Here is a 124,216-nt window from a genome sequence, read left to right as displayed (position 1 = left end):
CTGGCAACTGAAGTCAATCTTGGCACGCAAGCAAATAAAGATCCCTCACTTCATCGCATCATCATCACTGATATGGCCATTCTGTCAGGATGAAGCAGGTGGTCGTGGTAGAACTGACAGTGCCTTTGGAAGACCAACTGAGGAGTGTTTGAACGTAAGAAAGCCCAATACTGGGAGCTGGTAGAGCAGTGCCAGAGATGGGTAAAGGGGTTGATACGAGCCTACAGAGGTAGGATGTAGTGATTTTGCTGGCTGCTTGTTGCGCAGAACCTAATCTCTCCTTGGCATTACGGGGGCTGTAAAAAAAAAAAGAGCCATCAGGACTGTCACAGAGGCAGATGAGTGAGCTTCCACATAGCTATGGATTAAGATGACTGACCCAAGGACCAACACTGCTAGGAATCCAGCTGGGGGCCTGATCAACCCTGGCTGGGTCACCCGAGCGAGGGTATCTAATGTTGAATGACTCAAAACACCCAATAACCCCAGGTTATATCACTGACGCTGTGTCCCAGGGCACCTTAGGATGTATCTCAGCAACACTGCGTTCGGTTCGCTCTACTTTCTGAGTCTGAACATTCAAAACAAAAGTTATCATGATTGTTATGTGCCGCATTGTATGATCATGGGGTTTGACCATAATTGCTCTTGGCAAATTTTTCTACTGAAGTGGTTTGCATTGCCTTCTTCTGGGCAGTGTCTTTACAAGCCAGGTGACCTCAGCCATTATCAATACTCTTCAGAGATTGTCTACCTGGTGTCAGTGGTTGCATAACCAGGACTTGTGACATGCACCAGCTGCTCAAACGATCATTCACCACTTGCTCCCATGGCTTATGTGACCCTGATTGGTGGGGATGGGGGCTTAGCAAGTGCTACACCTTGCCCAAGGGTGACATGCAGGCTGGCAGAAGCCACCCTAAGAATATAAGTACATACCCCCTCCATTACTAGAAGATGATGCTATTAAGTATGAGAGAAGGGGAATATTGCCATCAGCGTGAGATTTTAAGATAAAAGAGTTACTGATCACACAGTACTTTTCAACAAGAAATGCAGGAAGTTCTTCAAGCTTCCTATCCATTATTTTCCTCTTGCCACCTTTGCCAGAAGTCTGACTCATCTTTCACCTCACCTCTGACTGTGAGTATATAAGATATAGGAGCAGAATTAGGCCATTTTGGCCCATTGAGTCTGCTCCCCATTTCATCATGGCTGATCCATTTCTCCCTCAGCCCCAGTCGTCCACCTTCCCCCCCGTAATACCATAAGATACATACTAATTGCTCCAAAGCAACACACACAAAATGCTGGAGGAACTCAGCAGGTCAGGCAGCATCTATGGAAAAGAGTAAACAGTCGGAATTCCGGGCCGAGACCCTTCATCAGGACCTGCTGAATTCTTCCAGCATTGAGTGTGTGTGTCTGTTGGTTTGGATTTCTGGCTTCTGCAGGTTTTCTTGTGTTTGTGGCATTAACTGCTCTATCTGCTCACGAAGTTCATTTCAAACAGAATGTGCCTTTGCAACAATGACATGGAGCAGGATCAGCTGATCCTCGTCCACCTAGTTTCACCATCACCCTCCAGCGAGCCTCCTTCCCCTGCCTACACGGCTTACCTTTTCCATTGATGCTGCCTGACCCACCTTTAAATTCAGGCATCTTCTCCCTTCCTTCTCGGCCTGAAATGTCGACTGTTCACTCATTTCCATAGATGCTGGCTAACCTGCTGAGTTCTTGCAGCATTTTGCGTGTGTTACTCTGGTCTTTCAGCATCTGCAGTCTTTCTTGTGTTTCTGAGCTTAAACCTGTCTGACATCACGGCAGCACGTTGAGCATTCTATACTCGTTTAGTTGTAGTAGTACAGTGCAATACATAAATTGTACTATAAATTACAATATCCATAAAATTAAATAAGTCATGCAGAGAACAAAAGTAATGGCCAGTCTATTTTCTGTTCTCCTAAGGTTATTCTCTGTGTCCAAGGCACAGTGTTTGAGAGTCAGAATTTTGCGAACTCATTAAATCTCATCTTTTCTCCATTTATCTATTTGAGGATTGTTATTGCTGAGTCAACTACGTAACAATAACCTGCTTCTTCTTATCATCTTAACAATGGTAACTATAAAAATTCCCCTCCAAATCATAATTAACCTGCATCAGTACCAGACAATTAGGAAAGCAGTATGATGCCGCTATCCTCATACAGATTACGCAGTTGGAACTAGAAAACAGACGATGGATTTTTACTGTTTCTGTCCTCAGGCTTGTATTTAATTCTTCTGAAAGAATTAATGATCTACAAAATTTTCATGCATTTCAAGAGATCATTGAATGAGTAATTAAGCAAACTGAAGGAGAAATCTGAAAAGCCCCAGAATGAGACAGTGCAACCAAGAAATTGAACTGTAAGGAGATGCATCAAAAAAGCCACTGCCTGGGAGACCTGCAGCAACTTATTTAGTTGCTGAAGGCCATTGCCTTCATCTGGGCAGTGTCTTTACAAGACGAGTGATCCCAGCCATTATCAACACTCTTCAGAGATTGTCTGCCTGGTGTCAGTGGTCGCATAACCAGGACTTGTGATCTGCACCGGCTGCTCAAACGACCATCCACCACCTGCTCCCATGGCTTCACATGGACCTGAATGGGGAACTAAGCAGGTCCTACACCTTGCCCAAGGGTGACCTGCAGGCTAGCAGATGGAAGGAGTGCCTTACACCTCCTTTGGAAGAGACGTATCTCCACCCCACCATTCAGACTGGGGAGTAATAAAGATGTGGGGTGCTAAACCCAACTACTGATCACACTCATCGTACAGATCATAGAGAAGGTTGGCAGTGCAGATTCAGCCATGCACTCACTTCACTGCGGCTGATGCTGAAGTACTTGTTAATGAAATGGACATCCGAAGAGAACTCCTCTTTATGGGGAAGCTCAAGAAGCCACCAAGGACTAAACTAATGGTCCAGTATTACTATGACCGGCAGTTTTATTCCTCACTGTCAATGTGTACAAAATGCTGAAGGAACTCAGCAGGTCAGACAGCATCCATGAAGGGAAATAAATTGGACTGATGAAGGGTCTCAATCCAAAATGTTGACTGTTTATTTCCCTCCATTGATGTTGCCTGACCTGCTGAGTTCCTCCAGCATTTTGTGCATGTTAATCGAGATTTCCAACAACTGCAGAATCTCGAGTCTCATCCTCACTGTCCACCTCATTACCATGCTCTTATAGCTCTCTACACCTCCTAATAACTGATAATATCAGAAAAACAAAAGACTCACAACAAACCTCTGCGAAGTCCCTGTACAGATATTAAAATTCCCATTCAGCATCATCCCTTGATTTCTACCTTGGGGTTACCTTTGGATCCACTTTACACCGGATCTCATATGATTTTCTTTCTGATCAGTTTACCAGAGCGTATTGAAGCAACAGAACCAGACATTTGGTCAAAGGTTTAAGCACCGGGCCTGAATTGGAAAGTTGGTACAGGCCGAATCGAGGTGGCAGGGTCCAGGCCCCAGAGTGCATCGAAGTAATTGAACCTGATGTTTGGACGACAATTTAGGCACGGAGCCAGATTGAAAACATCAGGGTGTCAGGACCTGAGGCGAGGGGGTGGGCCAGTTCAGCTCACTGTGCTGTGGCTTTTACTTGGCTCCGCACTAAATTCAGGGTCCACGGACAAACTTCCTCTGTGGACCAGTTCAGAATACTATTTGTTTGTGTTTATTGTATGCATGATTTGCTTTTTTTTTTCTCTACACATTGGGTCTTCTTTTTTATGGGTTGTTTTGTGTTTCATCATTTTGTTTCTGCCTGTAAGGAGATGGATAAGGAGGTTGTATAATGTACACATACATTGATAATAAATCAGAATCAGAATCAGGTTTAATATCACTGGCATATGCTAGTGGTCCTCAACCACTGGGTTTGTGAGGAAACGATATGATTTGGCAATATGAAACGATATGAGTCAGCTGCACCTTTCCTCATTCCCTGTCACGCCCACTGTTGAACTTGAACGCACACGAGGTCATCAGTCGCCTAAACGCAGTGACACCCTCGCGCCAGTGATCACTGGTTGGCCTCGGGTAACGGGCGAGAAGTGCCGTTGCTACTGGCCCGGAGCGTGGACAGATGGGCACTGCCTCTATACCTGTTCACCACCCTGAATGTTCGTGGGGAACCCGGTGCTGAATATTCACAGATGACCTAATTTGGGCTCAGGGTTTCGTAAGTAGCAGAGCAGCTACTTTGCTGCGGTCTACTGGAAGTCATCCCTCGAGCCAAACTTTTGTTGGCTGATAGGTCCTACGTACCTACAAGGGGGTCGGGCACGCACCCTGTCACACTCCTCACTTGGTCAGTCACTCTCTCTGGACTGCGGCCACCGTGGCATCGGCACGGGGACTTCAGGCCCTTACCATGTCCTCTCACTGGTGTGTTGCAATGATTTTATATGTTCATACCAGGAAAATAGGCGTTGCGTGTTTAATATCCAAACTTTACTTAAAATGTTATGATGCTATTGACTTATAAGTGAGTTATAATTGACTTATCACTATGTTCATGTGAGAAAAAATATGTGCTGTGTGTTTAATATTAAATTTGTTAGATAAACCCTTTTAGAAACAAAATTGAGTGTATTAGCCATTTATAAGTGACTTATAGTTGACTTATCACCTATATTCCGGTTGAGATTAACACCCACATGCCTCTCCCCACCCCCAGGCTGGTCTGCAAGAATATTTTCAATATTAAACCGGTCCGCAGTGCAAAAAAAGGTTGGTGACCCCTAGCATATATCATGAAATGTGTTAACTTTGTGGCAGCAGTACAATGAAATACATGATGAACATAGAAAAAAATCAATTACAATAAATAAATATATATTATATAAATAAAATAGTTAAATTAATATAGTGCAAAAACAGAAATAATAAAAAAGTGAGGTAGTGTTCATGGGTTCAATGCTTAATTAGGAATCGGATGGCAGAAGAGAAGGAGCTGTTCCTGAATCGTTGAGTGTGTGCCTTCAGGCTTCTGTATCACCTTCCTTATGGTAGCAATAAGAAGAAGGCATGTCTTGTGTGATGGGGGACCTTAATGATGAATGAACATCACCCTTCTGAGGCATCGCTCCTTGAAGATGCCTGAGATACTACGGAGGTTATTACCCATGATGAAGCTGACTAGTTTCTGTAGTTTCTCTCAATACTGTGCAGTAGAACCCCACCCCCATACCATAATAAATGGACTTTGAACTACATATAACCTTGTCAAACACCAATCAATGTCAATAGGATTGAATACATTACCTTCATTGAATCTTTTCAAAACCTTCAACCAAGCTTCTCTTCACGGATAAATCCTGACTGCAATGGATTAAGCAGCGCCTTTTAAAACCAAGCTAAATTATTGATCACAAAAATCACTTAAGGGCTAGGAGGATCTTGCCGGGAAGTTCTTCTACTGCTTCCATTAGACTTCATGAAGTCAATGGGATTTGCATGGCAGGGTGTTCTTACCACCAGGGACCCGTGTAATGTTTCTGCATGGTGGAGAGGCTGGAATTCTCGGATTCCCTTTCCACAGATATCAGAGTTCAAAGTAAATTTATTATCAAAGTCCATATACATGTCACCATATACAAACCTGAGATTCGTTCCTTTGCGAGCGTACTCAGTAAACCCAAGAATCATAATAAAAGACCACACCCAGCAAGGCAAACAAACAACCATTGTGCAAAAGACAACAAATGGGGCAAATACAAAAGAAAAAAGAAATAATAACAATCAAGCAATTGTTACGATTCAGCAACAATTAATATAGAATTGAGTCAGGTTTTTTTATATAAACAAATAAAACACTGCTCAAATAAAAAAAGTAAACAGACGACTAACTTAACCGGAAGTCAGCTGCTATACGGCAGCTCAAACAGTTCTTAAAATGAGAAATGCAAACACAGTTCTTAAAAGTAGTAAATGCAAAAGCCCAAATGATTTACAGTCAATTAGGAGAGATTTTCCTAGAAATAGTGAATTCCTCAACGTCACAATGTTACTGTTGATCCCAGCCGTAAAATGCCTTACCCAAAGGATTTATGATGAAGGAAATAAAATGGCTTAAATGGACTGACCTTTTCCTTCAGGCGAATAACTCACTGCCGCAGTCCTTTCTGCTCTTCCAGCAGCGACTCTCGTGGGTGCAGATTACCAATTCCTTCCGAATGAGGATCAAATAAGGTCGAACCTGTTTTACTGCCAACTTTTCTCGATCCTACAGCTTCCCGAACTTCGATAATTCTTCACTCTCCGAATGGACTTTAACTGGCAGCGATTTTCAGAACTGCCGGCACAACGATTCTTGCAGTAGAAATTAAAACTCCAGTTTAAAACAAAACTGCGTCATGAAATCAAATACGCAGCAGAACGGAGTCACTGACGAATGAAGCCACGAACTGACCTGTGTCACAGCGATGCGTGCTCCTTTTATACGCTGTTGAAAGAGGCTATCACATGACCTCAAGGATCAAGAGCCTGATGGTTCAGAGGTGACAAGTGTTCCTGAACCTGGAGGTGCAGGTCTTAAGGCTCTTGTACCTTCTTCCAGAGTCAGCAGTGAGAAGACAGCATGGCCTGGGTGCTGGGGGTCCCTGATGATGCTTTCCTGTGACAGCGTTCCATGTAGATGTGCTCAGTGGTGGGGAGGGCTTTACCCATAATGGAGTGAGCCATATGCACCACTTATTGTAGATTTTTCCATTCAATGATACTGGTGTTTCCATACCAGGACATGATGCAGTCAGTCAATATTCTCTCCACATCTCTACTATAGAAGTTAGTCAAACTTTCAGATGCTGCCTGATCTAATGAGTATTCCCAGCATTTTTGAATTTCATTCCTGATAACAATCTTCAACTTCCTGAACTCCCAAAGTAAAGCTCTTGTTACAACTAGCCAAGCTGATTCCCCCATGATTATCCTCAACACTGATGCCCCACATGGTTACATTCCCAGCTCCTACGTCACTCCCTGTACACGCACGGATGTGTGGCAAGGTTCCGCTCTAACCCCATTTGCAGGTTGTAGACTACACCACCATAGTGGGACAAACCTCAAATAATGAAGATAAGACTTTTGGATGGGCCTCTAATATGAAAAGATAGACTATTTCCCTCACAATCTACCTTGTTATGTCCTTGCAAATTATTATCTACCTGTGTTGCACTTTCTCTATAGTTCTAACACTTTATTCTGCATCCTTTTATTGTTTTCCCTTGCACTACCCCAATACCCAGGTGATGAGGTGAAGATATTTAAAGAAAATTAACAGAGTTAGTGTTCGTGGGTTCAATGTCCATTCAGAAATCTGATGGCAGAGGGTTAGAAGCTGTTCCTGAATTGTTGAATGTGTGCCTGCAGGCTTCTTTACCTCTTCCCTGATGGTAGCAATTAGAACAAAGCATGTCCTGGGTGATGGAAGTCCTTGAAGATGGATGCTCACTTTTTGAGACATTACCTTTTGAAGATGTCCTAGATGCTGGGGAGTCTAGTGCAACATCCAGCAGCTTTTTCCAATCCTGTGCAGTGACCCCTCCATAGCAGAAATCTGCGAGTGCCTTTGGTGACATACCCATTCTCCTCAAAGTCCTAATGAGATATAACCGCTGTCATGCCTTCTTTGTAATTGCATTGATATGTTGGGCCCAGGATAGATCCTCAGAGAAGCTGACACCCTGGAAGTTGAAACTGCTCCTTTCCACTTCTGATCCCTCGATGAGGATTGGTGTGTGTTTCTTCAACTTCCCCTTCTTGAAGTCCACAATCAATTCCTTGGTCTTACTGATGTTTAGTGCAAAGTGGTTGTTGTAACACGACTCAACCAGCTGATCTATCTCACTCCTATATGTCTTCTCATCACCATCTATATTTGTAGAGTGTGGAGCAGAGGGCTCAGCATACATCATTGAGGTGCACCTGTGTTGATTGGCAGTGAGGAAGATGGCACTCAAAACAAAGATTTTCAAAGTACCTCAGAACAAGATCATACCATGTTGTAAAATTAGTCAGGTCTATCATGGGTACTAGCCTCCATAGTATCCAAGACATCTTCAAGGAGTGGTGCCACAGAAAGGCCACATTCATCATTAAGGTCCCTCATCACCCAGGACATGCCCTCTTCTCATTGCTACCATCAGGTAGGAGGTACAGAAGCCTGAAGACACACAAGGCAATGATTCAGGAACAGCTTCTTCACCTCCGTCATCAGATTTCTGAACCCATGAACACTACCTCACTACTTCTTTTACTTTTATTTTTGCTCTACTTAAATAATTTAACAATTTAATATATATATTTACAGTAATTCACAGTTGTTCTATTACTATGTATTACATTGTACTGATGCTGCAAAGACAACAAATTTCACGACATATGATGATGATATTAAACCTGATCCTGAGTCTAAATGTGGCAATAATACACCAATTTACTGATCTACCTAAATGCTCTACCCTTTTGGCATTAGCCTGCTTGTCCTGCCCTGAAAATTTTTGGCTTGCTTATTTAGAGTAGAATAAAGAGAATACAACATTGAACCAGCAAAGCAGCAAAGCGCACCAATGGTCATACTCTCCATAATGTTTTGGCATAGTGAACTCTTTACATCTTGGTCAACACTCTCCCTCGTGATCCAAGTTGATCATAAGGTCCATTCTTTCTATAATTTAATGCCATATAATCCACCATCCACTCCAGCCGCTGTTTCTGTATCCACTCTCCCCTATACCCACCATCACAGGGAGAACACTCATCTCCATATAGATCACACACAACGTCAGCATCGAACCTGTGCTCCTGGCGCTATCAGGAGAGCCTCTACTGTGTTATGCATATTGCCAATCCAAAAATATTTCTTGGATTAATTTCTTTCACATTAAATTATCAGCAAACTGCAATTGTTAGAAAGAGTCCAAAAGACCTCAGAAATAAATGATTTTCTTAAACCTTTATTAATTCTTCTGTAACATTTAGTAGGATTAAAAATTCCAAGTAAAATTTCAATAGTACTTGAGCTTAGTACTGTGGAATCTATCACATTTCCAACAAAAACACACAGAACAATTAAAATGAATTGTGTTTATGGAGTCTTGTAAATTTTGTTGATAAGTTTTGAATATTTAATTTTACCAACCATATCTTCATCATATTTTGACATTAACTGGTATATTTCTTCTTCATCCAACACTATATTACAGAGTTGAAGAACAGATTGAAATTCAGGCAGCGTAAGAAATCCAGTACTAGCACAATCCAGTTTTTTACAGACTCTGTCCAATGTTTTCAAGTTGCCGGCTAACTGCAGGGAAAACAGAAGGAAATCTTAGTAACAAGCAGAGGATTCAGGTATCCACCCTCAATAGGTTATCAAAATATTTTAAATCCATTTTAAATCATTGGAATGAAAAAAAACTGGCAACAGCCAGAAACATCTCAATTTTTCAGATTTCTGATTTTCTCTTACCAAATTGATGCTTTGCTTGAAACAAACAAAACTACTTAGTCCATTTTTTCTCCATCCTGATATTTATTTATTGAGACACATTGTGGAATAAGCCCTTCTGGCCCTTCAAACCACGCCACCCTGCAAATCCCCAATTTAATTCTAACTTAATCGTGGGACAACTTACAATTAACCTACTGACTGATACGACTTTGGACTGTGGGAGGAAACTGGAGCACCCGGAGGAAACCCATGTGGTCACAGGGAGGACATACAATCTACTTACAGGCAGTGGCAGGAATTGAACCTGGGTCACTGGTTCTGTAAAGTGTTGTGCTACCCACTAGACTACCATAACGCCCATATATTACAGTAATCCAGATAGCACTGGATTCAATTCAGATGTGCAGAAGTCAAGTATTATTATTGCTGGGGATTCTGAAGATGCTGGAATCTGAAGCTTAAAGTAGGCTCCTGAATGAATTTAGCGGGCTATACAAAATATGTGATGGGAAACAGAGTCTGTTATTTCAGGACTGATGAATGTTCTCAATCCTAAACATCACCTGTCCATTTCCCTCACAGATACTGCCTGACCTGCTGACTTGCTGAATTAGCTCTCGTTTTACTATTGTTATAGATGAATTTGAAAACATGCTAGGGTTACAATTGCAGGTGTATAAAATGGCTTACATCTTGCTATTTCAGAGGTGATCATTTTAGCTCAGTTTCAATCACAGAACTAGAATGTTGAACTTTCAACTAGATATGACAAGTCTTTTAATATTCCGACAGTGGTCTTTTTGCACAATGATTAAAGCTGCATAGCTTCAAATCCAAAGTATAATTCTGTTGGAATTTGTCATCTGCTGTGAACCTGTTGACAATTCCTTGCTTGATACCACATGTAATTGCCAAGATAGTCAACCGAAGGACACTGATAATCCCTCTATTACCTTCCTTCGAAGTTTTTCTGTAATGGTACCCAGGCCTTTATGCACAGATTCCATGTACACTGCAATCTCTGGCTGCAACTGCTTTTGAGCTTTTGAGTTGTCAAGCCTGAATGATCTCCTTCGATCTTCAAAAGGCTGGAGAAACTCGACATAAGAGATCCTAAACAGAGGGCATGCAATTAATGTAAGGAAAAGTATTGCTAACTATTGCTAAGTAAAAGTATTACTTCATACTGCATGAAATCACCAAAGCTGTTAATTGCATTTGTTATTGCAACAACTGGGAATGGATTTGGATGCACTGTTGGTTATTAAGACACTGAAGACCTTGCTGTGAACAGAATTGTGTTTCAGTATTAGGAAATAATTCATCCCGTTACATAAGGAGACATTTAATCTACCACATGGATTTGTTATTTTATTCATTTATTGAGATGCAGCGCAGAATCTCGGGCCTTCGAGCCACAACAGCTAGCAATCCCCTGATTTCATCCTAGCCCAATCACGGGACAATTTACAATGACCAATTAACCTATCAACCGATATGCCTTTGGACTCTGGGAGGAAACCACAGCAACTGGAGGCAACCCACATGGTCACAGGGAGAACGTGCAAACTCCTTACAGACAACGGTTGGAATTGAACCATGGTCACTGGTGCTGCAAAGCGTTGTGCTAACCGCTACACTACCATGCTGCTATCGACTACTAGTTTTATCTGGTTTGCCACACCAGCTGCCCAATTATCATATATCAAACATAGAACAGTACAGGAAAAGGCCCTTTGGCCCACAATGTTGGGCAGAACCAATTAATATCAAGGCTATACCAAGGCTCCCTTGAAAAGTTAAGCCCTAAGAAGGTATTTATGGTTCAATCTGGAGTGCTGTACATTTTAAGCAAATTTCTAGCCAAAAGCCTTATGGGTATTCTTTGGTTTACCAATAACCGTATCAAACATTCCTGGAATTGTTTGAACTTCTCTTTCTGGTGAGTAATAGAAACAGTAACCTTATTTGCAGTCAACGTCAGTCTGACAAACCTCAGTTGTACTCATCTCTACATCTACAACAACTGAGGTTAAATCTTACATTTTTGGGCACTTTTGAGCCAAGATAGTGGCGCGACGCAGCTTGCAGCAGCCACTCCAGAGCTGATATGTTATTTGTGAAGCAGGGTGCCGTGCGCAATCCTAATCTGATGAAAAACAGACGTGGGAGCATGGAGGAATATCTGAAAATCTCCAGGAAGGCCCTCTTTGTTGCTGCTGCTGCTGCTGTGAGGTCTAGGTCTCTGCTGAGAAGAACAGGCCCCCAGTCCTCGGGGTGCCAGTTGGTGGGGGTATCTTAATATGCTCAGCAGAGGATGGTGCTCGGAGAAGGTGTGCCGGAGGGGATGGTTGGAGGCTTGGAGGTTCAACAGACACGGAGTCTGCTGTGTCTGCGAGGCTGGGTTCGACAAAGCTTTCATTGTGTGCTGGGTCTGCGAGGCTGAGTCGGGCGGCACCGTGGAAGTCCATAGCAGGGGTATTCCCTCCTGCCACCTGCGTGGGATGACGAGTCTATCGTGACCCTGAGGACTTGTGGAAACTGTGTGGTGGTTTCTATCAAACTTATAGTCTTTTAACATCTTTGGACTATTTTTACTGTGCCCATGGTGTATTTTTTTTCATCAATTATGCTATTGTTTGCACTGTTGTAACTATGTGGTTTTGTGCAGGTCTTGTAGCTTTAGTTTTTGATCTTGTTTTGTCTGGTGGGTTTGGAGCTCCTTTCTGGGAAATGAGCTAAGATGGTAGCGCGATATTAATACGCAGCAGCCTCTCCGGACTCTGGATTGGGGATTGCCAAACGTTATGAGGATTTTCTGGTGTAGTCTGTTTTGTCGTGTGCTTTTGTGATATCATTCTGGAGGAAAATTGTCTCATTTTTTAACTGCATTGCACTTGTGGTTTCTAACTGACAATAAACTGAATCTGAATCTGAATCTGACTTAAGAAACTCTAATACTGTTTTCCCAATGTCACAAAAATGTTTGATATTCTCTGTGTTACATTTTTTGCCATGTACTGCCTGTGACATGTTTCTACACTTTGTTTTGAGGTAGAAGCCGGGGTTCCCAACCTTTTTTATGCCATGGTCTCTGGGCCCTCCATTCGTCAGGGTCGATCCTGGATGTTGTGCGTTAGCCTTCTACGCTTTGCATACGCCAGTACACAAACAAGCCAGGGCAGTACGATATGGAGAGAAAGCTGCAGTCCCTGTAGCAGTCTTCCCCTCTCCATGCACCTGATGAATCCAAAGGAACGGCAGAGACCAACACAGTTTGGAACCAGCTACTTTGCAGGAGTTGCCAGTCAGCATTGAACTCAATGTAGGACTGCCTTAGGGACTCCAGCTTCAAATTTTTCCCTTGGGGGAGTTTACTCCCAAAGCCTTCCCCATGAGTGGGTATAGCTGCAAGGCAGCAGAGATTTGAGATCAGAGTTTCCCTTCTCCTAGGTGAGCTGTCAACCATAGTTGACAGGCCCCATCTACTGAAGCAACTGGTTTTAAGGTGACAGGAACCCGCCTTTGCCCCTTCTGTCGATAGAAATGGTTCTGCCGGGCTTAGCAGCTAATCAGCACACGAAAGCCAGGAGGTGGACGGTTGTCAGAGGCTCTTTGAGATGCACACCATTGGGAGCATTTAATAGGTAGTGGGAACTTATCCCCACTACCTCCCCTGGCTATGACAACTTAAGGAACCTATGCCAAGGGGACCCCTACCATCTTCCGAGGGGTCAGTGGACCCCAGGTTGGGAACAACCTGCCCTAAAGGCTCAAAAGCATTTTGCAGCTAGCATGCAACATTCATGATCAACCTTGACCAACGGAGGGCCTCAGAGACCATGGCATAAAAAAGGTTGGGCACCTCTGCTTTACAGAGGATCATTGGCAATTTTGACAATGGACAGAACGCCACATTCTTGTGATGTTGAGTTTGTTGTTTATGCAGTAGCTGTACGGTAGAAAGACAAAAATTAATATAAATTACAAAATAAACAGTGCAATAAAAAGGAATAACAAGGTAGTTTTCATGAATACAGGTGACAACACTTCTTTGGTGGATCTCTATTGGACACCCATATTGGTGGGTGGTGGGGTCTCTAACAATGGAGGGGTAAGGTGCTCCTTCCCTCTGCCAGCCTGTAGGCCACCCTTGGGCAAGGTGTAACACCTGCTTAGCCCTCTGGTCAGGGTCACATGAAGCCATGGGAGCAGGTGGTGGATGGTTGTATGAGCAGTCGGTGCATATCACAAGTCCTGGTTACGTGGCCACTGACACCAGACAGACAATCTCTGGAGTATTGATAATGGCTGGGGTCTCCCATCTTGTAAAGACACTGCCCAGAAGAAGGTAGTGGCAAGCCATTTCTGTAGAGAAATTTACAAAGAACAATCACAGGCATGGAGACCATGATCGCCCATGTCGTACGAAACGGCACATAATGATGATGATATTAATGCAATCTGACTGTTCTGGTGTAAGCCATGCAAGGAAATATATTTTAAAATCAACCAGTGAAGATTTACTAACCGGTCCTGCCCATGGTCAAACTTGCTGGTGATCGTCTCACAGGCCTGATCATTCAGTGCCACACAAAGGTCCATGAGGACGTCTTTGAATTCTTCTTTGCTAACAAAGCCAGTATTAAATTGATCCAACTCACGAAAGCTTGTCCAAAGATCATTCAGCAAGAGCTGAACCTAAGATAAGACAGTAATTTTCAGAGTTCAAAGTAGATCTATTATCGAAGTACATATATGTCTCCATAAGTACCATCTAGAAGAGTCAGACTCTGTGATAAGATTGCTGCAGTGTGATGCCTGCAATCCCACAGTCAGAGCACACTAATGACTAATCTTTAGGTCTGCATGTGTTGCATTGGGCACAAAACCAACTGTCAACAAGAGGATGAAACAGAACAACTATTGAGATCGAAATAGGATCGGGTTTACGAGGCTCAGGAAAGTGTCTAATTTACAGTAGGCAAAGTCTATTTTTGTTAAACTAGTCCACAACTTTCACAGTAAAACCCTAGATCAGGGCTTCCCAACCTGGGGTCCACGGAACCTTTGCTTAACAGTATTGGTCCATGGCATAACAAACCCCTGCACTAGAGAGTGTTACTGAACAGCAGGACATAGGAATACAGAGACATGGTTCCTTGATGGTGAAGAAGCACGTAAACCTCTGGCTCTCATCAGTCAGGGCATGGAGTATAAAAGACGGGATGTTGTGTTGCAATTGTACAGTCTTTACTGAGGCTGTACTTGGAGTATTGCATTCAGTTTTGGTCACCCTGTTAAAGGAATAATGTCGTTAGCTGGAAAGATTGCAAAGAGGATTTATGAGGATGTTGCCAGGCCTGAGCTATAGGGAGGGGTTGAACATACGAGTGTAGGAGTCAGAGGATAGCCTTACAGTGGTGTATGAAATCGTGAGGGCAAAGAAAGGGATTTACCCCACAGTCCACAGACGTTCTGGTTGGTAGGTGAATTGGTCATTATAAATTGTCCTGTGATTAGGCCAGGGTTAAACTGGGGGATTGCTGGGGCAGGCGTGGCTGTAAGGGCTGGATGGGCCTATTCCATGCAGTATCTCATTTAATAAATAAACAAACAGATAAACAAACAAACAAATAAATGAATGAATAGTGGGAACCCCTGCTATACAACTGCCAGGACGGAATGCAGATTCTAATTTTCAATAAAAGGTAATGACATGACCATCTAAACAATGAAGTAAATGGATACTTTCTCCTGACAATATGGTATCCATTTTTGTTGTTTATTTTCTTGAGCCCAGATGCATTTTGACTGAATAATAAAAGTATTCCACAATATTCCCAATATTCTGCAATATTTCATAAAAGTAACAAATAAAATTATGCACAAATTAACAACAATGAATGAAATGCATTTGAATTTCTTAATTTAATTATTACTCAACCTTGGCTTGCAGGTTATTCTCAATGATGTCAGTGTCACAGTTCAGCTTTTTGGATCGTATCAGAAAGTCACTGTCACCTTTAACTGGTGGATATAATTTTGCATTTGGGAAACAAGCTGACTTAGGTGAGAAGCCAAAGTGACGAACAAACTGACGGAAATCCAAAGTATTGTTCTGGCTGGTAATTAAGGTGCTCCAGAGCATACTGATTTCATCTCGAGAGATTGGCGGGTGAATGTCGAACCTGTGGAAGATGATACTCTGTGAGCAATTTACTGAAAAGAAAGCCTGTGGCTGGGAAATGTGCATTTCTGTTAACTATACCAAAATACAAAAAGACAAGACTCCTTAACTGTTTCAATAGCTGGTACATTGATTCAGGAGAAAGCTGCTTTGTGTTCATTGTATCCAGCTTATTAAAGCTATCTTCCACCAGTCCGTAATGCTTCTTCAAGAGATTCTGTATAATTTTTGTGATCTAATGGAGGAATAAATTTAGAAATGTTGCTGAAATAAAATAGCATATTAACTCTACACCTTCCCCTTTTTTCCCCTCCAATCCTGCTGAAGGATTTCAGCCCAAAACATCCACTGTTTATTCTTTTCCATAGATGCTGCCTGGCCTGCTGAGTTCCTCCAGTATTTTGTGTAACATGTTACAATCTGCATGAGTTCTCAATGCTTTTTAAATTCATACACTCACGAAACCACCTTTGAAAGATATACCTGCACTTTCTATAATCCAATATTTGACCAAAGGTCCTAAATATTGAGGTATGCTGTAGGAGCTATGTATGTATCTTTTTGTCTGTATTGTACTTTGTGTTGTGTTTATTATGGTGAACTGCCAAGTGGGTTGCAACATGGTTGAAGCAAGTGAGTATAGTTACATATCTGTGTTTTAGAAAACAAACCATAAGCCATAGGAGCAGCGTTTGTCAATTCAACCCATCAAGTCTGCTCTGCCATTACATAGGTTTTTTATGGTACATATTTACATATTAACAAATATATTTACATAGGTTTGTTACTTGTTTTGTCAACTGGAGAGTGAGTAAGCCACGGGGAATGATTTTTTTGTTAATTGTTAACTGGACTGCTTAAATATGTATAGAACACTAATTCTAATTTGCTTAAATACGCTAAGAGCGCATTGGAATACTTATTTAATTGGACAGCTAATTGCACTTAGTATTGGTTGGTTCTATCGCTCATTTAGTCCTGTTAGTCTTTTATCTTTACAATATCATTCGTCTTTGCTGGTTTCATAATAAAGGACCAAATGTACCTTTTTAGATTTGGAAATTTGTTATTTGGAAATGCGTCATACAGTGCTGACAGGTTCAGTCGCTCAGCAACTTAGGTTTGTTTTCCAGTAACCACTGCAGTGTGCATTGCCACAAATATTTACAGTAACCACTACAGCGTGCATTGTCACAAATATTTACAGCAACCACTGCAGTGTGCATTGCCACAAATATTTACAGTAACCACTACAGCGTGCATTGTCACAAATATTTACAGCAACCACTGCAGTGTGCATTGTCACAAATATTTAATTGTCCATTGTAAGGTTAACATTAAGATGTTCTGTGTGGCCAGAATTTCTTCAAACTTACAAAGTTGTGCAGCTGAATTATATATAGTTATGATGAAAATGAATATTTCTTTGGCTTATTAGGAAGTTAATCCACTTGTGCAAAAATATTGAGAAATTGAGATCTATCTAAAGAGCTTATCAATTTCCTTCAATAACTCTCCACCACTGAGTCAATTTAATAAATGGACAAACACTCTTCGAATAAAACCTCGTCTTACAGGAATGCGTACTGAGAAACTGGAAGCATACAGTCAGCAATGCTTCATCTAATGGATTTATGGAGCTTATCTGAACATAAAATTTACTTGGATACTGGGCACTCTGAGGTGATACCCGTCATAATAGACTTGTTGAATAAGATCATAATTTGTGCAAATCGAATAAAGATAGTATGTGATGGAGAGTGCTTTGTAAATGCACTCAGTGCACATATGCATACACACACACACACACACACACACACACACACACACACACACACACACACACACACACACACACACACACACACACCCTTGTCATTCTGCTGCCGTTATGCTGAATGTGCACACCACAAGGTCGTTCCCTGGTATATTTGATGAACCATCAATAACTCTCTCTGAGACGTGAAGTCAAGATATCGGCTTTTATTGACTGGAAGAAAGAACAAGCAGTAGTTGATCATCATGCTACCTCCTGGAGACTGAGGGCCAGGCTCAGGCCTCAATCGCCTTTATACTGGGGTCTGTGGGAGGAGCCACAGGAGCAGTCAGAGGGGGGCGTGTCCAGACAGGTATATGTAGTTCACCACACACTATTCTTACAATGGGGCCTGAAGGATTGGCTTTCTGGTGCCTTTCCCACCATACATGGTGGAATATTCCTTTTCTTTAGTAATGGGGATGTGTAAATGTGTACTGTATATGTTGTTTGTTTACTGTAGATATTCCTGTTTGTTTTGTAATATGACTGTAACTACATTGTGGGGTTCATCATATTCTGCTTCATGTGGCATGCTATTGCCTAGTGCCTAAAAATTGGTGTGGTTTGCTCTCAGTAGGGGAGGGAGGGAGAGAGAGGGGGAGAGAGAGAAGGAGAGGGGGAAGAGAGAGATAGAGAGAGATATTAGGCTTCTAGGAGTTCACACTGGACAAAGTATGGAGCTGGTATTGCATTTTCTGGCTGATAACTTTTTGTAAATATCAGTAGTTTTTGAATAAACTTTTCTTGGGCTTCCCGCTGGGTACAGGTATCGATTTTAATTGATGTTTCAATGACAAACTCTGCCATCTTCATCAGGGATGATTGACCGTTTCCTTTTAGCTGTTTTCACTAATTTCTGTAAGTTTGATGTTTTGACACACACAAGAGTGCTAAGTGATTCCAGCCATCTTTTCTTTACTTACAACCCACATATCATAATAACATCATATAAAACAGGGTTTCCCAACTTTTTTAACGCCATGGACCCCTACCATTAACCGAGGGGTCTCTGGACCCCAGGTTGAGAACCCCTGGTATAAAATGATACAAAATATCAACATGCAGCGCAGGAAGCGAAAGCTCAGGTCCTACCCGATCTGTGGTTCTTGATGAACTATGCTCCTTCTTCACTGGCTGTTCCTTGCTGAGGTTCGTCATCATGGACTTGTCACCCAAAAGACTCTTTGCTCCTTTGCTACAATGCAACCAAGGTACATGTCTTACAATGTGATATGAATTTACAAGAAGTTGCAATAACATGTATGGTTTATTTCTAAAGATTAAATATCAGCTTTATTTTTCATATGTTTATCGAAGCATCAAAACCGCAGTGAAACGCGTGTTTAAGTCAACAACCAACACAGTTGGAGGATGTGCTGGGGGCAGCCTCCAAGTGTCACCATGCTTCCAGTGCCAAAATAGCATGCCCACAACATATTAACCCCAACCCATAGTATTTGGAACATGGGAGGAAATCAGAGCACTGGGAGGAAACCCGGGAGAATGTGCAAACTCCTTCCAGACAGTGGTGGGAACTAACTCCCAATCCTTGGCACCATAGAGCATTACATTAACTGCTACACCCCTTTTTTAGCTTAACCTAGAGTAGATAGGAGAGTTATAAAATAAATTGTCTTGTTAGCTTTTATATTTCCTGAGGCCACATTGCCTTTGAAATGAAACAGTCTCATTGGTCCCAGTGACCCTGATGCAAAAACTATTCATCAAACATGAACCCAAAGTTTCACTCAAAACTATTGGCAAGATCAATATTTAATTTTGACACATGAACTTCATCAAAGCCAGCTGTCTAGTATTCAGGAGTAGCAAACTTTACTAATGTTGCCTCTTACCTAGGTTTGCTAAGGCTAATTTATCGAACATTTACCATCTCTTAGCAATCCTGGGTATCACATTCTCAGCATCATTTAAAGTTGGCTAGAAATAATCAAATGTATACAGAACAATGCAAAAGTCTTAGTTTTATATATAGATAAATAGATGGAGTGCCCAAGACTTTTGCACAGTACCGTTTTTATCTACATGGAGCAGGGGGAGAATATGTAAATCTGGTGGGAACAAAGTAAGTTTGGAAGGCGTGGGTAGAGCACCACAGGAGGGGTGTGGAACAAGTGGCAGAGAAGTAGTCCCGGGCAAGGGTGGGGCAAATGCAGACAACACCCAGCCCTGAGGCACTAGATAATTTGAATTGAAACAATTGGTTTATTGATCATTACAGAATGCCTCTCTGGTGCTTTCTGCTCCCTCCCCTCTCCCTTCCTCTTTTCCCAACCATCATTCCCCTCTTCCTGCCCCCTGCCCACTCGCAGTTCACAATAGAGACACATATCAGTATCAGGTTTATTATCACTCATATATGCCAAAAAATTTGTGGGTTTTTTGCACCAGTAGCACAATACAATATATAAAATTACCACTGTACTGTATTTAATGATTAGAATCTGTTTTTAAAAAAATGAACTACAGGGTAAATCAGGGGGAGATTTGTTAACATTTGGAATATGTGGTTAAATCAATCAGTTATTCTGCTTCTTGAACTACATCAGTACCTTGCCATTGGATGGGCTTTTAAACTTAATACTCAGACATCACACTGTTTCATTGACCCACTCACTAATCACACCAGAAGGAGAGTTCTAGTGTAGATGATCTATTAATAGAGAAATGATGCAGCCATTTGGTACTGGAAAGTGAGGAGTTCCATTACTTCTGAATTAGATTTCTCTCAGAATTATTTCCATCTTCTTTGTTTATACTTAGCTTTTCCACCACATCCTCTTTACTTTGCTTACTGACCTAACTTAAAGATGAAGTTCCTGATTTACACTGTGCACGTGTCATTTGGATCACAGTCCGGTTAGTTGAAGACTACCACATTTACCAGTCGCTCGTGTTACTCTGTCATGAATGCTATAGCAGCTCAGATTTGTAGCTGAAATCCATCAATCAAAAGCTCATGGAAGTGCAAGCTGAATGGCATGCTTCAATCATTTGCCACTCACTGCCAAATGCAACCCATTTGATCATATTGTTTACAGCAGCTGTGGTCCATTCATTTACATAATGGATAGACAATTGATGAATACCGGCAACACACACAGAGCGCTGGGGGAACTCAGCAGGTCAGGCAGCATCTATGGAAGTGAATAAACAGTTGATGTTCCAGGCCGAGATTAGTCAGGATTGGAAAGGAAGGGGGAAGATGCTAGAATAAAAAGGTGAGGGAAGGGGAAAGAGGATAGCTAGAAGGTGATAGGTGAAGCCAGATGGGTGGTAAAGGTCAAGGGCTGGAGAAGAAGGAATCTGATAGGAGGAGAATGGACCATAGGAGAAAGGGAGGGAGAAGGGGACTGGGGGGGAAGTGAGGGGTAGGTAAGAAGAGGTAAAAGGCCAGAGTTTGGAATAGAAGAAGGAGGGAGGGGGAGGGAAAAGATGACCAGAAGGAGAAATCAATATTCATGCCATCAGGTTGGATGCTACTGAGAGAAAATATGAGGTGTTGCTCCTCCACCTCTTGTGCCAAGATGAGGCCATGGACTGACATTACCAGCTAACCTTCTAAACCTCAATACTGATTAGTGCCTACCAACTGGAATTATTGTAGAAAACTTGATCAATGACTGTTTCGTATTATGGATTCTTATGGTCTTAAAATGGAAATACCTTATCTATTTATTAACAGTACTGCTTGCAAAAACCTACTCACCATTTGTCAAACAGGGACATGAATTCAAGATATTTTACATTCCCTTGGCGATCAAGCGGTATCCTATTCTTCAGATAATTCTTTTCTTCATCAGTCATGTTGATACTAAACCTTACATGATAGACATGTATGAGATTATACACTGTAGTATTAAAATAAGATGCTATTTTAATCTCCTTACAAAGGTTCGTTTCAGTAAAACACACAAACTATGCATTTATTTGCAAGTCTGTAGCAAAGAAATTTGGACATATTGATTATTTCTCCTGCTTTGGACAAAAAGAAAATGCCAGAACAAAAGCTTATCCATTGTTGGTCTATTGTCAATGTATCAGATACTTGCCCATATTTGGGAGCAAGTTTTTCCTTTGGAAAATGAGACATTTCCCAGGAATTTCCCCATTTTTCTAACCTCCAGAGCAAATGGCTGAGTCTCAAATATGAACTCTATCCAGCTGGTTCAGGATGTGATCAGCAGAGAAGCAGGAAGTCCTCTTTAGACGAGGAACATAAACAATTCAAAAAGCCTGTAACACATTGTGCAAAACCGGCTGTTAATTAAGTATTGAAAGTAAGTCTCAGAGTACATTTGTTAACCAAGTATGTATGGATTATACAACCCCGAGATTCGCCTTCCAACAGGCAGCCACGAAACAAAGAAACACCATGGCACTCTTTCAAAGAAAATGTCAAACATCGAACACACACAAAAAAAAGAACTAAGTGTGCAAGCAGCAACAAAAAAAACATCAAACAGCAGAGGCCTTGAAACAGTCTAGGAATGTTCATTTTAGTTCATTTTAATTTAGCACTGTGTCATTCATTGACAGGAGGCAACTGAGCCAGTCTGCCCCGATGAAAATCATGCAAAAATAGCAATAAAAAAGGAGTTGGTCGCTGGCACGGTCTCATCCAGTATTGTTTAATTGATAGTAAATATGTTCAATTTATTCATAATTGTTGGTCCTTATCATTGGAGTTTTACAATCATACTGAATGAAATTTTAAGCAACAAAATGTTACCAGTAATTAGAGTGAGAGATTTTGCCTAAATGAAACAGAAATTGTGTATACAAATTTGCAGTTTATAATTCATTGATGCAAGATTAATATTAGAGTTTATTAACATAATGCCTATAATTTATTAAAGATTATTAACCATTCATCAGTTGGTAAAGCTGGCTGGTGGTGTAGTGGCATCTGTACAGGACTTTGAGGCAAGTGGTCCCAGGTTCAAATCCAGCCAGCTCCTAGTACGCTTTCCACTGGTGCTGAGTTGAGCATCGAGCTAGCAACCCAGCCTTGTAAAACAGATAAACTGCTAAAGATGCAGCAAGTTTGTCACCCGATGCACCAGTGAGGCATGGAGGACATTACATTTGTATCAGGTGGTTTGATTATTTACCTGCTGTTTAAGACTGACCAGAAGTCCTGCTGGCTGATTACATCTAGCTTCTTGTTGTCAATTTTACTGCAAAATAAGATAATACAACGGTCTTATTTGTTAGTAAAATGCATGTAATATCCTACTACGTAATTGCATGATACCTGACATCATGTTACTTTTGCAGTACCCTTTGTGTTAGAATGTCACCATCAAAACTTCACACTGTGTTTGCTGAATGGTGCACTGGCAAGTGTTCCATCTTTTGGAAAAATATTAAACCAGCCTGTAGGAGCCACATCTATGTGTGTTTATTATGTTTATTATGGTAACTAGTCAAATGAGTGGGACTGTGGTAAAGGTGAAGGGAATAAACTACGCCTTCATGCTTTGTTAGTCACAGTTTGTTTGTAGCTGGGTCATTCAACAATGCTCAATTTTACTTAGCTTATACTTGGGTGCCCTTTAGTTTTGTCGCTTCAAGATTATATGTTTGCTAATTGCCAATAAACAATCGAATGCATATCCTCAACTTTTGAAGCAATCATTATTGGAGTGAGGACATGTCAAGCAAGTATAACAAATCCATAGGGTCGCCAGCAGTGGCCGCTGGTTTGGTTTAGCCTCTACACAACTCATATCTGACAACATAGAGAGATGAAAAAAACATCCCATCACAATATTCATGGGAGAGCAAGAAAACTTCTGCTGTTCCTGTCATCAGCCATTCCACAGCCAATACTAGTAATCCAGATTAACTGGCCACTTCACTCATTGCTCATTTTGGAATCTTAGTACTTATAATTTTTTTTTGCAATATTAACAACTGTGATTCTACTTAAAAACAATTAACAGTGAAACAACTTAGGATCTCCTGAAGATGTTATCGATACAACATACAATATACTACAATGTTTTTCTGATCAGTTCAGGATAACTATGAGTGAGATAACATTAACTTACTGAAAAAGTCCTAAAAGGGTAAGGAATTCATAATGCAAAAGATTCATTAGTTTTGCTTCCAAAGCAGTCACTGAGGATTGTGAGCCATAACTGCTGAGTTTATTAAATCTGTGTGGAATAATAGAGAGTTATTAAAAACATCAAAGACACAACTCATCCTGCAATAATTTCACAGGAATTACTGCATAAAGTCACTGTATAATTTCAATACTCAGATTAATCACTGTATACAATTTCACTTATCAGAGACAAATCCTAGAATGATTAAAATGAAAGACTTATCTGTGTTTGCCTGACTCCTCATTAATCTTACCTATGATTTTCATCAGTTATAATCCTGTGAGGAATCCCGTTTTTACTTCTGTCTTGGAAATTGTGAAGAAATTCTACATAATTTACATTTGGTGCAACTTCTTGAAGGCCGCAACGCACAAGGAAAGTATTTAATTGATCTTCTTTGAGTCGCAGGTCAAATTTTTTCAGGACATGCAAGAAGTTTTCCCTGGTTACCTTGATACAAAGTAATAACAATTTTATCAGAATTGCACAAGGATTTCACTGTAATTTGCCTCTGCCCTATATTAATTTCAAGAACTGGAACTGGAACTGTTGGAACTGGATTCTAACCAAGATTTGTTTACACTGCTCTTACTTTGGTACATTAAATATTTCGTTTCCAAAAGTAAGCTTCATTTAAGTTGTATTAAGAGTACATTAAAGATCACCTTGATACCAGCTGTAGATGATCTGACTGCATTTTAACAAATGCTGTTGCATTTAAGCAGTGAAAAATCATTTTTCCAACACTCTCCCATAAAAAACGCCTTTTATTTTTTTCTACTCTATAATACTATGAAATTATGCTATTAAATCCAGACTCTGTTCTAATGTTACACAAAAATTGGAATTATGACCTTTTGGCATGTTCTGCTGTGAACTGAAAGAAACTATGATTTCTAGATAGGACCAGTGAGGTTTATTATCTCTTCCCCTCAGTACTGACATACAAAGGCCTTTGCAACAAAATACTATTACAAAGACAAACAGGAAAAGAAAACTGCCTGAGAACAAACTATAACTTTGAGTGATTATTGTACTTTTACCAAGATAAATGGCAAGAACTTCTGTGTGCATTGTTACCTTTCCAGAATTGTCTTGGTCATAGCAACAGAACTCAGTCTTCATGCTTTTGAAACCTTCTCTAAATTTTTCCTTCAACCAGTTCTCAATGTCCAGTGTCAGCTTCCTCTCTCTTTCTGCTTTGGTTGGGTTTCTAGCAGAGAACCCTATATTTGAATGTGAAAAATTATCAATTATTAAAATAAAATTCAGTTTGGTAATGCTATTGAATTTTTCCCATTTGGCACACGTATTGGTGTACTTTGAAATGCATCCAAATCATGTTTACCTTTAATAACAACTGGCAAAGTTTTTGAAATACTATAAGTATTTGAAATCTTGAAATTGACTTAGTTATGCATCAAGTTAAGTACACACACCCCAATTATTTTTTGACTTGGCATTAACCAAATTAAGCTCTCACATCCTCCAAGCTGCCGTCTCAACCTTACACACAAACAAAATGAAATATTGTCAGTCAAAATATGACATCATTGGTCAAAATGAGACATTGTTGGTCAAAGCTCTCACATCCTCCAAGCTGGTATCTTAACCATACATGCAATGTAAATGAGGATTTGTTGGTCATAATATTATTTAAGATTTTACAATATTTATCTTTATTTCCACATCTAATTTTCACATTAATCCGGACAGGAGAGCACTGAGTTCCATGGGTCTGATTGAAATGGAGGGTAACTGAGTTAAGTTGAAAGTGAGGTCTTATTACCATGGGACTTACAGCTGGGCAGAGGAGACACTTTCTTGCAGTTTAGAGGAACCTCATCTACCTACACAAGTCTGTTTCTGATCATGTAAATGTTATTCTAAGCCGTGGGCACTCTCCGCAACATCCAAATCCTAAGCAGGCAGAAGAGAGAAAATTTGCAGAATGCTCAGCGGGCCAGCCAGCATCGATGGAAAAGCGTACAGTCGACATTTCGGGCTGAGACCCTTCATCAGGACTGGAGAAAAGAAGTTGAGGAGTCAGAGTAAGAGGGTGGGGGAGGGGAGGAAGAAACACAAGGTGATGGGTGAAATGGGGAGGGGGGAAGGAGTGGTGAAGTAAAGAGCTGGGAAGTTGATTGGCTAAGGATACAGGGCTAGAGAAGTACGAGTCTGATAGGAGAGGACTGAAGGCCATGGAAGAAAGAAAAGGGGTAGGAACATCAGAAGGAGATAAGGTGAGAGAGGGAAAAGGGAATGGGGAATGGTGAAGGAGAGAGGGGGAGAGGCCTCCCATTTTAATTCCACTTCATATTCCCATTCTAACATGTCAGCCTATGGCCTCCTCTGCCGCCGTGATGAGGCCACACTCAGTTTAGAGGAGCAACACCTTATATTCCGTCCGGGTAGTCTCCAACCTGACTGCATGAACATCGATTTCTCCAACTTCCAGTAATGAAACCCCCACCCTTCACCATTTCCTTCTTTCACCTTACCTCCTTAACCTGGCCCTCATCTCCCTCTGGTGCTCCTCCCCCTCTTCTTTCATCCATGGCCTTCTATCCTCTCCTATCAGACTCCTCCTTCTCCAGCCCTGTTTCTCTTTTGCCAATCAACTTCCCAGCTCTTTACTTCACCCCTCGCCCCTCCCCTCCCGGTTTCACCCATCACCTCGTGTTTCTTCCTCCCCCCCCCCCCCCCCACCATCTTACTCTACTCCTCATCTTTTTTTTCTCCAGTCTTGCTGAAGGGTCAACTGTCTACTCTTTACCATAGACACTGCCTGGCCTGCTGAGTTCCTCCAGCATTTTGTGTGTGTTGAGCAGACGCAAGAGACTGCAGGAGATCAAATTCAGAATTTTAAAAAAACACGACTACTTGCCCAGAAACATAACTTTTCCTAAGGCCATTTGGTGCAGGTGGGATTTGGCCAGCAAGGGATAAACATGGGGTGTGCAGCCATCTTGAACTTCATCACTGATTGTAAACCTATTGGTCCATCCTAAAGCTGGCAACATACTGTGGGACCACACACACACCCCTCCCCACCCCCACCAATGAGAATTGATCCTCAGAATGGTTTTCCTGACAGTATTATTGGGTGCCCAGCTACTGCACTCCACCAGTCAGATGTTTGATAGTTAAAACCGTTCTCTGGTAACTTGAAGAATAGGAAAAATATCCACACGTACTGGGCTGATCTTCTGACAACCTGAATCGTTTTGTCTTGCCAAGAGCTGAGAAGGTTTTGTTCCATTCTTCACTTTGATTGCTTTTCGTCTGGAAGCCGAGTGTTCGCAGTAAACTGTCGGCTATAACAGTTCCAGTTTCATGGGGGTCATACCTGAAGGAAACATAAATAATTGTCTGCAGAGTCAATTTAAAAATAAAACAACAATGCGAAGGGCCACGAACAATCTGCTGAAGAAACTCAGCAGGTCAGCCAGCATCAGTGGGAATGGTGATGTTTCAGGTCTGTAAAGGACCAATGCAAAGCCAAGAAAAAGCAGGATATAGTACCTGATGGTAGCAAGATTTAAATTAGCTTTTGCACACCTAGGCCATTACATAACAGCATAAACCTAAATGAAGCTGAACAAAGTGCTGTGTTCAAAAATGGACATAACGTTATGTATTATAGACATTACACCATAAGGCTACTTTAGTGGCGGGGTGGCAATATGTCACTACCAAAAGAGGTGTAAGATGCTCCTTCCCTTTGCTACCCTGCAGGTCACTCTTGGCCAAGGTGTAGCACCTGTTTAGCCCCTGATCAGGGTCACATGAAGCCATGGGAGCAGGTGGTGGATGGTCGTATGAGCAGCTGGTGCATATCACAAGTCCTGGTTATGCGACCACTGACGCCAGGCAGGCAATCTCTGAAGAGTATTGATAATGGCTGAGGTCACCCGTCTTGTAAAGACACTGCCCAGAAGAAGGCAATGGCAAACCACTTCTGTAGAAAAGTTTGCCAAGAAAAATCATGGTGATGAGACCATGATTGGCCATGTCATACAACACAGCACGTAAAGATGATGATGATAAAACCAATTGGCCCAATAAATCTGCTCCACCATTCACTCATGGTGGATTTATTTTCCCTCTCAATCTCTGTTGCCCTTGCTCAGTGTCCCCTCCCCCATAACTGAAGTACTTTAAACCCTCCTGCTTAGCACTCGACAAATTTCCCTGCAAGGAGAGAGGCCCCTCTCTGTGTCACAACGACAGACTCTGTTCTGGAGTCTGGACACCCTCACAGACAGGTAGCTGAAAGGGGTTGAGAGGTCAGCAATCACACTCTTAAGAATACGCATCCCAGCCAATTATGGTTTATTTGTGGTTATCTTTAACTCCCTTCCTCTCATTTCAGTCTCGTCAAGTCAGGACTGAAGCACAGTGATGTCAACGCTCCCTGCTTATTTAGTCCATGTTCCAGGAAAGAAGATTACAATTTAGATTGACACTGTAAAGAAGCAGAATTTATTTAATATTAAGTTACTGCTTCCAAGTCATGGTGAGGGCATTAGATTTTAATTTGAGAGTTTCAGTTAGTAGCCCTGTTGGTCCAGCGTTTGCTATTTTTCCTTTTGTTCTGTACAGTTCTTATTAAAATTCAGTGGCCTGTTTATCCTGCTGACATGTCTATCCCCCTGCACTTGGGCCATCACCCAACACCACGTCACTCTCATTCAAATACCGTCACCTTCAGCCCAGAACAGAATGCAACGGTTCAGGGGCCAGACATGGCCTGTTTTGAGGAGCTGGGGTTAAGGAGGCTTGCCCATTGGAGCTGGCCGAGCATGATCAGAGCCTCAAACCTGGGGGTTCAAGCCTGGGAAAGAACTGTGACCATGGACATGGAGGTTAATGTAGAGACAGCGCCGAAGGCATCTCCCCAGTGTTTGCAGCTAGTCCAGGTACAGGGCAGTAACAGAGTAGTTAGTGCAATGCTAGGTACCATCAATCAGGGTTCAATTCCCACCACTCTCTGTAAGGAGTATGTGCACTCTCCCCATGATTCCACCAGATGCTCTGGCTTCCTCCCACACTCCAAACGGACATGTCGATTAGGCTCAGTGCCAGTACATTATGGGCATACTACGTTGGCACCAGAAGCGTGGTGACACTTGTGTGCTGCCCAGCACATCTCGAACTGTGCTGGGCTTTTTTAAACACAAACGATGCATTTCACTGTATACTTCGATGTACACGTGGCAATCTAGGGTGGCACTATTTCAGCTCAGAGTGTCGGAGTTCAGAGTTCTGTAAGGAGTCTGTATGTCCCCTCAATGGAATGTGTGAGCTTGCTCCCAGTGTTCTGCTTTCCTCTCACAGTGCAAAGACATACCAGTTAGTAGGTTAACTGGTTTTTGGAATTTTCCCATGATTAGGCTAAGGTTACATCATGGGTGCTGGGTGGCCTGGCTCAAAGGGCCAGAGGGGCTTATTCTGCTCTGTATCTCACTAAACAAATAAGTATGTAAATACTATCTCAGAACCACACAAGATCATTGCTGTCTGTGGTGACATGTGTGGTTCAGAGTAGAGTGCTTGGCTGACATACAGAAGACCCAGGTTCAATTTCCAACCAACGTTTTGCCACATGATTTGCAAGTGCTTTGAGCAGAACAATGACAAATCTCGCAGAGCTGTTGCCTCCGATTACCGGAGAACTGGGTTTGGTCCTGGCTTCGGGTGAAGATGCCGGTGTGCGATTTGTTCTTCCTGTAACCGCATGGGTTTCCTTGGGATGCAATGGTTTCCTATCACACCCTAAAGACAAGCAGGTTGGCATGTTAACCGACCACTCTAAATTGCCTACGGTTTTTGGGCAAATGATGGAATCTGGTGGTAGCGGATGTGGATGTGCGTTATGTCTTGTAACTTCAAAACATTGAATTAATTCTAAGGAAGACGCGGGAGTCTGAAATCCGGGTCTAACTTTGAGTTTACTTTAAGTGAAGCACACCCGTATCACATGGTAGTGTGATGATGTACACAATTCACATATTTATACATAACCCATAATGAATTATTTAAATGAACAAGAATGCTTAATCAAATAATATATATACAAAATTACTTAAGTATTAAATACACAATGATGAGAATATGGGGAGATATTTAAAAATGAGTAATGCAGACAACTTTCCCTTTAATTTTTTTTTACAGCTGCATGTGAGCAAGAAATTTTTTACACCGCCCGAAAATTGTGCGGCACTTTAATAAATATATATAAAGAAAGTTCCAGCTGTGTGGCACAAAGACTATGTGTATGGGGCTATTTCAGTTATGGCGCAGCCGTGCGCCCACGCAGCTTAGAGGCAACAGTGAATACGGGATTAGTCGAAATGGGTGGTCGGTGACTGGCACGGACTCAGTGAGCTGAAAGGTCCGTTTCCATGTCATAACTCGGTTTGTGCCGTAATGTGTAGTGACATTTGCAGAGCTTCCCCAAGCACATCCTCGGATCGTGCTGGTAACGACATAGTTCACTGCATGTTTCGAGGTATCTAAGATTAATAAATAAATATAATTTATTCTGGTTTTCTGTAACCCTAATAAACCAGGAATTTTGTGCTGCCATTAAAATCTTGATTTTCAAACAATTCTCCTCGGAAAGCCCAAGTCGCCACAGACACGTGGTTTTCAACATCAATGTTCGTCTTCATTGAGAAGTTGCTCTCAGGAAACGGGAAATGGTCAACACGTCTGCAGGCTAGGGGCTCCCGAACTTTTTATGACATGGAACCCTACTATTGTTTGAAGGGTCCATGGGGTGCCTGGTTGGGAACCCCTGCTGTAGGCCTATATAATGGAGAGAGCTGTTATTCTGCAGGCTGGTTGGAATTGAGCTTTGTTTTGTAGGTTTTAAATACAGTCGATTCCGGCTATTTGGGACACATCGGGACCAGTACATTTTGGCCCAATTAAGCCGCTGTCCCAATTAGTTGCAGTTTCACGGAAGTAGTTAAAATAGTATAAAAAAGACAAACTGAGTACCAAATTATATATGTCAATGAAATATAGAACAAACTAGAATACTACCAATGTATAAAATGTGTACTAGTTCCTAATACTCACTGATAAAGGAATTCATCCAATTTATGCTGCAGTGTTCTATTGATTGACTGTAAATGAACAAAATTAGCACAGACATCGAGTGCAGATAATAAATTGCCTTCATACAATTTCCAACGATTGCATTCTCAAACTCCTCATTTTCATTGTAATTTTCAAGGTGATTGTATAAATTTGAATAACTCATCGAAACCTTTGTAGTTGTTGAAGGAGTGAATTTGTTTTATTTACACTTCTGGTGGTTTCTGGCATCTCCAAGCCTGAATGCTTGAAACTGCAGTAAGCAAAACAGTTTTGAATTGTTATACTGTAGCGATGTGCTACACACAGCGCTGAAATAACGACACGCAGTCAGTAAGTCGTTTCAAGACTAGTTTATTCAAACTTCGCGGCGCTGGCATTTAATCCCTAGCGCCCGCCTCCAGGTGGAAATGACATCAGAGGTGCATAACGAAAATCTCCCCCCGCGTGCTGGCTATTTGTGAGCTGGTTCGCCTGTGCAGAAAGTGGGTCGTCACATAACCCCACCCCCAGAACCGGCGATACACCCCCCAATGTCCACAGTCTGAATCAGCCTCTGTTTGGGAGGTCTGCCTCTGCGTCGCGGTGCCTGAACCTCGACCGGCTGCGCCAAGACCACACGGGCTGGTTTGAGTCAGTCCACCGTGAAAACCTCCTCTTTCCCCCCAATGTCCAGAACGTACGTGGACCCATTGTTGTTGATCACCTTGAACGGCCCCTTGTACGGCCGCTGTAGCGGTGCCCAGTGTCCGCCCCTTTGTACAAACACAAACTTACAGTTCTGCAGGTCTTTGGGTACGCAGGTCGGGGTCCGTCCGTGCTGTGTAGTCGGTAAGGGGGCCAGGTTGCCGAGCCTTTCGCGTAGTCTGTCCAGGACTGCTGCGGGTTCTTCCTCTTACCCCCTTGGGGCTGGTATGAACTCTCCTGGGACGGCCGGGGGTGCGCTGTACACCAACTCGGCCAATGAAGCGTGCAGATCCTCTTTGGCACTGTGCGAATTCCAAGCAGGACCCAGGGAAGTTCGTCCACCCGGTTAGGTCCTCTCAGGCGGGCTATGAGAGCCAACTTCAAGTGATGGTGGAAGCGTTCCACTAGTCTGTTTGACTGTGGGTGGTAGTTAGTTGTGCGGTGTAACTGTGTTCCCAACAGGCTGGCCACAGCCGACCACAGGCTGGAGGTGAACTGGGCGCCTCTGTCGGAGGTAATGTGGGCCAGTACCCCGAAGCATGCTACCCAGGTTGCGATCAGTGCTCGGGCGCAGGAATCGGCAGATGTGTCGGTGAGCAGGACCGCCTCTGTCTACCTCGTGAACTGGTCTACCATAGTTAGGAGGTACCACGCTCCTCGGGACACTGGTAGGGGGCCCACGATATCCACATGAATGTGGTCGAATGGGTGGGTTCAAACTGCTGCGGCGGGGCTTTAGTGTGCCACTGCACCTTGGTTGTTTGGCACTGCACGCACGTTCTGGCCCATTCACTGACCTGCTTGTGAAGTCTGTGCCACGCGAACTTGCTGGAGACCAGCCGGACATTTGTCAAACCGTGTATGGAGTTGAAAACTCGCCGCCTCCAGGCTGCCGGGACGATGGGGCGAGGTTGGCCGGTAGCCACGTCGCACACGAGGGTCCTCTCACCTGAGCCTATGAGAAAGTCTTGCAGCTGCAAACCTGAGACTGCGGTCCCTTAGCTGGGCACCTCGTCGTCTGCCTGCTGCGCCTCCGCCAGTACTGCATAGACCACCCCCAGGGACAGGGCCTGGAGAGTGCGTCCGCCATGACGTTGTCCTTTCCCGAGACACGCTGGATGTCCGTTGTGTACTCGGAGATGTAGAACAGATGTTGCTGCTGGCGAGCCGACCAGGGATCGGACACCTTTGTGAACACAAAGGTCAACGGTTTGTGGTCCGTGAACGTGGTGAACAGCCTGCCTTCTAAGAAGTACCTGAAATGCCGGATTGCCAGATACAGTGCCAACAGCTCCCGGCCAAAAGCACTGTACTTGATTTCAGGTGGTCATAGGTGCTTGCTGAAGAACGCCAGGGGTTGCCAGCGCCCCTCGATGAGCTGCTCCAGCACCCTACCAACTGCTGTGTCGGATGTGTCAACCGTGAGGGCAGTCAGAATGTCCGCTCTGGGGTGCACCAGCATCGCAGCATCTGCCAAGGCTTCCTTGGCTTTAACGAAAGCGGCCGCGGCCTCCTCGTCCCAAGTAATGTCCTTGCCTTTACCCGACATCAGGGTGTACAAAGGGCGCATGATACGGGCTGCTGAGGGGAGGAAACAGTGGTAGAAGTTCACCATATCAACTAACTTCTGTAGGCCTTTGACCGTGTTGGGCTGGGCAAAGTGGCGAATCGCATCTACCTTGGCGGGCAGAGGTGTTGCCCCGTCTTTGGTAATCCTGTGGCCCAGGAAGTCGATGGTATCGAGACCGAACTGGCATTTGGCCGGGTTGATCGCGAGGCCGAAATCACTCAGGCGGGAGTAGAGCTGGCGGAGGTGGGACAGGTGCTCCCAGCGACTACTGCTGGCTATAAGGATGTTGTCCAAATAGATGAATGCAAAGTCTAGGTCGCGTCCCACCGCATCCATTAGCCGCTGGAACGTCTGTGCCGCATTCTTCCAGCTGAACGGCATTCGGAGGAACTCGAACAGGCCGAACGGGCTGATGAGTGCTGTTTTGGGGATGTCTTCAGGATGCACCGGGATTTGATGGTATCCCCGGACAAGGTCTACTTTGGAAAATATTCTTGCCCTGTGCAGGTTTGCGGTCCTGTATGTGCGGCACGGGGTAGCGGTCTGGAGTTGTAGCCTTGTTCAGTCTGTGGTAGTCACCTCATGGTCTCCAACCCCCGGCTGCTTTGGGCACCATGTGCAGGGGAGATTCACCATCAATAACTCACTCAGAGACGTAAAGGCGAGATATCGACTTTTATTGACTGGAAGAAGGAACAAGCAGTGAGTGACCACCATACTACATCCTGGAGACTGAGAGGCCGGGCTCAAGCCTTGATCGCCTTTATACCGGGGTCTGTGGGAGGAGCCACAGGAGCAGTCAGCAGGGGGCGTGTCCAGACAGGTATAGGTAGTTCACCACATTCACCCCCCCCCCCTTTGTTTTAAAAAGAGTCCCCATGTGGCAAAGTTTCTTACAAGTATATTTACAGGTTAAATCTATCAGGTGGTTGAATCTGTCACTGCGATCTACGTAACACCGGCTGTGATTGCACAGATACCGGTGGTGGTGATTGCACAGGTGCCGGTGGTGCTTGCACCGGAGACGGAGATTGTGTTGGTTCCGGCCTAACTGGAGGTGTCAGATATATGAATATATGAGTGTCGTGAGGAGTCTGTGTAGGGCCTGGTGTGCGCGGTGTCACCTCAGGTACAGGGTTCACAGTTACCGGGGAGTGTTCGGGGTAGTGGTTTGCTGCTCCTGCGGGCGCCAGGTCGCGGACGGAGACCGTGTCCTCCCGCCCATCAGGTAAGACCACGTAGGCATACTGGGGGTTCACATGTAGAAGGTGAACCCTCTCGACCAGCGGGGAGTATTTATTGCTCCTCCCATGTTTCCGGAGCAGCACTGGCCCTGGGGACGTCAACCAAACTGGTAGGGTGGTCCCAGTGGCAGACTTCCTGGGAAAAGAGAATAGGCGCTCGTGAGGGGTGGCATTGGTGGACGTACATAACAGGGAGCGGATAGAGTGGAGTGCCTCAGGGAGGACCTCCTGCCATCGAGAGACCGGCAACCCTTTTGACTTAAGGGCTAAAAGTGTGGCCTTCCACACTGTGGCATTTTCCCTCTCCACCTGTCCATTTCCCCGGGGATTATAACTTGTGGTCTGACTAGTAGCAATGCCCCTAGCTAGCAGGTACCGGCGCAGCTCATCACTCATAAAGGAGGACCCTCTATCACTGTGGATATAGCAGAGATATCCGAACAGAGTGAAGAGCTGGCGCAGGGCTTTTATGATGGTCGTGGTGGTGGTTTCGGGGCAGGGAATGGCAAAGGGGAACCATGAGTACTCGTCGATAACATTGAGAAAATAGACATTGCGGTCGGTAGAGGGAAGGGGGCCCTTAAAGTCAACATTCAGTCGCTCAAAAGGGCGGGTGGCCTTGACAAGTTGCGCCGTTTCAGGACAGTAGAAGTGCGGTTTGCACTCAGCGCAGATTTGGCAGTCCCTGGTCATCTTCCTGATGTCCTCCAGGGAGTACGGCAGGTTCCGGGTTTTCATGAAATGGTAAAATCGGGTGACCCCCGGATGGCAAAGATGTGCATGAAGAACGTATAGCTGGCCGAACTGTGCGCTAGCACACGTTCCCCAGGATAGGGCATCAGGGGGCTCATTGAGTCTGCCAGGCCGTTACAGGATATCATAGTTGTAGGTGGAGAGTTCTATTCTCCACCGCAAAATTTTATCATTTTTGATTTTGCCCCGCTGTTGGTTGCTGAACATGAATGCAATCGAGCGCTGGTCGGTCAGCAAGGTGAACCTTTTGCCGACGAGATAGTGCCTCCAGTGCCTAACAGCCTCCACTATGGCCTGGGCTTCTTTCTCCACCGCGGAGTTCCGAATTTCAGAGCCTTGAAGGGTACGAGAGAAGAATGCTACTGGCCTGCCTTCCTGATTGAGGGTACCAGCCAGAGCGAAATCGGAGGCATCACTCTCTACTTGGAAGGGAATGGTCTCATCCACCATATGCATTGTTGCTTCGGCAATGTCCCCTTTAATGCGGCTGAAGGCCGCGCAGGTCTCAGCAGAGAGGGGAAATGTGGTAGACTTGACCAGAGGGCGGGCCTTGTCTGCGTAATGAGGGACCCATTGGGCGTAATAGGAAAAAAAACCCAGGCACCGTCTGAGGGCTTTGAGAGTGGTGGGAAGAGGGAGTTCTAACAGGGGGCGCATACGGTCGGGGTCAGGGCCAATGACCCCGTTCTCCACGACATACCCAAGGATAGCGAGTCGGGTGGTTCTGAACACACACTTGTCCCTGTTATAAGTAAGGTTCAGAGCTTCGGCCACTTGGAAAAATCATTGGAGGTTGGCTTCGTGATCCGACCAGTCGCGACCACAGATGGTGATGCTATCCAGATAGGGAAATGTGGCCTGCAGTTGGTACTGGTCCACCATCCGGTCCATTTCCCTTTGGAAGACAGAGAAGTGATAGAGCCTGCCGCCCGCCTCAAAGGCGGTGTAGGGGTGGTCCTCTGGGTGGATGGGGAGCTGGTGATAAGCGAATTTCAGATCTATTGTCGAGTACACCTTGTACTGAGCTATCTGGTCGACCATATCCGCGATGCGGGGTAGGGGGTACGCGCCAAGCTGCGTGAACCTATTGATGGTTTGACTATAGTCCACGACCATCCTATCTTTCTGCCCAGTCTGAACAACAACCACCTGGACCCTCCAAGGACTTGTGCTCGGCTCAATGATCCCCTCCCTGAGCAGCCGCTGCACCTCTGACTGAATGAAGGCCCTGTCCCCCGCACTGTACCTCCTGCTTTTAGTTGCCACAGGTTTACAGTCGGGGGTCAGGTTTGCAAACAGCGATGGGGGAGGGATCATGAGGGTGGAGAGACTGCAAGTGGTGTCGGTAGCGCGGCTGTCGGCATGGTGCAGGGTGGGATGTGTGGGTCGGTGTGTGTGTGTAGTCAGTAGCAGGGTATATGGCGAAGTCCCACAAAACTGAGGATTCCTGACAGTGAGTGGTGGGAGGGGCCCATCATATGCCATAGTCACACTTTTGAGACAGCTCTGGAAGTCCAGCCCCAATAGCACAGGAGCGCACAGTTTAGGCATGACCAGTAGTGCAAAGTTCCGATATTCTGTGCCTTGCACCACCAATGTCGCTACACAACCCACCCGGATGTCTGTGGAATGCGACCCAGAAGCCAAAGTGATCCTTTGGCTTACCGGCCGTGTCACGAGTCCGCAGTGTTGCACTGTGTCCGGGTCAATAAAACTCTCAGTGCTGCCCGTGTCAAACAGGCATCTAGTCCTGTGCCCCTCCACCAGGATGTCCATCATTGACCTTGCGAGCTGGTGTGGGGCGCTTTGGTTGAGGGTTACGGTGGCCAGAGTTGAGCCATCTTGGTGCCCGGTAAACACCGGTGGGTCGGGGGCAGGGCATATTGACGCCGACAAGGATGGCTGCCCACATCTGGGCATGCAAGATGGTGGCCCCCATGTCTCACACGGGTCAGGGGCGGGGCATATTGATGCCGACAAAGATGACCGCCCACATCTGGGCATGCAAGATGGCGGCCCCCATGTCTCACCCACAGCGCTGCCCGACCCCGCTCGTAGTTTAGACTTACAGACCTCAGCGAAATGGCCCTGCTTCCCGCAGCTGGAGCAGGTCGCTTCTCGCGCCGGGCAGCATTTTCGGGGGTGCTTTTCGACTCCGCAGAAATAACACAGCTCAGGCTTTCGCCTGGCCGCCGCCGTGGTCGGGTTCGGGGAGTTCGTGGAATCACGACTGGCAGCAGCGTTGGCAAATTTGCTTGCGGGAACCGGCGGGGAATCGCGCAACTGGACAGCGTCAGCGTTGTACAGAGCAGTTTCCAGCGTGTCGGCCGTCTCGATCGCCGAGCGTAAGGTAAGATCGGCTTTTTCCAGCAACCTCTGACGCACGTACACTGACCTCAGTCCTGTAACGAAGGAGTCTCTTACCAGGAGCTCTGCATGCTGTTCCGCCGTGAGCATTTTGCAGTCACAAGTTCGGACGAGTGTCTGTAGGGCTGGGAGAAACTCGGCGCTTGACTCTCCAGGCTGCTGTCGTCGCGTAGCTAAGCGATGTCTTGCGTAGACAATGTTCACCGGCCGCAGGTACTGTCTTTTGAGGGCATCCAGTGCCCCTTCATAGGTCGACAGGTCCCTGATAAATGAATAAACTTTTAGGGTAACCCTCGAGAGGAGAATTCTGTGCATAACTGCGGGGTCAGTCGCACGAACCTCCTCCAAGTATGATTGAAAGCATGCAAGCCAGAGTTCAAAGGCAAGAGCTGCTTCAGGGTCTTGGGGGTCCAAATCCATTCTTTCCGGACGTAAAATGGTTTCCATGTTTTAAAACTTCCAGTCAATAAAATTGTTGCACCATCTATAACTCACTCTGAGATGTAAGGCGAGAAATCGGCTTTTATTGACTGGAAGAAGGAACCAGCAGCGAGTGACTACCATACTACATCCTGGAGACTGAGAGGCCGGGCTCAGGACTCAATCGCCTTTATACCGGGGTCTGTGGGAGGAGCCACAGGAACAATCAGCAGGGGCCGTGTCCAGACAGGTATAGGTAGTTCACCACAGGGGGGGGAGGCCCATTGGCTGTTGGACCTCCATACGATCCCCAATTCCTCCATCCTCTTGAACTCCTCCTTTGCCAGGCGGAGCTTTTCTGGGGGAGCCTTTGTGCGCGGGCGTGGAGGGGTGGTCCCTTGGTCAGGATGTGGTGCTGAACACCGTGTCTGGGCATGGCTGCCGTGAACTGCGGTGCCAGAATCGATGGAAACTCCACCAGGATTCTGGTGAATTCGTTGTCCGACAGCATCATGGAGTCCAGGTGTGGGGCCGACAACTTGGCTTCACCCAGGGAGAATGTCTGGAAAGTCTCAGCATGTACCAGTCTTTTCCCTTGCAAGTCGACCAGCAGGTTGTGAGCTCGCAAGAAGTCCAGGAGTGGTTGGGCCACGGTGGCCAGTGCGAAGTCCCACATGAACCAGCTGGCACCAAACTGCAGCTGCACTCTGCGGGTGCCATTGGTCCGTATCGTGCTGCCGTTTGCAGCCGTCAGGGTGGATCCTGGCTTCCTGTTGCGGGTGTCGTACCCCATCGGGGGCAAGATGCTGATTTCCACTCCCGTGTCGACCAAGAAGTGGCGTCCCGACTGTTTGTCCCAGACGTACAAGAGGCCGTCCTGGTGGCCAGCCACCATAGTCATTAGTGGCAGCTGGCCCTGGCCCTGGCCCTTGCAGGGTGTGCGATAATGGCAGGCTTTTGTGCCCCACCGCTGGTGATAGAAACACCACTGTTCACTAGCCTCCTCACTCCTGCCTCTGTGTTGTGTGCACCCCCCTGCCAAGCCTGGTCTGGTCCGTTGTTGGGCGCGTGGCCTGGTAATCTGACCGACGGATGTAGCATGTCTGCCTGGGCCGCCACCTTCCGGGGGTCGCTGAAATCTGCGTTGGCCAGCAGCAAATGTATGTCCCCAGGCAGTTGCTCTAGGAACGCTTGCTCGAACATGAGGCAGGGCTTGTGTCCGTCAGCCAGGGCCAGCATCTCGTTCATCAAGTGCTGACTCCAGTCTGTCTCCCAAACCGTCCAGATGACCCTGCTCATGCCGTGAGAGGCCAAAGGTCCCAATGAGCTGCGCTTTGAATGCTTCATATTTGCCTTCCTCCGGGGGCGGCTGTATGAAATCCACAACCTGGGTGGCTGTCTCCTGGTCAAGGGTGCTCACCACATGGTAGTAACACGTGGAATCAGAGGATATCTGCCAAATCTGGAACTGGGCTTCTGCTTGGCTAAACCACACACGTGGTCGCAGCGTCCAGAAAGTCGGCAGTTTTAGCGAAACTGCATGAACAGATGAAGAGTCGGTCATCTTTGGTCCAAATCCCGTTTAGACCGTCGGGGTCACCAATGTAGTGATGTGCTACACACAGCACTGAAATAATGACACACAGTCGGTAGGTCGTTTCGAGACTAGTTTATCCAAACTTTGCGTCACTGGCATTTAATCCCTAGCGCCCGCCCTCTCTGGGCGGAAATGACATCAGAGGCGCATTACCAAAGTCTCCCCCCACGCGCTGGCTATTTGTGAGCCGGTTCGCCTGCACAGAAAGTGGGTCGCCACAATACTGCTTATTTCTTGCCAACTATCAGTGACAAAAAATCACTGCTTTTTGAACACAAGCACACAAAACTGATGCTATAGAAAAATTGTTTGCTCTTAGCACAGTGTAGACTAATGGCCACACAAGTGCACACTTCTGACCCTAGTTAGAAACTTTTTGGCAACATTCATCTGTCCCTAATATGCAGCTGCCCCAATTAACCAGAATCCACTGTATAACTTATATTTTTGCAAACTTCAGCAAATGAGTTGATCATAACCTGGGGCTTAAATTCCAAGTAGATTTTATTCCCTGGAAGTCATTCCTAAATCATCTGGACAAATACCGTTCATCCATTGTCTCTGTTGTCGTGTCACTGACCTACCTTGACTCGCAGTTAAATTAATTGGTTAACTTTAAAATTATCATCTTTGATTTCAATGCATAACTTTTCTTTGCAGTCTTGGTAAATTCTTCAGCCCTGCAGTCCTAATTGTTTTTTATATCATAAACAATGTCTTTTTACAGCTGTGTGAACCAAGAGGGCAGGAAATCTTTATGCAGCCTAAAAACTCCACAGCATTTTAAAAGTTGTTTTTTTTTTGTAATATGCATACCATGAGTATTTAAAATGAAAATTGGAAAATCACAAACGTTTGGTTTTACTTATTAATTGGTGTAATGAAATACAGTCCAACAAAGAAAATCTTTCTCACTTCATAAACTTTTCCTAGCTGCGTCCAGCTGCACGGCACAAAGGCTATGTGCACGGGAGCATTTCAGTTCCTGCAAGGCCACGTGTCCGTGCAGCTTAGAGGGAATGGTGATCATAAACCTGCTAATATGACTCTTCCTTCAAAGTTGTGGAGAAATTAAGTTCTGTGGAATCACAATTAAACCATGAAAACATTTGCTATGAAGCACTTCAATAAGAGCAGCATCATCATTAATAAATTTCCATACCTCTTCAATAGTTTTTTGAATTCTTCATGCTCCATTTCTATTCCTAGCTGATGCAAGACATTCTGAAATGTGGCTGGAAACATCCTGCCATTATCCATCCCAGTGAAAAGATCTCTCACTTCCAGAGGTCTGCATTTGATAAAAATTGATGAGTTATTCAAATATACACATTTTTAAAGAAACAGCGCAAATGGAGCAAAGAGATAAACACACAGGAAATTGAGATACAGATTTGATTTGAACAGTTTTGTGTTGAAGCTCAATATATATATGTAAATGAGTCATATAGTAAAAAAGGGATCTGGTGATTTCCCAGCATATATGATGAATGAATGCTTCTCGGGCTTCCAGTCTGATACAGGTATCAGTTATAACTGACGTTTCAATGACAAATTCTGCCATATTCTGAAGAGTTTATCACTGAAGCATTAGTTATAATTGATACCTGTACCCGGCTGGAAGCCCGACAAGAGTTTATTTGTCATATAATAGTTGTGTGATGTCATCTTCAGAATCAGAATCGGGTTTAATCTCACCAGCATATCTCCTGAAATTTGTTACTTGTTACAATGCATGATAATATAGAGAAAAAATACGTCAATTAATTTCAGTAAGTATATACAGTGCCTATAAAAAGTATTCAAACCCCTTGGAAGTTTTCATGTTTTATTGTTTTACAACGTTGAATCACAGTGGATTTAATTTGGCTTCTTCAACACTGATCAACAGAAAAAGATTCTGTTGTACTTAAAACAATACACCACTATATTTGCACTATATTTGCATATTAAATAGTTAAAATAAAATAATGCCAAATCAGAAATAATAAAAAGAAAAGTGAGGTAGTGTTCATGGGTTCAATGTCCATTTAGAAATTGGATGTCAGAGGTGAAGAAGCTGTTCCTGAATCGCTGAGTGTGTGCCTTCAAGTTTCTGTACCACCTTCCTGACTGCAACAATGAGAAGAGGGCATGTCCTAAGTGATGGGGTCCTTAATGATGCCCACCACCTTTCTGAGATGCTGCTCCTTGAAGATGTCTTGGATACTTCGAAGACTGACACCCCATGATGCAGCTGTCTAATTTTACAACTTTCTGCAGCTTTCAATTCTGTTCAGTAGCACCACCCCCCCCCCCCACCATACCAGATGTAATGCAAGTAATATGGAAATTGTTATTCATTTGCAACCAAGGGTACACACCATGTGAAGTTCTTGGCATCCCCTTGAGAATGTTATGAGCTGTCATCACTAACTCTACTGATTTGCATGCACAGCATCCAAAATCACTGCTATGAGAGATGACAGTAGTCAAAACAATCTATGCATATCAGCTCCAGCTTGACAAGAATGCTTGGAAGAAAATTCCTGAAGTGCCTACTATACTTTCTGGAAATACCAAGAAAGGAAAACTCAGAAGGTCGGCCAGCATTTCTACTGAGGGATAAACTTGAATTACGTCAGAGATTTGCAGATCAAAAAAATTTAAAGAAGTTGCTGGAAACACTCAGCCGATCAGGTGGCACCCTCTCCCTCTCCCTCTATGGAGGGAGAAAAAGTGTAGGCACCGAGCCGGAAAGGCATCTCTGCAGTCACCTGGTGTAAGTTCTCTTGCTAGCCAAACTTTAAAACTTCGGCTCTGATTCCACCTGTTCCCAAAAACTTGCTCTATAGTTGCCACTGGGTCTTTCCAACTTTGTATCGGTCAGCAGCAGCAACGAAGCTGGACAAAAAAAGACTGCTGTGGCACTGAATCAAAGGCAGTGTTGTGGCTCTTTCCTTCCAGTGGGTGTTGACTGTCTTTGTATTGTGAAGTTCACCTCATTTCTTGCCTCTTTCTGGATGGGATCCAGGGTGTCTTGTCAGCACCAAAGTGTCTGCGTGTGCCAGGAGTATCATTGCTCTACTGGGCCCCCTGTGCTCTTTCCATTTATTTTCTATTCCTTTCATCCTACATTTTCTGCTGCAACACAAATTTCAGGTTCCTGTGGAGCTGTTTCTTTTCCCATGAGATATGGTGACATTTCGACTCCAAGAATATCTGAAGTTTGTCATTAATTAATTCCTAGGTCTCCAGGGAGTTTTCTTCAAACGGGTCCTTGTTCTTATTGGTAGTGAAGCTAAGTGTCTCTTCACAGATGCCAATAATGGTGAGCTTCCATAAATCCTGTTGACTGGGAATCAACTGATTGTGAAGTGAATTCTGAGAAGAGTTACTTTTGTGTGACCTTTGAAAGTCTAATATATCAGAATCAGAATCAGGTTCAGTATCACCGGCATATGTTGTGAAATTTGTTCTTTTGCAGCAGCAATGTTACAAAGTACTGCCTCCGCAAAATAATAATTAAAAAACTATAAATTACAATATGTACAGTACTGTGCAAGTCTTAGGCAAATATATATAGCTAGGGTGCCTAAGACTTTTGCACAGTATGTAGTAATTTTATGCATTGCACTGTACTGCTGTTGCTGAAAAAAAAAACAAATTTCATGACATTTGTAAGTGATGATAAACCTGATTCTGATATGGCTCTCTACTGTGGACTGAAAGCAGGAAGGGGACAGAGAGAGGTGAATCTTGGCTGGAAAAGGGGGAAGGGAGAGGGAAGGGGATGGGAAGCTCCAGAGAGACATTCTGTAATGATCAATGAACCAATTGCTTGGAATCAAATGACCTTGCCTGGTGTCTCAGGGCTGGGTGTGGCCGTACCTGTGCCAACCACCCCTCCCCCGCCTACGGCACTCCTCTGCCACCTGTCCCACGCCCCTCCCGCAGCACTACACCCTCATCATTCCCAACATCCTTTGTTCTCGCCAGATTTACAAACTCACTCTCTGCTCCACATTGACAAATACAGTACTGTGCAAAAGTCTTAGTCACCCTAGCTATATCTATGTCCCCAAGACTCTTGCACAGTACCATATATACAGTATACAAAAATCAATTAAATTAAGTTTGTAGTGCAAGAAGAGAGGGGAAAAAAGTAGTGAGGTAGTGTTCATGGGTTCAATGTCCATTCAGAAATCTGATGGCAGAGGGGAAGAAGCTGTTCCTGAATCATTGAGTGTATGCTTTCAGGATCCTGTACCTCCTTCCTGATGGTGGCAATGAGAAGAGGGCATGTTCTGGATTTGGGTCCTTAATAATGGATGCTGCCTTGTTATTTACTCCCAATAAGCTCCTGGTCACTTCCTAATATCCCAATATCCATAAGAGGAACACAAAAGATAAAGAAAACAAGGGGGGGGAATTCAAGCTTCAAAGTCAAGCTCTTGGATTTCCCATCATCTGGGTTCAATATTAGAACGTAGAATGGTACAGCACAGGAACAGGAGATATGTCCCACAATGTCATGCCAAAATAATTAAATTAGTAATCAAATGACAATCTAAACTAATCCGTCTGCCTACACAATGCTCATATCCTTCCATTTTCCTCACATTCATGTATCTATCTGAACATCTCTTAAAAGTCTCTAATATTTCTGCCTCTACCATCACCCCAGACAGCACAATCCAGGAGCCAACCACTCTGTGTAAAACACCTCCTTTGAAATTACTCCCTCTCACCTAAAATACATGGTCTCTGGTATTAGACATTTCCACCCTGGGAAATAGCCCCCAGTCTGTCTAATTATCGATGCTTCTTACAATCTTATACACCTCAATCAGATCTCCCCTCAGCTTCCAGAGAAAACAACCCAAGTTTCAGAATCAGGTTTAACGTTGCCAACATATGGCTCAATACTTCATAATAGAAAAAAAATGTGAATTGCTGTAAGTATATACTGTATGTATATTAAACAATTAAATTAAATATACATCAAAATCAAAGAGAGGTGAGGTAGAGTTCATGAGTTCAATGTCCATTCAGAAATCTGATAAGAGAGGGGAAGAATCTGTTCCTGAATCGTTGAGTATGTGTACTTTCTCCCTGATGGTAGCAATGAAACAAGGCATGTCCTGGGTGATGGGGGTCCTTAATGATGGATGCGCCTTTTTGAAGCTGCTTGAAGATGTCCTGGTGTCCTGACTACTATGGAGAGAGTGCCCATGATGGAGTTAACGAAGTTTCCAGCTTTCGGCATCTTATTTCGACCCTGTGCAGCAGCACCTTGCCCCCCCCCCACCCCATACTGGCTGGAATGCTCTCCATGGACATTGGTGTAAATCTGCAAGTGTCTTTGTTGATATACCAAATTTCCTCAAACTCCTAATGAAAGATATATCCTCAGAGATACTGACACCCAGGAACTTGGAATTGCTCTCTCTCTCTCCATTTCTGGTCCCTCTATGAGGATTGGTGTGTGTTCCCTCGTCTTACCCTTTCTGAAGCCCACAATCAGTTCCTTGGTCTTACTGACGTTGAGTGTAAGGTTGTTGCTGCAAAATCATAGCTGATATATCTCACTTCTGTAAGCCCTCTCGTCACCATCTGAAATTCTGCCAACAATAGTTGTATCATCAGCAGATTTATAGATGGCATTTGGGCCATACCTAGCCCCACAGTCCTGGGTACTGAGAGAGTAAAGTGGTGGGTTAAGCACACATCCCTGAGATGCACCAGTGTTGATTGTCAGTGAGGTGGAGATGTTATTTCCGAACCGCACAGATTGTGGTCTTCAAGTCAGGAAGTCGAGGGTCCAGTTGCAGAGGGAGGTGCAGAACCCCGCGTTCTGGAGCTTTTCGATCAGAAATTTGGAATAATTGTGTTAAATACTGAGCTGCAGTCAATAAATAGCGTGCAGACATAGGTACTTACATTGTTCAGCTAATCCAAGGCCGTGTGAAGAACCAATGAGATCGCATCTGCTGAACACCTATTGTGGCAATAGGCAAATTACCAATCTCTCATTATAGACCATGCTCTCTAATCCAGGCAACACCTGTTAAACATTCTCTGTGCCCTCTTCAATGCCTCAATATCCTTCTTCTAATGAGGTGACCAGAACTGTATGCAATACTGTAGTTCTGTATGCAGAACTGTAGCAACACACACACAAAGTGCTGGAGGAACACAGCAGGCCAGGCAGCATCCAGGAAAAGAGTACAGTCGATGTTTCGAGCCAAAACCATTCAGCACGACAGGATGATGAGTCGATTTAAGATGTGGGGAGGAGGGGAGAGAGAATCACAAGGTGACAGGTGAAACCTGAAGGGGGAGGAATGAAGTAAAGAACTGGGAAGTAAATTGGTGAAAGAAACAGAAGGCCATGGAAGAAAAAAAAGGGAAGGAGCACCGGAGGGAGTCGATGGGTGGGCAAAGAGGTAAGGTGAGAGAGGGAAAAGGGGATGGGAAATAATGAAGGGGGGGTTAGGGGCATTACCGGAAGTTTGACAAATCGGTGTTCATGCCATCGGATTGCAGGCTAACCAGACAGAATATAAGGAGTTGTACAAAATAGCGACCGTACTCTTTTCCTAGATGCTGCCTGGCCTGCTGAATTTCTCTGGCATTTTGTGTGCTTTGCTTGAATTTCCAGCACCTGTAGATTTTCTCTTGCTTGTAATAGTCTAGGTGCGGCCTTACTAGAGTTTTATAAAGCTGGGACATGACCAATTCTGATGCACTACAGCACAGACCCTTCAGCCCATCAAATCTACTGATCTATTATGTTGTGAGGTATCAAAGTTGCTTAAGCTCAAGTTAAATGTTGCATTCCCATGTGAAAGTGGGAAACATGCAAGGTGGAGCTCATCCTTATTAAGCGCTTCAACAAAAATAATTTCTCCATCATGGACACTATCCTCCATAGTATCCAGGACATCTTCAAGGAGCGATGCTTTGACAAATAACATTCTTGTAGTTATATATTATAATGTATTTGTCACAGTACCTTTCCATCACCATTGCCTTCAGCTGCAAATGAGCTTGTGTTGAACTCAGCATTTTGCTTTCACTGGGTCTTTTCACAGGATCCATCCAAGCTGGATAACCCTTTGGTTCTTGTTCTTTGAAATGCGAACAGAAGTTTTCAAAGGTAATGACAGTCTTTTCATTAAGTTTAAGCCTGTAATTGACAAATGTTGAACAATACCCATCAATGGAAATAACTGAACAGTGAATTAATCCTCCGTGCATTAGACAGGAACACTGCAATGTGGATTCCATCTTTGGTTTGTTTATTTAGAGGTTCAGCACGGAGCAGGCCCTTCTGGCCCTTCGAGCTGTGCTGCCCCACAACCCCGGTTTAACCCTGACCAAATCATGGAACAATTTACAATGACCAATTAACCGAGTAACTGGCGTGTCTTTGGACTGTGGGAGTAATCTGTAGCACCTGAGGAAAATGCGCACATTTGACAGCACGGACCTACAGGCTCCTTACAAAGGATGCCGGAATTGAACTCCGAACTCCAGTACGCCCCAAGCTGTATTAGTGTCGCACCAGCCACTATGTGACTGTGGCTATTGTGGTTTATGTTCATATTGGTCCTTCCCTGACAGCTTGGTTGATAGTTATGAAAGCTCCTCCAATATATCAAGCAGCCTAACTTACACATCAGTTTAAAAAAGCAAATTATATAGGAATTAAGTTTTACATTACATCTTACATACAAAATTATGCACATATTATCAAAATCTACACAATTTATTAGGAAAAAAACTGGATTATAACTGCATTATTATTAAGGTTCCTCTGTTCAATCGGATGACCAGAATTCCTAAACACAAAGTACACTGCAGATGCTGTGGTCAAATCGAGACGTACAAAAATTCCTGCCATTTCTTACCATTTAAAGTATTTATTGGGACGTACCTGAGCAGAAGATGATAGAATTCATTTGTAGCAATAAATCGTTTCAGAAATCGAGTTAGAACTGTCAACAAGACTTCTCTGAAGGGTAAAACAAGGGATATTGATACATTATATATATTGCATATCCATGAATAATATTTTTATTTATAATGCTGAATTGTATTGGATCACATATTTCTGTATTAAGCTGGTCATTTGGTTACATTTGCCATCCTAAGTAAATATATAATCGGTCATAAGAAATTACACCGGTAGATTTGATGGTCACCATGGTAAATTTATGAAACAAAGTTATAATCTGGACTAATGTACATTTCAAACTTCAAAGTTCAACATCCATTTTATTATCAAAGCTCATATGTCACCATATATAACCCTGAGATTTACTTTCCTGCAAACACACTCAGCAAATCTATAGAATGGTAGCTTTAACAAGATCAATGAGAGATCAACCTGAGTACAGAAGGCAGCAAACTGTGCAAATGCAAATATAAATCAATACCAATAAATAATAAGAATGGGAGATGGTGAGATAAAGAGTCCTTGAAGTGAGATCACTGGTTGTGGGAGCATCTCAATGGATGGGCAAGTGAGTCTAGTTATGCCCTTTTGTTCAAGAGACTGATGGGTGAGGGATAGTAATTGTTCTTGAACCACTTGGTGTGAATAATAATCAATAGCTTATCCACTTGAACAATGAAAGAAAAATAAGTAAGCAATCTAAAGATAGGAAAGGAATTAAAAACCTTTCTTCTTAATCACTACCAACAGAATACTTGGAACCTACACTGGGACACCCACTAAAAGTAATTTGTAATGACTGTTGCAATCCAAGGTGAAACAAAGTCAAATAAAGTATAATGGCAGGAAATGAATCTTTTGCATCAACCAAAAATGATCTCTGGTCGTGTAAAGCGATCGTGCAAACCACTATGCTACTCTGTCACCCGCTATGATAAATAAATTCACATTGACTCAATTTGATCAATTTTTGCCCAATTATGTGCCCCATCATTATCAGCTGCTTTTACCCTTCTCACAGCTTTGTGGGGCAAAAATTTCCCTAATTCCCCCTATGTTTGTGGCATCTGCAGATTTGTTTACAGTGTATTTACTTCCTTTCTCTAAATCATTAGCCTATCAACCCTGTAGTTACCTTATCAGTTCCAGGCTACAAACCTGAATAGTGTGTTCACGCTCATCCCTACACACTGCTTCCTGCTAATTATAATTAGCTAAGTATCTATCCATTACTAATATTTTACTTCCAGGACTATAAGTTTCTATCACATGAAATAATTATTTGTGTCTATCTTGTATGCTTTTTGAAAATACAAATAAATTACATCTACAAATTCTCTTCTATTCATTCTAGCTAATATTTACTCAAAGAATTATGATAAATTAATTAGATATAACTTCCCCCTTCATGAATTCGTGCTGGTTGACTCCAATAGAACCTATTCTTGGCTGTAGTTTTCCCAGGGTAAAGCAGCTGTTGATATTAAAATGCTATTTTTTTCAATGTAGATAGGTTCAAAGCTCACACTGCGTCAAATGCTGATTATATGCATCAGTTCCTTGTCAAGTCAGAGAAGTACAGCACAGAAACAGGCTCTTTGGCCCATCTAGTCCATGCTAAACCATTTAAACTGCCTACTCCCATTGACCAGGAAGGATGTAGTTCTAGATGCATATTTTGGAGGTTGCTTAGTGATAGGGCCCAAAAATAGATAATATTTAGAACACAGGTGACAGAGGATAAGTTTCAACAACAAACACGAGGAAATCTGCAGATGCTGGAAATTCAAACAACAACACACACAAAATGCTGGTGGAACACAGCAGGCCAGGCAGCATCTATAGGGAGAAGCACTGACGACGTTCCGGGCCGAGTTTGTTTGTTATGGGCTGTGTCGTTTGACACAGACAATCATGGTCTTTCCATGACCATGATTGTTCACGGCAAATTTTCTTCAGAAGTGATTTACCATTGCCTTCTCCTGTCTTTACAAGACGGCTGACCCCAGCCATTGTTGCTATGCTTCAGAGACTGTCTGCCTGGCGTCAGTGGTCGCATAACCTGGCCTTGTGATATGCACCAGCTGCACGTATGATCGTCCTCCCATGGCTTCACGTGACCCTGATCGGAGGAGATAAGCAGGTCCTACACCTTGCTCAAGGGTGACCTGCAGGCTAGCAGAGGGAAGGAGCGCCTCACACCTCCTTTAGTAGAGATGTATTGCCACCCCAACACCCATAGAATATAAATAGAAGAATAACCTGAGGCAGCATGGCCTTGACCTCAGTTTTCTCCTGAACAAAGATCAGATTCAGTGGGAAGCTCACTGGGGAAGCCTTTGCTCCCATTGTGATCCTGTTGGAAAACTGGATGCAACAAAAGCAAACATCTGGAATTCTAGCATTCCGCAGTAGCGCGGCAGTTAGTGCAATATTATTACAGCCTGGGACATCAGAATTCAATTCTGACATCACCTGAAAGGAGTCAGTACATCCTTCCCATAAAATGTATGGGTTTCCCCAGGTCCTCCAGTTTCCTCCCATAATCCAAAGACACACTAGTTAATCAGTCATTGTAAATTTTCCTGTGACTGGGCTAGGGTTAAATCAGGAGCTGCTGGGCAGCACGGTTCAAAGGGCAGGAAGGGCCTCCTCCATGCTGTATCACTAAATAAAATAAACAATTCAATAATCACTGAATCTATTCTTTACCTCTATAACACCTGACACTGAAACTTTGGAGATTTCCATTTCATTGAATACCCTGTTCTCATGGGTACCAGGGAAATCCATGCAATGTAAAGATTCTCTTCTCCCCTCAACTTCCTCCTTGTAATGAAGCTCCCCCCAGTTCAGATGATGTTTCTGTGCTTCTGCTTATCAGTCACTGTGAATCAGTGCAATACCCAGGGTCTCAGTATTACTCTAATTTATATCTAATAAGAAGGACAAGGTGAAAACACGTGCTGTATGTTTGTAAAATGCTGCCAAATTCATCCCTTGATGCTGCTTAGCCTCTGAACTGTACCTTCTGACCCGCAGATTGTTTCAATCATAGAGACAACCCTTCCTGTGTGAGCAAAGGTCTGAACTGTGCTGCTGTTAAAAATCTTTTAAAATAAAAGATTAAAGTTCAGATAAACCTGGCAGAGTAGTCTGACATGAAGAACAGTGACTGTACATCTGTCAATGAAGACTTCGGTTGAGGTTGCCGCCAGTGATGACCCACATCATCAGAGAATTCTCACAAGATTAACCATTTAGTCCAGGAAATGATGAATGGCTTACTCTGTTAAAATTGATCCCAATGTATATTTGTCTCTATTTGGAAAAAATAACAAGCTGGGGAAAACAGGGCGGTGCTTCACCTTGTCACATGACCCCTGCTGGTTGGGTCGTTTGCATGGAAGAGCTGCTTGAGACTGTAAAATCCACCTGATCTGATCTTTTCATGCAGTTGATATTGAAGCTGGGGAAAAAGACAAGTAACAATCAGGTTGAACAAGATGCTGTTTGTAAAACCTTATGCTGAGGTTGATAATTTGCAGATCCTTCTAATGCCTATGGTCACAGATCAGGGTTTCTTCTATAAGCAAGTCCACAGGGTTCTATAACCTGAAAGATGCCATTTGTATATACCATGAATGAGGCAGCATGGCCAAAGTCTTGGGCACATATACAGTATATAGCTAGGGTGCCTGAGACGTTTGCACAGTACTGTATTTGTTGAAGTGGAGTGGAGAGCGAGTTTGTAAATCTAGCAGGAATGGTGAAGGTGGAGCACCACAGGAGGTGTGTGGAGCAGGTGGCAGAGAAGTTGTTTGATTCCAAACAATTAGTTTATTGATCATTACAGAATGTCTCTCTGAAGCTTCCCGCTCCCTCCTCTCTCCCTTCCCCTTTTCCCGACCATGATTCCCCTCTCCCTGCCTCCTTCCCACTCTCAGTCCACAATAGAAAACCATAGCAGAATCAGGTTTATCATCACTCACATATCTCATGAAACTTGTTTCTTCTGTGGCAGCAGTACAGTGCAATACATTAAAATTGCTACAGTACTGTGCAAAGTCTTAAGCACCCTAGTGATATATATGTGCCTAGACTTTTGCACAGTATTTTAAGTTTTACAGCTATGATCTTAATAGGCATTTACTAATTCTCCTTGCAATCCTGCCTACACTGAAAAAAACACAAAACCTCACCTTATCAAAATGTACTACCAAGGCTAAAGTTAAGGGACAATCCATTTTTAAGGTATATGAAGAATTTTATGCAAAATATTTAGTTAACAATTTATGTTACTATATGGCACTGCAAATTTCTTAAGCTGCCACAAAACAAAATATTTAAGATCCCAGGTGTTCTGATCAGATCCATTACCTTGTAGGTCATATAATGGCACAAAAATACAACTGCAGATGCTGTGGATCAAGGAATACGTACATGACACTGGAAGAACTCAGCAGGTCAGGCAGCATCCGTGAGAAAAGAGTAGCCAATGTTTCGGGCCGAGACCCTTCATCAGGAAAGATCATATAATGGTGTTGGTATGTAGTGAAGTTTTATAAATTCTGCACATGGTTGATTTAGTAATAATTCAAAAATTAATGTTTTTTCAGCTGGGTCTGATAGTTGAATATGAACGTTGGATTTAGCAATCTAATAAGAATAAAACCAATTTAGACAAAAGAGAAATACTGCTTTTTTGACTTGGTTAAGCTAATCAGAAATTACATTCTGGTTCAGAATATGCAAACCAGGTATAAGCAAATTCCTGGTAAACATAAGCAAATATTTGCAAATGTAGTACAGCTGATATGGTTGGATTTATCTGATTCAAACACAAAACATCTAAACAAGAACAGACACAACAAAATCTGCAGATGCTGGAAATTCAAAGCAGTGCACACAAAATGTTGGAGGAGCTCAGCAGATCAGGCAGCATCTATGGAAAAGAGTAAACAGTCGACATTCTGGGCCAAGACTTCCTGTGAGAAGGGTTCTGAAGAAAAGTCCCGGCCCAAAATGTCGACTGTTAACTCTTTTCCATCACTGCTGCCTGGCCTGCTAAGCTCCTCCAGCATGTTGTGTGTGTTGCAAAACAAGAACAGAATTACTAAGTTCAGTACTTCTGATCTTTCGCCATTCACTCTGATAACGGTTGATCCTTTTACCTCAGAAGCATATTTCTACTTTCTCCCAATGCCCCTTGATGTCTATCACACAGAGTCATAGAAAAGCACAGAAACAAGCCCTTCTGCCCATCTAATCTGTACTGAACCAATTAAACTGCCTTCTCCCACTCACCAGCACCAAAGCTCTTCATACTCCTACCATCCAAGTATCTATCTAAGCTTCTCTTAAACATTGAAATCAAGCTTGTATACACCACCTGCTCTGGCAGCTCATTCCACACTGTCGTGACCCACTGAGTAAAGAATTCTCCTCCCATGTTTCCCTTAAACTTTGCACCTTTCACCTTTAACCCCTGATGCACACACTCAGTGGTTTAGGAGCAGCTTCTTCCCCTCTGCCATTCGATTCCTGAATGGACATTGAACCCATGAACAATACCTCACTTTTTTAAATATTATCTCTGTGATTGCACTATTTCTAATTTAACTATTTAATATATTTAGAGCGCCTATAAGAAGTATTCACCCCCACTCCCTGGAAGTTTCATGTTTTATTGTTTTACAACATTGAATCACAATGGATTTAATTTGGCTTTTTTTGACACTGATCAACAAAAAAAGACTCCTTCTTGTCAAAGTGAAAACAGATCTCTACAAAGTGACCTCAGTTAATTGCAAACAGAAAACACAAAGTAACCCCTTTAATATCACACACCAAATCATCACTGGTGCGGCCAAAATGGTTTTAGAAGTCACATAATTAGTTACTGTCTGCAGTCAAGGTGGTTCAATCGATTGTAGTAAAAATACACCTGTATCTGGAAGGTCCAACTGCTGGTGAGTCAGTATCCTAACAAAAACTACACCATGAAGACAAAAGGACACTCCAAGCAACTCCGTAAAAGGATTATTGAAAAGCACAAGTCAGGAGATGGATACAAGAAAATTTCCAAGTCACTGAACATCCCTCAGAGTACAGTTAAGTCAATCATCAAGAAATGGAAAGAATATGGCACAGCTGTAAATCTGCCTAGAGCAGGCCATACTCAAAAACTGAGTGACATGCAAGAAGGGGACTAGTGAGCGAGGGCAACAAGAGACCGATGACAACTCTGGAGGAGTTACAAGCTTCAGTAGCTGAGATGGGAGAGATTACATACACAACAACTGTTGCTCGAGAGCTTCTCCAGTCTCAGCTTTATGGGAGAGTGGCTTAGAGAAAGTCACTGTTGACAAAAAAAAATTAAATGAAATCTTGGCTGGAGTTTGCCAGAAGGCATGTGGGAGACTCTGAAGTCAGCTGGAAGAAGGTTCCTTGGTCTGATGAAACCAAAATTGCGCTTTACAGCCTTCAGACTAAATGCTATGTTTGGCAAAAGCCTAACACCACACATCATCAAAAATGCACCATCCCTACCCTGAAGCGTGGTGGTGGCTGCATCACGCTGTGGGGATGCTTCACCATAGCAAGCTCTGGAAGGCTTGTGAAGGTAGAGGGTAAAATGAGTGCAGCAAAATACAGGGAAATCCTGGAGGAAAACCTGACGCAATCTGCAAGAGAACTGCAACTTGGGAAAGTATTTGTTTTCCAGCAAGACAACAACCCCAAGCATAAAGCCAAAGCTACACAGGAATTAAAAAACAACAAAGTTAATGTCTCAAAATGCCGGAGTCAGAGTCCATACTTCAATCCAGTTGTGAGTTTGTGGAAACTTGAAAAGGGCTGTTCATTCACGATCACTATGCAGTCTGACAGAGCTTAAGCAGTTTTTGTATAGAAGAATGGGGACAAATTGCAGTGTCCAGATAGGCAAAGCTGATAGAGACCCATCCACACAGACTCAAGGCTGTAATTGCAGCCAAAGGTGTGTCTACTAAATACTGACTTGAAGAGGCTGAATAATTATGCAATAAATTACTTTGTATTTTATATTTGTAATTAATTTAGATCACTTTGTAGAGATCTGTTTTCACTTTGACACGAAAGAGTCTTTTTATATTGATCAGTGTCAAAAAAGCCAAATTAAATCCACTGTTAATTAATGTTGTAAAACAATAAAAAATGAAAACTACCAAGAGGGTTGAATATTTTTATAGGCATTGTATGCATGCTTACTGTAATTGATTTACTTACTTTATTTTCTGTATTATCATGCATTGCATTGCACTGCTGCCACTAGGTTAGTAAATTTCACATTTGCCGGTGATACTAAATCTGATTCTGATTCTGACTTTTAGTTGTTCTCCCACCCGCCCTCAGTGGAAAAAGCCTGCTTGCACTTAGTCTATCTATACCCTCATAATTCTGTATACCTCTATCAAATCTCCTGTCAATCTTCTATGACCCAAGGAATAATGTCCTAACCTATTCAATGCTTCCATATAACTCAAGTCCTCCAGGAAATGTTCTCTATAAGCTTATTTATATCTGTAAGTAGGTGACCAACACTGCAGACAATAGTCCAAATTGGCCTTACCAATGTGTCAACAACTTCAAAGTAACATCCCAACTCTTGAATTTAGTAGTCTGGTTTATGAAGACCAATGTGCCAAAAGCTTTCTTTACAACGTTATCTACCTGCGCTGCCATTTTCAATGAATTATGGACCTGTATTCCCAGATCTCTTTGTTCTACTGCACTCTTCAGTGCCTTACTGTTCGCTGTGTGTGACCTACCCTGGTTGGTCCTGCCTCGCACCCAACACCTCGCACTTGTCTGTGATAAATCCCATCGGCCATTTCTCAGCCCATTTTTCCAGCTGGTTCAGATCCCACTCAAACTCTGATGGTCTTCCTTGCTGTCCACTCCAACCCCAGTCTTGGTGTCATCTGCAAATTTGCTGATCCAGTTTACCACATTATCATCCAGATCATTGATATTGATGACGAACAACAACGACGGACCCAGGATCTCCTTCCAAAATATGTTCAGCAACCTGAGCACAGCTTTCTGTGGTAGAGAATTCCCCAAGTTCACCAACAGTGTGAAGAGAATGCTCTTCATCTCAGTTTGAAATGTCTTACCCTATACCCTGAAACTGTGACTGTCCTCACCCAAGAATGGAGAAGTAACCAGGCAGCACGGTAGCGTGGCAGTTAGCATAACATTATTACATCTTGGGGTGTTCCAGAGTTTGGAGTTCAATTCCGGTGCCATCTGAAAAGAGTCTGTACGTTCTCCCCGTGAACCACATGGGCTTCCTCTGGGTGCTCCAGTGTCACAGTCCAAAGATGTACCGGTTTGTAGGTTAATTGGTCATTGTAAATTGTCCTGTGGCTAGGCCAGGTTTTAACAGGTGGGTTGCTGGGCAGTGTGGCTCTTTGGGTCAGAAGGGCCAGTTCCACACTGTATCTCTAAATACATAAATAAGTATTCTTTCAGTACTGAGCCCGTCAAAAATTCTGCCTGTTTGAATGAGATCAGATTCAGGTTCATATTTATTGATCACGTGTATGTCAAAACATCAGTGAAATGCATTATTTGTGTAACAATCAACACAACCCAAGGATGTGGGGCCACAAGTGTCGTCACACATTCTGGCTCCATCATAGCATACCCATAATGCTCAGCAGAACAACACAAACATCAGCAAAAACATCAACAGAACAAAACAACGGCAGAATAAGCCCCTCTCCCACACAGACAGGCCTCCACAGCTGCCTTAGGGTCTCCAGTCCTTGATCCTGATCTTCTAAACTCCTCTGAACATGGACTTGCTTGCTCCAATCTTGCTTCAAATGACAGTCAATGCCATCCCAGGAATCAGTCGAGGACCCTTTCTTGCATCCCCGCTATAACATATACATATGCTCATGGTCTTCTGCTGTAGCCCATCCACTCCAAGGTTCAATATGTTGTGCATTCAGAGATGCTCTCCTGCACAGCACTGTTGTAACGCGTGGTTATTTGATTTACCGTCACCTTCCTGTCAGCTTGAACCAGTCTGAGCATTCTCCTCTGACCTCCCTCATTAACAAAGCACTTTCATCCACACCCACTGCTGCTCACTGGATGCTTTCTGTTTTTTGTACCACTAAACTCTAGAGACTGTTGTTTGTGAAAATACCAGGAGATGAGCAGTTTCTGAGATTCTCAAATCACCACATATGTGCACCAACAATCATTCCACAGTCAAAGTCACTTAGATCACATTTCTCCACCATTCTGGTGTTTGATCTGAACAGCAACTGAACTGCTTGACCTTGTCTGCATACACTTACGCATTGAGTTCCTGTCACATGATTGACTGATTAGATATTTCCATCTACAAGGTGTATAAGTGTACCTCATAAGGTGGCCACTGAGTGTACATCTAAATAAAGAGAGCAGAATCACACACAATATTCCAGAAGTAGTCTCAGCATTTCCCATTTATTACCAATACGCCTTTATGTCCTTCCTACCAAAATGGATGACTTCACATGACTCCATTTCATGCTACATCAGCTATTCATTTGCCTACTTACTCAACGTGTCCAGAATGGCTTGAAGCCCTTTTGCCCTATTTGTTCTCACTATTACTCCACTTCAGAGTCATTAGCCAACTAAGAAATATTACCTTTAATTTTCCATCATTGTAAATAACATGGCCCAAGTCCTGATCCCTATGACTGACTGCCTCTTTAAAAAAGACCCATTTATTTCTACTGCATTTCCCATCTATAACCAATACATGCCAGTCCATTAAGCCAATTCTATATGGTTTATTATTGTTCACTTAACTCTTACATTGGAACTCTATCACAGATCTTGTGAAAATCCAATTATTCCATATCCACTGCTTTCCCTTATCTATTCCACTAGTTATATCCTCAAAAACACTCCAGTTAGCTCACCAAATATGATTTTATTTTCATAAATCCATGTTGACTTTGTCTAACCTTGCTGATATTTTCTAAGCATTGTGTTATCACATTCTTTAAAATAGACTCCAGCATTTTCCAAACAACTGATGTTAAGCTGACTGTTCTGGCCTCTGTTTTCTCTCCAGAGCTTTTTGTAAATAAGCAAGTAACATCGGTCACCCTCCAAAATGTGAGTCTATTCTATGATGTACAGAATTTTTGAAAGTGACAATTAATGCCTTCACCATTTCCACAGCTACCTTGCATGCCGATGATCAGACCCTGGAGATTTTGAAGTTTCTCCCTCCATTTATTTCTCCAGCACATTTTCTAACCCAATGCTTATTTCTCTTAATTCCCCTTGTCATGTTACACATGATGAAGCAATTGTAATATGTATTGTATGGTTTTCTATGAACCAAAGGAATTGAAATTATTTTGCTCCCACATTATGATTTCAAGATTGTTTAATATCATTTCCTGTGTACAAGAGAAAGGAAGAACAAACAAAAAACACACAAAAAGATACACAACACAGTAATAATAATAAAACATACAATAAATATAAATACATAAGCTAGTGTGTGCGTGTGTGTGTGTGTGTGTGTGTGTGTATATATTGATTATACATCCATAAAGTGACACTAGGCTGCACGTTTTGTGACTGAGGGAAATAATAATGTAGTGGTGGAGTTAGTGGGCAGAGGTGTTGATCAGTCTTACTGTTTGGGGAAAGCAAATGTTTTGGGGGCTGGTGATCCTGGTGTGGATGCTACGTAGCCCTCCCCCCAACAACCAGTCCATGAGCAGGGTGGGTTGGAGTCTTCATGGTGTTATTGGACCTTTCCCGACACCTTTCTGTATATGTTCCTTGACGGTGGGTAGGCTGGTGCCAGTGACGATTTGGACAATTTTGGCCACCCATTGCAGAGCCTTTGAGTCTGCTGCAGTGCAGTTTCCATACCATGCAGGGTGCAGCTCGTTAGAATGCTCTCTACTGTGTATCTGTAGAATGGCATGAGTATGGATGTGCAAAGTCCAGCTCTCTTCAGCCTCCTCAGAAAGTAAAGGTGTTGGTGATCTTTTTCTTAATATATAGTTGCAAAATATTTTATAGTCTGTTTTTATGTTCCTTAGAAGTCTATTCTCAGACTTTTTTTGTTCTCTATTAATTTCATAGTCATTTCTTGTGGTGAATTCTAAACTGCTGCCATTTGTCTATTCAATTTGGGAAATTTCGATGACTTCTCTTTGAAATTGGTACTATTCTTCACTTAAGTGCATGCTATGGCTGGATCATATTATATATTTTGTTTTTTTAATGCCAAAACAAAATGCATAACTGGTGTAGTTACAGCACTTCAACGTTGCCTATTCTCCAGAATACCTTCTCTGAAAGACTACAGTCTACCAGGGCCAATTCACTCCTCAGAGATTTACAGTTTCCTTTGCATAAATTTAGGCCCCTGACTTCGGATCAAACTACTTTGCTTTCCACTGTAATGGAGAATTCCTTTGCATCATGGTCACTCTTTATTCAAAGACTCCTTATAAAAAGATCAAAATTGATCTCCTGAAAAAAATATCTGAACAGAGTTCCTCAATGTATTGACCTACAGAACTATTTTGTATACATTCTGTTAACTCACCCTCTTCCTTACTGTTATAATTTGAATCCAGTCCTTTTTTATTTTTTGTTCCCTTTTTGCATTACTTATTTAATTTTAAAAAATATATATATAAAATGTCTTCTTGTAATTTATAGTTCTTTTTATTAGCTATGCAATGGACTGCTGCTGCAAAACAACAAATTTCACTACATATTCACATGGGGCAGCATGGTAGCGTAGTGGTTAGTACAATACTTTACAGTACCAGCAACCCAGGTTCAATTCCTTCCACTGCTTGCAAGGAGTTTGTATGTTCTCCCCGTAACCACGTGGGTTTCCACTGGGTGCTCCGGTTTCCTCCAACAGTCCAAAGATATACTGGTTGGAAGGTTAATTGATCATTGTAAACAGTCCTATGATTCAGTTCAGCTCAGGTGCCTTGCCGTTCGATGTGGGCAATCATGTCTCTCCATCCATCACAGGTCCTGACCCTCCGAATTGTAGTTGTTGCCTCCCCTGTTTCTAACCGTGATGTTAATCCATCTCTCATTTCCATTCTCTGTCTGCCTCTGCTTCATTTTCCTTCCAGCTTTCCCGTTGTAACTAAATGTTCTGTCTTTCTTCGCATGATGTGTCCAAAGAATTCTGATTGCTGTATTCTGATTTTTTTTAAGCAATGTACGTTTTGTTTTCATTCTCTGTAGAACTTCTTCGTTGGTTATCCTGTCCATATACGATATGCATAGCATTCCTCTGAGGAACCACATCTCTGCTGCATTGATTCTTTTTTCCAGTGCATTTGTGGTTAGTCCTGGGATTAGGATAGGGTTAAATCGGGGATTACTGGAAGGGTCAAAAGGGCCCGTTCCACGCTCTATCTCAGCAAACAGATAAATAAGTTTGTCAATGATATTATACCTAATTCTAATTCTGAAATGTTAATTAGACAACTCTTTATATCACCCCAGTATATACAAATGAGTAAATAAATATGCTAACAATATTATATCTGATTCTGATTTGGAAATGTTCATCAAAGTACCTAATGATTACTATATCACCCCATTGCATAATTTTCTAATTTATACTGTGCTCAATATTACAATTACTATATGATGGCCTATAAATAACTCCTACTAACGTTATCACCTTTTGCTGTTTTTTAGCTTGACCCAAACTGACATCATATTAATGCAAACCAAGGTAATTTCTTATCACTTGTTTTCCTTCGGGATAGTACTACAACTGCTCCTTTTCCCTTTTGCTTGTCCTTCACAAACATTCAATTAAATATCCCTTAACATTCAACACCCAGCTTTGCTAAGTTGCAGACTTGTTTTCATAATGTTATAAAGAACAGAACCAGTACTTTGAAAAAGTATTCAGCCTCAACAACTATTTTCACATTTTACTGTTGAAATATTTAATATATTGAAGTAGGATTTTTTTGAGTGCATCATGTCAAATCAAAAGAAAAATTCCTAAACCTGTCAACAATTTACTAAAAATTAAAAACTAAGATTGTGAGGCTATAAAAGTATTCATCCGCTTTGTAATTACTACACTAACTTTCCTCGGGTGCATTTTACTGTATTATCTTACCAACTCACCAAATTTGTTGATGTAGAAAATTGGAGGATCACTTGTTTTCAAGGAATACCCCCTCTCTGTGATCCAACAGTATGGAAGATTTTCAGTAGACCAGACCAAAATGAAGACAAAAGAGCACTCAAGACGATAATAGAGAAGTACAAATCTGGAAAAGGGTCCAAGACCATCTCAAAGCCACTGAACATACCTTGGAGCTCAGTGCAGACCATTGTGAAAAAGTGGAAAAAATATGAAATCACAGCCACACTACCTAGGTCAGACCATCCCTCACTGGAGGAGAATGGTGCTTAATATTAAACTGCATTTATGCACAATTATAGATCTTTCATTATAGCACTGTTGTTTTTTCAGAAGTTCACAATAGCTTTGATCAGAAGAATGCGTGCTACTTGAAAGCATCTCCCTTCACTGGTTGACATCCAGACAAAGAGCTTTAAGATAGCTGCCTTTGTCCCTGTTTAGATACGTAGGAACAGCTGAGATGTCAGTCCTACATTACTGACTATGGCCGGTTTAGAAGAGAATTCTCCATTGAAGGGGCCTGTTTCTACTGCTTGACTGAAGAGGTTTTAGCTCCTGGCTTAAGTGCATTTTTGCAGAGTATGCTGTGGGTCTGAGCCAAACAGATAGATCTTGAGGATCAATCTTTCAACTGCAGTGCTAATACAGCTTCTGGGTGAATCATTATAAGCAGCAGAGGGAAAAGAAATCAGTTGGCGTCTCTGCTCCTGAGTGATACCCAGTGATCCTCCTGGAAATAAGTGTAACAAAGCTGGAAATCTGAAATAATAACAGAAAATCCTGCCAGTTGTTGCCAAGAGCAGTGATTTATTTTGTCTCTCAATAGATGGGATTAGGTTAATCAATTCTGTGAACCGAATCAAATGTGTTGTGCAGGTTAACACTATTAAATGTAACAGCTGCAAGGCTAAAGTAAGTTAAATATGTTATGGAATAGAAAATCCGTTTCGAGATTTTGAGAAAACAATATTGACTCTGAAGTTGTGGTGAGGTGAGCAGGACTTACTGTAGTAACAGAAGAAGTTTCTGAAGTAGGTAACATGGAATCCAGAAATTGCTCTCAATGATGCTCTGTTTTTCTACTCCTTTTCTGCATTCAATTATCTACATTGTTGACTGACAGGAATTTCAACTACTTAGAAGTTATTCTGGTAGTAAACAAACCTTACAATTGTTGAATAAAATGAAGGTAAAGAGGTAATGTTGTAATAGAAGAAGTTTCTGAAATATGTATGTTCATAAAGTTTATCAACTTGTTTTAACACTAAAAGAGCTGGTTTGATGTGAGTGAAGTATAATTCTATATGATAACTGTTTAAAAATCCATTGTTCTAATAATAATCAGTAGCATTTAACATTTATTTATTAAAAGATACAGTGCAGGATGGGCCCTTTGAGCCACGCAATCATGGCCACACCACACCCCTGGATTAACCCTACCCTAATCACAGGACAATTTACAATCTACCCAGTACGCCTTTGGTCTGTGGGAGGAAACTGGATCACCCTGGGGAAAACCCACACATTCCACAGGGAGGATGTACAGACACTCCTTTGAGAACAGTGCCAGGATTGAACTCCAGATTCAGTAACACCCCAAGATGTAATGACGTTGCACTAACCGATACACTCCGTTGCACCCGAGTTTGTAATTTTTTTCCCTATTTCCACTTAAATCCTATCAGTAATCAGATTTTTATTTTGCTCTCTACAAAGTGTTGATATAGCTGGCTAATTGTTGACTTTCTGGCTTGTTAACTGTGAAAATTACTTCTGTGATTAACTTTTTGTCTGCCTGATGACATCACTCTTTCCTTGTGTCTGAGACGTCCCATAGCTGGAATTACTAATCACTGCAGAAGTTACTTGTTCCTATGGGCAACTCCCTTTTCTTTATGACTGAGCACAAAATCTGGGTATTTGCCACAAATAACTTTTAAGGTATCCAAAGCATTAGAAGGTCATTAGCATATTCTTTATGTAACCAGTTCAGATGAGGAAGAAATGCATTTATATTCTATTTGCAGAGCATGGAATCATGTCATTAACTGTTTGTTCAATCACAACAGAACTGCCACTAACCTGGACAAGATTAGTCTTCATCCAGCCATCGACATTCCTTCTGTGCATTGCAACCCTCCCCCTCTCTCCAAAGCTTATTTGTTTTCTCCGTTCCCCAGTTCCAGTTTCAACATTGACTTGAAATGTTCACTGTTTCCCTCTCCACAAATGCTGCCCAATCTGCTGTTCACCTCCAGTATTTCCCAGAGGCCAAATATTTTAATTCCAGTTCCCATTCCCATTCCAACATCTTGTGCCAAGATGAAGCTACCCTCAGGGTGGAGGAACCACACCTTATAATCTGTCTGGGTACCCTCCAACCTGATGGTATGAATATCAATATCCTTCTGGTGAATTAAACTTCCCCCACTTCCTCTATGTCTAATTTGTACATTTTATTTCTTCTCACCTGCCTTCTAGCGGAGCAGACTCAATGGGCTGAATGGCCTAATTCTACTCTGATGTCTTATGGTTTCGTTACTTCCCCCTTGGTCACCTCCTCCTTCCCTTTTTCCTATTGTCCATTCCTAGAAGATTCTTTCTTCCCCAGCCTTTGACCTTTCCCACTCACCTGGCTTCACCTATCACCTTCCAGCTGGCCTCTTTCCCTTCCCCCACCTTTGGATTCTGGCATCTTCCTCCTTCCCTCTCAATTCTGAAACAAGGGTATTGGCCTGAAATGTCAACTCTTCATTCTTTTCCACAGATGCTGCCTGACTTGTTGAGTTCCTTCAGCGTTTTGTGTGTATTACTCTGGACTTCCAGCTTCTGCAGATTTTCTCATGTTTGTGTTTTCAATTCTGTTTGTCACTTCTAGCTTTTTTCATGTAAAATATTTACCCATGTTTCTTTTCAGTTTACTTGCAAAGAAGAAAATGATGTCTGAGATCAGCTATTAAAATGAGGTAGATAATATTTTGTGCTTCAAGCTCCCAAAAGTTTAACAAGACTATTTTTTATTTACAGTAATTTGTAGTAATAATATGTTCAATCTTTCTGAATTTAATTATTCTATTATTTTTTAAATTTTCACACCATTCTAACCCTAATCCTGCATTGTGATGCATTAGAGACATGCAATGTGATTATCTTGGATTTAGTTATGGGATAAAAGACCATGAGGCCATAAGATAAAGGAGCAGAATTAGGCCATTGGTCCATCGAGCCTGCTCTGCCATTTCAGAGTTGATCCATTTTTCCTCTCAGCCCCAATTTCCTGCCTTCTCTCTGTATCCTTTCATGCCCTGACTAATCAAGCCTTAACAAGACCCAATGACTTGACCTCCACAGCCACCAGTAGCAAATTCCGCAGATTCACCATTCTCTGTCTAAAGAAATTCTCCTTTCTAAAGGGACATCCCTCTTTGCTGTGCTCCTTTGCTCTTAGACCCTCTCACCATAGGAAACATCCTCTCTACATCCACTCCGTCGAGGCCTTTCAACATTTGGTAGGCTTCAATTAGGTCAGCCCTCATTCTTCTTAATTCCAGTGAATACAGGTCCAGAGCCATCAAACACTCTTCATACAACAAGCCATTCAATGCTGGAATCATTTTCGTAAACCCTCTTTGAGCCCTCTCCAGTGTCTGCATATCCTTTCTAAAGATAAGGGACCCAAATCTCTCCGCAAAACTCTAAGTGAGGCCTCCCCAGTGCTTTATAAAGCCTCAACTTCACATCCTTGCTTTTATATTCTAGACCTCTTGAACTTAATGCTGACATCGCATTTTCCTATTGGTCAGTATTTACTGTCCTGTATAGGTTGGTGGTGAGCTGCCTGCTTGAACATTGCAATCCTTCTATTAAAGCAGGGGTTCCCAACCTGGAGTCCACAGACCCTTTGCTTAATAGTTTTGGTCCATGGCATAAAAATAGTTGAGAACCCCTGTATTAAAGGAAATCGCTAAAAATTGCAGGTTTTTAACCAACTCAAGAATTACCAACTTAATATGCATTGATAGATTTCCAAGTTAGGGGCATATGACCAAATGATGAAAGTGGCTTGTTTGAGAGGTGATGTTATTGAAGCTGCTGTGCATCTTGTACACAATGCAGACAACCTGCAGCAATGCTGAAGAACTGAGTAAGCAGGTGATGGAAGAATCAAATGGAGGGGTCTGCTTTGACCTGGAGAATGTCAAGTTTCTTGACCTCTTGTTGAAGTTCTGTAATTAATGGTGTTCTGCAGGGATCTGTACTGGGACCTCTGCTGCTGTGATGGGTACAAATCACCCAGATGAAAATATAGTACAGGTGTCAGTAAGTTTGCAGATGATAGGAAGATTGTTGGTGCTGTGGATAGAGCAGATGGCTGGTGAAGAATGGAATGGGACATGGTTCATTTGCAGATACGGGTTGAGAAATGGCAGGTGGAGTTTAACTCTGCCAAAAGTGTTGCACTTTGGTAGGTCAAATGCAAAGAGGCAGTACACTGTTAAAGGCAAGTACAGTGATGATGAGCAGAGGGATCTTGAGGTTCAAGTTGACAGCTCCCTGAAAGTGGCTACGCAGGTTGATAAGGTGGTTAAGAAGGCTTATGACAGGCCTGCCTTCATTTGTCAAGGCATTGAGTTCATATGCTAGGAAGTTGTGGTGCAGCTTTATAAAACTCTACCTCTGGAATATTGCACACAGTTCTGATCTCCCTGTTGAGGCTTTGGAGAGGGTGCAGTAGAGGTTTACCAGGATGCTGGCTGGATTAGAAGTCATGTGCTATTACAAGAGGTTGGAAAAATTTAGGTTGTTTTCCATGGTGTGCTGGAGCTGAGGGGCAATCTGATTAAGACAGGCATAGATAGAGTATACAGACAGCATCTTTTTCCTAGGGTTAAAATGTCTAATACCGGAGGGCATGCATTTAAAGTGAGAAAGGGTCATTTCAAAGGAAATGTGAGGGGAGTTTTTTTTACACTCAGAGCGTGGTGAATGCCTGGAATTTGCTGCCTTGGGTGGTGGGAGAGGCAGATACATTAGAGACATAGAGAGGTTTAGATAGGCACATGAATGTGAGGAAAATGGAAGGATATGGACATTGTGTAGACAGGAGAGATTAGTTTAGTTAGCAAAATGACTTGGCTTGGCACAACATTGTGGGCCTGTTCCTGTGCTGTAATGTTCTATGTTCTGCATCGTCACCGGAAATGACTTGAACCAGATACATAGAGGACGTTCCAAAACGCTCTGACACCAGGTTGCAATTCATTCAGTAGTCTTAGAGTAAAACCTACTTTTACAGCCTGTGTCAAGGAAGGATGGTCATGCAAGATGAGGCAATGCACATTGGGCCACTGTCTTTTCTAGTCAGGCAGTTAGATAAAGGTGCTATTGATCATACTGCCTTTCATTGTCTGGATATATCACTGGGAATTTATTCCCGGTTACTGTAGCCTCACCATATTTTAAAATGCATTATAATCAACTAAAATAAAGCAATTATAAAGATTATGCATAAATATTGCAAAATATTGAACTGACAAAATATTACATTATTTGAGAAAATTTCCCACGACCTGAACCTCTGCCTGTTACTCTGGCCTTACCACTTGCCACTCTATGTCAACCAAATACCTGATACAATATATTTGATAATGTACAATTCAATGCTTAATGTTGTTGGCAATCTTTAAAAATAAAATTCAAACTCTACACCCATGACCTTCCTTTTTTGCAGCTTGTCTAAACAACTGAGTATTTGTGTTTGCCTAAAAAAATACTTATCTTGTTGAGAATTGCTTTGGATTGTACAAAATATATATAGAATTTAGAACAACACACACAAAATGCTAGAGGAAGTCAGCAACTCAGTGTTTCATCTGAGACCCTTCAATAGGTCCTGACGAAGAGTCTTGGCCTCAACTGCTTATTTCCCTCCATTGATGCTAACTGAGTAGCTGAGTTCTTCCAACATTTTTGTGTGTGTTCAAAGTTCAGTATAAACTTACTGTCAAAGTACATTTACTATGTCACCATATGCACACCCGAGATTCATTTTCTTGTGGGCATACTCAGTAAATCCAATAACCATACTAGAATCAATGAAAGACCACACCAACAGGATGAAAAAAACCAGGGTGCAAAAGACAACAAACTGTGCAAATACGAAAAAATAATAATAATAATAAATAAATAAGCATAAATATTGAGAACACGAGATGAAGGATCCTTGAAAGTGAGACCATTGTTTGTGGGAACATTTCACTGATGGGGCAGGTGAAATTAAGTGAAATTATCCCCTTTGGTTCAGGTGCCTGATAACTGTTCCTGAACTTTGTGTGAGTCCTGAGGCTCCTGTATCCTCTTGTTGATGGAAGCAATGAGAAGAGAGCATGACCAGGAGGTCACTTCCCATGAGGTCAACAGCTGGCCAATGCTCAAGATTTTCAGCATCCACAGACAGCATTTCTTTACCAAATTTAGAAAAAGCACTCACCTCATCAATTTTTAGCCTCATCTGTGTTCCAGGCCTTGGTGAGATAACTGTTTGAGCATCATGGTCAACTGATCTGGGGTCACAAGCCCACTGCTTTTCTAGAAAATTCAAAAGTTACCATCATTATCAGGTAGACCATTACAAAATTATGAACTGAAGTTGTCCAATGATGTTTCCTATAAATAAAATATGAGTTGTTAATTCAGTTATTTGAAGTTTTGCCAATAAGACCAGATCTTTGTACATTGTTTTCCTTAATTTGCACTTCCACAAAAACATTAAATAATTCTGATGAAGGGTTTCGGCCCAAAATGTCGTCACTACCTCCTCCCATAGATGCTGTCTGGCCTACTGAGTTCTGCCAGCATTTTGTGTTTTTAAATATATCTGCTTGTTTTTCAGGATTGTCCTAAAATGTATTAATCTTTAATTCAAAGAGTGCATAGGCAACTAACCAATCCCTTTCTGCAAACAGACATCAAAAGAACAAAGGAATGGCTCACAGTGGAAGTCGGTCACTTATTTTGCTCTCCATCCCATTATAAAAGAATATCCAAGGATGGAAATTGCTTAAGAACAAAAGAAGCAAAAGGACACAGACCCAGAACTTCCTGCCAGCAAAGAATTGCCTGTGTTTCCTGCTGGGCTTTCAGAAGGTAGTGGATTTGGCCCAGTACATCACGGGTAAAGCCCTCCCAATCATTGAGCACATCTACATGAAACACTATCATAGGAAAGCAGCATCCATCATCACAGATCCAGACCACCTATACCCATGCTCTTTTATCGCTGCTGCCATCATGTAGTAGGTACAAGTAGCTCAGGACCCACATCACCAGGTTCAAGAATAGTTGCTACCCCTCAGCCAGCAGGCTTTTGAACAAAAGAGGGTAACTACACACATCTATTGCAATGTTCCCACAACCAATTATCTCACTTTAAAGACTCTTTATCTTGTTATTTCATGCTCTCATTATTTATTGCTATTTATTTATATTTGCACAGTTTGTTGTTTTCTATGCTCTTGGTCTCTCATTGATCCTGTTTACAGTTAGGGTTCTATAGATTGTGCCTGCAGGAAAAAAACCTCAGGGTTGTATGTGGTGACATGTATGTATGTACGTACTCTGTTAGTAATTCTAACTTTGAACTTTGAAAGTTAGTTGATACTAATATCAACTTCTTGAACACTGCTAATCCTTAGTAGGAAGGGTAAGCTTTGGAAAGAATACAGAAGAGGTTTACCAGGAGGTTGCCTGTGTTAGAGGGAATGTGCTATTAAGGAGAAGTTGGACAAAATTGGGTTGTTTTCTCTGGAGTGTTAAAGGGTGAGGGGAGACCTGAATGAGGCTTATAAAATTATGAGAGGCCTAGATGGGGCAGATGATCAGATTCAATGTCCCAGAGTCATCAATATCATCATTACTGTCTTTCCATGACCATGATTGTTCTTGGAAAATTCTTGTACAAAAGTGGTTTGCCATTGCCTCCTTCTGGGCAGTGCCTTTACAAGGTGGGTGAGCCCAGTTATCATCAATACACTTCAGAGATTATCCGCCTGGCGTCAATGCTCACATAACCAAGACTTGTGATATGCACCAGCTGCTCCCATGACTTCACATGACCCTGAACCAGGGTGGTGGGGGGTGTGGTTGCTAAACTGGTGCTACACCTTGCCCAAGGGTGACCTGCAGGCTGGCAGAGGGAAAGAGCGCCTCACACCTCTTTAGTAGAGACGTATCTCCACCCTGCCACCCATATACTGGAGCACATGCATTTTAGGTAAATAGACACAAGAATATATTGGTACCAGAGAGATTTAGATCATGTGCTGGCAGAAGAGACATATTTTAATTTGGTATCGTATTTAGTATAGACGTCAATAGCCAAAGGGCCTGTTCCATTGTGGTACTGGTCTGTGTTTAAGGTTCCTTACTTTAATTTACATGCAGATAGGGCCAAAGGTCAAGACTGAACCTACTAGAGCTGGAGGGAACATTACTAACTTTTGTACAACCTATTATTCAGGACCATAGGCCAGGCCACTGGGTAGATTTGAAGCCAAGGTTGATTAGGTTCTTCATTAGTAAGAGTCACAAAGGCTTCAGAGAGAAGGCAGGAGAATGAGGTTAAGAGGGATAATAAATCAAACATAATTGAATAGCAGAGAACACTCAATAGGCCAAATGACCTAATTTTAATCTTATGTTTTATGTCTTATCTCTTCTGGAAGGCAACCCATTGAAACAGACATTGAAAGGCTTTATTCTCGATCGGGGGTTCCCAAGCTGGGGTCCATGGACCCCTCAGTTAATGGCAGGGGTCCATGGCATCAAAATGGTTGGGAGCCCCTGTCCTAGATTCTTCTCATCTTCAAAGCCACCTCTGGTCAATGTAAACAATCTTTAGTAAGCTCGCATTTTTGATGATTGCCCATCCACCTGAAGTTTGGATCCACTCCAGCTCTGACACGGTGTTGTTGTGGCTTCAAAATCATAGTGTAAAATACTACAATGCAATGCATCTGAGGTATCAGTGCATTAATGGAAATAACTGGCACGTTAACATGGAGTTTCAAGGCACCAATGTTCTCAGTCATGCAAATCCTCAGTAGACACTCAGGAATGCCATCACACTGAGATGTATGATTCTTCACTGCTGTTTCCGTAACAATTTTGTTTTACCAGTCCAGGTTGTTGGCCCTGAGCTGAACCCCCAAACCTGGAGGACCAGTGGACTACTCTTAGTCTGGCCTTGATCCTTTGACTTGTTTGGCATGGGTGACCCTACCAGGAGCCAAAGCATAAAACCCTGACTCCAACCAACATAGGCCTCTGGGACATTGAGGCACGCAAGCCTTCAAGCCACAACAAAGTTGTGGTCCTCTTGGAGGAGCTGTAGATATAGGTTCGACTCCAATGGCCAGAAAGTTACATGCAGCACCTGTCCAGTTTCCAATAAGCTGGAAGATGCAGCTGCTTGTTTGGATGCAGGCGTGAAAGTAATGAGGGTGGGAAATGACGCAGAGCAGGGCCATACCCTAGCTCTCGGTAATAATTAAATCTGGTAAACAGATGAATATGTGTAGTCTGTTTTTAGCATGCCTTCCAGAGGGGATGACATTTAATTATCCCACTGTCATTTGCTGTGTATATGACTAGTTCCCACATTAAATGCTGGAGGAACTCAGCAGGCCAGGAAGCATTTATGGAAAAGAGTACAGTTGACGTTTCGAGCCGAGACCCTTCAGCAGGAAGGAAAAATGGAAGATCAGATTATTATTTAAATGGTAAAAAATTGCAGCATGCTGCTGTGCAGAAGGACTCAGAAGTGCTTGTGCATGAATTGCAGAAGGTTGGTTTGCAGGTGCAGCAGGCTATCAAGAAGGCAAATGGAATGTTGGCCTTCATTGCTAGAGGGATTGAATTTAAGAGCAGAGAGGTTACGCTGCAACTGTACAGGGTACTGGTGAGACCGCACCTAGAGTACTGTGTACAGTTCTGGTCTCCTTACTTGAAGAAGGATATACTGGCTTTGCAGACGGTGCAGAGGAGGTTCACCACATTGATTCCAGAGATGAGGGGGTAGATTATGAGGAGAGATTGAGTCATCTCAGACTGTACTCACTAGAATTCAGAAGGGTGAGAGGAGAGCTTATAGAAACATATAAAATTATGAAAAGAATAGATAAGATAGAGGCAGGGAAGTTGTTTCCACTAGCAGGTGAGACTAGAACTAGGAGACTTAGCCTCAAGATTTGGGGGAGTAAATTTAGGATGGAGATGAGGAGGAACAGCTTTTCCCAGAGAGTGGTGAATCTGTGGAATTCTCTGCCTGATGAAACTGCGGAGGCTGCCTCAGTAAATATACTTAAGACATGGTTGGATAGATTTTTGCATAGTAGGGGAATTAAGGGTTATGGGGAAAAGGCAGGTAGGTGGAGATGAGTCCATGGCTGTATCAGGCATGATCTTATTGAATGGTGGAGCAGGCTCAATGGGCCGGATGGCCGACTCCTGCTCCTATTTCTTATGTTCTTATGTCTCGGCCTGAAACATTGACTGTAGTCTTTTCCATAGATGCTGCCTGGTCTGTTGATTACCCCTAGTGTTTTGTGTGTGTTGCTTGGATTTCCAGTACTTGCAGATTCTCTCTTGTTTGTGATTAGTTCCCAACCTTTTTAAGCCATTGGGCAAAACCATTAAGCAAGGGGTTCATGGACTCCAGGTTGGGAACACCTGGTCTAATTCACCCACTTCTTTCCTTCCCCCCCTTTCTGCAGGGATGCTGCTTTCCTTTCCCCCCTTTCTATGCGACTCCCTTGTCCATTCGTCCCCCCATCCCTTCCCACCAATCTCCCTCCTGGCACTTATCCTTGTAAGCGGTACAAGTGCTACACCTGCCCTTACACTTCCTCCCTCACCACTATTCAGGGCCCCAGACAGTCCTTCCAGGTGAGGCGACACTTCACCTGTGAGTCAGCTGGTATGGTATACTGCATCCGGTGCTCCCGGTGTGGCCTTTTATATATTGGTGAGACCTGACACAGACTGGGAGACTGTTTCGCTGAACACCTATGCTCTGTCCGCCAGAGAAAGCAGGATCTCCCAGTGGCCATACATTTTAATTCCACGTCCCATTCCCATTCTGATATGTCTATCCATGGCCTCCTCTACTGTCAAGATGAAGCCACATTCAGGTTGGAGGAACAACACCTTATATACCAGCTGGGTAGCCTCCAACCTGATGGCATGAACATTGGCTTCTCTAACTTCCATTAATGCCCCTCTTCCCCTTCTTACCCCATCCCTAATATATTTAGTTTTCTCCCCCCTTCCTCTTTTTTTTCTCTCTCTCTCTGCCCATCACTCTGCCTGTTTTCCATCTCCCTCTGGTGTTCCCCTCCCCCTTTCTTTCTCCCTAGGCCTCCCGTCCCATGATCCTTTCCCTTCTCCAGCTCTGTATCACTTTTGCCAATCACCTTTCTGGCTCTCAGCTTCACCCCGCCCCCTCCGGTCTTCTCCTATCATTTCCCCCTCCCCCTGCCCCTTTCAAATCTCTTACTATCTTTCTTTCAGTTAGTCCTGACCAAGGGTCTCGGCCCGAAACGTCGACAGTGCTTCTCCCTATAGATGCTGCCTGGCCTGCTGTGTTCCACTAGCATTTTGTGTGTGTTACCATATACTGAGATTTTTTTCCTTGCAAGCACTTAGAGGAGAAAGAAATACAATAGAATTTGTTTTCTTCAAAGTTCTTCAAAGCTTTGATTTCCTGCTCATGCTTGGCTTGTAGTTTCTGAACCCTAGACAGTGTTGGCAAGCACAACCTATTGCTAACCATTGGGTAAGATTCTTGAATACACCAGAGTGCTCCTGTACTATTCAGTCGAAATGCAAATGCCAGCTAAATCTCCAGGGCTGTACAGACATCAGCAGAAAATCTCTGTCGTGTTTCATTTTAGAGTTGCATTTTACACAGTGCGTTCCTGATGACCTGTGCAGCACTTTTGGAAGAGGCAAGCAGAGGATATCACCCTGATCAGCAAGCAATGTTTCCCTAAAGCATTTGAAGACTAGAAATTCAGTGTTTTCCTTCCAAATCCCCTGAGAATTTATCACTGGTGCATCCTTCTTGTTCACGTGTGATATGGATCCGTATTTTATTGGGGGGGGGCAGTGGTCAGAGGGAGAACTGAGAATGTTTAATTTACTGAATGGAATATATACTTAATTCAAGATATCGTTAAAAAGCATTTAATATTGCCACTTACTGAGATTTAACCAACGATCCAGCTTCCTCCAGTTGTCGAGCTGTTCCATCTTGTGCATTTTTAATTCACGTTCTAATGCAGATCCAGATTCACTCTTTTCCGATGTGAATCTCGATGACATCCTACTATCCCCGAGCTTCTGAGAAGCAAATCTTCCTCTGCTTGTGGAAATACCTTGTACTGAAACAGCTTCAGGATCGCCCAGTCTTGATAAAGGATGGTGTAATTCGGGAAACCTGGATGACAATCCTAAATGTGAAGCAGATCTATTAATATTTACCTGAGCCATCTTGGTTGTCTTTATCTGAACAAGTACAAAATCACCATGATTGAAAAAAGTATTGCTTCCTAAGCAACAGATAGGAACTAGCCAGAGCAACAACATAGAGTTACTATGGGCAACCTCAATTCAATAGCTCTGAAAGGAATTAGCTGCAGGGGAGCTCTTACTGAATGACTAAATTAAACATAGTCCTGCTAATACTGATTTAATGCTGTGTCATTATCAGAGAACTCAATAGTTCAGACCTGTCTGTCACCCCTTTGTCCTTCCTTGAAAAAAGGATTTTGTTTACTTGTTCCTTGTGCTATTGTTTCTTCTGTTTTTATCTATACTTGAATCCACGCTGTGCTAATCATTATAAACAAATTTCACCTTTTGATTCTTTCCCGAAAAAGATCATTGCATTATGTCTTAAAGAAAAAGCAGTTACCCTATCTTCACGAAAAGTCTCATTTAAACAACACTCATGCGTTTCTACCTACAAAGGCTCCCGGTGACCCACAGTCTCTTTCCATTCTCTGCCTCTGCAAATTCATGTACACCATCATGCCTTTTCCAATAATACAGACAGTCTTGACTTTGCCAATCTAAACACTATGCAATAGAGTAGGGTTCCCAAACCTTTTTATGCATCAGACCCCTCCCATTAACCGTGGACCCCAGATTGGGAACCTATATTCCAGAGCAAATTCAAAGTTCAAATTAAGTTTATTATCAAAGTACAACATAGAAGAGTACAGCACAGGAACAGGCCATTCGGCCCACAATGTTGTGCTGAACCAGCTAAAAAGCAAATCAAAAACACCTCAAACACTATTCCCTCCTATCTACACAATGTCCATATTTCCCCATCTTCCGCATATTCATCTGCCTGTCCAGACGTCTCTTAAAAGCCTCTAATGTACTTGCCTCTACCACCGTCCCAGGCAGCACATTATATGTCAGAACAGACTGCCCTGAGGTTCATTTTCTCACAGGCGTTCACGGTAAAACACAGAAATACAATAGAATAAATGAAAAAATTACACTCAAAGATTGACAAGCAAGCAATGTGCAAACGAAACTGTGCAAATACAGAACAATTATAATAATAATTAAGTTGATCAAAAGTTGAAATATAAGATGCTGAAATCTGGAACAAACAAGATGCTGGAGGAACTCAGTGGATCAGGGAGCATCATGGTGGAAAAGACACAGTCAAATTTTCAGGCTGATACTGTCCATTTCTCTCAAATGTGGTCTGGCAAGAAGTCCTGAAAGAGACATGAACAAACACTAAAAATGGAATATTTTTTGTATTTTATTTTAGAGCAAAAATATTGGTGTAGCTTATGTTCCTTCACGTTTCCATTTATATATCACACAGGTGACAAACAGCAACAGACCCAACACGGATTCCTGCGGTATACCACTAGTCACAGGCCTCCAGTCAGAGAGGCAACCATCTATACCACATTTTGGCTTCTCCTTGCTAAAGTCCATATAGACTACATCCACTGCCTTACCTTCATCCACTTTCCTGGTAAACTACCTGAAAAACACCATAAGATTGGTTGGACACCTACCATGCACAAGCCATGTTGAATATCCCAAATAAGTCTCTATCTATCAAAATACTTACATTATCTTGTCCCTTATAACTTCCAATAACTTACCCACTATTGACATCAGTTTCACTGGCCTATAATTTCCCAGCTTATTCTTAGAGCCTTTCTTAAACAGAACATTAGCTATCCTCCAATCCTCTGGCACATCACTCAAGGCTATGGATGTTCTCAATACATCTGCTAGGGCCTCTGCAAATCTGAACTAATCTTCCACAAGATCCAAGGAACAATTTGTCACAGATATCAAGCACAAGAGAATAACTATGGAGCAGATAGGACACACTAAAGGATAAAGGATGGAACACATGCTTGGAGGCAGAGGATGTGGGTGAGGTCCTAAGTGTATAATTAGCAATCAGTATTTACTAAGGAGAAGGATGTAGAGGATAGAGAGATTAGTGCGAGCATGCAAATATACTAAGGCATTTCAAGATAAGGAAGAGATAGCTTTTGGGTTTTCAAAATACATTATAGTTCATTTAACCCCAGGATCTGATAGGATATACCCCAGGTTATTGAGTGAGGCAAGAGAAGAGATTGCTGGGGATTTGACCAATATTTTCATACCTACTCTAGCCACAGGTGAGGTTCTGGAGGACTGGTGAGTATCTAATGCTGTTCCATTATTCTAGAAGGGAAATCCTGTAAACATAGACCAGGAGACACATGTCAACAGTAAGGAAGTTACTGAAGAGGATTCTTAAGAATAGGATTTATGAATATTTGGAAAACCATGGCAATATTAAACACAGTCCCTTTGGTTTTGTGCAGGACAAGACCTGTCTTAATACTTGATTGCATTTTTCGGAGCCAATTAAGGTGATTGGTGAAGGTAGATCTGTCGATATTGTCTGCATGGATTTTATTAAGGAGTTTGGCAAACTCCATAATGGGATCTCATCCAGAAGAATACAATGCATGAAATCCATGGTAAATTATAGAAGACAGAGGGTAGAGGCTGAAGGAGCCTCTACCTGGCTGGAGGTCTGTGACAAGTGGTGTTTTGCAGGGATCAGTACTGGGACCTCTGCTCTCCATGATTTGTATAAAGAGCATGGATGAAAATGCAGATGGGTGGATTAGTAAGTTTGCAGGCAATAACGGCTGTGTTTGATGGATAGTGTAGGAAACTGCCAAAGGCTGCACTGGAATATAGATCAGTTGCAGATATGGGCAGGGAATAGCAGATGGTGCTTAACTTGGCCAAATGTTGAAATAACACACACAAAATACTGGAGGAACACAGCAGACAAGGCAGCATCAATGGAAAAGAGTATAGTCAACGTTTCAGGCCGAGACCCTCCAGTATATTGTGTGTGTTGCTTGGATTTCCATCATCTGCATATTTTCTCGTTTCCAAATGCTGAGGTGTTGCACTTTAGGAGAAAGTGGATGCCCAAGTTGATAGGGTGTTATGGCAGCTTACTTTTAGTCTATCGAGTTCAAGAGTTGAGAAGTTATGTCGCAGCTTTATAGAACTCCAGTTAGGCCACATGTGGAATATTGCACTGAATTCTGGTTGCCCCATTTCAGGAAGGATGCCAAGACTTTGGAGAGGGTGTGGAAGTTTACCAAGATGCTGCCTGGATTGCAGGGCATGTGGTATAATGAGAGGCTGGACAAACTCGGGTTGGGATCTCTGGAGCAGTGGATAGATTTTTATAAAATTAAGGGAGATGTACATAAAGCAGTCAGCCAGCATATTTTTCCAAGGATTGAAACGTCTAACACTAGAGAATATGCATTTAAGGTGAGAGGGCTAAAGTTGAAAGGAAACGTGCAGAGCTTGGTGGGTGCCTGGAATGTTCTGCTAGGGGTGATAGTAGAGGCAAACACGACAGAAGCATTCAAGTTGCTGTTGTGTAGAAAATGGAAGGACATGGATATTTTGTAGGGAGAAAGGATTAGATTAGCCAGGCATTTGATTACTAATTTAATTAGCGCAGAAAAACATTGTGGGTGAAAGGGCCTGTTCCCAGGCAGTGCTTTTCTATGCTCCGTGTTAATGGTGGCGGTTGTCTGTCGTGTCTGACGATGACAGGGAATCTGTGCAGGAGAGTTTTTAAAGCAGAAAAGCCATTGCACAGAGGCAGTTCCTCTCTCTCAACCTCAGAAGTTTGATCCAGTGGCATGAACAAGCATCACAAACTGGGGTCCTCCTTGGTTACAGTGGATGACCGTGTCTTCTGTGCCTTGACATGCCCTTTGCTCTCTAAGGAGCATTGCAAAACCATCTTCCTGGCAACTGAATTTCTATCTAGATCTCATCCGCCCAGTCCGCTGAGGCAGAATTCGCATACTAGGACAGGCATGTCCCTATCTCACTGGGGTAAGAGATCACCAACTACCCTCACTAGATTTAGCCAGCCTGTTGAAGCAGCATACCGGGGTGTGGCAAACAGCCAATTGGAGCCACAGGTGAGAGCTGAGTGTCCAGTGGGGACCAAAGGTGAGTGAGCTGCCCTGGAGTGGACATGACAAGCCCCTTCACCAGAGGTGCTACCCCTCCCTGGACACCTCATACACCCCTGTAATAGCAATGAAAAAAATTACTCAATCAGTATCATTTGACTAAATCACACATATTTTCTACAATTATATTCCAGGTGAACAATTTAAAGGTTAAAAAGAGGATGCAGAATCCATTTTGGAAAACACAAGTCTAGCTACAAAGAAGTTAAGCTGGTTGAATTACCGTGCCGTCACAATCAATGGAAACCTTAATATTTCTGAAATGAGCATTTCCTGACTTTGGTATTGCACTGCTGGAGAGCATCCTGCTCTGTCTTTCATTACACCATACTTGTTTAAATTAGATTGACTGCCATGTCGCAACCGACTAAACAGAGGAATAGACTGGCCATTATGAACAACCTTTGGATCATAATTACACCCAACTTCAGTAAGATGCTCTAACAGAGTTGGACTCAGGTAGCTCATTAAACATTATAGTAAATTAAATACAAAAACAAGAGCCCATTTATGTTTTCTGTGACTCTGGGATTTAACCTTTCTGTGACTGGTTAAAGAAACTTTTTTCCAAATGTTGGATGTCACCTGAGGGTGAAATGCAAATCATATTGTTAACCTCATTGGAATATTTTCCATGTTAATAGAAGTAAATGAATGCAAATTCTATTGTTGTTCAAAGTTACTTCACTTCTAGACTTTTTGCTCAAAATTTCAGTTCCTTGTGACAGCATAATTCTAAATGAGGAATTTTCACAGAAAGTCATTTCAAGAAGACATAATTTGGATGTTCAAAATTCTCCTTTTTAATCCTGCCAATGCATTGTGGGTAGCAAGAATCACAGCAATAATACTGTGTTCCTACTTGGGAATTTATATAACTGGTCAGTATATTAAAATGAATATTTTCAAATGATTCCAAAAAGATTATGTCTTGACACTTCAATAAACCAAGAGAAAGAATCAAATCTCAAGACAAATTCCTCAGACCAGAGGTAAAAAAGAATTCACCTAACCAGCTGGTAATAGAACAATACTCATGAATACAACACTTCTTTGTGTTCAAAGATGATCTCGTTCTGTTAACAACTACCTTTGGAAAATGGGTTTGGGCAACTTTGTTCTCTTAAGGGACCAGAGGAAGATCAGGTCTATCAGTAAATAATACGGGCTACACACACAGGAACTCAACAGGTCAGGCTTCTCCTCTTCCCCACCCCCACCCCACCGTTTCATTCAGGCATCTTTCCCCTTCTGAAGAAGGGTCTCAAGTCCAAAGCATTAAGTACCTATTCAGTTCCATAGATGTTGCCTGATCTGCTGAGTTCCTCCAGCATTCTGTGTGTGTTACTTTGGATTTCGAGCACCTGCAGTTGTCATCCCTTCTTTGTTGCTGCATCTATACATTGGGCCAGGATAGATCCTCGGTGATATTGATAGACACCAAGGAACTTGAAATTGCTCACTCTTTCCACTTCAGATCCCTCTTTGAGGACTGGTGTGTGTTCCCTTGTCTTACCCTTTCTGAAGTCCACAATCAAGTCTTTGTTCTTACTGATGTTGAATGATGTTGAGCGACACCATGGAAATAGTTGATATGTATATCTTGCTCATGTATGCCCTCTCATCATCAAGGGAGTGATTAGTTAACAGAGATGTCTATGTTTTAAACATTATTTTAAAGGTGCTCTGCACCTGTACTTACATTGCATTTTATTCTGACTTTAAAAAAATTTTATTATAATAATTTATTATAAAACATGTACCTTTGTTTTAAGCAACACATACAAAATGCTGGAGAAACTCAGTAGGCCAGGCAGCATCTATGGAAAAGAGTACAGTCAACATTTCGGGCCTTTCAGCAAGACTGGAGAAAAAAAAAGATGAGGAGTCGGAGGGTGGTGGGAGGGGAAGAAGAACCACAAGGTGATAGGTGAAACTGTGAGGGGGAAGGGTGAAGTAAAGAGTTGGTAAATTGATTGCTGAATAGAGATTCGGGACTGGAGAAGGGGAATCTAATAGGAGAGGACAGAAGGCCATGGAAGAAAGAACAGGGGGAGGAGCACCAGAGGAAGGTGAGAGCAGCTAAGGAGCTAAAGTGAGAGAGGGAAAAGGGGATGGGGAATGGTAAAGGGGGGGGGGGAAGCATGACTGGAAGTTCAAGAAATTGATGTTAATGCCATCAGGTTGGAGGCTACCCATACAGAATATAAGGTGTTGCTCCTCCTTAGTGTGGTCTCATCAGGACAGTAGAGGAGGCCATGGATGGACGTCTGAATGGGAATGGGAAGTGGAATTAAAATAGGTGGCCACTGGGAGATTCCGCTTTTTCTAGCAGATGGAGCATAGGTACTCAGCAAAGTGGTCTCCCAATCTATGTCAGGTCTCACCAATATACAAGGGGCCACATCAGGAGCACCAGATACAAAAGGTGACACCAACAGACTCACAGGTGAAATGTTGCCTCACCTGGAAGGACTATTTGGGGCCCTGAATGGTAGTGAGGGAGGAGGTGTAGGAGCAGGCGTAGCACTTGTTCCACTTGCGAGGATAAATTCCAGGAGGGTGATTAGTGAGGAGAACAAATAGTCAAGGGAGTTGCATAGGGAGCAATCCCCATGGAAAGCAGAAGGGGGTGGGGGGAAGGATTTATTCGTATGCATTTTTATCCTTACATTTCTTTAATAGTGTGCACAGAATTAATTCCCTTATCCAGGTAAACCTGGGGGCAATTTTTCATGCAGCAGAGGAACGAACAGACGAATGGCCAGCTTGCCTCTTCATGATGTTGGTTGACAAAGGAATGTTGGCCATGAAAATTTCTTGACCAAATATTTTGCAATTTGTCTCAGAGGCTGATTGCACTTTAGACACTACCACAGACACAGTGTTACACACTTATGTTCAGGATTACAACCCTAATCAAAAAGGCATATTCTAAATTCCAATAAGGAAAGAGACATTGTCAGAACCTACAATATGTTGCAATAAGACTTTAATCTTTGAATCCTGTGATCTAAGCATTCCAGAGAGGAAAGAACAGTTTTACTTGTTGCTACTTCTGAGTTGGGGGGAGGGGGGTGACATCACTCTGCCTAGCATTCCAATGCAAGATAATGGAAGATATCTGCAAAAGTAGCTTTGCAAGTTATTGCGCTGTTGTCTGATTGAAAGCAAAGCTGAAAGTCTAAAGATCAAAAACAGATGAAGATTTTCTGCAGATGCCTCAGACTATCAGTCTGAAATGGCTTATATTCAGACCTTGAATGAAGGGCTGTTTCAAAAATAATAACTAGAAACAGTTTGAGATTTACCTATACATATTGTGCTCCGATCCAGTTTCAACCCTGTATTCCAAAAACAATTACATTCTTATAGTTTTACACTGATTTTAGCTGTCTTTGTTTCACAACGGAATACAAATGCTAAGAACTAACTTTGATGGTTTTCAATTGACACCAATTTCCATCAGAACAGGCCAGCATTGACAAAGGTAATCTTCAACTGTCCAGTTAGAAGGTAGCATAACAGAAAATAAATTGCATTTATAAATGTTATCAAGATTTTACCAACTCTATATTGATTTTCAAATTTCTGTTTTGAATGAAAATGGTCCCCCCAAAAAAAATAAAATTAATGTTCAGAGAAATACAAAGTACAAGATGTGATATTAATTCACTTGAGACCTCAATATGCTATAACATTTACTCAAACTAACCAGCAGGGGCTGCTCAATGTTACAATATATATTCCAATTGACAACTAAGACAGTCCCTGATAACAATCCTGCTTGTCTCAAGCTTCTCCTCATAGGAATTTAAAGTGCTGTTGTTGATTCCCAGTTTATTTTAAATCTCAATTCAAAACTATTCTGTTTTGAGAACTTAAGCAATAACCCAATATCATACTGTTGCGAAATCTTGTACATTTCCTAACAAGTAATAACAAAGAATTATATTTGAAAACACTTCAAGCATCACACTTCGTCCTTCCAAAGTAAACAATTGGTGTTTGGGCCTCTGGTTTGTCGAGCATTTGCTCTGTGCAAAGCTTCATGGATTCAAGTCCCACAGCAGGACACAAAAGTGTGCAGAGACGACTGCATTATCAGAACTGCTAGCTTTATATGAGATACTAAACTACTGCTTTCTCAAGAAAAATAAATGATTCTAGGGAACTTTAAGTAGAGAGCAGCAGACTTATGCTACCTCTTTCAACATTATTACAACACTTAAGTAGTTGTTTCTGCATCATGGCTTGCTATGTGTAAACTGATCACCATGTTTCCCACTTTACAGCAGTGAACGTAATCATGTATCACTTCCAATTATTATAAAAGAGTGTGTTGTATTAATCTTTGTAAGATATTGGACGAAAGTCTGAACAGTTCCAAGTGACACATTAACTCTTTGTGAGTTTGCAGCATGTAAGGTGTCTGTATAAGTTAAACACTAGGTCTGTTAATGTCTAATATTTGCTGATAGCAGCTGGATTCTTTCCTGGACTCAGGGGCCAACAGCTTGAGAACAAAAGACCAAAGAGTTAGTCTGTTTCTGCATGTCTCTTAACACTTGTGGAACCCCTATCGAAACCATGCTGAGCTAGTCTCTTGAGATTTGACATGCTTCAGGTCAATATTATGGAACATTAGAAGCCTATGTTTGTAGCTCAGTGAATACCTAGATCCTCAGTAAAATGAGGATTAGCCTTGGGATAGTGCTGCTGGTAGACTATATTAATCATTACTCATATCAATCATACTGGAATCCAGGGGTTCCCAACCTTTTTTATGCAATGGATCCTTACCATTAACCGAGGGACCTGTGGACCCCAGGTTGGGAACCCCTACAATATATCATGGCAATAAATCTTTCTTCAAATGCATCAACCCAATCCATTTATGATTATAACTTCTTATGAAAGCCATTCAGTTAACCATGTACACTTTTTCAAACAGAACAATTACTCCCAACTTGCCCATTAAGCAAAAACCACAGTCTTAATGGCACACACTGTTCCTTGTTATCAAATTTGTTCTGCTAGGCTCTGAGATTTGCCAGTCCATATGAGGACCTGAACCTAGTTTAAAGGCTGACACACTCATGAATAATACAATTCAACTTCTTGAAGCCCATAAATAAATTTTATTCCCATATTTGCTACTTAATATTAACTGGCCACAGCCATTTAATTTTATTCACACAAGCTATTACGCATAAGGATCTTGTCTTGCTAAGATAACCATATAACCATATAACAATTACAGCACAGGAACAGGCCATCTTGGCCCTTCTAGTCCATGCTGAACACTTACTGGCCAATAAAATAATGGATGCATCCACAGACTGCATAATAAAAAAATGAGTAGGTACATTGCAACATCCAGACAAATCTAAAGTATGCCTAACCGAAGAATCCAAATGTCATTAGGAAAATTACTGCATTTAGTCTATGTTTAAACTGGTAAGAAACACACTATTATTGAAGGCATTTGGACACAAAATAAAGGATTTGCACGGTGATTATATTTATATTAAAGAACGACCAAGTTGTGGGTTTGAACATTCAACGGTCTGCTGGTCAAAGTTTCAAAAGGGTTTTTCCTTCTCCGAATCAGTTATCAGTGGCTGCCAGTTTTTGTATTCCAGGTGTCTTCACCTACCTCACTTACCTACGTTAGTTTGTCACTGCATGCAAAAATTATCTGGTCACTGCAAATGAGGACAGATTCCGGACATCAAAATGATAACATAAAGGAGAATTCAGTCATTTGGAGTAAGAAGTTTATTTGCTCAGTGTTCATTTGGAACACTGAGCTGAACTGAATATGCCTGGACTCTTTCGATTTTGTGTTTTATATTCTGTGTTTTCGCTTTTTTGTTGCAGTTTGCATTTTTCTGCATGTGGTTGGGGGGGGTGTTATTTTCTTTGAATGGGTTCCATGGTTTTCTTTGTTTTGGTGCTGTCTATGGGGAAGGTGAATCTCAGAGTTGTATGCTGCAACCATACTTTAACAAATAAATGTACTTTGAATCCTTTAAATCTTGAAACTAAATAATAATCCCTAACACCAAAATGGAGGGCAATGGAGCACAACCTGCCTGCGTCTAGTTCTTATTGGTATGGCATTCCTTCACTTTGTACAAAATAGAAAAGTATGCCTTCAGGGTAACCATGCTGACTTTATTGAAAATAACATTAAAAGCAAAATGGTGCAGATGACAACAATCTGAACTATAAAGTGAGAAAACATGAAAATTCTTATTATGAAGCAGACCAGAAATCTGACAAAGAGTCAAAGAATGTGAACCAAAATAAGAAAATCACCTTTCTAAGTTGGCAAGTTGCAGAAGGAATAAAGGGGAAAATTGGTTCAAGGCTCACGAACTCTAGAGCTTTATAAAATTCAGCTGCAAAATGTCAAACTCAACAAAATCTGGTGAAAGGAAGGGTACATAGCAACAGTCTAGGATTACACAGTGGAGGGGAAGGAGCAGAGAGACAGCTCCTGCAGAGTCTACACAAGGACAAGGGGCATATGGGCACCATCAATGTCACAAGTGCACTTTCTTTTATACTGCAAACACAAATTGAGCCACAGCATAACGTTAGACCATTGAGAAGAGGGTGTATTTAATTAAATGTTTAATTGCTATTTTACAAATTAAACTCAAATTAGGATGAATGTCAAGCATTATGACAGGCTTAGATTCAGTAATTTTATTTTTATTTATTTATGTATTGAGTAGGACCTTCCAGCCCTTCTGGCCATGCCACCTAGCAACTCCCTATTTAACCCTAGGCTAATGATGGGACAATTTACAATGACCAATTAAACTACCAATCGGAATGTCTTTAGACTGTGGAAGGAAACCGGAGCACCCAGAGGAACCCAGGCAGTCATGGTGAGAACATATGAAGTTCTTACAGGGAGCGGCAGGAATTGATCCCAGTTCGCTGGTAATATAGAGAATATATTAGAGAAAAACTAAGAAAACTACCTCGGGAAGCTTTTACTCAGAATTTTAATCAGAGGCCAGAGCCGATGATCATAATTTGGCTACAACCGGGCAACTTAATTAGACCGTTATAAGATCTAATGGTAGGAGCAGAATCAGGCTGTTCAGCCCATCGAGACGGCTCCACCATTCCATCTGAATGCCACATGCAAGGTTACTTTAAAGGCAAAATCAAAGATTGTTGTGTGAGATACTGATCGACTTGAGGTACTTAAGAAAAAATTTTAAGCATGTAAACAAGACACTGGAAATGCTCAGAAAGTTGGGAAGCATTCATGGATGATCATAGCTAACCATTCCAGGTCAACATCCTTCCATCAGATCAAGAGAAAAAAATTCAATAGATTGCAAATTGCAGTCGGTGTTGACATATCAGTACAGATTAGAAATAACATCTCCTCTTCACTGACAATCAACTGAGGTGCACCTCAAGGATACATGTTAGCCCACTGCTCTACCCTCTCTACACCCATGACTGTGTGCCTAGACACAGTTCAAATGCAAACTATAAATTCTCCAATGACAGAACTGTTTTTGGTGGAATTGCATATGGAGATGAGGAGGCATACAAGAGTGAGGTAGATCAGCTGACCGAGTGGTGCCCCTACAACAACCTTGTTCTCAATGCCAGGAAGGGGAAGTCAGGAGAACACTCACCCATCCTCATTGAGGCCTCAGCAGCGGAAAGGGTGAGCAGCTTCACGTTCCCGGGCATCAATATCTCAGGTGATCTTTTCCTGATGCAATCATGAAGAAGACACGCCAGCAGCTATATTTCAATAGGATTTGTTGAGTACACCCAGAAAAAAGTAAGTTTCATGGTTATTGATGGTGACCCATTATGAACTTTGAAGTTTAAGGGGACTTAGTATATCACTAAAGACTCTAGCACATTTCGACACGTATTGTTGAGAGCATTCTCACTGCTTGCATCACTGTCCGTTATGGAATCCCCAAGAAAAGCTGCAGAGGGGTGTGGACTCAACCAGCTCTATCACCGGCACTAACCTCCCAACTCAAGGACTTCTTCAAAATACAACATCCATCATTAAGTACCCTCATCATCCACAACATGCTAACTTCTCACGACAGGAGAAGTACGGGAGGTGGTACAGGAGCTCGAGGACATGCACTCAAAATTTTAGGAGCGAGTTCTTCCCCTCCACCATCAGATTTCTCAATGACCCTTGAATCACAGACACTATCTATTTTGCTCTCTTTTTGCACTATTCATTTATGTTTTGTAACATAGTAATTTTGTATGCATTGCACGGTACTGCTGCCACAAAACATTGCATTTCATGATGTATACTCAGTGGCCTCCTTTTAGGCAACCACTGACTATATGTTCATGGACTTCTGCTGCTGTGACTCATCCACTTTAAGGTTTGATGTGTTGTGCATTTAGATGCTCTTTGCACACCACTTTTGGCGATCATTTGTGTTACTGTCACCTTCCCATCAACTTGAACCAGTCTGGCCATTCTCCTCTGACCTCTCTCATTAATAAGGTGTCTACACCCTCGGTACTGCCACTCACTGGATGTTTTCTTGTTTTTCACACCATTCTCAGTAAACTCTTAAGAGATTGTTGTGTGCGAAAATCCCAAGGTATCAGCAGTTTCTGAGATACTCAAACAACCCCGCCTGGCACCAGCAATAACTGCACGGTCAAAGACACTTGTATCATATGTCTTCCCCCATTCTGATGTTTAGTCTGAACAACTAAACCTCTTGGCCATGTCTGCATGCTTTTACGTATTGAGTTGTTGCCACATGATCAGCTGACTATCTACTTAAGTTAGTCAGTATGTGTACTGGTGTACTTAATAGAGTGGCCACCAAGTGTATGTCAGTGACAATAAGGCAAACACAAGGAAATTTGCAGGTGCTGGAAATTCAAGCAACACACACAAAATGCTGGTGGAACACAGCAGGCCAGGCAGCATCTATAGGGAGAAGCTATAGATGTTAACCGTTAGTCCTGATGAAGGGTCTCGGCCCAAAACATTGACAGCGCTTCTCCCTATAGATGCTGCCTGGCCTGCTGTGTTCCACAAGCATTTTGTGTGTGTCAGTGACAATAAACCTGATTCTGATTCTGAGAAAAGGCTGGGGAAAGAGAGAAAAGGGAATTGATCTGAATGCAAATTCAATTCCATATTCTCACTTAATCCCAGTAACCTTTCACATTCTTACCTATCAAAAGTTCATCAACTCAGCCTTTAAAACAGTGAAATACTCCAACAGCCTTTAAGAGAGTTCCAAGAACCAACAACTTCCTTTAAGAAAATATTTTGCTCTACTTTACTTTATGGTCACCAAACAATTGATACTAGAGTGTACAATTATCACAGTGATATTTGATTCTGCGCTTCGTGCTCCCTGAAGTACAAGTCAAAGTAAATATAATAAAAATTTAAATTATAAATCATAATTAGAAAATAGAAAAGGGAAAGTAAGGTAGTGCAAGTCAGGGACGGCCCAGATCTGGGTCAGGATCCGTTCAGCAGTCTTATCACAGTTGGAAAGAAGCTGTTCCCAAATCCTGCCGTATGAATCTTCAAGCTCCTGAACCTTCTTCTGGAAGAGGGACAAAAAGTGTGTTGGCTGGCTGGGTCATGTCCTTGATTATCCTGGCAGCACTGCTCAAACAACGTGCGGTGTAAAGTGAGTCCAAGGATGTTAGATTGGTTTGTGTGATGTGCTAGGCCATGTTCATGATCTTCTGCAGCTTATTCTGGTCTTGGACAGGACAACTTCCATACCAGGTTGTGATGCACCCTAGAAGAATGCTTTCTATTGTGCATCTATAAAAATTAGTGAGGGTTTTAGAGGACAGGCCAAATTTCTTCAGCTTTCTCAGGAAGTAAAGGCGCTGGTGGGCCTTCTTGGCAGTGGACTCTATCTTCTTAACTGGGAAATCCTGTATAAACAAGTGACCTTTAACTTTTGATTATCCTAGAAGAAAATTATCTCTGCATCAAGACTTCAGTATCTTCTGCTTTAAGTAAGTCTCTTCTCATTCCTCAAGTTGTCAGCGATAAAAGCCCATTGAACCTTTTCTTAAAGGACAACTGACTATTTCAGCTATTAGTCAAGTAAATCCCTCTAAGCTTTCAATGCATTTACAACCAATACTGTGCTTTGGGTGGCCAGGGTGGAGATATGCATTTACAAAAAGAGGTGTAAAGCACTCCTTCTCTCCTCTAGCCTGCAGGTGACCTTTGGGCAAGGTGTAACACTTACTTAGCCTCTGCCAATCAGGGTCACGTGAAGCCATGGGAGCAGGTGGTAGAGCAGCTGGTGCACATCACAATTCCTGGTTATGCGAGCACCAAGCAAACAATCTCTGAAGAGCATTGATAATGGCTGGAGTCACCCATCTTGTAAAGACACTGCCCAGAAGGCAATGGCAAACCAGTTCTGTAGAAAAATTTGCTAAGGGCAGTCATGGTCAAGAAAGGACCCTGATCACCTATGTCATATGACATGGCACTTAACAAATGAATGGACTTTACACGGCCCGCCTGATGTGGCCTCAGCAATAGCCCACAGAGCCTAACCTTTCAATTTGGTATCCAACTCCGAGGATTAACATTAACATTCCCTTAGCTTTCCAAATTACTCACTGTACCTTTTGCAGATATTCCCTAGGATACTTAGATCCCTTGCTTCTTTATTTGCATTCTTCCTGACAGAATGGACAACTTCAAGTTTACAAATGACCACAAGAAAGAAGTTCAAAAACTAAGGCTAAAGTGCTCTTTTGCTGAATTTCCTGAAACAGTTGGACACAGAAGGCTGTACCATGTCCATATATAAAAGCAAGGTACTTGTTCAACACAGAAAAAGTACAGTAGGCCTCCTAAACCTTCAATCCTCTGCCACTCAGCAAGATAAAGGTCACCTTCTACCACAGAAATTGATGAACTTCTTTCAACTAACTCTAAGATAGAAAACAAAATACTTTTTTTCCTATACTGTCTTAAACAGACTAGTAAGGTAATTATTGCCGCATGTACTGAAATGTAGTGAAGAAATTTGTTTTGCATGTCATCTATACAGGTCACTTCTTTACAAAAGTGCATTGGATTTCTTGTACTAACTGCGATTGCCTGCAAGAAAATTAATCTCAGGGTTTGTATATGGTGACATATATGTACAAACCCCATTTCCAGAAAAGTTGGGATATTTCCCAAAATGCAATAAATACAAGAATCTCTGATATGTTAATTCACATGAACCCCTATTTAACTGACAAAAGTACAAAGAAAAGAATTTCAATAGTTTTACTGACCAACTTAATTGTATTTTGTAAATATACACACATTTAGAATTTGATGGCTGCAACACACTCAACAAAAGTTGGGACAGAGTTAAAATAAGTTTGAAAAGTGCACAGAATATTCAAGTAACACCGGATTGGAAGACTCCACATTAAGCAGGTTAATTGGTAGCAGGTGAGGTATTGTGACTGGGTATAAAAGCAGCTCAGTCTTTGCAAGCAAGAATGGGTTGTGGCTCACCCCTTTGTGCCAAAATTCATGAGAGAATTGTTAGTCGGTTCAGAAGGAACATTTCCCAACGCAAGATTGCAGAGAATTTAGGTCTTTCAACATCTACAGTACATAATATTGTGAAAAAATTCAGAGACATCTCAGTGTGTAAAGGGTAAGGTCGGAAACCACTGTTGAATGCACGTGATCTTCGAGCCCTCAGACTGCACTGCCTAAGAAACCGTCATGCTACTGTGACAATTATAGCCACCTGGGCTCGGGAGTACTTCAGAAAACCATTGTCACTTAACACAGTCCATCGCTGCAACCAGAAATGCAACTTGAAACTGTATTACGCAAGGAGGAAGCCATACATCAACTCTATGCAGAAACACTGGCAAGTTCTCTGGGCCTGAGCTCATCTCAGATGGACCGAAAGACTGTGGAACCGTGTGCTGTGGTCAGATGGGTCCACATTTCAGTTAGTTTTCGGAAAAAACGGGCGTCGAGTTCTCCGTGCCAAAGATGAAAATGACCATCCTGATTGTTATCAGTGAAAGGTGCAAAAGCCAGCATTTGTGATGGTATGGGGGTGCATCCGTGCCCACGGAATGGGTGAGTTGCATGTATGTGAAGGTACCATTGACTCGGAGGTGTATATTAGGATTTTAGAGAGACATATGTTGCCATCAAGGCGACGTCTCTTCCCGGGACGTCCATGCTTATTTCAGCAGGACAATGCCAGACCATATTCTGCTCGGGCAATAACAGTGTGGCTTTGTGGACACACAGTGCGTGTGCTTGACTGTCCTGCTGCCAGTGTAGGTCTATCTCCTTTGAAAATGTATGGTGCATCATGAAGAGGAGAATCAGACAACAGAGACCACGGACTGTTGAGCAGCTGAAGTCTTATATCAAGCAAGAATGGACAAAATTTCCCATTGCAAATCTACTACAATTAGTATTCTCAGTTCCAAAACAATTAAAAAGTCTTATTAAAAGGAAAGGTGACGTAACACAATGGTAAACATGCCTCAGTCCCAACTTTTGATGAGTGTGTTGCAGCCATCAAATTCTAAATTTGTGTATATTTACAAAATACAATTAAGTCGGTCAGTAAAACTATTGAAAATCTTTTCTTTGTACTTTTGTCAGTTAAATAAAGGTTCACGTGTTTTAACATATCACAGATTTTTGTTTTTATTACATTTTGGAAAATATCCCAACTTTTCTGGAAATGGGGTTTGTACTTTGATGATAAATTTACTTTGAACTTTGAGGTGCTTAAGGGAAAAGGGAAAATCTTACCACTTATTTTGAAACTTGTGATTCATAAATCTGGTAAAAAGAACCTCCCAGCCCGTCAAGCCCAGTAAGAATTTTATAAGTTTTATAAATTCTCCTTTCATCTTCTACTTAAACTCTCCGTACACAACACCACCTCCCCAACCCACCCTTTTACCCCACTCCCACAGATGTTTCTAAATTACAATGCAAAGGCCAAGCTAAGAGTCAGAAAGAGAACGAAAGTGATAGGCAATCAGAAGCTTGGGATCGTATTGCAACAGTGAAGTTTTCCACGAAGCAGTACAAGTATTTTGTGATTTACGTGTAGATTATGCACCAGAAAGACACTTTGTTCAGCAATATTTCATATATTAAAAATATTAGATAAATTACATTATACATTGATAGAATCTTCATGGAAAAATTGAATGGTAAATGGAAAACTCACATGTTAATCAGTGGTTAGTAAATATCACACAGTAATCAGCTAGGTATAATCTGAAATTGCTGTTTTACCTGGAAATTGCAACTGGACAGTGGGAAAGGGCTGTAGGCAGGAAAGGACAGGCTCCTCATGGGTCCTCTCCTCTTCCCTTTATCCTATGGTCCACTCTCCTTTCCTGTTAGATTCCTTCTTCTCTAGCCCTTGACCTTTCCTACCCACCTGGCTACATCTATCACTTTCCAGCTAGCCTCCTTTCCCTCCCCCCCCCCCACCTTTTTATTCTGGCATCTTCCCCATTCCCTTTCAGTCCTGAAGAAGGGTGTTGGCCCAAAACGTCAACTATTTATTAATTTCCTGACCTGCTGAGTTCTACCACGTACTAAAGCTACTGCCTTGGCATGCCATACAAAAGGGATGATTATTGGAGGAGATGGAATGCCCTGGAGGGAATAATAACTTCAGAATAACAAGAGGGGAGAGGAATGTGTGCTTCATCATATCGTCACGTTAGTCATAAAAATTGCAAAAGACTCTCCACTGCATTTATTGGCTGAGTCACTAGCAAATTCTCCAGCAACTTTTGCATCACGACAGTACAAACAGATAACTCGTTTCCGAATCACACACAAATATTTCCCATAGCTGAACGTTCATGACCTCATGAGTTTTTGGTGTAGCAGTTTCTACTATTTTGTTAAGCCTTTCAACTTTAAACAAATCTGCAGTTCTTTTGCACTTCACGTCCTTTGCTTCTTTTGAATTCGACACAGTGTATCAATTTTTTCCAATAAAAACTTAGTAAGCTATCTACAGGATTTGAAACAGATCTTTGTAAACTTTACGATATGAACACTGTTCACCAAAGATGGCTGCCGCCATGATGCAGCTGTACAAACCAGAACAGGTTTGCCTTGATAAACAATTAGAGATGATCTTTCCAAAATGTACACACTTCTTTTAGCAATTAATAGGATAGATGCAGAATCAGTTTCCTCTGCCTGGAGGTGTAGAACCAGAGATAAATCTCAAAGTAACCCATCCTTCAGTGATATAATCATAGTAATATTCCCCTTTACTTTGTTAATACTGTTGCCTAAATTATAGGAAAGACAGCCAGTCATTTTAGCAGATATACTTAATCTTGGAAGAGAACTTCTACTAACAAGACATGTACACAAATGAATTTTCCTGTAAGATGATCTACGTTGGTAATACCAGATACAACACAAAATGACAATCTTTTAATTACCAATAATGCACAAATACTATGTACAACTCTTCCCAAAGATTCATTCAGTACCAAATAGAATGTGGCTTGGTTTACATTTTTGAAAAATTGCATAATGCTCCGCAGCACTGCAATGGCTTGGAAAAAAAATTGGATGACAACAAATTTAAGAACTCATACCTTTATTTAGAGTAGAGTATCGGGTATAACTTAGTATTACAGAATTAAATGCAATTTAGGTGATTATATTTCAAACTTTCTTGTACAAAGAAAACATTGTTTAATTTTGTGATTCATTAGTTGGTACAGAATTTCTCTTCTGGTTTACTTTAAATGAACATCATATTGTACTGTGCAAAAGTCTTAGGCACATACCTATATAGCCAGGATACCCAAGACTTTTGTACAGTATTATAATTTTAAGTATTGCACTGCACACTGCTGCTGCAATAAACAAGAACAAATTTTATGATATATGTGATGATAAACCTGATTCTAATACCAGTCTCTACTGTGGACTGAGAGTGGGAAGAGGGCTAGGAGAACGAAATCATGGTTGGGAAAAAGGGAAGGAAGAGGAGAGGGAGTGGGAAGCACCAGAGAGACATTCTTTAATGAGCAACAAACCAATTGTTTGGAATCAAATGACTTTACCTGGTGTCTCAGTGCTGAGTGTGTCAGCATCCATACCACCCCACACCCCTGGCACTCCTTCTCTGCCTTTTCCACACTGTTCTCAGAGAGCCCCATCCTTGCCATTCACAACATCCTTTGCTCCCGACAGATATACAAACTTGCTCTCCACTCCATATTGACAACTCCATACCGTGCAAAACTCTGAGGCACCCTAGCTATATATATGTGTCTAAGACTTTTGCACAGTACTGTATTAAACAGCAAAGGAACATTCAGTAGTATAGTTTTTATTTTGCACATAAGATTCAATGATTAAACATCAGGCCTATTGCTGACTCTAACTTTATGTGACAACTTATCCCAGATAAAGAAAACCTCCACCTCCAAATAGTCATTCTGTCCAAACATCAAAATACACCAATAAAAGGCATGGATATTAGATGTTATTCATTGACTTTTGAAAAATATTCTTTGGAAGCTTCTGGGGATGGCTTGATCTGTAAAACAAATGGAAGGATTAATAGACAAATATGTTTTTATGGTATAATAAAATATTATAGAATGAATATAGTCCCAAGAAGTTTAACAATAATTTAGAAATAATGACACTTATACTGAATCTGCTTCATTTGTGTTAGTCTGGGAATTAAAATTAAAATTCAACTTCTCACTAAAATCAAAGAATGAGGAAATTCTGCAGGTTGGGGAGAGAAGTAAAAACCAGAAGATTAAACTAATAGAACTGTTATGAATGCACCACAGCTCTGAGGGGCCAAAGGGGCGGGGGGGGGGGGGGGAGCCCCCTCCTTTGTGAGAATCGCAAGATCACTATTGAGTCCGTTCAGGAGACCCAGGAAATGGGAGAGAGAGACGTCCCGAATACCTCGTTCCACCGCGATGCAAAATAATGCTACATTGACCATTGTCTCCTGGAGAGCACGTTTGTGGATTGGGGACTATGCTACATGCAAGCCCTCGGGCAAAGTGGGCTGGTTGAGAGAGAGATTGCATCATCCCAACCTGATTGACATCTGAGACCCCTTGAGGAAGTATAAAAGAGGGTCTGGGGGAACACCCCCTTTAGACACACCAGAAGAAACGCTAACGATCCCGTAGTAGCGGGTAGCCATTTGAAGGAAGTCACGTGCGTTCGATTCCGTTGCTGGAATTGGTGACTGGAACCATGGAAACCAACTTTTAGCTAACAACGGGGAAGCCCGCTCCCCTGACTCAACAGATTCGCTTCATAAAGACCCAGGCAAGTTTCTTTTCTCACCAATCTCTCTCTCTCTCTAACAAGTGAAAACCCAGCGGTCCCCCCCCCCCCCCCCACCAAAAGGCTGAGGCCTGCAGGAACTGAGTGACGTTTATATTTCCATCGGACAATATATTATCCCCTAGACAAATGATCGAGCTGTTTCTTATTGATGGTTATTATTAGACCCGCGTTTTTAGATTGAGTAGTGACGACGTATATTATCTGAATGTTTGTATTAATCTTATTTTTGTGCCCCTTCATAAATAAAGACTTTTAAAAATAATACCATCAGTCTTCAATGGACCTCTCTATCTTTGCTGGTAGGTGATCCAGTTACGGGATTTCGTAACAGTACAATAGAGTGATTTAGTCGAACAGATGGAAATATAATTTCAACCTCCCGTTCCACACCAAGTTGCATATGTCAGCCAGAAACCCAAGGCAAGATGCCAAATACCTTCTGAGGTAATTGAAAATTTCAGGGAATGGTACCCCAAACTATGAAATCTCAGAAAACCCATTACTACCTAAATTTGAAAGTTTGCTTATAGAACATCACCAGGATTTAGCAAATCAAGTGGTATTTTAATCCCATTTGCTGTAAATACAATTTCAGTGAATGCGTATCAAAATGCTATGAACTACCAGTTTCCAGAGCAATTCTACATACAATAGAATTGTTCATTCATATTTCAGTTCAAACTGCTCCTTTATTTTCAAAACAGGACTTGAAAAGGGACAAGCAAGGTACCACATTAAAAGGCATCTAGCTTTTGTTCTACTGAAAGCAAGAACATGTTTGAGCTCATATTGATATCACAGCTACCCACTCATTAGGAAGTTAACTAGCATAATTTTAAATTGCTTGACATTTGAAGAAACTGCAGGAAAATATAACTTCTGTAAATTATGCAAAACTTAAGTTAATTGCTTTACAACTGAATTGTTTGCTTGGCCCCACAAAAGCTTAGCCCTACTCATTTATTGAGCTGCTAAATTAAGTGCAAAATTACATACCGTTGGAGAGTTAGGGGTCCACTCTGCTGGGCAAACTTCTCCATGGGTTTCAACAAATTGAAATGCCTTAACTAAGCGCAGAGTTTCTTCAGCACTGCGACCTACAGGCAAATCATTGATGCCTACGTGCTTGATAATTCCATTAACATCAATAATGAAGAGGCCTCTGGTAAAATAAAATTTAGAAAAGTTACTATTTTTTAAAATTTTACTTCAAAGACTAATCACATTTTACTTCATGTCAGAATTGAAGCTGTAACTTCCCAGGATAAAAACATTAAAATAATCTGAAAAATATGAATATTCAAAACTAAATCGGAGCTCTCAATTAGCACATGGTTGCTTTATTTCCCATTTGGACTTCACTCTTAATCAAAATGATTAGATGAAATCTGCTTCGCAAAATGAAATGAACGGTAAGCATGAAATGTCTTATTCAAGAATAAATTTGCCAGCATAGCTTAAAAATACGGACAAGTTTAGGTCACAGATACAAGATAAAGAAAGTAGAAAGAATTCTAGGTAACTGAAACATATTATTGCTTCATAGCAAAAACATCTTTGCTCCAATCAGCTTAAACGCTAACACAAAATTCTAAGTTTTTCCTTTGCTTTAACATAACAAGTACAATAACAATTTGCATGAATAGTGTTAACAAACAGGTACAGGGCCAGAGAGAACCGACAACAAAAACAGACATTTAATTCAATCATAAACATTTAATTTGGGGTGATCACCTAATTCAAAGAGTGAACAATAAATAGATGCTTGATTGACTTTAACATTAATCAGTATCTTCAATCAAGGGCAGACCAATGACAAGGAGCATCACTTTTCTCTTCTAATATCTATTGTTGCTGGTCTATGGAAATCCCACAAAGTGCGACACTTGTTTATTACTGTGGAGCTTTGTTGTAGAAGGCACAGCCATTACCCTTTTGTAAGCAGAAGGGTATAATTCATAACAGCGAACTAAGAGTCAAGCTCTTTGAGAATGCCAACCAATTAGTCCTCGCTCTATACCCATTATCTCTTTAAGTTTTGAAATATACATTCAATTCACTCTAATTTCCAACACCAAGAATGTGCATTGACTGATGGAAATGATTTCTGTACAACTCTCTTTGATCTGGCTTTTGACACAACACATCTGAGATTTTGGTGCATTTATCCTTTATTTGTGGGAGTTAGGTGTACTTTAGTTTTAAAACTTTCTACATTCATTTGTATCTGAAAACCATTCCAGTCACCAGAACTTGGCTCTTCTCCATGTCTCTGCTCTAAGTGTTGCACCAGGCAAGCCTGCATATCCAATCTCAATGAAGAACTGCTGTCTGTTCTCTGGGACTTCAAAAGTTAATCATGACAGTGAAAAGGAAATAACTTCTACATGCGGCTTATAGTCATGGTGGGGTCTTTTTTAAAAAAAATATCCCAGATCAAAGTTAACTATGGGAACTTACAAAGGCCCAAATTAAATCCAACTTTTTTTTGGGATATGTGATTGTCTCTCTCCACTCTTTGTACAACTGTATTGATTCTGTTCCTTTCACTTAGACACAAACAATGCCTTCAGTTTTGTTGCTAATTTCCAAGCACCTCTCAGCTTCACGTGGTCCCTCTCTGACTCTTCCCTTACAGGATCTGTGTTTCTATTAAAGGAAGTAAGTACATACTTTATTACATACATGTCACCATAAATGCACCTGAAATTAGTATTTTTGCATGCATACACAGTAAGCACCATCTGTTACGAAACAGAATTTCCCAGCTATCTTGACAATGCTTCTTCCTCCCCTGCTTCCAATAAAGACTCCATTCCATTTTCCCGTTTCCCCATTATATTTGCTCCAACGATGAGACCTACTACACCAGAGGTTCCCAACTTTTTTTATGCCATGGCCCACTACCATTAACCGAGGGGTCCGTGGAACCCAGACTGGGAGCCTCTTATCTTCCATCTTTCTAAACAGTGGCACCCCCGTCACAATAGTCAGTACCCTTGAATGCTTTCCATGTTTCCAAAACCTCTGCTCCCACACTCTTTCCTGAAGTACAGTTCTTGCATTCTGTGTCTCCAGTATTTGTATTCAGCAGATTCTCCTTTGTAATTTCTCCCAGCTCCAGACATCTTTTTCTCCCCAGTCATGCCCCTCAGTATTTTGAAGGGACCAATCTTTGGTGACTCCTTCCCCCATTATTTTCCACCAATTACTCTCTTTCTTCTCGCACATACCCACACAACTGCAGGAGATGAAACACATGTCCCTCAGTCTCTTCTCCATCCACTGTTCAGGAAAAGCAGTCTTTGCAGATTTGCAGGTGAATCAGCAATTTGCTTACACATCCAGTCTTGTATACTGTGTTCACAGGTGGTCTACTTTTTAAATCTGAGAAACCAAAAGCAGATCAATCTGCAGAGAACCTGAACTCAGTACGTATGGGCTACCCCCGAGTTTTCTGTTCCTAGCCACTTTAACTCTTCATCTCACTCTGGCCCCTGTATTGTTATAACAAAGTCTACTGCAAGCTTGAGGAATATTACCTCATCTTCAAACTGAACATACTGCAGCTTTTTAGATTCAACATTGATTCAAAATTCTACAGTGCCAAGTAACTTTACTTCATGACTTATACTAGAATAGGGCTCAGTTCTTTTCTCCTCACTACTATAGCCTTGCACCTTGCAACATCTTAAACTTTTTGTCTGCACTATTATTCTCTACCTCCCAACATTGACCTTTCCCAGGACATCTTTGAATTACACATAATAGGCTCCAATGTCATTCACATGCACAAACCAGATTCCAAAAACTGGCACTCAGTTCAGAGTGCCGTCACAGCAACAGATTATCTGCGGGACAGATAATACATTGAAGAATGTTCTTTAATGACTGTATGTCTAACATCCTCACAAACTCATGGGAATCCCTGGTCTGTGACTGTTCAAAGTCAATGAGGAGTGTTCAGGATGGCAGCCAGAATCTCAACTATTCACTGGGGACACACACACCCAGTGAAATGGCAGAAGCAGTGCACCAGCTCCCACATTGCCCATTCATCCTGGTCATTAAGGTTCCCCTGCTCCACCAGTGGCAGAATCTGCAGGTCACACAATCATCTCATCAGCTCTTTAATATCTGAGGGTCTGAAGTGGAAGCTCCCCTTACAACACAAAATATCTTACCTTAGAGCAATACCAGCATTTTCCAGTAGCACTCCATAATCCCGTGAGATTTGCTTTGTTATATCGGACAGCAGTGGTATATTCATGTGCCCTAGACCCCCACTCTGGAAGAAAAGAATGAATATTGGAGAAACTTAACCAAATGCATAAATTTAAAAGATATTTACTAGTAAATTAAAATAACACTGACTTTGAAATATAATTCTTATTACCTTCATAGAAACAAACTCAATAATTTCTGTATTCCTGCCTCAATAAAGTACAAAATTCTCCCATCCCAAGATAATTTAGAGAATATTATTTTGTACAGATCTTAAGAATTTGTTACCTTATAACATATTACATTTGTGAAATAGTCTGATAAGACTGCTTAATTTTCAACACCAAAACTTGAATGTGTTGCTGAAAATTCAGAATATTAATTACATTCTTAAATACTAAGTTACATAATTATTGCACAAAAATTTAACAAAAATTCATTTTTAAAAATCAATTGCAGGTGTGTAAGATCTTCCTGCATGCTTCTGTACCTTTTTTGGAGTGTTGATCCAGGCAAGGTGAGAGAAATGAGAGTCTACAGAAACACCAATTACTTCACAGTTTACGTCATGGAACTCACTTGCTTTGTTACTGAAAGCAATGATTTCAGTCGGACAAACAAAAGTACTGAAAAAAAAGGATACATTTTTGTCCTTAGAAGTTATTTAAAACTACACATCTTTCCTAATCATATCTAGGCCATGTATGCAGAAAGAAACAAAAAGCTGACTACAAAAATACATCTGCCAATGCTTGTATTCTAGAAAATACTTTGATACAAAAACAGACATTTCTTAAAATTAGACTTTTGTCTATATCATTTAGCAAAAGGTAATTAAAACTACCTATTTAATTTAGCATGTTTCAAAGTTAACTATAGAAACAACATAAGCAACCCCCAGTACTTTAACTTTCCATTTTCAAATACTTAAATCGTTTGAAGCTGTTAAAGTTTTAAACACATTTATTAGAGTACTTCAGTTGTATCTTAATATATGAGCACCAATCATGACTCCATAGATTTGAGTGGTCACACAGAACAAAGTAATGCTGTTCAAATCTTAAATCTACTGGTTGTTGAAAAGGAGCTATTTCGTAAAACACAGTAAACATGCTTGCACTTTTCATGAGTTTCATCTGAAGGGACAGTGACAAATTGACAAAAGTCCAAAATTGACCCAGCAGCAGCAGCAAATGAAAGTAAATGAGTGATTTTGTAACTGGAAGCCATCATCATTGGTGGTCTGGGGCTTCAGTACTTGGTCCTTTGCTTTTCCAATGATAATGATTTAGACTTGGGTACAGACGGCACAATAAAATACATACAAAAATTGTTACTATAGGCACCATTGAGTAATACTTTAGATTGCATGAAAATATAGAAAGCCACACTGTTGGACAGAAAAGTGGAAAACAGAATTCAATCTGAAAAGGGAAATATTGCTTTTGGGAGAAGCAACAAAGCAAAGTGAATATAACGGAAGGACACTGAGGTGAGGAAGAACCATAGAGAATATGTCCACAGATCCTTCAAAGGATTTGGACAGATTGATAAAGTGGATACAAACTGCATGCTTTTTTTATTAGACAGAAGCATGCAATACAAGAGCAGGGAGATTATGCTGGAACTTATACAATGCTAATTAGACCACAGCTTGGGGTACTGCACACAGTTATAGTCATATTTAAAAAGATAACAGTGGAAAGTGTGCAGAGAGATTTTCAAAGAGGTTGAAAAGACTGGAAAATTTCAGCTATGAGGAAAGATTAGATAGGCTTGGTTCATTTGAACACACCCACTGAGGGGAGACTTGACTGAAGGCATTTGAAATTACCAGGACCAATGCTCCGGACAGAAAGTTTGAAGAAATTATTAGGATAAATAGGTGGATTTCTCCCCCATGCAGAGCGCAGAACTCTGGAATTCATTGCATGAAAGGGAGGTAAATGCAATCATCACAAAAATGTGCTTTGATGTTAACCTGGAGCTGCAAACTTTCAGAATGAGGGAGAGTGAAAAGTCAGGGGCAGGAGCTGGTGTTTGGAGTCCAGGTCAGAGGATCAGAGTTCCTGGAGGCTGGGTCAGCAGGTACTGAGCAGACCAGTGATCCCCAATTTAGCTACTCTGATCTGCAGGTCCGTACAGGCGGGAGTAATGAGGGCCTGTGACTCTACCCCACCACATGCCAGAATGGTCGTACAAGTCCGTAAGGCCCAAAATTCAAACCCATGATTGGCAAGTCCTGGGGTTGAAGCCCGAAGGTCAAGCCTGCAATCAGCAAGACCCAAGGTTGAGACCCAGAATCGGCAAAGCCAAAGGAGAAAGTCAAGATCTCAGCAAATCCCCAGAGGTACAAAGCCCAAAAAAGGTTAGAGACTGAGGTTTGCAAGTCCAGAGGTAGAATCTGAAGGTCAAGGTTGCTTGTCAAGTCTATGTTTGTAAAGGGGGTGGGTAGGTCAGAAAAAGGCTTGTTATTATGCTGCTGACTTGATTTGTTCTGTTATTCAAGATTCAAGATTTATTATCAAAGAGTGTATGCTATACAACCTTGAGATTTGCTTGCTCACACGTAGCTACAAAGCAAGAAGCCTGAAAGAACCCAATTAAAGAGGAAAAGAATTTAAAAAAAGCCCATCACTCAATGCACGAGAGAAAGAAAAATACAAATCATGCAAACGATTGAAGCCAACGACAGCATGCCAAACCAAAACGGAGTCCTCAGATCCAAACCCCGCAGCAGCATGGAATAGGTACAAAGACTCGCTGATCATATCAGTGGGTACGGAGCACAGCAACCAGAGCAGTCTTTACAGTCTCAGTGCCATGGAGATGACCATCACGGAGAAAGGCTCTCATCCCAACTGAAACCCTTTCCTTTTCGTTCTATCTGGGCAGGCATTTAAACTGACCCAACAACAGAACACCAGAAACCCTGGAGAGTGGAATGAGCATCACGGAGAGCGAGTGAGTGAATTCAGCTCTCGCCTCAAGCTGCTGCTGCTTGTGTTGTTCTGCCGAACGTTGTGAGTATGCTTTGCTTGCACCAGAACGAGTGATGACATTTGCAGGCTGCCCCCAGCACATCCTTGGGTGTGTTGGTTTTTAACACAAACAACACATTACACTGTGTGCTTTGATATACGTGTGATAGATCTGAATCTATAGATCAGAGACTGGCGTTGCAATGGGTCCAATATCATCCACTTATGTCATAAATCTTCAACAATTCTCAAGGACCATAGTGCTAAGCCTTATTTATAGTTAAAAATTATTCAAACTGTTCAACTGTACAACATCATAATCAAAAAAAGATTGAAACAGAGCCAACATTCCAGAGCCTGTCTGATGTGGTTGTTAATTTCAATACAGGAATCAACCTTCTTTCCCAAATACCAACAATATCAAATTGGATTAGAACAAATTCCAAAGTACTCATCATGCCAGCAATGGACAAAATTTTAAGTGTATGTTTATGTATAACACTTCATATAGAGAATATAGCTTTTATATCAGTTACTACAGTGTATACAGCTTTGGAGTGGCAATAATAATCAACAGCAATGCTTCAATGTTTAATAGTTCCATTTAATATCAGAGAATGCGAACAATATACAACCTGAAATTCTTGTTCTCCACAGACATCCTCAAAACAAAAGATAAACTCCAAGGAACGAATGACAGGAAAAAATTCAGATCGCCAAAGCTCCCCACCACACAAAAGCAGCAGCAAAAGCATCAACCCTCCCCCCTCACATTGCTTCAAGTATAAACAGCGAAAACATAAATGTTCTTTTCAGTATATGCATATGGACGTACAAAAATGAACATACGTTATCTACCAGAATGGGTTTAGAATGAGAAAAAGGTAGGAAACGAATTAAGACTAGAGGAAAGAAAAACATTAAAAATCCACGTCAATTAACAGATTAAATAAAACATAAGTAAGAAACTCCACCATGGACAGTGCCAAGCTTGGCTGTGAAAGAAAGGCATGGGACTAGCAACCCCATCCCATAAAGACCTAGTACTACAAAAATGCCAACAGAAGCTCCAAAACCTCGTCCTTGGGAGAGGAAGACCATAAGATACAGGAGCAGAATATGGCCATTTGGCTCATCAAGTCTGCTCTGCCACTTCATCATGGCTGAACCATTTTTCCTCACAGCCCCAATCTTCTGCCTTCCCCTCCGTATCCTTTCATACCCTGACAAATCAAGAATTTATCAATCTCTGGCTTAAATATACATCAAGGCTTGGCCTCCACAGTTGCCTGTGGCAACGAATTCCAGAGATTCATTTCTCTGGCTAAAGAAGTCCTTCCTCATCTCTGTTCTAAAAGGACACCCTTCTATTCTGAGGCTTGTGTCCTCTGGTCTTAAGACACTCCCACCATAGGAAACATCCTCTCCACATCCACTCTATCAAGGCTGTCATCATTCAGTAGGAAGGAGCAGATGGACTGCACCATGGATAACTTGAAGGACTGGCCCAAGACAGAGGACTCTGGCGCTCTGCTGTTGGTGGCCTATGACCCAGTAGGGTTGATGGGCTTAATTAAGAAAGAACTGTCCGTTAAAAAAGCTCTCCACCCACCACTTGGTTAATATTTTCAAAGTTGATAACAAAGTTTCGATATGCAGGCTTCCTTAACTCTGAACAACATAATCCCAACACTTTGTTTTGCTGCTCACAGAGATAAGAAAATATTACTTGCATGCATGGAAATAGAATACTGGAATAGTTTAGAATTTTATCCAAAATATCTATTTTAAAGTTGCACATGGCAATAAACATGATTTATATAAAATTTGTCAATGAAATTCTAGCTGAGAAATAACTTCTTTTACAGTCAAGGCCAAAGCAAAGAGCCCATGGAAATTACTTACAAATCCAGAGGATAGAAGAAAATGACCAGATATTTCCCTTTGTAGTCATCCAGGCTGATTTCCTTGAACTCACCATTGACTACAGCAGTGCCCTTGAAAAAGGGAGCAGGCTGGGTAACAGCAGGAGCAAAGTTTGAATAAGCTAAAGAGAAGGTATAAATCTTAATTAAAGGGACAGATATCAATTAAAAATGTTAACATTTAATCTTTTAAATGGAGTTCCCTGCATGCACTGTCAAATACAAAAGTCCCAATTGGACTGAATGTTATTGGCAATACAACAGCACAGTTCTATTTTACTAACTGGTCTATATGTGAACTATGTGTGTGGATTTAAAGTAAAAACAGATTTTGGCCAATTAAATTGGTTCTTTAAAAGAAAAAAGTCATCTGTAGAAAAGGCTAAAGAAGCAGATCAAATATTCCAAGGAAAAGTTCCAAAACCTAAGTTCGTAAGGTCTCATTTATTTTTTTTTAAAGTCAGAAGCAACTCTCAAAACTAATCCCCCCCCACCAATACATACTAGAAAGTTGTTGAACTTGAAGAGTCATAGAGTACTACAGCATAGAAACTGGCCCTTTGGTCCATCTAGTCCATGCTGAACTGTAATTCTACCTAATCCCATTGACCTACACTTAGACCATAGCCTCCAGTCCACATACTTAATCCAAACTTCTCTTAAAGTGTTGCAACCAAACCTGCATCCACCACATCTGCTTGCAGCTCATTCCACACTCATGCCACCCTCTGAGTGAAGAACCCCCTCAGATTTTCCTCACATAATTCACTTTTCACCCTTAACCTATGACCTCTAGTTCTAGTTTCACCCAATTTCAGTGTATCCTCTCATTGTAATTCTACTAAGATTGAAACAAGTTTTTTTTGAGGAGTTTGTGATTACATCACCCCTAGATACACGGAGCTCTTTAGAAATATCCTCTAGTTTTATCTGAATAATTCTATGTTTTTAGTTCAGTAGCCTTTTAATTCAGTTGACTCTTGGTTAAAGGGCTTCTTTCAGGCAGCCATCCAAGCTAATTAATTTGACATTCATTAGAAAAAAATGGCTTTTCTACAGCACTTACTTGTACTAAAGTTGCATTTATAGTTTGCAAGAGGGGTTGAATTCCGACGGTGTATGAAGTTTTTCTGAATACATTGTCTGTGCAAAGCTGCTGTAACTCCCCTTATGCTTACACATGTCCTGTAAATCTAAAAAGTGATGCAAACAGAAAAGCAAGTCAATTAATCCAACTGAAGAAAATAGGCTTAGTTGCATCATCTCCAACTTTCCCCACAATTAACTTAGCTCCAAGCAGAGGGAATTCAAAACGTTATAATAGCTTAAATTCCAAATTTAGCGCATATGTACTGGATAAACAACCCTGACCTTTAAGCAGTTATGATGCAATGAAGGTTATAAAACAGCCTGGATAAATCTCATTTTGATTTTAAATCTTGAGAACAAGGAGAATGGATGAGTATAAAAGGTCGGACCTAATCACTACAGATGTCATGCCAGTTATTTTAATCTTCGAGAGAGCTAATCCGAGAGTTTTGGTGGTGTTGCACGGCACCTGGCGGTCAGGTTTTCGAAATTCCCACAGCCCCACTTGGGGGGGGGGGGAGAATATGGGGACAGAGTGAGAAGGGTGTCCAGCAAACAAATTCGTGACAAGCTGAAAACTATTTGAAAAGATTAAGGAAGACGTGCCCAAGGCCCGCAGGTAGCATGGAGTTAAATTAATTGAGACAGCGTCCTTCTGGGGTCAAGTCCAACTAGGACACAACTACAGACCCTCGACGGACCTCTGTAAATTTATTCTGAACGGGAGGGATGAGGAGCACGGTCCTCCTACTCTCCTACTTAACCATATACCAATCACAGCACGGAAACAGGCCATCTCAGCCCTCCTAGTCCGTGCCGAACTCTTAATCTCACCTAGTCCCACCTACCCGCACTCAGCCCATAACCCTCCACTCCTTTCCTGTCCATATACCTACCCAATTTTACCTTAAATGACACAACTGAACTGGCCTCTACTACTTCTACAGGAAGCTCATTCCACACAGCTATCACTCTCTGATTAAAGAAATACCCCCTCGTGTTTTCCTTAAACTTCTGCCCCCTAACTCTCAAATCATGTCCTCTCTTACCCCCCTCCCCAACCCCCGTTCGCCAGCCGCGGCGAGAGGTGTCCCGTCCTCCTCACCCGAGCCGCCACCGTCGCCGCCATCTTACACCTCGCTCACCGAAACCGCCCCGGCCGGCGCGGTCCTTCTGGGGGGGAGGGAAACTAGACAGGGAACAACTGGGCCGCCAATGCAACCTCGGCTGCACCGAGAGGGACCTAACGGCCGGCGACAGGAAAGCGCGCAGCAGGCAGAGCCCAGGCTCGGCGGCGGTGGAAGTGACGAGGCTCCGGCGTTGCCTCCTCTTCCTGTGGGCCTGGGCCATGTGACGTCCAATGGTTGCTTTGGAGCAAGATGAACTATATGCCCGGCACGGCCAGCCTGATTGAAGACATTGACAGTAAGGCATCACTTTCAGCTTCTTCAGTTGTCCTCCCCTCACACGGCGGGGTCCTGGTAGCTTTGCTCTTGTGCTGATGCTACTGCTTGACACCCAGGGTTGTGTTTATCCCCAGCCGAGGAAACTTGAGGCATCAGCTGCTTTTGCTTCATGTTCAAAGCTGCCTTCGTTTGGGTCTGAGGTAACCGGTGAGATCGCAGATACTTCCACAGATGCCCGATGAAAGAAGTTACTTGGGTAGTTAGTGATTTTTTTTTAAAGTAACGGCTAGAAATCTTAAATAAAAACTTAAGATCCTGGAAATGATGAACAGGTCAGGGGGCATATCAGAATCAGGTTTAATATCACTGGTATGTGTCGTGAAAATTGTCTTTGCGGCAACAGTACAATTCAATAGAAAATAATAGAGAAAAAACCATGAATTACAGTAAATATATAAAATAAATTAAGTAGTGCAAAAATAGGCATTTAAAAAAGTGAGGTAGAGTTCATGGGTTCAGAAAACGCATGACAGAGCAGAATAAGCTATTCCTGAATCTTTGTGTGCCTTCAGGCTCCTGTAGCTCCTTCGTGATGGTAGCAGTGAGAACAAGGCATAACCTGGGTGATAGGGGATGAATGACGCCTTTTTGAGACATCACTGCTTGAAGGTGCCCTGGATGGACAGTGCCCATGATGGAGCTGACTAATTTAGAGTTGTGGAAAGGGAAACAGAGTAAGAGCTTCAGGTGGCAGATCCCAACTTATTTATGCTGCAGCTCTGCCATTCATGCTGGCCTCCTCTATAGTCCTGCCCCACTGAGGTTCTCAATGCCATTGAGTAAGCTCCCTATCTAAATTGTGGTGGTTCAGGGAATCTCAGACTCTGGTGATGTTGCATTTTTTTATTGAAGGAAGCTTGAGAATATTCTTAAATAATTTCTTCAATTTGCTTTCTGCATCAGGTACAACTGATCACAGGCAAAGTCCACTGGGTGTCTTGTGTTAGAAACTTGGTCAGTTCTGGTGATCAGGCAAGAGAAAAATTGCAACCTCCTTCGCTATTAGTTTTAATTGAGGATATTTTACCTATATAATTAAAAAATCTGATCAGAATTTCTTCTGCAAATGTAAAATGTTAAAGGTGGTAGAAATCTGAAATTTTGGGGAAAACGATACAAGATGAGGTGATTTTGATGGAGGGGGAAATAATGGTTATTATTTGAGATCTGACTTTTTATTAGAATGTTGACCTGAAATGTTAATTTTAAACATTAAAACAGGAAATACTGAACTAAATGCATGGAGCAGCATTACTGGAGTCAGGAATGATGTTAATATTTCAGATAATTGACAGCAATGAAAGGTCATTGACATGAATGCACCCTACCTCCATGACCTTTCCTGGTTTTATTTTAGAATTGGTTCTCAAAAGACAATAGACAATAGGTGCAGAAGTAGACCATTCGGCCCCTCGAGTCTGCACCGACTTAGGTTGTAATTTTTCCAAATCCGCTTCAGATTTATGATGTCAAATGAAGGATGAAATTTGCAGAAACTGATAGTCATGAATCCACTGAATAGGATTGATTTGCAGTTAAATCTTAACCATTTTGATTTGAGACGGATAAGTCACACTGTGATTCAGGGAGCAGCTTTGATCATTGGCAGGAGATGGTTGAGGAGAATGCTGGCAGAGAGGTTGATCCTCTGTGGTTAATGCAATTGATTTGTTTCTGTTCTTGAAAGAAATAATAATTGTGTTTCTGAGTTCCCCTGATGTGGGAAATGAGTTTGTAAATGACTGCTATGTTTTAGACAAGAATACTGTCTCCTCCAAGGGTTAATTTTTTTTAAACTTCAGCAAAAATAGTGTCGTCTTGGCTCATAGCAGGGTGGACTCTTGGGTGTCTGGCCTATAGTAGTCTTGACGGTGCTTATGAATCCATATGTCATGATTATTGCTGAGTTACTGGACATATTGTTCTCCTTCCACCAACCATCTGCTCTTTAGACTGCAGTTTTTTGTTAAGCCTGAGCTGTTTCACTTTCCTTGAGATGTGCTGGAATTACATTACAAAGGAACTGAACATATGCTTTTAATTAATTCCTGGATCTCCTGCATGTCCTCATCAATCATATTCTGGTTTTTGCTAGCAGTCATATGAAGAGTATCTTCACAGGTGCTAATTACGGTGATCCTCAAAGGAGTCTAGAAACTGTGGATACTCCATTCCTCCTGTTGGTTAAGAGTCTTCTGGTTGTCTGAAACGTACTGTCTGAGACAAGTTGTCTTTGTGAGATTCTTGAGACTTTCAACTTTGTTGCATTACTGTTTCTGTTGCCATTTTTGCTTTGGAGCCAGACTGATGGAGATAACAGAACGGATCAGGCCCATGGTCATCAGTAGCCATTATGGTATGGATAAAGCAGACTCTCTTATGATCTCTTGCTCAGATGAAGAGATAATTTGACAGGTACCATTGCCTAGATTGGGAGAAATTACCAAGAAGTCCTGTGCTTGACCTTCTAATGAAGCAGTGTATTGGTTATCACAAATCCTTACTGAGATGAAGGACTCACTGAAAAGATTAAAGATTAGCTTTATTTATCACATGTACATACTTTAAAACATACGGTAAAATGTGCCTTGTTATATCAAATGAAATCTGCAAGGATTACGCTGGGGACTGCCCAAGTACCACCATGCTTCTGGTGCCAACACAGCATTGCTCACAGCTCACTAGCCCTAACCATATGTCTTTGGAATGTGGGAGGAATCACACACAGCCACAGAGAGAGCATACAAGCTCCTTACAGACAGTAGAGGGAATTGAACTCCAATCGGTGATCACTGGACCTGTAAAGTGATTACCATGATGCTCTAACTTTCCATACTCCATCCTTGTCTTTCATGATTTTTCAAAGGATTTGGTCTTTTTCTATTTTAGCATTGAAATGTAACCCCCTGGGTCGCCTCAGGCTGGCTCAGCTCATTTCGTCTAGGGCAGGGGTCAGCAACCTTTACCACTGAAAGAGCCACTTGGACCCATTTCCCACAGAAAAGAAAACACTGGGAGCCGCAAAACCCGTTTGACATTTAAAATGAAATAATACTGCATACAACGTTTTGTTTTGCCTTTATGCTATGTATAAACAAACTATAATGTGTTGCATTTATGAAATTGATGAACTCCTGCAGAGAAAACGAAATTACATTTCTGCATGCAACAAAAACATTTTGAACACTGAAAAAAAGACGTTGGGTTGAAGGTTACTTTTAAGTAAAATACTCAACGTCTATTTGAGTCCTTCTTGTATTTATGAAAAACGCCAAACTTAAATTTGCCGCCAGCAGCAAACCAAAAATAACATCAGCCAGCTGTTAACCTGAAAAATAAAAGGACTATTTCACTGAACAATGAAAACATATGAATATACGTAAAATAATAGGCAATTAAAATATTTATCATACTTGGTCAGGTTGACTCACACCTGACAATGCAGTCGTATTCAGTAGGGATGGATCGATGCTTAGGGGAGTGACCGGGAAGGATAATGTGTTTTTTTCCTCTCTGAACTCACAGAAGCGTTTCCCAAACGATGTTTGCATTGCGATGATTGCAGAATGTAAATACTCCGAATTTATCATGTCGTGACCTTGTTTGAACTCTCTCAAATTGGGGAAGTGAGACAATGTGCCTTTCTGTAAATCTCTGGCAAGCAACGTCAACTTGCGCTCGAATGCCAAAACATCCTCCAACATGTGCAGGGCTGTACGTCCTTACCCCGTTGAAGAGCTGTGTTCAGCGTGTTCAGGTGCGCTGTCATGTCTACCATGAAGTGTAGCTTTTCCAGCCACTCTGACTGTTCCAGCTCAGGAAAGTTGAGCCCTTTGCTGCCCAGGAAAGTTTTCACTTCTTCCAGACACGCGACAAAGCGTTTCAGCACCTCCCCTCTGGACAGCCAGCGATAAAAACACGTTGTAGCGGTGTGCTACACGCAGTCAGTAAACTGCAGTGAAAGATAGCTTTATTCGAACTAAACAGCCTTGCTTTTAAGCCTCCCTCAACCCGCCCCCCCATGGGCGCGGATGCTGCAAAAGACGCGTACTCACAAACCCCCGTAGGCTATCTCCCTTAGCCTGAACGCTGGCTAATTGTGAGCCGGTTCGGATGTGTCAGGAAATGGGTCGCCACAACGTCTTATTTAGATTGTACAAGATCACCATAATCTTCAAATTTAGATTTACATTTCAAAAACTAACAAACTAACATAAAATACATTTTAATTAAATACTGACCATGTAGCGGTGTGCTACACACAGCGCTAAAATTACGACACGGAGTCGGTAACTGCAGGCGAAGGAAAAAACTTTATTCAAAATCTTCAGCCTCACTTTTAAGCCTCCCTCAACCTGCCCCCCATGGCGCAGAGGCTCCAAAGCTCTGTGCTCGCAAACCCCCGTAGGCTATCTAATTGTGAGCAGGTTCGGATGTGCCAGGAAAAGGGTCGCCACAACCAATTATTTCCCAAAGCAACAGGGAGCCGCAGCACAGATGTAAAAGAGCCACATGTGGCTCCGGAGCCGCGGGTTGCCGACCCCCGGTCTAGGGGGAGCAGCCTTCGGCCCCGCCAGACTGGGTAATCAGCTTGTGTGGATGCTGTGTGATGTCCCCGCCTCGCCCAAAAACAGACAGTACACCATAAGCGATTAAATGAGTACAATTTTAAAGGTTACTATAACTAAGTGATTAATAACGATACAGTATATATGAAGAGAAAAATAAAGAAAAGGCGCCAAACTTATCAAAGTCCAAACCACTTCGTGCACAACCGTTGGAGCTCAATTTCTGAAGTCTTCTGGCCACCATTCGATCACCTCCGAACTCCTCGACTCGCAGCTCAGGACCCTCCGAACTCCTCGACTCGCAGCTCAGGACCCTCCGAGTGGTCAACCAAGCACATCTAGCTTCATCCCGGAGTACTTCCCGGCCTCCGATCCTCGCCCAGCTTACAGCATTGTGTCCTCTCTCTTTCGACCCCCTCGTGCCGATCTGCCCAAAAGCCCGTCAACAAAAGCTTACAGACTCGGAAGAAAGAACATTAATCCCCATTTGGTTTACAAAGGAATACCATTCTCGTTATCAGTAAATTAGCATTCCTGCTAGTTAACAAAAAGAAGAAACCCCCTTTACAGAAGTGTCTAGGAGGATCGTGGGCTGAGGTTTCTGAAGGTCTGGGTAGAAATCGTACTGGCTTTAGTTGCGTGAATGAAGTCACCAGAGAAAATTACCGGTAGATACAAAGCAGCTTTTTTATTTGACAAAACAAGGTACAACAGGCATCATATGGAGATGCTTTCGGTCAAAAGCTATCTCTGGCACAACGTGGGGTTCAATATTTTATGTGTCAAACATCAAAGGACAAATCCATATTTACAATGTACGGACATTGCTTTTTTTGAAACCACATACAACGTTCACACCTCCTGATCTCTGTCCACACCACAGACATCCAAATGAATTTTAATCATCATTCTCTGGACTGAGATTCACAGCTTTTAGAAGCTGCAGAATATATTTTCAGATGTGAAGAATGGTAGCCACAATCAATTGATTTGACTATTATTTACATGCTTCATATACATGAGTAAAAATTTTCATATTACATCTCAATCTAAATGTGCAAAGTGCAATTTATAGTAATTTATAATTTAGCATTATATTGCTAAATGTATATGTCCTCAACCCAAAAATCAGTCTAGCACTGGCCTCCTTGGCGTTTATATGCTGATCTATTTTTGGTGCTGGTTATGTACGACAGCCTGGTCAAAAGATAGCTGCATGTTATGGAAAATCAGTGAAGGTTAAAGTATAGGAAGGACTTGCTTGCATTAAAGATCAAAGTAAATTATACACCAAGCTACTCTGAGTACTTATCTACAAGTCCTTGGAAGCATTGTTGAAATGCAAAACGTGATCAACATTTTGCTCAGTATATTCATGCCAGGGTTGCAACACTTTGTATCCTTTATGTCTTCTCTTCACATCAAGGAGTCCCAGATCTACTGTGTAGGTGCTTTAGCACTACCAAAGTGGAACTGGTATTATATCAACTGTTTTCCATAATATGCACCAGTTGACTTTACAGCAATCTGTTCTGTAAACAAAAATCATATCTTTAATGAATTAACTATTAGATTTTGGTCATGCTTGGAAAAATGGGGAGAATATTGGTTCCTGGGACATTGTTAGAAAAACTGGTTGCTCAATATACATTGTAACAAAGGAAAGTGACTGATATCTTGAAAAGGGTTGAACAATTTTATGAATTATTCTTGCCTAAAAGCTTTTTGTTATACAAATCCTTGAATCTATAAGTCTTTGGAGCTTTTCTTGAATAGAAAATAGTAATACAGTCGGCCCTCCTTATCCACGAGGGATTGGTTCCAGGTTCCCTTGCAGATACCAAAATTCACGGATGCTCGAGTCCCTTATTCAACCTGTCTCAACGCGGTGGATCTTAGGATCCAGCAGAACCCCAGACCTTATTTAACCTGTCTCAGTGCAGTGGGCATTCGGACCCGGCAGTCGAGCTCTGACTCCGCAGTGTTTCTGTTCACGAAAATAATCACGATCATGATTGAAAATGAAGTGGAAGTAATAAAGCGATCAGAAAGAAGTGAAATGCCATCGGTCATTGGAAAAGCGTTAGGCTACGTTGGTCAACGATCGGACCAATTTTAAAGGATAAGGTGAGAAAGGCCCTGCCCCGATGAAAGCTACAATTATTACTATGCAACGCAGTGGTTTTATTATTGGGTTTTGGGGTTTTGGGTTTTTGATCCTCCACATTAACCCGGCATGGTGGAGATTACACTCGGAAGTGGTCTGTCACTGGATCAAACTGGGGAACTTCCCGAGCCCGGCGCTGAAGCATATGTTCTTAAGAGTTTTATATGCATAGAAAGGGTAAAATATATACTATATACTAAGACAAACGTTTGACTAACTGACGCTAAATAATACCGGGTGTACCTGTTCCAACTTACTTAGTAAGAGAACTTCTGATTTTTTTCGATCCTGATGCACGATAACCTACGCACATCCTCCCATATACTTTAAATCATCTCTAGATTACTTACAATATCTAATACAATGTAAATGCTATGTAAAATAGTTGTTATACTGCATTGTTTAGTGAATAATGGCAAGAAAAAAAAGTCTGTACATGCTCGAACAACAAGTGCTGGAAGAGCACTTCCGGGTTTTCGCGATTCGTGGTTGGTTGAATTCGCGGATAAGGAGGGCCGACTGTATCCTTTCTTATTCTGATACTTGATAATGTTACATTATTATAAGATTTCTAAAATGTAAAGAAGATAATGGAGTATGGTTCTTTTTGCTTCTTTTGAAATCCACACAATTTTCGCATCTCCCTCTTTGCACCCACACCTTAGACACCCAAATGAATTTGAATCAGCATTGCCTGGTCTTCCAATTAACTGTGATTCACGGCTCTTAGGAACCCATTGTCCAGAGCTGCATTTTAAATGTAATCTGCAGTCCATATTCAGATCTGAAGATTGGTAGCTGAAGTTAGTTAATGAAGTTAATTGTTATTTGTGGTAACAGCAAAAACACTCTAACAAGGTATACATGTGGACATTATGTTTCCTCTTAAAGTGGTCTTTAAAGTTTACCCACTTAACACAGAGATGAGATGAAATTCCTTATCTAAGGCAGAGGTTATCAATATGGAGCCCCACCATCCCTTTACTTAAAGGTATTGGTCCATGGCATAAAAAAGGTTGGGAAACCCTGCTCTAAGGGTTGTGTGTCTTTGGTACACTGTTCCTCAGAAAAGGTGGTGTAGTTAGAGTCTTCCACTATTTTAAAGACAATGTTTAACAGCTTCTTGGTAAGTAAGTGATTGAAAGTTTACCACAACTAGACAAGAATGTGTAGTTTAGAATCTGATCACCTATAACTTAATAAATGGCAGAACAGATGAGGCCAAATGGCTTGGTCCTGCAGTAATTTACATATTTATCATAATTTTCATTTACATTATTGTCCACTTGGAATAATTGTAATGTTCTGCAACCTGGCTGGTTCCTTATATCTCTTTCAGAATGTTCAATCGAAAAACCTACAGAGGTCAAATGGGCGGTGGGGTGGAGACACGTCTCTACCAAAGGAGGTGCAAGGCACTCCTTTCCTCCGCTAGCCTACAGGTCACTTTGGGCAAGGTGGAGCACCTGCTTAGCCCCCCCAGATCAGGTTCATGTGAAGCCATGGGAGCAGGTGGTAGATGATCGTATGAGCAGCTGGTGCATATCACAAGTCCTGGTTATGACATTAGGTAGACTATTTGAAGGGTATTGATGATGGCTGGGGTCACCATTTTATAAAGATACTGCCCAGAAGAAGGCAATGGCAAGCCACTTCTGTAGAAAAATTTGCCAAGAACAACTATGGTCATTGACCATGATTGTCCATGTCATATGACAGGGCACGTGGTGATGATGATGACAGAAGTTGGTCCCTGCCGTAATTATAGCCTAGCCAAAATAAACTTAACAACATTTTTGTATTTTAAACATATGAATATGTTTTGGATTGAGATAAATAGCTTAAGTTAAACTTTAGATTTGGGATGATGCACAACCCCTTTTGTGGTTAATGCACTCATATCATTGTTCCTTTTTTGTTTATACTGAGGGCTAGAATTCGAAACACGAAATAAAACTATTCATACAAGCCCCACTATAAAAACTTGACGTGCAGTTTGATTTAAAAAGAATGATGAGCCTCCATTTCCATGACTCAATTTAATCAGACTTGATGATAGTTCAACAGCTGTGGAGACTGTGATTGGACACTCTTTCTGCTTCTCAACCTTGACCTTGCACTGCACAAAATATGAAATGTAGCAAAATATCTATATTTAATGAGAGACAACAGTCTAAGATGCATTAGAGGTGTAAACAAGAATAAATTCTGTGCCAAAGTCAGAGGTTTTCCCCATAAATTGCTAATTTAAAAGAAGCATGCAGGGTATTAACGGAGTATTTAGCAGAAGCACTGCTGATCAACAAGGCTTTTCCACAAATCAGAATCAGGTTTAATATCACTGGTATATGTAATTAAATTTGTCATTATGCAGTAGCATTACAATGCAATATATAAGAATAAAAATTAAATTACAGTGAGAAGTCTCTCTCTCTTTTATATATATAATATATGTGTGTGTGTTGAATTAGTACAAAAGGAGATAGGTAGTGTTCATGGTTTCAGAAATCTGATGGCAAAGGAAGTTGTTCTAAATTATCAGTGGCTACATCAATTCACATTCCATGTTAATGTGCTTAAAGTTTTATTGGTGTTGTGTATGAAAATAGTTTGTACTTTTTTAATGTATCTGCTCTTTTATTCTGCATTAAATATGAAGAAAATGTTAGCATGCAATATATCTCTATTTTATACCCATTATTTCTAAATGAAAGAATTCTTTTGTTGTCTTTAAGTTGAAGGGCCATTAGTATTCAATAAAAAAATTTAATCTGGTTACAGAAAAGCCATGTAGCTGTGAGCCATTTTCGTAATAGATATTGTATAAGTGACAAACGCTCATCCAGCATACACTGTGGAGAATGATTGCAAGTTTGGTTACAATGGGACTCATGAAGTGGATACTGCTGCCTTGTCCTTGAGACACTGCTGCATATCACTATTATATATGCAGTATTCAATAATTTACAGACTTACAAGTAATTTTGATTTTATGTTCCAAGCACATGACACCTTAAATAAATTTATCACCGAAAATAATGCTGTCTAACAAAATGTTTCTGCCTTATGAAACTGTTTAGAATTTCCAAGGATTATCTCTGAATTATATTCAATGTGTGCTGTGCTACAGGATAAAAGGAGTTCATCCATTAAATCAACATTAACAGAAGCCTTTATTTCACATACTTTCAAGGAAAATAGCTTCATAAGCATTATAAGTTTCATGAAGGAGCTTATTAAAAATTGAAAGGGTTTTGCTTTTATTGTTTTAGATGGCTAACAAGATAATGCAATTCTAGAGAAACTGTTGGAAACAGGGTTTTTTTGTCATTCATATTAACAACATCTATGCCTGACAAATCTATGGAATTGTTGGAGTTGGCCAGAATTGATTGGAAAAGAACACTGGCAGGGATGATGGCAGAGTAGCCATGGCTAGAATTCAGAAGGTACAGGATATATACATCACAAAAAGGAAGGAGTGTTCTAAAGGAAAGATAACAACTGTGGCTAACAAGAGAAGTCCAAGCCAATATAAAAGTTAGAGAGGGTATTTAATAGCACAAAAATTAGTGTAAAGTTAGAGAAATAGGATGCTTTTAAAAGGCAACTAAAAGAGTCATTAAGAAGGTAAAGATGAAATACAAAAGTAAGCTAGCCAATAATATTAAAGAGGCTACTATAAGTTTCTTCAGATACATAAAGTGTAAAAGAGACGTGAAAATGGATATTGGACCACTGGAAAACGATGCTGGAGAGGTAATAATGGGGGGGGACAAGGAAATGGCAGACGAACTGAATAACTATTTTGCATCACTCTTTACTATGTCAGACCCTTGCAGTGTGTTGGAAGTTCCAGGTGTCAGGGGTCATGAAGTGTGTGAAGTTATCATGGCTAGAGAGAAGGGGAAACTGAAAGGTTTGAAGTTAGGTAAGTCACCCGGACCAACTAGTGTACATGCCAAGGTTTTGAAAGAGGAGGCTCAAGAGATTGTGGAGGCATTAGTAATGATCTTTCAAGAATCACTAGACTCTGGAATGGTTCCAAAAGACAGGAAAATTGCAAAAGTCACTCCACTCTGCAAGAAGGGAGAGAGGCAGAAGAAAGGAAACTATAGGCCAGTTAGTCTGACCTCAGTGGTTGCGGAGATTATTGATTATTAAGGATGAGGTCTGAGGATATTTGGAGGCCCATGATAAAATAGGCCATAGTCAGCATGGTTTCCTCAAGGGAAAATCTTGCCTAACATCTGTTGGAATTATTTGAAGGATTAACAAGCAGGATAGACTATTAAGAATTGGTTGATGTTGTGTTCTTGGATTTTCAGAAGGCCTTTGACAAGGTGCCACACATGAGGCTGCTTAACAAGCTATGAGCCCATGGTATTGCAGGAAAGATTCTAGCTTGGATAAAGCAATGGCTGATTGGCAGGATCAAAGAGTGGAAATAAAGTGAGCCTTTTCTAGTTGGCTGCAGGTGACTAGTAGTGTTCCACAGGGGTCTGTGTTGGGACTAATTCTTTCTACGTTATATGTAAATGATTTGGATGATGGAATTGATGGCATTGTTGCAAAGTTTACAGATGATATAAAGATAAGTGGAGGGGCAGGTATTTTTGAGGAAGTAGAGAGGATCCAGAAGGACAGGTAGATTAGGAGAATGGACAAAGAAGAGGTAGATGGAATGCAGTGTTGGGAAGTGTACGATCATGCAGTTTGGTAGAAGAAATCAAAGGGTTGAACATTTTCTAAATGGAGAGAAAATACAAAAAACTGGGATGCAAAGGGACTTGGGTGTCCTTGTGCAGGATTCCCTAAAGGTTAATTTGCAGATTGAGTCTATACTGAGGAAGGCAAATGTGATGTTTCATTCATTTCAAGAGGATTAGAATATAAATGCAAGAATCTGATTTTGAGACTTTATAAAGCTTTGGTGAGGCCTCACGGAGTATTGTGAACAGTTTTGGACATTTTAGAAAGGATGTGCTGAAAGTGGAAAGGGTTCAAAGGAGGTTTAAGAAAATTATTCCAGGATTGAATAGCTTTCGTATAAAGTGTTCAATAGCTCTGGGCCTGTATTCACTAGAATTCAGAAGAATGAGGGGGTGACCTCATTGAAATCTGTTGAATGATGAAAGGTCTTGATAGAGTAGATGTGGAGAGTATGTTTCCTATGAATGGAGAGTCTAAGACCAGAGGATGCAGCCTCATAATAGAGGATGTCCTTTTAGAAGATGAGGACGAATTTCTTTTGCCAGAGATAGGTGTATCTGTGGAATTCAGGTGGCTGTGGAGATCAGGCCTTTACATGTATGTAATGCTCTGGTTAAGATTTTACTAAGTGTTTACTGCTAATGCTGTGGGATATTTCAATTATTTGGTTTGTGTAGGAGCAGTGTGCTCTGCTGGTAGTAGTGTTTGGTGGAATTGGGAGAAGGTTTTAGAGAAATCTGGGTGGAGAGATTTTGTGACTGACACTAGAGGAGTCAAGGCCCTTTACGGTGGGAGATAGAGAGAGAAGATGATCAAGAGAACCGGCAGTAGAATTTGATCCAACCAGAATGCGCAATTTGATGGAGTCCAAATGGAAAGTTCTATCAATGATTGGTGAATAGGAGTTGGCACTCTGAGTACATGGACACCTCCAGCTTTTGAAAGATCTGAGCACCACCTTTGTGCAGATTGGACTGCTTTAATTATAATGGATCCTTTTATTTTTTTCCCCCTTTTTTTTTCTTCCTTAATAACTATTTGATTATCTGGCATTCATAAGTACAGCTTTCTTATAATTGTACACAGTGTATGATGTGTTATTTCTTGCTGACAGGTAATTGCGTTTACATGGTATTTTCTCAAATTGGGGTGCGGGTGGTTGAAACACCCTGGCTTTCCTGGTTTAGTAGGATCCAAATCATGTCGACACTAGACATACGGAGTTCGAGAAAGGTGGTTTTCTCACCACTGAGTTCATTGGCTTGATACCAAGGGGCTAACTAACTGTGTTTTAGAGATGCCGGATAAAAAGGGGTTTCATATATTTAAGGCAGAGGTTGATAGATTCTTCTTTGATCGGGGCATGAAGGGATATGGGGAGGAGACAGGAGAAAGGGGCTGAGAAGAAAATTGGATCAGCCATGATATAATGGTAGAGCAGATTCAATGGGCCAAATGGCCTAATTCTGTGCCTATATCTTATGGTTTTATTACAAGTTTTAGTAAAATAGTTAATCTTTGCAGATCAACACACATAGAATGTTGTAGAAACTCATCAGGTCAGGCAACATCTATGGAACTGAATAAGCAGTCCATGTTCCAGGCCAAGACCCTTCTTCGGGATTCAGATCGCTGTAGATGAGTTTTGCCCCATTAGTTAATTGAAATCCATTTGTCCATTATTTTAATAATGATGTTAATTTATTTAATTCAAAACTTCTATTTATGGGAATATCTGTCAAATGATACAATCATACAAAGATGAGGATAAATTTGGTTTGAGGGTAGCTTTATAAAGGCCTTAACATAAAGGAGCAAAGGAATAGGGCACAAACAGAAAAGTTTTATGAGTTGAAAATCAGAGGAGAATAATGTGAGCAGTGTGAAGGAGGTAAGTAGTGTTAAAGAGGTTAGAAAAACAAAGTGTTGGTACAGGTGCAAAAGTAGTTTCAGAATCTCATAAACTATTACCTCATTTGTGTTAAAGCTCAACATTTATTTGTATACTACCTACTAACCTCTGTACATTACAATGTTGTGAACTTAATGTGAATATATTCACAGATTTTTGCAGTCGAACAGCAATAAAACTAACCTCTTATCAGATCAAATCTAGCTGATGTTCTTATCTACTTGCTTCTGTTTCCTTTGCATCTTTCCTCTTGTCCAGGATAGAACTGGAAATTAGTAGTGACAATAGTTAGAAATTAACATTAGTTCTAGTTATCAGGAATGTTGTTTCAGAATACTTTGTACCACTTGAAATGTTCATTTTTCCTTTTGCAGAAAAGCATTTAGTTGTACTTCGAGATGGAAGAACATTAATAGGATATTTGAGGAGTGTGGATCAGTTTGGTAAGTACAGTAACATATGACTATTATTTAGCTGTGTTAAACAGAAAATGCTGAAGATGCTGTGTAGGTCAGGTAGTGTCCATAGAGAGAGTGAAAACAGAGAAAAATGGTGAACATTTTGAGACAACATCATTTCATTTGTACTGTTCAACTAATCAGGTTTGGTAATAAAATGTGATGTAAATATTCTTCTTTTGCCCATTACGCCGCTGGCATTGAAGAGAGTAGTGAAGGTATTTCATCTCTGGTGGCATTCATGGCTTCCTTCATTGAGTCAGTAGCTTCCACTCAGTTTTCACTACTGTCAGTAATGCAAGTCCCAGGTGGAGACCATTGCACTGAGATGTAGAATTCTTCATTGCTCTTTCTGTAACAGTTTTGTTTTACCAGCCAGGGGTGTTAGCCCTGAGCTGAACCCCCGAACCTGGAGGATCGGTGGACCACTCTTAGTCTGGCCTCTACCCTCTAACCTGTTTAGCATGGGTGACCCTATCAAGAGCTGAAGCATAAAGTCCTCTCTCCAGCCAACATGGCTCTCCAGGTCATTGAGGCATGCAAGCTTCCAAACCACACCAAGGTTGTGTTCCTCTTGGAGAGATGTAAATATAAATTTCTTTAAATCGTTTAGTTTTGATATTCACCCTAAAAGTTCAGAATCCCAATTGTCCCAATTGATCTAGATTGGTACTCCGGTCGTCTGGTTTGTCTACTCCAGTTGAGATTTTTATTTTACATTTTGTAGTGTATATTTAAATAAAACATAATTTAAGAGTCATGTTTGTCTAAGACAAGAATGATCCTGCTTCGAAACTACAGAGCAGTGGTAACCTAAAAAATCAATTTTATTCAGAATTGTACATTACTATTTGGATTAACTAACGCATTATGTCTTTTATGACTAGAGACATTTGGTATTCAGTTGTGCTAATTCCTTTACACACAACCTCTCCATGTTGCAGCTAATTTGGTTCTTCATCGGACAGTGGAGCGAATCCATGTAGGAAGGAAATACGGTGATATTCCAAGAGGGATTTTCGTTGTCCGAGGAGAAAATGTGGTGCTTCTGGGGGAAATAGTAAGTTTCATGAAATATTCAATTCATGGATTTTTTTAAAGTGAATTCAATTATTGCTTATATAAGGAAATCTTTGCATGCAGATTCAGCCTTGCAATTTAATTCAATAGACCGTAGTTTGCTTCTAATTCACTTAGTAAAGTAACTGTCTCACAATGTTTAAACTTGCCAATTTGTTTGTGATGGTTAAATGACTAATATTATCCTCACAGGATCTAGAAAGGGAGACCGACACTCCTTTGCAACGAGTGTCAATCGAAGAGATTTTGGAAGCTCAAAGAGTTCAGCAACATGAAAAGCAAGAGGCAGAAAAGGCAAAAAGTGAAGCATTAAAGGAGCGAGGATTATCCATCCCTCGTACTGATGCTCTTGATGAATACTAAGTAAAAGTACAATACCAGACTTTTAAACCACCTGTAGGGGACTTGACCTACTGGATCTTCTTGCTGAACTGGCATTGATTGTATCTAAAAGTGACTAAACAAAAAAAAGTTTTCAAACTATATTCTTCAGTGGTAAATATGAATTGCCATACTTTTAAAAGACAATGCTTCAGAAAGAATATACTGAGCAATTTCACTAGTTTCCATCTTCTTGGTTAGAAAATATGACTATAAAAAGTCTTCACCATAATGAACCTTTAGCTGAAAGGGATGGGTTCCCTATTCTGTGAAAGAATGACAATATTAATCAATGCATTATTCATCAGTACATTTTCTTGCACAAACTAAATTGCTGTGCATTTATGGAAAATAAAAAAATTCCTATAGAAACTGAAATTTTGTTTAGTTAAGGAATAATATAATTTCAGCTCATTTATTTGCCATTGTTCATAAATCAGGTGCATACCTGTTAGTTAAACTCTAGAGATTGTAGCTTTGTGAAGATAGGCAGCTTGACAATTCTGTTTTATTAATTCTGATTTTCACTTTATAGGCTGAAAACTCAACTATCAATTTGCTGACATTTGATAAATTGTTGAGAATTTATTTACTATTAGCTGATGTAACAGTGACTAAATGATAAAGGAATGTTTTTTGTAGAGTTGACAGATAATGGACTAGACCTTGTTAACCTGGCTTCCCCCAACCAGACTACTTAGGACACAAAGAACTAATGTTACTGGCCCAAAGTATCCCAGCCTCTCAGCAGGATAGCCATAAGAAATATGAGAGAGTTTTAAATGTCTGAGATCCAGAGACAAGGCAGGATGAGACTGGTGACTCATTGCGACGGCTCTCTGCACAATTTATTCTGTGTCCTGCTAATACCCTTGTACTACCTCGATGCACTGTTGTAATGTAATGATCTATATGGACGGCATGCAAAAAAAAGTTTTTTACTGTATCATGTGACAATAATAAACCAATTTGCCAATATTTAAAAATGTTTAAACTAAAACACAATAGCAAACATGAAAAAGTCTGCAGGTGCTGGAAATCCAAAGCAACACACACAAAATGCTGGAAGAACTCAGCAGGTCGGGTAGCATCTATGGAAAAGAGTTTTGGGCCAAGGCATTTCTTAAGACTGAGAAGGAAGCGGGTAGATGTCAGAACAAAAGGGTTGAGGGGTAAGGAAAAGAGGCTAACTGGAAGGTGATCAGTGAAGCAAGGCAGGTGGGAAAGGTCAACGGGCTGGAGAAGAAAGAATCTGATAGGAGAGGGGAGTGGACCATAGGAGAAAAGGAAGGAGGAGGGGACCCAGTGGAAAGTAATAGGCAGGTGAGAAGATGTAAAAGGCCAGAGTGGGGAATAGATGAGGGAAGAGGGGAAATGTTTTTACCAAGAGAAATTGATAATTATACCATCAAATTGGAGGCTATCCAGCCAGAATAACAACTGTTGCTCCTTCACCCTGAGGGTGGCCTCACCTTGGTACAAGAGAAGGCTATGGATTAACATGTTGTAAGGGAAATTGGAATCAGAATTAAAATGTTTGGCCTCTGTTGTCCCACTTGTGGCAGATGGTGTGGGGTTGCTCGACGAAGCCTTCCCCCAATTTACAACAGGTCTCACCAATGTTGAGGAGGCCACATTAGGAGCACCAGTCGCAATAGATGACCCCAGAGAATTCACAGGTGAAGCATTGCCTCACCCGGTAGGACTGGTTGGGGCCCTCAATGGCGGTGAGGGAGGAGGTGTATGAGCAGGGGTAGCACTTAGGCCACTTGCAGGGATAAGTGCTTGGAGGGAGATTAGCGAAGGGGAACGGATGGACAAGGGAATTGCAGAGGGAGTGATGCCTGCAGAAAGCAGAGGGAGTGGAGGTGGGGAGTGAAAATACATCTAGTAGTAGGAGCCCCTTTGGAGATGGTGTAAGTTATGGGAGGATAATGCTTTGAGTCCAGAGGCTGATGGGTGGTAAGTAAGGACAAGTGGAACTCTACCACTAATAAGGCAGCAGGAAGCTAGACTGAGCATAGATGTATGGGAAATGGAGATGCAGTTTAAACACAATAGCTTAAAACAATTCCTCTTGTCTCCCAACCTATGGCTCTCCAACCCAGGGATTCTGAACCTTAACATGTCTGAACTGACACAAATTTCAAGAATTTCCCTAGTGGATGGAAAAACTGAGCTTTGCTGCTAGACTTGCTGCAAAATCCAGTGGCTCTGACAGATACATTTGGTGGCCACTCTACTAGGTACACCAATACATCTGCTCATTAATGCAATCAGCCAATCCTGTGGCAGCAACTCAATGCATAAAAGCATACAGGCATGGTCAAGAAGTTCCGTTGCTGTTCAGATCAAACAGCAGAACAGGGAAGAAATGTGATCTAAGTGACTTTAACCATGGAATGATCGTTGGTGCCAAGGCAGGATGATTCGAGTATCTCAAGAAACTGCTAATCTCATGAGGTTTTCAAGGACAATAATCTCTAAAGTCTACAAAGAATGGTGCAAAAAACAAAAAAAAACATCCAGTGAGCAGTAGATCTGAGGGTGAAAATGCCTTTTTAATGAGAGGAGAATGGCAAGACAGGAAGCTGACAGTAACTGAAATAACCACGCAACACAATGGTGGGCAGAAGTGCATCTCTGAATGCACAACACATTGAATCTTGAAGCGGATGAGCTACAACAGCAGAAGACCATAAACGTTAGGAGCTACCTATAAAAGTGGCCATTGAGTGTATAATCCTCCATGGTTGTCAAACATTTGTATATTGGTCATGTATGCACAGAAGTCCCAGGCTTCTCTTTTTGTTAATATGGTTAAATGCTGGAGGTGTTGATCAGAGCTGGTGACAGAGAACAGTCCATTTTGCCCATGGAGCAATGTTAGGCATACATTAGAATATGGCACCAACATGGAAATGATAACAGAAAGATTGTCAGACTTTGCGAAGACCATGGAAGATATGTCAACCACATAATATCTTCATGATCTGACCTGCATTAACATACGTTTTGGTATATTTCACTTGGGTAGATAAAGACCAATGTCAAAACTTAAATAAACAAAGCCATGCAAACAAAGTATGTGAACAAGAAGTATACAACGAAAGGGATTATTGTAAATCTAAAAAAAAGTAGTATATACTGTAGCTGAGAAAGAAATGCTGTTTGAGCATAAAGTTAAAAGTAAATTTATTATCAAAGTACATAGATGTCACCATATACCGCCCTGAGATTCATTTTCTTACAGGCACACTCAGTAGAATCAATGAAAGACTGCATCCAACAGGACAAACAGCCAGTGTGCAAAAGACTACAAACTGCACATACAAAAGAAGAAGAAAATAATAAATAAATAAATAAATAAATAGATAGATAGATAGATAGATAGCTAGATAAGCAAGCCATAAATATCGAGAACATGAGATGAAGGGTCCTTGAAAGTGAGTCCTTAGGTTATGGGAACATTTCAGTGATGGGGTGAGTGAAATTGAGTGAGGATATCTGCTCTGGATCAAGAACCTGAAGTTTGAGGAGTAATAACTGTTCCTGAAGTGAGTCCTGAGGCTCCTGTACCTTCTTTCTGATGGCAGTGTTAAGAAGAGAGCATGTCCTGGGGGGTGGAAGTCCTTGACAATGGATGCTGTTTTCCTGTGACAGAGATC

The 124,216-nt window shown here is 41.7% G+C and overlaps 3 protein-coding genes across 5 annotated transcripts; 1 reads left to right on the top strand and 2 right to left on the bottom strand.

The window, feature by feature from the left end:
* Window positions 1–9,009: 9,009 nt before the first annotated feature.
* On the bottom strand, window positions 9,010–75,885 carry LOC132379655 (uncharacterized). Of its 3 annotated transcripts, XM_059947833.1 has the most exons (19): window positions 75,290–75,885; window positions 72,833–74,368; window positions 67,063–67,160; window positions 50,719–50,819; window positions 47,330–47,407; window positions 46,406–46,579; window positions 40,571–40,699; window positions 26,861–27,012; window positions 24,744–24,889; window positions 23,917–24,113; window positions 23,604–23,711; window positions 22,662–22,727; window positions 21,257–21,367; window positions 18,622–18,724; window positions 15,821–15,945; window positions 15,468–15,711; window positions 14,052–14,221; window positions 10,474–10,633; window positions 9,010–9,373 (listed from the first exon to the last, which is right to left on the bottom strand). In XM_059947833.1, exons 2-19 carry the CDS (start codon window positions 73,215–73,217, stop codon window positions 9,155–9,157), a joined length of 2,766 nt encoding a protein of 921 aa, XP_059803816.1. In that variant the 5' UTR covers window positions 73,218–74,368; window positions 75,290–75,885; the 3' UTR covers window positions 9,010–9,154. The 3 variants fall into 3 exon arrangements, with proteins under 3 accessions (XP_059803816.1, XP_059803815.1, XP_059803817.1); XM_059947832.1 differs by lacking the exon at window positions 75,290–75,885 and having other exon boundaries at window positions 72,833–74,908; XM_059947834.1 differs by lacking the exons at window positions 50,719–50,819; window positions 75,290–75,885 and having other exon boundaries at window positions 72,833–74,905.
* Window positions 75,886–91,834: 15,949 nt separating this feature from the next.
* On the bottom strand, window positions 91,835–105,096 carry LOC132379653 (thioredoxin-dependent peroxide reductase, mitochondrial-like). The gene is made up of 7 exons (XM_059947830.1): window positions 104,909–105,096; window positions 103,781–103,907; window positions 102,695–102,836; window positions 98,299–98,434; window positions 97,769–97,872; window positions 94,581–94,746; window positions 91,835–92,802 (listed from the first exon to the last, which is right to left on the bottom strand). Exons 1-7 carry the CDS (start codon window positions 104,930–104,932, stop codon window positions 92,749–92,751), a joined length of 753 nt encoding a protein of 250 aa, XP_059803813.1. The 5' UTR covers window positions 104,933–105,096; the 3' UTR covers window positions 91,835–92,748.
* Window positions 105,091–121,526, top strand: LOC132379654 (U6 snRNA-associated Sm-like protein LSm1). Its single transcript, XM_059947831.1, has 4 exons — window positions 105,091–105,228; window positions 119,004–119,072; window positions 120,032–120,147; window positions 120,360–121,526. The coding sequence occupies exons 1-4, from the start codon at window positions 105,183–105,185 to the stop codon at window positions 120,528–120,530; spliced, it is 402 nt and encodes a 133-aa protein (XP_059803814.1). The 5' UTR covers window positions 105,091–105,182; the 3' UTR covers window positions 120,531–121,526.
* Window positions 121,527–124,216: the final 2,690 nt, after the last annotated feature.

Source organism: Hypanus sabinus, chromosome 22 (assembly GCF_030144855.1).
Source record: "Hypanus sabinus isolate sHypSab1 chromosome 22, sHypSab1.hap1, whole genome shotgun sequence".
Classification (NCBI taxonomy): domain Eukaryota; kingdom Metazoa; phylum Chordata; class Chondrichthyes; order Myliobatiformes; family Dasyatidae; genus Hypanus; species Hypanus sabinus.
The sequence above is the reverse complement of the archived record's forward strand: the minus strand, read 5'-3'. Positions and strand labels throughout refer to the sequence as shown.

Excerpts from the sequence above, each read along its gene's own strand:
- LOC132379655 (XM_059947833.1), bottom strand. The coding sequence starts at position 73,217 with ATGTTGTTGCTCTGGCTAGTTCCTATCTGTTGCTTAGGAAGCAATACT. Across the intron at positions 47,408-50,718 it reads AGCAGGGGTCATGTGACAAG|AGAAGTCTTGTTGACAGTTC; the intron begins GTGAAGCACCGC and ends TTTACCCTTCAG. Across the intron at positions 46,580-47,329 it reads TTCTATCATCTTCTGCTCAG|GCTTAAACTTAATGAAAAGA; the intron begins GTACGTCCCAAT and ends TGTCAATTACAG.
- LOC132379653 (XM_059947830.1), bottom strand. The coding sequence starts at position 104,932 with ATGGCGGCGACGGTGGCGGCTCGG. Across the intron at positions 102,837-103,780 it reads TAAATGCAACTTTAGTACAA|CTTATTCAAACTTTGCTCCT; the intron begins GTAAGTGCTGTA and ends CCTTCTCTTTAG. Across the intron at positions 98,435-102,694 it reads TTCTTCTATCCTCTGGATTT|TACTTTTGTTTGTCCGACTG; the intron begins GTAAGTAATTTC and ends CTTTTTTTTCAG.
- LOC132379654 (XM_059947831.1), top strand. The coding sequence starts at position 105,183 with ATGAACTATATGCCCGGCACGGCCAGCCTGATTGAAGACATTGACA. Across the intron at positions 105,229-119,003 it reads CCTGATTGAAGACATTGACA|AAAAGCATTTAGTTGTACTT; the intron begins GTAAGGCATCAC and ends TTCCTTTTGCAG. Across the intron at positions 120,148-120,359 it reads TGGTGCTTCTGGGGGAAATA|GATCTAGAAAGGGAGACCGA; the intron begins GTAAGTTTCATG and ends TTATCCTCACAG.